Source organism: Lacerta agilis, chromosome 4 (assembly GCF_009819535.1).
Source record: "Lacerta agilis isolate rLacAgi1 chromosome 4, rLacAgi1.pri, whole genome shotgun sequence".
Lineage (NCBI taxonomy): Eukaryota > Metazoa > Chordata > Lepidosauria > Squamata > Lacertidae > Lacerta > Lacerta agilis.
The window spans coordinates 3,368,864-3,512,668 of NC_046315.1; the positions used below are offsets into that span (position 1 = coordinate 3,368,864).

Consider the following 143,805-nt stretch of genomic DNA (forward strand, 5'->3'; position numbering starts at 1 on the left):
TAGCCACCCTGGCTAGTAGCCACAGAGCCCTTTCCTCCATCCATTTGTCTCATTTCAAAGCCATCCCTGCTTCTAGTGGCAGTGAGTTCCGTAGTTTGACCTTCCCTGCAAGTAAAAACGAACTATACCACCAGCACACCAGCAAGGAGAAAGGATTTTTTTTTTTTGCCTGATGTGTTGTTTGTCGCTTTTAAGGTGCACCCTCAAAAGGGACTCTCTCCTCCTCCTCCTCCCCCCCCCCCCCGCACACACTCAGGTCTTCCCTAAGCTCTTTCCTCCCCACCCTCCTCTTTTTGCACCTGCCTTCTTCCCTAAGTAAGGACCCGTCCAAGCAAGCGGCATCTCAAGGACGTGCAATAAACAACCCCTCCAAGGAGATGGTTTCTCTGCAGAATTGGGGAGCTCATCCAGGCTGCCGCCGCCCGCCGCCCCTCCCTCTGAAAGCACCAGGGCAGAAGGAAGCTCAGAGCATCCTTCCTCCTCCTCCTCCTCCTCCTCCTCCTCCTCCTCCTCCTTTTAGAAACAGGACAGTAGGACCCAGCAGAAGCCTAGGGCGCCCAGGGAGGTGAGGTGAGTCTCTCTCTCTCTCTCTCTCGCTCTCTCTCTCTCGCTCTCTCTCTCTCTCTCTCTGTGTGTGTGTGTGTGTGTGTGCCGCCTTGTTCCCGGCCTGCTTTTGCATCCTTGAGAGAAAAGACAGGCAGATTCTTCCAAGGACGCGCCCGGCCTGCAAGGTGTGTGTGTGTGGGGGGGGGGGGGAGGCTGTGCCTGCCCAGTGAAGGAGAGGAGAGGAGCGGGGAAGGTGGGGGGGGGGCGGCGAGGGCGCTGGCTTGGCAATGTGAGCCCATCTCCCCCCATCTCTCTGAGGAGGAGAGAAAGGGCGCCCTGCGTGCCTGCTTCGCTGCCTGGCCCCAGGCAGGACCGGCTCTTCTCCCGACTGGTCCTGTCTTCCCCTGCCTGGCGAGCATCCTTGGAACTCTCCCTGCATCCCAAGGAAGGACCACTTTGGCACCACTGCTTCTCTCTCTCCCCGTGCCCCCCCCCAATAGCTTTTCTTTCTTCGTGTTTTCTTTTCTTCCCCCGTAGCGGATAGGGAGGAGGACAGACAACTCTCCTGGGAGTTGTCGAGAAGGGGGGGTCTCGTCCTCTTCCCCTTTCCTCTTGCAGCCATCTCTCGAGAGGGGAAGGAAGATATTTCAGCGCTTGAGAAAGGAGGGCGGAGGGAGGACGGCGACGAGTCCGAGCCAATTGCCGGAGGAGGAAGTCCTTCCACCCTCACCTGTTCCCTCCCGGAGGGCTGGATCTTATGCTGTGACTCACCTGCGCGGCTGGTTTCCGACAACAACGCAGCGCCAGGCTTTGGCAGGCGTCCAAAGCCACGCAGACTTCTTCTCTCCCGTCTCCTTTGGGTGGCTCTGCCCCCTTCTCCTCCTCCTCCTCCTCCTCTCCCTTCTCCTCCGTCACGAGAAGGAAGAACTCGGGAGTTCTCTGCAGCGTGCTGTGTTAAGTATTTTTCTCGTAATATCCATGTCCGCTTTCGCCTTGGCAAAAGGGGAACACCTGCCCATTGGGGAGAGAAGCATCTGCCAAGTCTGATTTCTCTGGCTAACTTAGTCCCCCCCTTCCATCTCCACCTGCCTCGGGCGCTCTCCCAGCCCCCCCTGATCTGAGACAAAAAACCTCCTTGTTCTTTCATAATCGCTGCGAAATCAGTTTTACAAGAAGAAGAAAGAAAGAACAGAAGAGAACCGGCCTCTCCAGTTTTGGCTTGGAAACCGAAGGGAGATCTTGCAGGCTTCCCCATCTCAGCCGCTTTTCGCTGAAATTGACGCTTTTGGTTGCGCCGGCTTAGATATTTCGACTCCGACGTCGCCATGTCCACCCGGGACAGCGTACAGATTCCGGACGACCGAGATTTCGACCAGTTCCGGGCGGAGTGCAATTCTGACCACGGCTGGAGCCTCACGTACAACAAGTCTGGGATTGTCGTGTGGGTCCAGATCCTTGAGGCAGAGAAATCCCTGCACAAGATCAAGGTAAGGAATGCGCCGCGGATCTGGCCCAGCACAAGCAACCAGGGTTTTTGTTGTGGCTTCGTGCCACAGTCCATGGTTGGCAGATTATTTTTATTTTTATTTTTAAATTCTCTTGTTTATTAACAACTTTTCTTTCCCCTCATTTGCCACTTCTACTTTCCTGCCTCTTTTGGGGTCGATGCAGGAAACCCAAGGCAGTTTTCAGACATAGCGTTTTGAGGTATTTAATATGCAGGGGGCTGTGGCCCATAGCAAACCTGCCCCACGTGAGCCTCACGAAAAGGAAATGTGTGAGAGGGCACCTGTGGCCTTGCACCACTCCTGTGAGTTGCCACGTACCCCACAGATGACTCCCAACCGCGCCAGAACTGCAGTTTCGAAAGCTACGTTGCACTTTGCCGGGAAGTCAGGTTCTCCTCTTAACCCTGATGTTTTGACCGCTGCATGGACGTCCTTGATAAGGCATTTCGTTAGAAATTCAGTTGCACAATCCTCAGAGTCACCGCCACAAAATGAAGCAAGCCCCCACAAGGCAGCAGACAAGCGTCAGATTAGTAACTCACAAAAGGGCAGGAGTTACGAAGCGCTATGGGGTGCCGTCTTGAACTGGGGAGCTTTGGAACATGTAGGTTTCCGGGTTTCACAGAACTCTTTGTCAGATAGAAACTGATGAAGACTTCCGAGAAAGCGGAACATATGTGCATGCTTTTATAACCAGCTGAAAACATATAATGTTCTGGCTATGTTTTCCTTTCCCTGCACGCACCAAGTTTACATTTTTTTTGAGGGGGGGCGTGCATTTGTGCAAACCTGAATATCTTGGTCTTTTTTATTTGAACTTCTAAGTCACCTGAACTCTGTCCCTGAAGCTCCAGGGAGGCTGTAGTGCAAACACCCACCCACCAGTGATTCACTGTGCCATGAGAACCAGGAACTTCCTGGTGCGAATCTTTCACGAGATCACCCTCTGTCCGACTCGGCAACTACCCTTTTGACCGGGTTAAGATGATTCTGGCCTTCCTTACGGGGCGATGTTGCATTTAGTTGGTCAGGTCTGCAAAGTTCTCTGAGTCCTATGAGAAGCAGTATAATAATGATCCTTGAATCACTACCGTGTTTCCCCTCCTTATCAACACAACAACCTTGCGAGGTAGAAGAAGAAGAAGAGTTTGGATTTGATATCCCACTTTATCACTACCCTAAGGAGTCTCAAAGCGGCTCACATTCTCCTTTCCCTTCTTCCTCCCCCACAACAAACACTCTGTGAGGTGAGTGGGGCTGAGAGACTTCAGAGAAGTGTGACTAGCCCAAGGTCACCCAGCAGCTGCATGTGGAGGAGCGGAGACTCGAACTCGGTTCCCCAGATTACGAGTCTACCACTCTTAACCACTACACCACACTGGTAGGTCAGGCAGGGAAAGAGAGTTTTCTCCAGGGAGCGTTGAAGTTCCACTGGAACTAGAATCTTGACTGCCTTTGCCTGAACACAACGTGCTAACTACTATATAATAAATGGAGGATGCCCTAATAAGGTAATTATTCTTTAAGAAAATAGGAAGCTAGGTTTCAGATTAGTGCCCCCCCGGATATAATAATAATAATAATAATAATAATAATAATAATAATAATAATAATAATTTATTCCCCGCCCTTCCCCGCCAAACCGGGCTCAGGGCAGCTGACACCAATAAAATCACAACAAAAACACAAAACAATTCATTAAAAATACAGATTAAAATACAATTTGAAATTTAATTTAGACCGCAGCCTCATTTTTAAGTAGCCCACCAATCACTCCAAAAGAACGAAACATCAGGGTTAAACTGAAACCAACCCAAAAGCCAGGTGGAACAGCTCCGTCTTGCAGGCCCTGCGGAAAGATGCCAAATCCCGCAGGGCCCTGGTCTCTTGTGCCAGACCGTTCCACCAAGTCGGGGCCAGTACTGAGAAGGCCCTGGCCCTAGTTGAAGCCAACCTAGCATCCTTGTGGCTCGGGACCTCCAACAAATTATTATTTGAGGACCTTAAGGTCCTACCCGGGACATACCAGGAGAGGCGGTCCCTTAGGTCTCCAAGCATCCGAAAGGCCTCTCCAAGCATTCAAAATTTGCTAGGCACATTTTTGCACCTGGGGATGCTGGGCTCGGGACTGTTTTCACGCACCAATTCCACATCCTGTAGGTAGAATCCTGTCATCCTGCGCAATCAGAATGAATTTCAGGTACCAAAAAGTCGCATGGAAAAATACGACTCTTGAGTCGTCTGGTTTAAGGAGCCATTTGGCGCCTAGCTTATATATCTGAATTCCTAACACTGTTTGTCGCCGAGCTTTGCGAGCTCCAAGGGCCTCACATACATGGTTTTCCTAATGCTCGCAACAACCCTGTAAGGGAGGCAATAATTCTTATCTCCCTATGACCCAGGGTAGGGCTGTGGCCCTGGTGTCTTACACGGGGCCCCCTTCTGGATTTCCGACAGAGGCAAGGTTGGTCGAACCAGGGGGTTTTATCACATGCAACTTTTCATACAGGGTAGTGAGAAGCTGCTTTGGAGATCCCATTTTCTTTGCAAGGAGTCAGGGGCTCTGCTGCCCCCTCCCCTCCATGCCTGCCTGCTATACAGAAAGGGCTTCGGATGCCTCTCTTCATCCAGGACTCCTCTGGGAGGGGAGGAAGGGCAGGATACCAATTATTGTTAATAATTATAGCGAAAACTCATGCTCAGGCTTTGCCAAATACAGTGGTACCTTGGGTTATGTACTTGATCCATTCTGGGGTGCCGTTTGCACCCCGAAAAGCACGTAACCCGAGCGTCCATTTTGCGCACGCGCAAAGCGCGATATCACGCTTCTGCGCATGCGCGAACTGCGCAGAACGTTTATGCGCATGCGCGGACATGCGCAGAAATGTCCGCACGGCGAAGTTCACTTCCGGGTTTGCGGGGTTCGTAACCTGGAAAAAAAAAAAACGCAACCCGAAGCGGACGTGACCCGAGGTGCATGTCGTTGAGATACACAGCGAGCCGGTTCACACAATGCATTTTGAACGTGGCGTTTGTCAGTCAGCTTTTCTGGGTCTTGTGAATGCTGCGGTGTCCGACGAGTGTCGAGATCGCCGTCTGTTGCCTCCAGCCTCAGTCCTATTTGGCCATCCAACCGCTGCTTAAAAACCTCTGCCAAAGGAGAGTCCGTAAGACCTATCACTCTGGAAAAGAGGAGACCCAAACTGGACTGAAAAGACAGTTATAGGAGCCCGCCCCCCCTACATCATGCGACTGAGCTGTGAAAATACGATTCCTTTCCCCGTTCCTCATCTGTCTCCTCATCCATCTCCTTCTGCGTCGTGTGCCTGAAGCTTTTTAGCAGAGATCTTCTTTACTTAATCACATAAAGAGATGGAGCAGGGAGATCAGTTTCCCGAGGGGGGGAACGGATGTCTCCATCCCATTAACGTTACCCGGCACTCTGGGGGCCAGAGGTCAATTGGTGCCTCCGAGACGGCGTGTCTCTAAGCAGCAACGAGGATCGATGGGCTCCGGTGGCTCCTTCCGTGCTTTGCATCCACGCAGAATGAGGGCTAAGGGGTATCGTCAAGGAATAGATTCATTCGCCACAGATTTAAAAAAGGTGGATTTGGAGGACGGGCCTCAGAGATTCTTTTGAGGGCCGGCGTCGTAGATCCTGTTAGGCTTGGCAACTGAGCAGAAGCAGGAGGAGGGAACGATACGAAGTGCAATCTCCCGGTGGAGCTTTTTCGCAGCCTGGAAATAAACACTGTGCTTTTTGTAAACATGAAATCTGTATCGAGGTATCAAGCTGTTCCTGCACAGCTGCAGAGGCATTTTGAAAAAGCTGGCAACCTCAGCACCCATCTGCCTGCATCTCTCGATCCGGGCATAGCCTCTGAAAGAGATTTCTTTTATTTTTCTCTTTAAAAATAGAGTAATAACAATCAGAATCAAATGGTTTTTTTTTATTTTTCTTAGTTAAGAGGAATTGTTACCCTCCAAAATCGTGCCTAAACAGGGTGTTGGAGGCTTGTGGAGATGGATATATAATACCCTGTTTCCTCCAGTTGATCAGTTCCATCTATTGGAGATGGTGAAATGAGGCAGCCGTTTAAGGTGCCCAGAATCTGTTTTCCCATCTCGCAGTTTGTAGTCTCAACTATTCTCCCTTCTAAGAAAGAAAGAAAGAAAGAAAGACAGAGAGAGAGAGAGAGGAAAAAAAAAAAACTCACTCCTGAGAAAGGCACATAAACAAAAGTGTAGCCCCACCTGGTAGATTACTCTTGGTGGTTGTTGTTATAATAATAATAATATATTTAATTATACCCTGTCTTTTTCCTTGACAGGGACTCGTCGACTTACAGTTAAAAATAAGAACTGCTAAAAATGTAGTGGGGGGGGGCATACGATAACCAAAAAGCAAATTAAACATTGATAGAATTAAATATCTCTCTCTCTCTCTCTCTCATCATAGAATCATAGGATTGTAGAGTTGGAAGGGACCACGAGGGTCATCTAGTCCAGCCCCCTGCAATGCAGGAATCTTTTGCCCAATGTGGGGCTCAAACCCACAACCTGAGATTAAGAGTCCCGTACTCTATGGACCAAACACACACACACACACACACACTAAAACCATACAAATAATTGCAATAAAAACAGCCAGCAACAGATCTTTCATTAAAAGCAGTCAGTTCCCCAAAGTCTGTTGGAACAAGCAAGCCTTCATCTGCTGGTGGCAGGACAGCAAGGAGGGAGTCTGTCTGGCTTCTCTAGAGAGGGAGTTTCGAAGTTGCTTGGGAGGAGCCACCACCGAGAAGGCCCTCTTCTGCGTCACCACCAAGCGTCCCTGTAAGGGTGGTGGGACCGAGATAAGGGCCTCCAGGGCCGTCTTAAGCTTATCTGGCGCCGTGGTGCAAGGATCCATCCGGCGCCCCCCACCCCCACCCCTGGGCACGGCACGGCACTAATTTGTTGAGCAGCCTTCCCCAAGCTGGTGCCCTCCAGATGTTTTGGATTACAACTACCATCTGCCCTGACCAGCATAGCTATACTAGCCAAGACTGATGGCTAAGACTCTCCCGCTTTCCCAACAAGCTGAAGAAGAGCGTGCGAGGAAGGGAAGGGCTTCGGCGGCTCCCAAATCCGGGATCGCCTCCCCCCGGGCACGGGCTGGCCTCCTGCCGGGCCACCAATCTGCTGCACCGCCGGGATCCCGGGCGGATCCTTCCCCGCCTCCATCTCTCCGTCCGCCCCATCCCCTGCCGTGGTTTCCCCGCAACGGCGCCCACAGCCCGAGGCGGGCGAGGGGGCGCTGCTGGCGGGGCTGGCCAGGCACTGCCGGCAGCTGGAGGGGGTGGCCCGACGGGCGAGGGGACGCTGCCAGCTGTGGTCTGCCTCCACCTCTGCCTGCTTGGCCGAAGCCAAGGAAAAAAAGTATAAAATACTCAGCCGTGACTAATCCCTAAAACGAGGTAAAGCTATAATAAAGATATAACCCAAACTTGACTGAACACAACTCCAAAAAATGGGCGGAGGGCCCCTAAACCACTAAGTGGAATTAGACAAAAATATATGTATACTCCTCAAATGAAAACCCTCATAACTGAAACCCTAACGAGATGCCGGCTCTTCCTCGTTTCACTGGATAAGAAGTCAGTTTCCTCAGAGGGAAATCAGAAAGTTACCAAGATCAAACCAAAAGGAATAACGAGCAGTAGAGGGAGAATCCTCCCAAACTATTTCATGTTATTTAAACTCAGGCTAGCTAACCTAAATAATTCTGATAACGAAAACTCATTGTTTTGAAGACGAAGCCGCACGGGCTCCAATGACCAGATGCTACAAGAACACGATTGAGACTGCTCCTGATAATGCCTAGTTCCTGGTTTATATACCTGATCAAAATGGTTTCTTAAAGGGAAAGGTTCATTATATCTTAGGCGTGTCCATTACAGCTGAAACAAACATATTTGTAGTAAATTCAAACGGGCTCATTCTATGAAGAATAATAATGGAATACCTTTGTATTTTAAGCGAAAAACGGTAAAACTGTGACGTGGTAATGATAATTGCTAATGTAGATTGCTGTAAAGCGTATCTGTAAAAGCTTCAACTGGTACAAACATACTGGGAATGGTTCCACTGGGTTTAATAGTTTTTTTTTTTTAATAAAGATTTTATTATTTTTTACACTAAACAAATACACCAAACAAATAAACATCAACAATTAAAAATAAATAGAACAAACACATTAAAACAACATGAGAAATAAAAAAAGAAAAAACTTATACATACCTACACCAAAACATTGAATAAACCATTATTTAGTTCTAGTTTTGAATCTTCTTTGGGGGGGACTTCCCCCATTCTCTCGACTGCGTTCAGTAATAATATACTTTGGTAACTTTGTAACTATTTTCTTAACATTTACCATTATTCTTAATAAACTTTAAAATGCTTACTAATCATGTAACTTCATTACTTAAACAACATAACCTTAGCATTTCTAAATATTTTTAAATCATTCATAACATTACTTCTTATATACTATTTTCATCTAACATCATCTAGCTAAAGCCAATTAAACAAGCCAGTTCTGCTTCAAATATCTAGCTTTTCACGATTTTTTAAATAGTCCTTAAATTTCTTCCAATCCTGTTGCACCTTCTCCTCCCTCTGGTCTCGGAGTCTCGCGGTCAGTTCGGTGAGTTCCATAAAGTCCATTAGCTTCATCTGCCATTCTTCCACTGTCGGGATCTCTTCGCCTTTCCAGTTTCTTGCAAGTAAAATTCTAGCAGCTGTTGTGGCATACATAAAAAACACTCTATCCTGACTGGGTATCTCATGATTGGTCATGCTCAAAAGGCAGGCCTCTGGTTTCTTACTAAAGGTAATTTTCATTACCTTCTTAAGTTCATTATAAATCTTCCCCCAGAAAACCTTAACCTTTGGGCATGTCCACCACATATGATAAAAGGTACCTTCCACGGGTTTAATAGTTTCTTAAAGGAATAGTGTCATTGGCCGAAGCGGCAGGAGCCGTGGCTGCCGCGTCGCAGGGACGCCCGCCGCCGGCTTTCCGGCGACGGCGCCCACAGCCCGAGGCGGGCGAGGGGGCGCTGCCGGCGGGGCTGACCAGGCACGGCAGGCAGCTGGAGGGGGCGGCCCGATGCCAGTTGTGGTCTGCCTCTGCCTCTGCCTGCTTGGCCGAAACGGCAAGAGCCCTGGCTGCCACGCTGATGGGACGCTCGCCGACGGCTTCCCCGCGACGGCGCCCGCGGCCCGAGAAAAGGCGGGCAAGGGGGGCGCTGCCAGCGGGGCTGGAGGGCGGCTCCTCCGGCAGGGAGGTGGCTGCCGGCCGGGCAGCGCGGCATGCCGGAGGCGTCCTCCAGAACGTGCGGCCGTGGCTCCTTGCGCCACTGGGCTCTGTGGCTATGTCGTCCCTGAGGGGCTCCCCTGAGGGTTTGCAGCTGCTCTTCGGAGTCAGATTTATGAGGGGAGGTCGATGGATGCTGTTGAGAGTTTGGGAGAAAGAGATGGATAGACCTTACGCATGGCTAGAAACCAAGAGAGCCGGCGTGGTGTAGCGGTTTAGAGAGTTGGACTAGGACCCGGGAGACCCGGGTTCGAATCCCCACTTGGCCACATGCAGGGTGTGGCCTTGGGGCCCAGTGGCTGCCTCTCAGCCCAGCCTACCTCGCAGGATCGATGGGGGGATTAAATGAGCACGGGGAGCAACACTTGGGCCACTTTGATCTCCTTGGAGAAAAAGGTGGGAAGATACATATATAAAATAGCTGTCAACTTTCCCCCCTTTTAAAGGGAAATTCCCTTATTCCGAATAGGATTCCTCGCAGGAAAAGGGAAAAGTTGACAGCTATGATTTATAATAATAATAATAATAATTTATTATTTATACCCAGACACTCTGGGCGGCTTCCAACAGAATGCTGAAATACAATAATCTATTAAACATTAAAAGCTTCCCTAAACAGGGCTGCTGTCAGATGTCTTCTAAAAGTCTGGTAGTTGTTTTTCTCTTTGACATCTGGTGGGAGGGCGTTCCACAGGGCGGGTGCCACCACCGAGAAGGCCCTCTGCCTGGTTCCCTGTAACTTGGCTTCTCGCAGCGAGGGAACCGCCAGAACCGTATTTTTTGCTCCATAAGACGCACCTAGTTTTTAGAGGAGGAAAGGGGGAAAGCCCTGCTTTTTTGAGGATTAGCTCAGCTTTTTTTGCAAAGGGAAAAGCCCTGCTCTTTTGAGGATCAGCTGAAAGTGGTGCAGCTTTTTTGCAAAGGGAAAAGCCCTGCTTTTTTGAGGATCAGCTGAAAGTGGTGCAGCTTTTTTTGCAAAGGGAAAAGCCCTGTTTTTATGGGGTCCAACTCACAGTTCTGCAGCTTCTAGTCCTACAGCCATTTCTACAGTTTCCAGACAGATAATCTAATCAGCCAGTCCCATGTCGCTGGGGAAACAAACAGCCTCCCTCTGCATTCAACAATGGAGGCCTGGGCAAGGGGGCGGGGCTGGAAAGGGAGCCTTATCTCTCTCCCCATCACTTGCTGAACAACGGCTTCCTTTCAACACCCCCTTCTCTCTTCCTAAAAAAAGAGCACGATCTGCTTTTGGCCCCTAGGCAATTCGGCTCCAGGGACCATGCATTTGCTCCATAAGACGCACAGACATTTCCCCTTACTTTTTAGGAGGAAAAAAGTGTGTCTTATGGAGCGAAAAATACGGTAGATAACAAAGGCACAGCTCTACTGAGAGGTAATTTGCTTCTTAGGCTCCTGCATTTGGAGAGAGGCAAGAATTTTCTCTCGGCACAAAGGCAGATGTTGGGCACCTTATTTTGTGCCAGGCCACAGTGTTACGGAAAAAATCCCAGGTGTGGAACTGCCCAGCCACCTGGCCCTTAGGGATAGGCCCACTGGTTTCTGCGGAGTTAAATAAAAGAAGTCCAGCCACTGGAGCAAGGACAAGACAGGGTTTATTGCGCAATAGGTTACAGTCAAACTGCACACCCAGAACAGTGTTACAAGAACTTTTAAAACTCCTATCATATCCCAGAATACAGTTTGGAAACATCATCACTACATCATCACTACCTCACAAAAGGGAAGGGTTATACATGATTTGCATATAGGAAAAACAGGAAAGACAAGATTAGCATATGGGGGAAACAGAGCAATATCAGGGAGATAGCCCTGAGAAGTGTGAATGGGTGTTAAGTACTGGCAAGGATACCTTGAGCACTTATCTGGGAGAGAACAATGGGATTCTGGTTGAGGGATATTAGCCTGAAACACCCAGAGATTACCTGCTGAGGCATTTCCCTGTGTACGTGGTCTCTCACCTACTGGATCATGGCAGAGAGATGGGTCCCCTTAAGGGCATCACTCCATACCCCAAATGAGTTTACTCAGGAGGAGACTTTGCTTAGGTGACCCCCCCCCCCATAATTTCCGTATCATTCCCCCCTTCGGAGATAGATTTGCATCAGGTTCTGAAAGAACCGCAAATCCTTTCTCCGCACTGAACTACAGTTCAGAGATAGACATATTTCCCACCCCCCTTTCGTCCTGCATGTTATATACACTAAATATTATCATGGCATCCAACCTCCCAGGTGTGGGTGTATGTAACCTGAAAGGGACTTGCATGTCACGCCTCTTAAGGCTCTTTGGAAGTGTATCAGTGTACCTAGCGAGACATAGGATATTACGTAAAAATAACATATGCTACATTTTGTTACTAAATTACTATTCTAGCACTTTGGGAGAATCATTTCCAATAGTGGTTTATGCTTATTTACCAGAAAGGTCCGCCTGTGACTGAAAATGCAGTTTGTTTTGTTTTTTTCTCTTTTTTGTGTGTGTGTTGTGTTCCCAGGTGTCAAAGCTAGCTGTCCTCTGGTCTCTTGATGCCACAGCAACACCCATCAACATGCATCCCTGGTGTAAGGGCTTGCATTGACTTGACCTAAAGCCTTTTTACCCCATGTGGTTAGGTGTGACACTCCCTGGAGAGAAATGCCGCACCCTGACCAACTGTGGGGCCTCTGTGGCTTTGGTCCTGCTCTCAAAGGGGTGGGCCTGCGCTCTTGCTATTTAAGGGGACAAAAGCCAATGGCACCTTGGATACACTTTGTCCAATTCAAACAAAGTCCAATTAGAATTTACATATGCCCCTGGTTCTCACTTTCCAAACCAAACTGTGAAAAACCATTCTAAAAAGGCAGTGGTCCAAATTAATAATTTAACCTATAGGGAACCATTCCTGCTAAATCAAAGCATAAACACCTTCATGTATCTGGGGTTCTGTTTTGATCTTGAAGTTTCTTCTTGATAAAATGACCTAAAACAATCTAAAATGTGTAGGGAAGGTTGGAATACCATGTGAGACAAGGAATGTGGTCATAAATTGGTCTAACCTAAATACATGACTATGCAATAGCCTGATCTATTGAAACATAAAATGCATGCAATATACTATACATTAAACATAAAACAAAACAATTAAACACAAAAAGAACACACTATCAGACACATTTCAGCATTCCTACATAATAACACATTATACACAACATTCAATTATTAATTCCACAGCAGTTGGATGTCTTTGAGGAACTCATGTGATTTTGAGACAGAATCTTGAGGTCAAAAGAAAAATGTCCTTACAATTCAACTCCCCCCTTTGTTAATTCCCCCAAACCCCCCTCAGTCTTATGTCCTTTGGAAGGAGATTGCTGTGGCCACTCTGAAAACTCCGAAGTCTTGTTGCTGTTGTTGCTGCTGCTGCTGCAGGAGGTAGCTAGTCTTGTGGTCACATGGAATTGGGCTGAGGGTTTTCCATCATTGGGTCTGCATTAACGTCTGTAGAAGGGATATCCTGTAAGGGGTAGGGTTTGGGGGCTTAAGGACATAGTTATCAAGGGAATAAGTAAAAGCAAAAAAAAATAAAAATAAAAAAATCTCCCGGAGTCCTCCTGGGAAACTGCAAACAAAAAATCTTGATGCATTAAGCATTTTAATTATTTCAATATTATCATCATATTTCTATATAATTTACTGTTAGTACCTACTTAGTTTCTTTGGATTCTTTTTTTTCAAAAGGTAAAAATATTAAAAGGAAACAAAATTAAAAATTAGATCCACATTAAACAATGTGCTATCTGATAAAAAAGAACTTTATGAAGGAAAAACAAACAAACTTATAGATGGTACCTGACCCCATCCAAGTTAGTCAAAAATAAATAAATAAATATCAACCATAAGTTTAGGAGATGCAACAAATGACATGTCCCCAAAATAAAAAATGACCTATGAGGAACCAAAAATAAATGATAAAAAACACAATTTCTAACAATGGTTCCCAAATGAAACAAAAAAAAAATGTTTGTTTATGTGACAACATCAGCTAGAATGTTAATAGCAAAAATAACACCAATAAAAGAATACTTGGTTGTGCTTAGATCAATTTCATAGACATAATGGAGAACTAATTTAATAAATGAAAAGCAGATTATTTGTAGCCTAAAAATATAGGGAAGTAAACTAACATAGCAGGGATTATTAGCAGGGATTCAAACTTGTTATGAAGAGAGGAAAGGGTTATAGCAGATTAACATAAGAGAGAATGCTTGGAGTCAAATGCAAAGAGTGAGTACCTACTGGGAAAGAACAATAGAACCTTCGTTTTGCATAGTCTTATCACCTGAGTGGATTTCAGAGGAAGCATTTGACCAAAGGTGCAAATCTGTGGCAGGATGAAGAGAAGACAGCAATTCTCCATGAATTTCTTAGGTGCCCCCCCCCCTTCCTTAACATCCCCACTCAGAGATAGAATTTGCATTTAAGGTTCTGAAAGAACTGCAATTTTTTTCTCTGCACCCTGGATCTCAGTATCCTGATGTAAAAGGAAAATTATTTCCTGTGAAAATCTGTCAGGATGTGCTGTGGATAAAATGCATAGGCATACATACATACAAAACAAAACAGAAGGGGGAAAAAAACTACTAAAGAGATGAACTAGAGTGCTGGGATATTTACCTGTGGAAAGAATTTTGCATGTTAGATTTGGAATGGCAACCTCCTAACTTGCAATGGTTCAGTACTTAATCCCCCCCTTTTTTTCAAAAAAGAAAAGAAAAGAAAAGAAAGAATAGTGCTCCTGAGAGAGCACTCATTTTTACCTATTGAAAGAATTTGGCATGTTAGGATTTTAAAGCCCGAATACTTAATTCTGTTCTTGTTCTTCAGGTGGCTTCTGCAGCAATCTCCCTGCAGGGCTAAACTTTGTCAGTAGCCTCTGTGCATGTACAGAGTTCATGATTTAGAAACCTATTGTACCATTTGAAAGAATTGTATCCATTGGCTAAATTACCTTGAATAAAGGAAGGTAAGCGTGAAGAGTAGATTTTTTAAGAACAGGGTCGGATTTTAAACAGAAACCCAGCAATTCACACCCCTAACCAAACAGCAATGAAATTGGTCAAATTAAATTTCGGTTTGGTCAGTTTAAATCCATTTTTCTAGGATTTCATCCTAAGATATTTTCTGACACATTTCCTGTTTCTCACTGCTTAGGAAATGGGCTTATAAATCTTAAACTTTAAATAATTAGAACTTCAGCATTCAGACAAACCTAGCTAAGTTTGGTCAAATTAAATTCCTAATAATGAAGTCTCAGCACTAATTAATCATGTTTACGGTATCAAATAAACATCTCATACCCCAGGCAAAATAAATTGGGAGCTATGCCTCCTTTATCTACAGGTTTCGGGGTACAGATCTCTATTAAATGTGGGCTATCATTATTTTGTGTGCACCCCCTCTGGTCATTTAGCAGAATACCTGCTCCCTTATATACGAGTAAAAATGGCCAGAGAGTCAGAATTCATAAAATTCAAATATTCTCTGTGATTTTAGCCAAGGCAGACTAAATTCTCTGCCCCCCTCATGTATGGGAAAATGGCTCTTACAGGGAAGGTCAATTTTGTATGTGTGTGCTTAAACTTTAAAACTTAAATAATAGGTGAAATGGTAAAACTTAGATAATCACTCCTTTAAAAAACAAAACACAACACTCTCCTCTTAACTCGGAAAGCTGGGCTGAATTTCAACCCACCACCACACCAGGATTTAAAAATTACCCTCCAATGCTTGCAGACACATGGCCTTCCACATAGCTATAAAGTGGGAGTTGAAAGAAGGACCCTGAGGTCATCCAGTCCAACCCCCTAAATTACAGGGTTCACAAGTTTTGTACTACCTCGTTGTTGTTGTTGTTGTTGTTTTAAGGCTTAAGGCTGATGAAAATCAGACACTGCAGTTTATCTTGTAAAACTTAAGACTTCTGCAGCAGGAAAATTGTGTATTGCACCCTCTTTTACTCTTTGGAGGGGGGGGGGAAATGGCCTTCTACAGTCTCTTTAAAACAACAAATCTTTACACACCACTTCCACCCATTCCAATATTTGCCATGTTTTTGGGTTGATCAAGCCCTCACACATTTTTTTTTTTTAACTGTGCACCCTTAAGAAGCTATGGCCAATTTCTAAGGCTGACAAACTCAAAAGGAGAACCTGGGCAAACTCCGATTTGGGGACCAGAAAGAGACAGAAACTGAAGGGGCATTTTCCAAGAAAAGGGCTAGTTAATCCTGGCTGATCTTACAGACCGATATTGGGAGCCTTACAATAACCCTTCTGTCCAACCAAATCAAAGTTAAAACTGGACTCAGATAGACAATTGCTGGCTATGGAAGCTTCTACCCTTAATAACACTTTTCCTAGAAGGAACACCATATTTTCATAGGCATATAGTCATAACAATTCCTCAGAACAACAGCAACCACATTTCTCTCTCAAAGGGAGACCTACCTAAGGCTTAATGAAATTACAGGCGCTGCAGTTTAGCTTGCGAGAGCAGTTATACTCAACTTGGCTGTCTGCAGCAGAAACATTAGGCTAAATTCACAGCACATTCCAAAGTAGACTAGAACATGACAGTAGACTAGCTCTCTCTAAACTCAAGTTGCAACTAGACATTTCTCATTAGGTACAGATTTCTTTCCTGTTTAGTTGCAAAGGGAAGGGGGCAATCCCCTTCTCAGAACACAGTCAAACCCCTTCAGGGGATTTTCCTACCACTTGGAGGGACACTTTTGGAGCCTCTCTTGAATAATAAATATTTGCACCCCTCAGTATCATATTTAATAAAATATTAAGTTATTATTTATATCCCACCCATCTGGCTGAGTTTCCCCAGCCAATCTGGGCGGCTCCTAATCGAGGATTAAAACATATCATGTTTAAGTTGATCAGGTCCAAATAGCTTCTTTAAACTAAAATTTGAAGCAAGCTTGCAGTTTTAAACAATGCGCACTTAAGAAAGGGCAGTCTGATGGCCAGTTTTAAAACACAACTCTCTTAAGATCTCTAACATACATGCTCTCAGACTGGATTTTTGTAATTGTTTCTGGTTTTCTCAGGCCCTTTTAAATCACTGAATTACATAAGGAAAACAAAATGACAGAGACACAACAGACTCACATACACACAACAGACAACATGTAACATGTAAACATATCAAATCAAATTTTCAAATCAAATTTTATTGCGGCTATAAGCCCATAAAAACATAAAATATGTAATATATGACATAAAGTTACAGCAAACCATAGACCCTGGAGTCATAGGGAAACAAACCACAGCACAAATACAAGTTTTAAAATTGCAACCAGGGAGCAGAAAACAAAGAAATTAGTGGTCGTGTAGTTGGCCATAGATTTCCATCCTTTAGTTGGTTATTGTAAGGAGTTGGCTCACTTCCCTTTTGTTTCATTAAGCGAAGTTAGTAGGAAGGTCCCAAATTTCTAATTGGTGGGGGTCTTCCTTCCATCAAGTGCTTTCTCATGGAATTTAGGCGATCCATGTTAAAGGATCCCTCCGGTGGCCAGCGGAGTTCTGATGGTACATTTGCAGTAAATGATGGCCAGGAGTTCCTACAGAAGTTTTGCAACTTCTGCCTGGATAATAGCTCATGGTCTGGAATTTCCTTCCAGTGATCCAAAACAAACTCTAGGGGAGAGTCTGGTTCCGGCTGGGTGACAGAAGGCTTCCGAGAAGCCTTCTTCCCAGTAGGAGCCTGACCAAGCTTCGAAGCTTTGGCACCCATCGTTCCTTTGGGAGTTTAAGAGGAACCTGGGGTTTAAAGAGAGGACGGGAAAGATATCTTAATGCAGACAGGGGTAAGAAAATGGGGTCTTAACACAGAGCAAACACGCGACGTTCCAATTCAACTAGTCCTGGTCCCTTGCGTTCTCTAGATCGGCTAGAGGGGCGGCTGACCAAGAGGATCTACTCTACAACTACACTTCTTCCTTTCCTTTTCCTGGAGCTCCCTTTTTCCTTTTCCTCTCTTTCCATTTCTTCTCAACTATTCCTATTTTCCCAAACCATTTCCACCCATTACAGAGTTTCCCCACCTGGCAACCTCCTACCTATCGTTTAACAGCTTAAGGAAGGGAGCCCTACTGGACGCCTGCCACTGCAGTGCCAGATCAGGCAGCCCTTTATTCGATAGAGTGAAACGGTCCGGAAAAACCTCCCTTGCGTTCGTTAGACCTGCTAACGGGGCAGCTGAGGTTGGGGATAGTGCAGAAAGTCCTTTGCCCCTTGCGTTCGTTAGGATCTTTCACCTACTCGGGGCGGCTGGCAAAGTAGAAAAAGAGCCCAGTCCCTTGCGTTCGTTAGGCCAGCTAACGGGGCGGCTGACCAGGTATTGGAGAAAAAAGAGATAGAGCTCAGGACTCCCCTTCCGAGTTGAGCAGCGGTCTATGGGACAGACCGAGAGAAAGGCAAGAAGAACGATAGGCAAGAAAGTAGAGAATACGGTTGCCAGGTTAACCACCCCCCTCCCCCCAATCACCAGTGCACTGGATTTATACTCACGCGTCTTCCACTGCGATCCCCTGGATCGTTGAAGACGAAGCCGGCTGAATCTTGTCTTTGCTCCCTGGCTGGCTCCTTAGAGACTTGCAAATTACCGCCCTTGAAGATGGCCGGGGGTCCAAAAGATCTTCCCAGGCAAATGGCCTGGTGCCGGCTGAAGATTTCAGGGCCCCCAGTCAGCAACATGGGAGAACCGCAAGTCCCGGCTTTCGGCACCAACTGTTACGGAAAAAATCCCAGGTGTGGAACTGCCCAGCCACCTGGCCCTTAGGGATAGGCCCACTGGTTTCTGCGGAGTTAAATAAAAGAAGTCCAGCCACTGGAGCAAGGACAAGACAGGGTTTATTGCGCAATAGGTTACAGTCAAACTGCACACCCAGAACAGTGTTACAAGAACTTTTAAAACTCCTATCATATCCCAGAATACAGTTTGGAAACATCATCACTACATCATCACTACCTCACAAAAGGGAAGGGTTATACATGATTTGCATATAGGAAAAACAGGAAAGACAAGATTAGCATATGGGGGAAACAGAGCAATATCAGGGAGATAGCCCTGAGAAGTGTGAATGGGTGTTAAGTATTGGCAAGGATACCTTGAGCACTTATCTGGGAGAGAACAATGGGATTCTGGTTGAGGGATATTAGCCTGAAACACCCAGAGATTACCTGCTGAGGCATTTCCCTGTGTACGTGGTCTCTCGCCTACTGGATCATGGCAGAGAGATGGGTCCCCTTAAGGGCATCACTCCATACCCCAAATGAGTTTACTCAGGAGGAGACTTTGCTTAGGTGACCCCCCCCATAATTTCCGTATCAACAGCAGGCAGAAATTAAACTGGTGCGGTTTCCCAGCACCGCTGGGGTGTGGCGCCGTCGACAGCTTTGCTCCTTGAGCCCTCGCCAGTAGCACGTAAGGCAGAGGAGCCCTTGCGGAAGGAGAAAGGTGGCCATTTGAAGAGAAGCTCAGGTGAAAGCGGCTCACTGTGTCCTTTGAAAGCGATTCTTTGCAAGCCTTGAGAAGCAGGCGGTATGTGTGTGTGTGTGTCTTTTTTTAGAAGCATTGTGCAGAGTTGACAGCTTTTTTTTTTGCTTTGGCATTTACACTTTGCTGATACAAAGCTTCCCACTCTTTAGCTCGTTGTTGACTAAATGAGAAGCTTCTATCGGTCCTTGCTGGAGGTTTGGCACTTCACTCTGCAGTATAAATTCACACTTAGGCAAGAGAGGTTACAGGTTCCTCTTTCTCCCTTCTTTCAAAAGAAAGGGGAAAGGGAGAAGAATATTGTCTCTGCTTCAGAGGCCTGCATTCAGGCTTCAAAGACAGACAGAGGAACATCCGCAACGGGCAGGAAGAATGGAAAATTCCTTCCAGTAGCACCTTAGAGACCAACTGAGTTTGTTCTTGGTATGAGCTTCCGTGTGCACGCACACTTCTTCAGATACACTGAAACGGAAGTCACCAGACCCTTATGTATAGTGAGAGGGTGGGGAGGGGTATGACTCAGAAGGGGGGTGGGAATGGGTGATCGGCTGATAGGTGTGGAAATCCTATTGAAGACTGTTAACGACTGCAATTGGTCTTACAGGAAAAAGCAAGGGGTGAGATGGCTGTCATGTATAATGAGATAAGAATCCAATGTCTTTGTTCAGACCAGGTCTCTCCATGGTTTTAATTGCAACTAATTACAGCTGATAGGTGTGGGTACAAAGCTTCTCACTCTTTAGCTCGTTGTTGACTAAATGAGAAGCTTCTATCAGTCCTTGCTATCAGCTGATCACCCATTCCCACCACCCTTCTGAGTAATACCCCTCCCCACTCCCTCACTATATTTAAGGATCTGGTGACTTCTGTTTCAGTGTATCTGAAGAAGTGTGCGTGCACACGAAAGCTCATACCAAGAACAAACTCAGTTGGTCTCTAAGGTGCTACAGGAAAGAATTTTCTATTTTGTTTCGGGCAGGAAGAATGTTACTTTTCCTCTGCATTAGAGAAACCAGAGCTATGTGTCTTCCTCCAGCCCTTTCTCTCTGCCTACTCCCTGCGATGGGTGAGCTGTTTGGGTTCGGATGTGGACAGAAAGCTGATTCGGGTAGCTTTCGTAGGTGGATCCGATTTACACCTTCCGAAACAGAAGTGAAACACAGCCATTGCTGGAAATTTCCACATCTCCGAATCTTGCAGTGCAAAATTCCAGCCCGGAAACATAAACAAAATTGCACATCATTAAGTGCAGGAAAATGCATGTTTTATTTATATATTGCATTCATATCCCACCTTTCCTTTAAGGAGTTGAAGGTGGACTACGTCGTTTTCCTCCTGGGGGGCTGGTCCCCAAAGTTACCCAGTGAGGTTCATGGCCGAGCGGGGATTTGAACCCTGGTCTCTCCCAGCTCTCTATCCCAGCCCAGCATTCTAACTGTTATAAGAAAAATCTGCTCCTTTTCCCTTGTGGGGTATCTAAGAGCCTGTATAGAGTCCAATCGGAAGGAGAAAACACCAGAGGCCAACCAGAGTAGGCTACATTGAGAAGCAAGAGTCTAAGAGTGGTGGACTCGTAATCTGGTGAACCGGGTTCGCGTCTCCGCTCTTCCACATGCAGCTGCTGGGTGACCTTGGGCTAGTCACACTTCTTTGAAGTCTCTCAGCCCCACTCACCCCACAGAGTGTTTGTTGTGGGGGAGGAAGGGAAAGGAGAATGTGAGCCGCTTGGAGACTCCTTTGGGTAGTGATAAAGCGGGATATCAAATCCAAACTCTTCTTCTTGATCTTTATTAACTGTTGCAACAGGGTCCCCACTCACCACACACAGGAGGGAGGAGGGACCCAGAACAATGGTGTGCAAGCCCTTATATGTTGTTGTTGTTGTTGTTGTTGTTGTTGTTGTTGTTGTTGTTGTTCAGTCGTTTAGTCGTGTCCGCCTCTTCGTGACCCCATGGACCAGAGCACGCCAGGCACTCCTGTCTTCCGCTGCCTCCCGCAGTTTGATCAGACGCATGTTAGTAGCTTCGAGAACACTGTCCAACCATCTCATCCTCTGTCGTCCCCTTCTCCTTGTGCCCTCCATCTTTCCCAACATCGGGGTCTTTTCCAGGGAGTCTTCTCTTCTCATGAGGTGGCCAAAGTACTGGAGCCTCAACTTCAGGATCTGTCCTTCCAGTGAGCACTCCGGGCTGATTTCTTTAAGGATGGATAGGTTTGATCTTCTTTCAGTCCATGTCACTCTCAAGAGTCTCCTCCAGCACCATAATTCAAAAGCATCAATTCTTCGGCGATCAGTCTTCTTTATGGTCCAGCTCTCACTTCCGTACATTACTACTGGGAAAACCATAGCTTTAACTATAACGGACCTTTGCCGGCAAGGTAATGTCTCTGCTTTTTAAGATGCTGTCTAGGTTTGTCATTGCTTTTCTCCCAAGAAGCAGGCATCTTTTAATTTCGTGACTGCTGTCACTATCTGCAGTCAAAACAAAATAAAATAAAACAAATTCCTTCCAGTAGCACCTTAGAGACCAACTAAGTTTGTTCTTGGTATGAGCTTTCGTGTGCATGCACACTTCTTCAGATATCAGTGACTGTGGAGGCCAATTACGGATCCACACGTCCTTCCACAGTGGGGACATTGGTTTCCGGGCAGGAGTTGATCACGGTGGAGGGTTTGCCAAGCGTGCCTTCCTCTTGGCACGTTTCTCCCTTGCGTCCTGAGTTTGAGCATCTTCCAAGCTCCACGACACCTTCGGTAAAGGCTGTTCTCCAACTGGAGCGCTCGCAGGCCAGCGTTTCCCAATTGTCGGTGTTTATACTGCGTTTTTAAAGATTTCCCTTGAGACGGTCTTTAAACCTATTTTGATCACCAGCATTACGCTTTCCATTTTTAAGTTCGGAATAGAGTAGTTGCTTTGGGAGACGATAATCAGGCGTCCGCACAACACGACCAGCCCAGTGTTGGTACCAGTCCAGTACACTGGGATTAGTTCGCCTGCCTTCCCAAGTGATGTGCAAAAATTTTCAGAGACACCATTGATGGAATCTTTCGAGGAGTTGGAGATGGCGTTTATAAGTGGTCCATGTTTCACCATAGTTTAATAAACCACGGCTTAGTGTTATGTGTGAAATGAGCATCGGGGAGCGTCCGAGGTGTCGGAAACAAGGCCTCTGAAACAAGGAGACCTAGCAATAAGTGGGAACTCAGATCTGCATCTGGTTAGACCAGTTCTCTTCCTCTTCCTCTGACTGTTTCACCTGCCCTTTAGATTTACTGGTTCCATAAAAAGATAAGCCTTTTCCTGCATCTGTGCACGTCCTTGAGACGCCTCCGGCCTTCGGAGTCTCCTGCCCTTCCCTGAAGATTGCAGTTGCCGAGAGAGAAACGGTTAGGGTTGGCATATTTCAAAGAGTAGAAACCAGGACACCCCAAAAGTTTGGTGGGAAAAGCCACCCCAAAACCCACAATTTCTCGATTGACTTGCCTAAGATCCAGGACAAAGCGCCACCTTCCGGAAATCCCCCCCCCCACCAGACGTCACTTCTTCCTCCCTTGAAATCCTGGTAATTTCTGGGGAAATGCAGAGATATGGCAGCTATAGAAACGGTGCTGGTCTGGTGCTGAGCGTGGCAGCCTGTTTTCAACACTGGGGCTTTGTCTTGGAGTACTGAAGTCGTGAAGAAAAGTGACTGCGAGCATGCGCAAAGTGCCTTTCCCCTCACCCCTGCACAGTCTTATCCTGCTGCACAAATTTATGTGATCCACTTTTAAAGCTTTCTTTCGTCTTTCTTTCTTTCTTTCTTTCTTTCTTTCTTTCTTTCTTTCTTTCCTTCTTTCTTTCTTTCCTTCCTTCCTTCCTTCCTTTCTTTCTTTCTTTCTTTCTTTCTTTCTTTCTTTCTTTCTTTTCTCTTTCTTTCTTTCCTTCCTTCCTTCCTTCCTTCCTTCCTTCCTTCCTTCTTTCAACTTCCTTCCTTCCTTCCTTCCTTCCTTCCTTTCTTCCTTCCTTCCTTCCTTTCCTTTCCTTTTCCTTCCTTCCTTCCTTCCTTCCTTCCTTCTTCCTTCCTTCTTTCTTTCTTCTTTCTTTCTTTCTTTCTTTCTTTCTTTCTTTCTTCTTTCTTTCTTTTCTTTCTTCCTTCCTTCCTTCCTTCCTCCTTCCTTCCTTCCTTCCTTCCTTCTTTCTTTCTTTCTTCTTTCTTTCTTTCTTTCTTTCTTTCTTTCCTTCCTTCCTTCCTTCCTTCCTTCCTTCCTTCCTTCCTTCCTTCCTTTCCTTTCCTTCCTTCCTTCCTTCCTTCCTTCCTTCCTTCCTTCCTTCCTTCTTTCTTTCTTTCTTTCTTTCTTTCTTTCCTTCCTTCCTTCCTTCCTTCCTTCCTTCCTTCCTTTCTTTCTTTCTTTCTTTCTTTCTTTCTTTCTTTCTTTCTTTCTTTTCTCTTTCTTTCTTTCTTTCTTTCTTTCTTTCTTTCTTTCTTTCTTTCCTTCCTTCCTTCCTTCCTTCCTTCCTTCCTTCTTTCTTTCTTTCTTTCTTTCTTTCTTTCTTTCTTTCTTTCTTTCTTTCTTTCTTTCTTTCTTTCTTTCTTTCTACTTCCTTCCTTCCTTCCTTCCTTCCTTCCTTCCTTCTTTCTTTCTTTCCTTCTTTCCTTCTTTCTTTCTTTCTTTCTTTCTTTCTTTCTTTTATATCCCATCTTTCCCTCCAAGGAGCTTGAGGTGGCCTGCATGTTTCCCCCCCCTCCTCTGCTAATCCCCACCGCAACCCTGTGAGGTAGGTTAGACTGAGAGGCAGTGACTGGCTCAGGATCACACCCAGGGAGCTTCATGGCCGAGTGGCGATTCGAACCCTGGTCTCCCAGGTCTTAGTCTGACACTCTAACCACTGCCTCCTGCTGCGGGGAGTTCCATAGTTTAACTCTTTGCTGCATGAAGGAAGTACTAAATCTTCCCACATTCAGCTTTATGGGATGCCCACAAGTTTGAGTGTTCTCAGGGAAAAAAACTTTTCTCTATCCACTTTCTCAATGCTTGTCTTCCTGTTTTCTAGGCGACGGGGATTCTCACGAGCAGCAAAAGAGACGTTAACGCTTTTAACTGGTCTGGACTACATCAGGGAGGCAGGTGGGGGTCTCCTTTTATTTCAAAACAAAATAAAAAATTCTTTCCCGTAGCACCTTAGAGACCAACTAAGTTTGTTCTTGGTATGAGCTTTCGTGTGAATGCACACTTCTTCAGATACACTGAAACAGAAGTCACCAGACCCTTATATATAGTGAGAGGGTGAGGAGGGGTATTACTCAGAAGGGTGGTGGGAATGGGTGATTGGCTGATGGGTGTGGAAAAACTGTTGACGACTGTTAACGACTGCAATTGGTCTTACAGGAAAAGGCAAGGTGTGAGATGGCTAAAGATAGCTTTGTCATGTATAATGAGATAAGAATCCAATGTCTTTGTTCAGACCAGGTCTCTCCATGGTTTTAACTTTGGTAATTAGTTGCAATTAAAACCATGGAGAGACCTGGTCTGAACAAAGACATTGGATTCTTATCTCATTATACATGACAGCCATCTCACCCCTTGCTTTTTCCTGTAAGACCAATTGCAGTCGTTAACAGTCTTCAACAGGATTTCCACACCTATCAGCCGATCACCCATTCCCACCACCCTTCTGAGTAATACCCCTCCCCACTCTCTCACTATACATAAGGGTCTGGTGACTTCTGTTTCAGTGTATCTGAAGAAGTGTGCATGCACACGAAAGCTCATACCAAGAACAAACTTAGTTGGTCTCTAAGGTGCTACTGGAAAGAATTTTTTATTTTGTTTTGACTATGGCAGACCAACACGGCTACCCACCTGTAACTTTTATTTTAATTTGCGCAGAGGGGGATTCAGCTCATCCTTTGAGCCCCTGTTTGCGTCTGGAAGTTGTCCAGTCCAGAAACAGATTTCCCCTCCTTCTCTGCTGTTTGGGAGCGGCAGGACTCTCTCCCCCCTCCCCTGCCCTCCCCATCATTGATTTATTGATTTATGGATAGAACAAATTATATCCTGCCCTTTGAAATGATGTTTCTAGGGCGGCCTTGGAGCCAAAGAAAAACAAAACACGCAGCCAATCTGTCAGAACAGGACAATGTCAAGGATAACGGATAAAACAGGATGTGCAAACAGCGTGGAAGACATTTCGCCAAGGAGGCAAATTATCGTTTAGGCCGGCACCTCCCAAACTGTGCAGGGCTTCTGACCATTTGGTAAGTCCCTGTCTCTCCTGGTTCCTGACTGCCAGAGGTCCTACTTCATTTTTTTTTTTTAATAAAAAAATTTATTGGATTTTCCAAATTAAACCCATTACAAAAAAACACCCCACACCCCATACAAGACAACACAATACACCCAACACACACACGTTACTTAAAATCCTTTACATCTTTAAATCTCAAACTTGGGACTTCCTCACGCCCTCTCTAATGCGTTCCATTCTATTCTTCTTCAGTAACTTTATAACATTGTTAAATCTAGTTTCCTACAACTAATCTTAATCTTATAATTATAATCAACTTATCTTAAATCATAAAACTTGTTCTTATCAAATAAAACATCAACTTTCAATTCTTAATTTCTTATGTCCTTTCTTCTCTTAACTCAGTAAAACTGTTGCTCTTGTTACTTCTAATTCCATCTTTAAAAATATTAAAATCAACCCATTTTAACCAAATCCAAAGTATTTCTTCCGTTCTCAAAGTCCCAGAGGTCCTACTACAAATCCCATCAGCACCTGCCAACATGGTCTGGGCGTTTCAGACTACAGTGGACCCTCGGATTACATTACCTTTGGGTAACGTAACATTCGGGTTGCGAACGTGGCAAACCCAGAAGTGTATTCTTCCGGGTTTTGCCCCGCGCGCATGCGCAGAAGCGCTCTGTGCCCCTCGCGCATGCGCAGAAACACTCTATCGCGCCACGCACGTGCGCAGAAGCGGCGCCTCTGCATACAGAATTTTTGGGGTGCAGGCGGACCCCCCGGAACGAATTAAATTCATAACCGGAGGGTCCACTGTACAGTGGCACCTTGGTTCTCAAACGCCTTGGTTCTCAAACAACTTGGAACCCAAACACTGCAAACCCAGAAGGAAGTGTTCCGGTTTGCAAACTTTTTTCAGAAGCCGAACGTGCTCCGTTTTGAGTGCCACACTTCCATTTTGAGTGTTACGCTGAGGCCTGTCTGTTTTTGCTATTTATTTTGCGTTTCTGTTTCTGCGGCTCCTTCTCTGTTTTGTTTCTGTGACTGCGTGGAACCCAGTTCAGCTACTGATTGACTGTGTGACTGCAGTACACTATTAATTGCTTTCATTTTTATGGATCGATGGTCTCGTTGGATAGTAAAATCCATGTTAAATTGCTGCTTTAGGGGTAGTTTTTTAATAAGTCTGGAACGGATTCATCCATTTTGCATTTCTTTCTATGGGAAAGCGCGCCTTGGTTTTGGAACGCTTTGGTTTGGGAATTGACTTCCGGAATGGATTAAGTTTGAAAACCAAGGTAATAATAATAATAATACTGTAATAATAATATTCATTATTTGTACCCCGCCAATCTGGCTGGATGTCCCCAGCCACTCTGGGCGGCTTCCAACAAAAATCAAATACAAAAATATCACACATTAAAATCTTCCCTGAAAAGGGCTGCCTTCAGATGTCCTCTAAATGTCTGGTAGTTGTCTATCTCCTTGACATCTGAAGGGAGGGCGTTCCACAGGGCGGGCGCCACCACCGAGAAGGCCCTCTGCCTGGTTCCCTGTAGCTTTGCTTCTCGCAGTGAGGGAACCGCCAGAAGGCCCTCAGCGCTGGATCTTTGTACCACTGTACAAAGCCCAACATCCGGAGCCAGCACAGCTGTGCACCTGGGTCAGCAGAGTCCTCTCTAGCCATCGCCCATGAAACTGTCCTTTACTTACATAACGTTCCACTACACTTTTGGGGCAGGTATGACTCATCCTATCCATTCTCAAACCTATCCATTCTCAAAGAAATCGGCCCTGAGTGCTCACTAGAAGGACAGATCCTGAAGTTGAGGCTCCAGTACTTTGGCCACCTCATGAGAAGAGAAGACTCCCTGGAAAAGACCCTGATCTTGGGAAAGATGGAGGGCACAAGGAGAAGGGGATGACAGAGGATGAGATGGTTGGACAGTGTTCTCGAAGCGACTGGCATGAGTTTGGCCAAACTGTGGGAGGCAGTGAAAGATAGGGGTGCCTGGCGTGCTCCGGTCCATGGGGTCACAAAGAGTTGGACACAACTAAACAACAACAAAAGATGGAGGGCACAAGGAGAAGGGGGCGACAGAGGATGAGATGGGTGGACAGTGTTCTCGAAGCTACTAACATGAGTTTGGCCAAACTGCGAGAGGCAGTGAAGGATAGGCGTGCCTGGCGTGCTCTGGTCCATGGGGTCACGAAGAGTCGGACACGACTGAACGACTGAACAACAACAATGACTCATCCTCTGCTGTCCCCCATTTCTTCATTTTCATTCCCCCCTCTTCTGCTTTATATAGGGCAGATCTATCTTTCCTGGTAACAGAGACGTTCCAAGACCCAGGCTGCTCTGGCGTTCATTAAGATGTTGTTGTTGTTCAGTCGTTCAGTCGTGTCCGACTCTTCGTGACCCCATGGACCAGAGCACGCCAGGCACGCCTATCCTTCACTGCCTCCCGCAGTTTGGCCAAACTCATGTTAGTAGCTTCGAGAATACTGTCCAACCATCTCATCCTTTGTCGTCCCCTTCTCCTTGTGCCCTCCATCTTTCCCAACATCAGGGTCTTTTCCAGGGAGTCTTCTCTTCTCATGAGGTGGCCAAAGTACTGGAGCCTCAACTTCAGGATCTGTCCTTCTAGTGAGCACTCAGGGCCGATTTCCTTGAGAATAGATAGGTTTGATCTTCTTGCAGTCCATGGGACTCTCAAGAGTCTCCTCCAGCACCATAATTCAAAAGCATCAATTCTTCGGCGATCAGCCTTCTTGATGGTCCAGCTCTCACTTCCGTATAAGCTTTGCTAAAAGTGCGTTGCTGAAACCTCAGACCTTAGAGCAGGTGCTCAGGGATGAAGCTGCTGAATCAGGAGGACGGAGATCACAACGCTTGAGGCGCTTAGCTTGCATGTGATCTGAGTGGGTGCAAAAAAAAAATCCCCCTCCCAAAACATTTTTCTCAGGTTTATTGCTTTCAGCTTGCAGGTGATCTATAGGAAAACCACTGTAGAAAGGGAAGGGGAGGAGAGGGAAGGGAAGAAATTTAGTAGAGTCGCTAAAGTCCCCCAAAGTCCTGGAGGCGACAGGATAGACGTTTATGAAATTCTGCATCCCTCCCTCATAAAGGAGTCGCTCCAATCCCTCCCTTGACCATTTCGGTTGCCCTTTCCTGAATCTTTTCCAACTCCACAACATCCTTTTTGAGGTGAGTGGCGCTGGGACCCAGGTGGCGCTGTGGGTTAAACCACTGAGCCTAGGGCTTGCCGATGAGAAGGTCGGCGGTTCGAATCCCCGCAATGACGGTGTGAGCTCCCGTTGCTCGGTCCCTGCTCCTGCCAACCAAGCAGTTCGAAAGCACGTCAAAGTGCAAGTAGATAAATAGGTACCGCTCCAATGGGAAGGTAAACGGCGTTTCCGTGCGCTGCTCTGGTTCGCCAGAAGTGGCTTAGTCATGCTGGCCACAAGACCCGGAAGCTGTACACCAGCTCCCTCGGCCAGTAAAGCGAGATGAGCACCGCAACCCCAGAGTCGGGCACGACTGGACCTAACGGTCAGGGGTCCCTTTACCTTTACCAACTCCACAACATCCTTTTTGAGGCGAGGTGCCCAGAACCCATTCATGACTTGAGACCTCTGTACTTAAGACCCTGTCCCTTACACACCACCCTGCATCCTAAGGTCTAGGAAGCCCCTTCTCTGTGGGGTTCCTCAACCTGAAGCTCAGAGGGTAGCAACAAGAGAGACCCCCCCCTTTGGTGGTGGCCCCGCATCTATGGAACGCTCTCCATCAATAGGAGTATAGCATCTAGATCAAGGGAAGTAATAGTACCACTGTATTCCGCTCTGGTCAGACCTCACCTGGAATACTGTGTCCAGTTCTGGGCACCACAGTTCAAGAAGGATACTGACAAGCTGGAACGTGTCCAGAGGAGGGCAACCAAAATGGTCAAGGGCCTGGAAACGATGCCTTATGAGGAACGGCTTAGGGAGCTGGGTATGTTTAGCCTGGAGAAGAGAAGGTGAAGGGGTGATCTGATAGCCATGTTCAAATATATCAAAGGATGTCATCTAGAGGAGGGAGAAAGGTTGTTTCCTGCTGCTCCAGAGAAGCGGACACGGAGCAATGGATTCAAACTACAAGAAAGAAGATTCCACCTAAACATTAGGAAGAACTTCCTGACAGTGAGAGCTGTTCGGCAGTGGAATTTGCTACCAAGGAGTGTGGTGGAGTCTCCTTCTTTGGAGGTCTTTAAGCGGAGGCTTGACAGCCATCTGTCAGGAATGCTTTGATGGTGTTTCCTGCTTGGCAGGGGGCTGGACTGGATGGCCCTTGGGGTCTCTTCCAACTCTAGGATTCTAGGATTCTATGACACCCCCATTGCGGTTCTTTAGGTTAAGGTTTTCCTGCTCCTCCCCATCCTTTTAAGATCTGGTTCAAGCCCTCATGTTATCGGCGACAGGCTTAATTTATATTTTATTGCGCCGCTTTTGCATTTGGGCTTCTATTCCGGTTCCCGTTTACAATCTTATCGCGGCTCGATTGCAGTATATAGCTTTAGGGTTGTTTTATTTTTTTCGGACTCGGACAGCGGCCGGATAAGATTATTTTATGGCGCTCCTTATCAGCGTAATAAATGAACGGACTGCGCGAAAGAGAGAAGGGGCTTTGTTTGATTTAAGCACCTTCCATTCACCTCTCTTGCCTCCTCCTCCCCCCCCCCAGTCAGTTTCTCCCTCAGTATATGTCCAGGATACGTCATGGAGCACAAATCTAACCCTTTTGGCAGGGAGCCAGTTCTGGGAACAGCCGATAGCCCGGCTCATCTTGGCATCAAATGACACGTCTCACTTATGAGACTCTGCATGTTAGTTAATGTTTAAACAGCCACCCTGGTCTGCTTCCAAACAACCGTGGCTGAGTTTTCCCAACTGACATGGAAAGTGGGCGCTTGTTGCATCCTCCAGTTCCCTGTCATTGTGGATATGTGGAAAGGCATGATTCACACAAACCACACAGGCTGTCTCTCCTTGATGGCATGTGTTTAACAGACGAGGATGCAGCCTCGAAAAAAAGGGACCTTAGACATAATGCAGCCCAACTCAGTATAGTGTTCAGGGAATAGTCCCCATCTATTCTGCCTTGGGACCCAGGTGGCGCTGTGGGTTAAACCACAGAGCCTAGGGCTTGCTGATCAGAAGGTTGGCGGTTCTAATCCCTGCCACGGGGTGAGCTCCCGTTGCTCGGTCCCAGCTCCTGCCCACCTAGCAGTTCGAAAGCACGTCAGAGTGCAAGTAGATAAATAGGTACCACTCTGGCGGGAAGGTAAACAGCGTTTTCATGCACTGCTCTGGTTCGCCAGAAGCGGCTTTGTCATGCTGGCCACATGACCCGGAAGCTGTACGCCGGCTCCCTCGGCCAGTAAAGCGAGATGAACGCCGCAACCCGAGATTCGTCCGCGACTGGACCTAATGGTCAGGGGTCCCTTTACCTTTTTATCCTGCCTTGGTCAGATCCCCACCTGGGATATTGTGTCCAGTTCTGGGCACCACAATTTAATAAGGATGTTGACAAGCTGGAAGCTAGACTGGTGACTGGGAGCAGCCGCCGAGACCATATAACACCGGTCCTGAAAGACCCACATTGGCTCCCAGTATGTTTCCGAGCACAATTCAAAGTGTTGGTAATGAACTTTGAAGCCCTAAACGGCCCAGGATACCTGAAGTTGCGTCTCCACCCCCGTCGTTCAGCCCTGACACTTTGGTCCAGCTCCGGGGGCCTTCTGGCGGTTCCCTCCCTGCAAGAAGTGAGGTTACAGGGCCTTCTTGGTAGTGGCTCCATCTCTGTGGAATGCCCTCCCATCAGATGTCAAAGGAATAAACAACGATATGACTTTTAGAAGACATCTGAAGGCAGCCCTGTTTAGGGAAGCTTTTAATATTTGATAAATTGCTGTATTTTAATACTTTGTTGGAAGCCGCCCAGAGTGGCTGGGGAAACCCAGCCAGATGGGCGGGGTATAAATAAAAAATTATATTTTATATATAGTTGTGCAGGTGATCAAGGGTCTAGAAGCCAAACCTTATGAGGAGCACTTGAAGGAGCTGGGTGTGTTTAGCCTGGGAAAGAGGAGACTGAGAGGTGATAGGATAGCCATCTTCAGATATCTCAAGGGGTGTCACATGGAAGAGGGAGCAGGCTTGTTTTCTCCTGCTCTGGAAGGTAGAACTCGAACCCATGGCTTCGAGTTACAAGAAAGGAGATTTCGATTAAACATTAGGAAGACCTTTCTGAGGGTGAGAACTCCCTTGGAAGGGGGTGGACTCTCCTTCGTGGGAAGTTTTTAAGCAGAGGAAGTGTGCCAGCGCTGGAAATGGGGCGTTGATCGGGGCGGCTGGATAAGGATTTGTGCGGATGCCGTGAGAGGCAGCATTTCACGGAAACAGCCTTGAGCCGAAGCCTTGAGCTCTCAGACCTGGAAGGGATTACATTACGCATTTGTGCCACAGTGAGAGCTCTGTGTGTAACAAAAATATACGCGCGCCATTTCGTTGTTTAACCATGCTCTATATCTCACCTTTCTCCAAAACAGGAATAGAGAACCTCTGGCCCAGAGACGGAATGTGGCCCTCGGGGCATCTCTCTCTGGCCCTTGAGACTCTCTCATGGCCGCCGCCCCCCTTTCCCCAGGCCACACCCCTCGTTGGCTCTGCTCTACAACGTCCTCCAGTGGTTTTGCCCAACTTGAATATGCCGTTGAACTGGATGGAGGGACGCGCGTGTTTACGTACGTGTAAAAACTTTTGCATGGCTAGATTGTAAACCAGGAGAGCAAAAGGAGAGGAGAATATCCTGCTGGATGAAGCCTAAATGGCACATCTAGTCCAGAGACCTCTTCTCACTATGGCCAACCAGATGGCTGTGGGAAGCCTGCAATCGGGATTCGAACACAAGAGCCCTCTCCCCTCCTGCTGTTTCCGGCAACTGGTATTCAGAAATACCGTATTTTTCGCTCTATAGGACACACTGGACCATAGGGCGCACCTCATTTTTAGAGGAGGAAACAAGGGGAAAAAATATTTTTCTGGTTTTCCTCCTCTAAAAACCCTGTTTTTTGGGATCAGCTAAAAGTTTTGCAGCTTTTTTGCAAAGGGAAAAGCCCTGTTTTTTTTGAAGATCAGCTAAAAGTTTTGCAGCTTTTTTGCAAAGGGTAAAGCCCTGTATTTTCGAGGATCATCTAAAAGTTTTGCAGCTTTTTTCGCAAAGGGTAAAGTCCTGCATTTTTTTGAGGATCAGCTAAAAGTTTTGCAGCTTTTTTGCAAAGGGGGAAAAGCAAAGAGGAAAAGCCCCATTTTTATGGGGTTCAACTCACATTTCTGAAAAATCTTAAAGAAAGGGAGCAGTTTCTACTGTTTCCAGACAGATAATCTAATCAGCCAGTCACATGTTCTGGGGAAACAAACAACCTCCCTCTGCAGCACATTCAACAAAGGAGGGTGGGGCTGAAAGAAAGACTCTTATCTCTCTCCCAATCTCTTGCTGGTCAGCTGCTGAGCGGGGTCCTTTATTTTGTAAAATAAAAGGCACAATCTGCTTTTGGCCCCTGGGCAATTTAACTCCAGGGACCATCATTCGCTCCATAAGATGCACAGATATTTCTCCTTACTTTTCAGGAAGAAAAAAGTGCGTCTTATGGGGCGAAAAATATGGTAGCTAGTAGCCACCCATGGTCCTCTCCTCCATAAATTCGCCCAATCCTCTTTAAAAACCCTACAAGTTGGTGGCCAAGCAAGGTCAAGCACGGGGCTTATTCCGTTTCCCACTCTTTAGTGCTCATTCAGAGCAAACAGCAATCGGGTTTTGTGCGGAAAGATGTTGCGAGTCGATGACCCACCACCCGCGTGGAGTAAATAAAACACACGGACACACGATTTTAGGTTAATGGGAAGAATAAGGCCACAACTTTATTGGTTACGGAGTGTGAGTGGTATTGGACAAGAGCGCAGCACTTTTGAGTTAACAACCAGTGGGAGGAGCTTGTTGATGCAAATTCAACTGGAAGCGTCCCCTGACGTCACCAGGGGTCGTGCCATGGCGCGAGCCACTAGCAGGGCATCGGACAGGATCGACGACCGCCGGATCCCTTTAAAGGGATACCCCTAGGAGGTAGGTGATGGCCAGAACCTGACCTCCAACACACAACACATATTGTTGTTATTGTTCAGTCGTTCAGTCGTGTCCGACTCTTCGTGACCCCATGGACCAGAGCACGCCAGGCACGCCTATCCTTCACTGCCTCCCGCAGTTTGGCCAAACTCATTCCAGTCGCTTCGAGAACACTGTCCAACCATCTCATCCTCTGTCGTCCCCTTCTCCTTGTGCCCTCCATCTTTCCCAACATCAGGGTCTTTTCCAGGGAGTCTTCTCTTCTCAAGAGGTGACCAGAGTACTGGAGCCTCAGCTTCAGGATCTGTCCTTCTAGTGAGCACTCAGGGCTGATTTCTTTGAGAATGGATAGGTTTGATCTTCTTGCAGTCCATGGGACTCTCAAGAGTCTCCTCCAGCACCAGAATTCAAAAGCATCCATTCTTCTTCGATCAGCCTTCTTGATGGTCCAGCTCTCACTTCCGTACATTACTACTGGGAAAACCATAGCTTTAACTACATTGCATATTGAATATTCCAAAGCCTAACCGCCAATACCATGAAGTTGTGACGAGTTGCTACGAGGTAGGCGAAAAAACCAAGAGGCCGGTGCCAATTTGCCAAATGGGAAAAAAACTCCTACCAGGCCCCCTGGGCAACCAAGGCGACCAACCGAAGTCCATAGCAAGGTCAGAAGCATAGCAAGACCTAAAGGGAAGGAGGGCGGGAGATCTGATGCGAGCAGGGAACAGAATGAGTAAGATGGCAGTGCCCAAGCTGGTGACTGCAGCCTGGCAGCGCCCCCCGGCCAGCCCTGTTGGCTGGCTATGAGGCTTGCGCAGCAGGAAGGAGGGGCTAAGGCGGCAGGGGGGCGAACACGCCCTCCTGCCAGCGCGGGAAATGGCTCCCGCTCGCAAATTCTCCCCTCTGGGATGAGGAGAAGTCTTCCCATTACAGCGAAATCGCGGGTTTTCTTTGGGAAAGGAGCGGGGCAAGGGGAAAAACTGCTCTTACCTGTTCTTTCTAGCCATGGGACAAGCGGAGTTGGGGATTTGGGGATGAACCTGTACCGTATTTTTCGCTCCATAGGGCGCACCGGACCATAGGGCGCACCCCGTTTTTAGAGGAGGAAACAAGGGAAAAATATTTTTCTGGTTTTCCTCCTCTAAAAGCCCTGTTTTTTTGAGGATCAGCTAAAAGTTTTGCAGCTTTTTTTGCAAAGGGAAAAACCCTGGTTTTTTGAGGTTCAGCTAAAGGTTTTGCAGCTTTTTTTGCAAAGGGAAAAACCCTGTTTTTCGAGGATCAGCTAAAGGTTTTGCAGTTTTTTTTGCAAAGGGGGAAAAGCAACGCTCCTTTTGCAAAGGGGGAAAAGCAAAGAGGAAAAGCCCCGTTTTTATGGGGTTCAACTCACATTTCTACAGCTTCTAAAGGAAAGGGAGCCTTTTCTACAGTTTCCAGACAGATAATCTAATCAGCCAGTCACATGTCGCTGGGGAAACAAACAACCTCCCTCTGCAGCACATTCAACAATTGAAGCCTGGGCAAGAGGGCGGGGCTGAAAGGGAGCCAGGGACTCTTATCTCTCTCCCGATCTCTTGCTGATCAGCTGCTGAGCGGGGTCCTTTCAACACCCCCTTTTCTCTTTGCAAAAAAAAAAAAAGCACGATCTGCTTTTGCCCCCCGGGCAATTTAGCTCCAGGGACCACCATTCGCTCCCTAAGACGCACAGATATTTCCCCTTACTTTTTAGGAGGAAAAAAGTGCGTCTTATGGAGCGCAAAATACAGTAGTTTAACTGTGCACTGTGTGGATAAGGACTTCCTTCCAGGTGCCCCAAATCTTCATGGGATACCCGCGAGTTCTAGCGATATGAGAGACGGAGAAGAACCTTTCTGTATCTTCTTTCTCATGAACTTTCCTCCTATTCCCTCCCTCCCTCTCATCCCTGCTCCGCACCTGGTCCTTCTCATGCTTCGATTCTCGCCGAACCCGTTTTTCTGGATTCTGCCAACGTTGAGGCAGAACCACCAGCCTTTGAACGAACCCGGGTGACTTTCCTAAATGCAAAGCCACACACCCCCAACACCACAATCCTCCTCCTCAAAGAAACACTAGGAAGGGCAAGGAAGATCATGCAGAGACGCTTGTGGGGGACCCATCCAACCAGTCTGCTGTGAGTCCATGAGGACAAGGCTCTTGAAAGGCCTTCTGTCCTCTCCTCCTGCTTCTTACCTCAAGACTCATCCAGAAGAACCAGAACGACGCCTTAGCTGGACCGTTGATGTGGACAGACCAAGGGGAGCGAGCAACTCACACCTGCGGGGAAAGTTTGCAACGTTTGGGATTTTTCAGTCCCGAGAGAAGGCAAGGAAGAGGCGTCGGGATTTATAAAACCAAGCACGGCAGGGAGAAAGCGGACGGAGGGGGAGTTTTTTCCTCCCTCCCTTGCAACTCTAGAACTTGCTGGATGCGGGAAGATTCACAACGGAGCAAAGGAGGCCCTTCTTCACGCATCGTGTGATTAATCTGTGGAACTCCTTCCCACAGGAAGCAGCAAGGGCCACCAACTAGGATGGCTTTGAAAGGAGATGCACGGTGCTGGTAACACCCAGGTTGTGGGTTCGATTCCCTGTATAGGCTACCTGCATATTCCTGCATCGCAAGGAGGTGGACTCGATGACCCCTGGGGTCCCTCCCAACTCTGGAATTCTATGATTCTATGAAATTCACAGAGGAGGGGACAGATGTCGATGGCTACTGGCCAGGATGGCTCTGCCCTGCCTCCATGGCTGGAAGGAGCAATTCTTCTGAATACCAGGTGCTGGAAACCGCAGCAGCTCAAATCCTGCTCACTGGTTCCCCACTGGTTGGCCAATGTGAGAACAGGATGCTGGACTAGGTGGGCCATTGGCCTGATCCTGCAGCCAGGCTCCTCCTAGAGCTCTGCAAACGCGGAGAACATTGCAGGAAAACGTCTGTCTGGTGTCGGCGGTGCAACTCTTCCAGGGTTGTTCAGAGCAGGGGCACAGAGGCTGCTGCCTTGCCAGTGTGTAGCAGACCCAGGCGAAGGCTGCCAGGCCCGGGGGCATCCTGTGCCACGTCGCCAGGTCTACTTTACAAGCAGCCCATCTATACTTTGCCATTTCGCCGCCTTGCAACACGCCCTGCCGGCGCTCTTCAGAAGTGAAGCCCACAACTGTAATTAGATGAAACGAGCCATCATTTTGGATGTCGGGAACCTCTCCTGACAAACGTCTTGGTCGCTGGGGCCGGCCGTGACGATGTGGAAAGGAGAGGAGGCAGGGACGGCTGCTCCGTGCAGCTCAGGGTGGGCTGGGAAGCGGAACCCAACCCGTTGGAAACTCATTGTTCTCAGGCCCAGTGTTTGGAGATGCTCAGCTGAGCGCCGCTGCATGCAGAAGACCTTGAGTTCAACCCCCGACGTCTTTAGGCAGGACGGGGAAAAGACTAATCTAAAATCCCGGCTGGTGTACACAGAACTGGGCTAGAGAGACCGGCGGTCCGGCTCCCTGTACAGCAACTCCTTACGTTCCTGGTTGAACCTCCCCTTCATTCAAAACCATGAGGACTAGAATCTTAGCTCAGTGGTAGAGCCCTTGCCTGCGTGCGGAAGGTCCCTGGTTCAATTCCCAGTGGCGTTTCCAGTTAAGGAAGAGAGGGACACCTGCCTGAAACCCCAGAGAGGTGCTGCCAGCCTGTGTAGCCAATACTGAACTGAATAGATTCCACGTACTGAGATACCTGCATTGCAGGGGGTTGGACTAGATGAGCCTCGGGGTTCCTTCCAACGCTACAGTTTTATGATTCTGCGAGCGGCAAGGAGCCCAGAATGGCGCTCCCGTTGGGCCCCTCTCGCAGCCAACGCGCAGGAAACGAAACTTGCCTCTTTTGGAATCGCACTCGGAGCTTTGTGCTGGCGCTCGATGGCTGGCTGGCACGAGGGAGGGAGAGCACAGGGCCAAGAACTTCGTATCAGCTGGTGGACATCTTCCAGCTGAAGAGGATAAAAGCAGGCTCAGTGCGAAGTGGATTCCAGAGGGCAAATCGCTTCGGGTTTTTTTTTTTGCATTCCACGACTTCTCTGCTCTGGGCCTGGGGCTCATCAAAGCGGGCTTGAAAATCAGAGAATCAGAGAATCGGAAGGGACCCAAGGATCCAAACCCCTGCAACGCGGGAAGACGCAGCTGTCCCATGCAAGGAGAGAAGCTTCTCCTGAATCGGTAAGGATACGTGTCCTGTCTAGGTGTTTCCATACAAACTCTGGCTCATCCTGGCATCTGCTTTGTCACTCCATTTGCAGTATATCTGTGTGTCTTCCTTAGGTGTCTGAGCTGCAGCTCTGTTGGATTTCAGTGCAATGGGTTTCAATGGAATGGAAAGTGGAGGACTCTCCTTCTTTGGAGGTTTGGGGTCCCTTCCAACTCCCCAGTTCCATGTTCCTACGATCTCTATGGGACTTTGTTGTTGTTCAGTGGTTCAGTCGTGTCCGACTCTTCGTGACCCCATGGACCAGAGCACGCCAGGCACTCCTGTCTTCCACTGCCTCCCGCAGTTTGGCCAAACTCATGCCAGTCGCTTCGAGAACACTGTCCAACCATCTCATCCTCTGTCGTCCCCTTCTCCTTGTGCCCTCCATCTTTCCCAACATCAGGGTCTTTTCCAGGGAGTCTTCTCTTCTCATGAGGTGACCAGAGTACTGGAGTCTCAACTTCAGGATCTGTCCTTCCAGTGAGCACTCAGGCCTGATTTCTTTGAGAATGGATAGGTTTGATCTTCTTGCAGTCCATGGGACTCTCAAGAGTCTCCTCCAGCACCATAATTCAAACGCATCAATTCTTCGGCGATCGGCCTTCTTGATGGTCCAGCTCTCACTTCCGTACATTACTACTGGGAAAACCATAGCTTTAACTAGACGGACCTTTGTCGGCAAGGTGATGTCTTTGCTTTTTAAGATGCTGTCTAGGTTTGTCATTGCTTTTCTCCCAAGAAGCAGGCGTCTTCTAATTTCGTGACCCCCAAATCTTAAATCCTTAAACCTGTTCTTCACTTCAACTGGGACTTACTCCTGGGCAAAAATGCCCAGTTCTGGACTGCGTATCTCAGCCACAGGGCCAAGGTCTTGCAAAGCTTGCTCGGAAGTCTTGAGTCGCGTTGGGGTATCTGCGAAGCTCAGCTCAGCCCTCGGAAAGCCTGAGATGCCAGAACAAATTTGGGATTTGAGGCTTAGGAACACCGGCAGCTGTCTTACAAACCATTGGTTAATCTAGGTCAGTATTGTGTTACGCAGACTGGATTTAAGGCTGCGGCGCTTTCGCCAACCCTACCTGGAGACGCTGTGGCTCGAACCAGGCACCTTCTGCAGGCCAAGCAGGTGACCGACCACCGAGTCACCACCCTTTCCCTAAATTGTGAATCTAATCAGGGGCGTAGCAATGTAAATTGGTACCCGGGGGCAAAACATTTTTTGTCACCCCCCCCCCCAGGCATGGGATGGTCTGGTGGTACCCGGTGCAGAAAATTTCTTGTCAACCCCCCCATTGATTCCCCCCCCCTGCAAAAATGGTTTTACGTTATTTCATATTTTCTTACAAAGGAATAATAACTAATAATAATAATAATAATAATAATAAACTTTTATTTATGTCCCGCCCTCCCCAGACAAAGTCTGGCTCAGGGTGGCTAACATCAGATACATAATTCCAGTTACAGGTGGGTAGCCGTGTTGGTCTGCCATAGTCGAAACAAAATAGGAAATTCTTTCCAGTAGCACCTTAGAGACCAACTGAGTTTGTTTTTGGTATGAGCTTTCGTGTGCATGCACACTTCTTCAGATACACTGAAACAGAAGTCACCAGATCCTTAAATATAGTGAGGGAGTGGGGAGGGGTATTACTCAGAAGGGGTATTACTCATTATATATAAGGGTCTGGTGACTTCAATTCAGTGTATCTGAAGAAGTGTGCATGCACACGAAAGCTCATACCAAGAACAAACTCAGTTGGTCTCTAAGGTGCTACTGGAAAGAATTTCCTATTTTGTATCAGATACATAACATTGGTATAAAATCAAAGAATAATTAAATGACCTCCTAAAAACATCTCAGAATCAAATTAAAGTCTAATTAGATGGCTTTCCGCAGGGTTAGGGTTGGGAACAGTAAGTGCTCCACTGAACTGAAATTTCAGCCTTCACGACACAGGAAAACAGCCAAGTGAACAGCTATTTTGGTGGAGGAGGGTCAAGATATTAACCATTATGCAGGGAATTTCATATATAGCTATATAATCCCTAGCATAGTAAGATAAGACCTTCGGAGCAGGCATTAAAAAAAAAAAATTCAATTTTTTTTTAAAAAAAATGTTCCTTGATAATTTGTCACCACCTCCATTATGGAACACGGGGCGGCCCACCCACCCCCACCCCCTTGCTACGCCCCTGAATCTAATGAATCTTATGGCTTGTGAGTCTTATGAGAGGCAGTGTGGGGTAGTGGTTAGAGTGTCGGACTAGGACCTGGGAGACCAGGGTTCAGATCCCATCACTCGGGTGACCTTGGGACAGCCCCTGCCTCACCCTGACCAGCCTTGCAGGGGGTTAAATTGGGTTAGACTAAGTTTGCCAATGCACAAAATAAATACCGGTAGATCAATAAAGGGGAACATAGGAACCTTCAGCTGTGATCCCTGCATTGCAATGCGGTTGGACTAGATGAGTTTATGATTCTGCGATAGGAATCTAGCATTTACCAAGTCGGACCTTTGGCTCATCTAGCTCAGCTTCGTCCGCACTGACTGGCAGGGGCTTTCCGGGGTTTTGGAAAACAGCCGTCTCCCCCAGCCCTACTGGGATATGCCAGTGGCGGTTGAACCCGCCTGCAAAGCGGGTCTCTGCCGCTGAGCTACGGCCTGGGAATCGGTGCCTGCCACCGATGTGCCCGCTTTCTCCTCCTTGCCACCTCGCAGCTCGCTAGAGAGAGTCAATATTTACTCGCAGCCGAGCGATTCCCTGCCCTATTCTGCAAGGAACCCGGATCCGCTGCATGAATCCCACGCAGGACTGGCGGGCGCACAGAAACTTCCTTCGCCCGCCTGGCCCCATTGCCCGTTTCCCCTGCTGTGCCGCCCGGCTGCCGTGGGGTCTTCTCTTGCTCCCCCCAAGGGCAGAGTCGGCCACACGGCTGATGGGCGAGGAGGAGGAGGAGGAGGAGGAGGAAGAAGAAGCAAAGGGCACAGCTGTCCTTCAAGCTGCGCTGATTCATCATCCACATAAGAACATAAGGAGGGCCTTGCTGGATCTGGGCCAAGGGCCCATCTAGTCCAGCATCCTGCTCTCACCGTGGGAAACCCGCTAGCAGGATCCGAGCACAAGAGCAGCTCTCCCCTCCTGGGGTCTCCAGCAACTGGGAATCAGAGGCTGCCTTTACTGCCTGCGGCTGTTTTTTTTTTTTTTTTTTTGATTATCAAAAAGCTTTATTGATTAAAACACAATACATCCAAAACATTCTCACATTAACATACAATATCATTTTTATCATACATTTCCCATTTTTCCATCCTCACACCCACCACCAAGCACCCCTCTGACTTCCCTCCATCACTCTTTCGACTTCCATTATAAGCTATTTGTTCACCATTTGCACAATCTTAATTTCTATATATTTCTATAATCATCTTTAATTCTTTATATTAATTTATTATTCTACAATTCCTTCATACCTCTTACTCCAAGCGTATTAGCACTTCTTTCTTTGAGCAACGTTTCTCCATATACTCTTCATAACATTTCCATTGTTCCTTCAAATTTTGATTTGTTTGGTTTCTTATTGCTGCTGTCAATTTTGCCATTAACAAATACTCGTTTAACTTGCCTATCCACTCATCCTTTGTTGGGAGCTGTTGTGTTTTCCATTTAGCTGCTATCACCATTCTGGCGGCCGTGCTAAAATACAAAAATACACTTTTCTTTCCACCAAAAGCCTGTGGCTCTTTTCCAAAACCCCGGAAAGCCCCTGCCAGTCATTGCAGAGTTTTGGGGGGGGGGGAGGTTCAGGAAAGGGCCACCAGAACGATTGAGGGGATGGAGTAGCTCCCCTGTGAAGAAAGGTTGAAACATTTTAAGTTTAGAGAAAAGGCAAAAAACACACTTAGCTTTCCTCTGACGCTTTCCCGTGGGGAAACCCGCCGTTTACTACTGAATCCCAGCGAACGTCAACTGGGTTTTCTCGGAGGAAGAGGATAGAGAGACTTTTTTTCTCCCTCTCGCATAACGCTAGAACTTGGGGGCACCCCGTGACGCTGAATGTTGGAAGAGTCAGGACATCTTCATGCAGCGCAGAGTTAAACTGTGGAACTCCCTGCCACTGGAGGCAGGGACGGCCACCAACTTGGATGACTTGAAAAGAGGATGAGACAAATTCATGGAGGAGGAGAGGGGGAATCGAAGGCCGCTACCCAGGATAGCTGTTTTCTGTCCCCAAAGTCAGAGGCAGCAAAGCTCCTGAATCGCAGTTACTGGCATAGCTGTCAAGTTTTGAATTTGAAAATAAGGGATCAGCACGAAGTGTGGGGGAGAGTGAGTACCCGCCTTCGTGGATTGGACTGAGTGTCCCCCCCCCGCGCGCGCCGCTGCCGCCTTCCCCTCCCCTCCTCATCCTGCGCGCTGCCCGCTCATGGCTTTCAGGTTAACATCGCTTTGCCAGAGTCGGGCTAACCGAGGCTGCGGCAGCCGGCGCGGAAGGGAGAGCGAGCAAGCGAGCGAGGGCGCACGCTTCCCGCGCCGAAGGAAACGCAGCCGCGGAGCGCAACGAGGGACCGCTCGCTTCGCACGGACGAGAGTTGGCTCGCTTCCCCTTCTCGAGTACGCCCAGCTCGCCGCAAGAAATTGGATTGACTCTCTCAATCTGCCCTGTTGATCCTCTGCACCACCCCTCCCCCTCCCCTCTGGACTAAAAAAGACCGCCCTCCTCCCCACCCACAACCGGTGTCCGCAGAGGAGCGGCTTGCCAGCCAGCCAGCCGTTGCGCACTCTGCATCTGTGCTGGCCCCGGGGGTTTGTCCGTGAAGTGAGGTCCAAGTCCAGTCCTGGGTCTAGGGGTCCAAAGGAGGTCAGTCCGGCGGGGGGCAAGGCAGGGAGCAGGTCGAGGTCCAAGGCAGGTTCAGGCACAAGGTTGCAGGTTGAGCACACGCTTGCAACTAAGTTGCTCACGCAACTTGGGCTGGGTCAGGCTGGCTTTTATCTGGCCCTATGCTTAGGGCGGTCCCGATCCTCCGGAGACTCGCCTCTCCTCCGGGCCTGGAGGCGAGCACTCCTCCTGCAGACACTTAACTCCCTTCGCCTCTCTGCCCTGAGCCTCTGTAGCTCAGGAGAGGCTGGTGGGTTACTGGACCCAGGGGATGCCTCAGCTTCCTCTGAAGAGGCTGGGAGTGGAGCACCTGCAGGCAATGGGTCCTCCCTCCCATCAGGAGCCAGAGCAGACTCCGCTGATGCCTGCACCTGGGGATCCAGCACAGGTGGGGATCCTTCAGGCTCAAGCCCTGGCCCCGGCTCAGCTGGTTCTGGAGGCGGGGAATCCTGTGCAGGCTGGGATCCCTCAGGTTCAGCATCAGAGTCTGACTCCCAGGCCATCACAGCATCCCTCCATCCAAGCGAGCCTCGCCGCGCAGCCTTTTGTTCCCCCGGCAAGAAGTTTGTGCGCTGAGAAGGGGCCGGCTCTGGCGGGTGGGAACGCCCAAGGGCCCGGCCAGCGCGCCGCGCCGCGCCCCACGGGGTGGGGGGTGGGGGGGGCAGCGCGTTGCTTGGCAGGCCTGCAAGGCGCACGGCTGGAGGGGAGCGAAACATGCTGTTGAGCGGGGGGGCATGTTTCTCGGGGCGCTGCCCCAAAGCACCCCATCCTCTTTCTCACACAACCTGGGAATATACGGGTTTTTGAGTCATCCGGGACAGCAGCGGGAAATGCGTTTAAAAACGGGGGAATCCCGGCCAATACGGGATACTTGACACCACTGGTTACTGGAAACTGCAGGAACATCCAGCTGTCCCATACGGGGATCGAACCTGCAACCTTCGCACAACCAGCACAATGCTCTAACCAATTATGAACGAGGGACGTCAACCTTTCTTGGACCAGCTTTGGAAAAAGGGCTGTTGAATCCCCTCCTGGGATGTCAGAAGGAATAAGAATTAAAGTAAGAAGAGGTGATTTTTATTATTATTATTAAAAAAAGTGGTATTAGTAGGAAACCATCAATTTTAATTCCCTGCCAAGAGGGCATGGAGCGGTTTGTGCAGATTCCGGCAGCTGTTGCGAAGCGAGACACAATTACCTGCGCGGGAAACGGATCAAGGTGCCAACACTTTGTAAAAATAGCAGCCAAGTGTGGCACGACTGTGCGCTCGGTTTCTCTGACGGCACTCTAGTGCTCCCAGGAACCTGTCACAGACTCTCTGTCTGCTGCTGAAAGCTGCCCCCCCCCAACGTGTAACTTTGGAGTCAGAACTGCTCATCCGAGGATAGGCCTAAGAGCATCAGAAAAAAGATCCTGGCTCCTGGATCAGGCCCACGGGGGCTCATCTCGTCCAGGATCCTATTCCCACCGTGGCTAACCGGTTGCCCCAGTGGGAAGCCTGCATGCGAGATCTAACCACTAGCCACCATGGTCCGGTTCTGCCTCTGCACTTGCCGAAAACCAGTTTCTGGGAACCGCAGGAGGGGAGAGATGCTTTTGCGCTCGAGTGCAGCTTGTGGGTTTCCCCCAAGAGGCACCTGGTTGGCCCCTCTGAGAAAAGGATGCTGAACCAGATTCTTCTTCAGGTAGTCAGGTCACAGGGATGGCAACCGAATGGAGGAGCTTTCGGGACACTTGAATGGAAGTAGTTTTCCATGCGGCGCCTCGTTAACCTGTGGAACTCCCTCCCACTGGAGGCGGTGAGGGCCACAAACCTGGAAGCCTTTGAAAGAGGATTCTGGGAGGAGGAGAGGGCTCTCCGTGGCTGCTGCGTGGAGAAATTATTTCTTTTGTCTGCCCTGGATGTGGGGAGGGCGTCCTTGCGCTCATGTCCACCGTGAGAAGAGCAGGATGCTGGACTACGATGGGCCTCCTTTGGCCTATAGAATCATAGAATCCTAGAGTTGGAAGAGACCCCAAGGGCCATCCAGTCCAGCCCCCTGCCAAGCAGGAAACACCATCAAAGCATTCCTGGCAGATGGCTGTCAAGCCTTCGCTTAAAGACCTCCAAAGAAGGAGACTCCACCACACTCCTTGGCAGCAAATTCCACTGTCCAACAGCTCTTACTGTCAGGAAGTTCTTCCTAATGTTTAGGTGGAATCTTCTTTCTTGTAGTTTGAATCCATTGCTCCGTGTCCGCTTCTCTGGAGCAGCAGAAAACAACCTTTCTCCCTCCTCTAGATGACATCCTTCTATATATTTGAACATGGCTATCATATCCCCCCTTAACCTTCTCTTCTCCAGGCTAAATATACCCAGCTCCCTAAGCCATTCCTCATAAGGCATCGTTTCCAGGCCTTGGACCATTTTGGTTGCCCTCCTCTGGACACGTTCCAGCTTGTCAGTATCTTTCTTGAACTGTGGTGCCCAGAACTGGACACAGTATTCCAGGTGAGGTCTGACCAGAGCGGAATACAGTGGTACTATTACCTCCCTTGATCTAGATGCTATACTCCTGTTGATGCAGCCCAGAATTGCATTGGCTTTTTTAGCTGCTGCATCACACTGTTGACTCATGTCAAGTTTATGGTCTACCAAGACTCCTAGATCCTTTTCACATGTACTGCTCTCAAGCCAGGTGTCACCCATCCTGTATTTGTGCCTTTCATTTTTTTTGCCCAAGTGTAGTACTTTACATTTCTCCCTGTTAAAATTCATCTTGTTTGCTTTGGCCCAGTTCTCTAATCTGTTAAGGTCATTTTGAAGTGTGATCCTGTCCTCTGGGGTATTAGCCACCCCTCCTAATTTGGTGTCATCTGCAAACTTGATCAGGATGCCCTCAAGCCCATCTGATCCGTTCTCCCTGCTTGAGATTCCTGGCAGTGTTGAATAGCCATCTCCAAATCCCGTATCTCAAGGGCTGATTTTTCCTGCTCTGGAGGACAGGACCTGAACCAAAGGCTGCTGTTGTTGTTATGATTGCGGCGGAGTCAGCACGGAGAAAGAGGCAAGATATTCTCTTACCCACTTTGGGATACTCCAGGCACTCTTTTCGATTTGAAAGCCACGTAATTGCCCTAAAGTGCACTTACTGGTTGACATTACGTCAGAGGCTAAAAACGGCTCTCTCTTCCTTGCACAGCGCCGCCGAGTATTTCGGGAGACCTGCGGTCCGGCCTTGATGACGTGGCTACCAGAGCTGCAATTTCTCCCTCTCTTTCTCCCGCTCCCTGGCCCCTGTGTGGCAGCAAAAATAGTCGAGAGGTAGCCAGGAGATAGCCAGAAACACACAGCCCAATTTGCACCACCTTGATCGCACGGGAGGGTCTAGGTAGGTAGGTAGGTAGGTTTATTTCAGCCACGTGGCCCATATCACATCGCAAAACACATTCATCGTAATACACACAGAGTAAAACAATTTAACAAATTTAAACAATACAGCACGAAACCAATTTTAAAACAACGCATTTACACCCTTCCATCTAAGTCAAACTGAGATCTGAGTAGTCCAACTGAACTAGTTTTTTAAAAAATAAATAAATAAATCCGTTAAAATTAATTTATCACCCATTTTATCGCCCCCAATAATAGGTCTTAATTATTTTCTGCATTGTCATAAATGGGAAGAGAACCATTCCTCTTCTTTGTAAATAGCACATTAGTCAAAAACCGAGCGACCGTATGGGTTCTATTCGGTTCCTCGTCATTTAATAAGTAAATTAATTTAGCATCCTGAGTTCCATCTTGGGTTTTCTTCGAAAGTGGAAACAAAAACTTGGACCGAGCTGCCGAATGAATTGGACAGCAAAAAATATATATGTTGTAAGGATTCTATGGAACCGCTATTACAGTCGCAAAGGAGGGAGATTTGACCATTGGAAAGTCTGTTGCCCAGAACATTTGATGGGAAAACATTAAATCTGGCTTTTATGAAGGCATACCTATACCTCACAACAGAGAGATTGGTTAAATAATGTGAGGTTTTTTCCAGGTTTTTTCCATCTCGTCTCCCTGCCGATTCTTCGCTCCTTTCTGCCCTTAGTTCGGCTCCCTTTCTTCCACCCCCTGGAAATGACTCGTAGAAGAATGAAAGAATTGTAGGGCAGGAAGGGACCACAAAGGTAATCTAATCCAAGCGCCCAGCAATGCAGGAATCTCAACTGAAGCATCCCTGTCAGGTGGCCATCCAACCTGTCCTTAAAAAAACTCCAAGGAAGGAGAGTCCAACACCTTCCGAGGGATTCTAGCATCTAGATCAAGGGAAGTAATAGTACCACTGTATTCCGCTCAGGTGGCGCTGTGGGTTAAACCACAGAGTCTAGGACTTGCTGATCAGAAGGTCGGCGGTTCGAATCCCTGCCACGGGGTGAGTTCCCGTTGTTCGGTCCCTGCTCCTGCCCACCTAGCAGTTCGAAAGCACGTCAAAGTGCAAGTAGATAAATAGGTACCGCTCCAGCAGGAAGTCAAACGGCGTTTCCGTGCGCAGCTCTGGTTCGCCAGAAGCGGCTTTGTCATGCTGGCCACATGACCCGGAAGCTGTCTGCGGACAAACGCCGGCTCCCTTGGCCTATAGAGCGAGATGAGCGCCGCAACCCCAGAGTCGGACACGACTGGACCTGATGGTCAGGGGTCCCTTTACCTTTACCTATTCCGCTCTGGTCAGACCTCACCTGGAATACTGTGTCCAGTTCTGGGCACAACAGGTGAAGAAGGATACTGAGAAGCTGGAACGTGTCCAGAGGAGGGCAACCAAAATGGTCAAAGGCCTGGAAACGATGCCTTAGGAGGAACGGCTTAGGGAGCTGGGTATGTTTAGCCTGGAGAAGAGAAGGTTAACATGATAGCCATGTTCAAATATATAAAAGGATGTCATGTAGAGGAGGGAGAAAGGTTGTTTTCTGCTGCTCCAGAGAAGCGGACACGGGGCAATGGATTCAAACTACAAGAAAGAAGATTCCACCTAAACATTAGGAAGAACTTCCTGACAGTAAGAGCTGTTCGACAGTGGAATTTGCTGCCAAGGAGTGTGGTGGAGTCTCCTTCTTTGGTTTTCCACACCCATCAGCCAATCACCCATTCCCACAACCCTTCTGAGTCGTACCCCTCCCCACTCTCTCACTTTATATAAGGGTCTGGTGACTTCTGTTTCAATGTCTCTGAAGAAGTGTGCATGTACACGAAAGCTCATACCAAGAACAAAGTTAGTTGGTCTCTAAGGTGCTACTGGAAGGAATTTTTTTCTTATCCACAAAAGTTTCAGTTGTGAGACTAAAGTCAGTACAGTGTCCTCCCAGCTTCTCCAAAATCCACTCCCCCCCCCCCCCACAATTTGTGCATGGGCTGGAAAGTCCACGCCACGCGGCTGGCTCTGGTTAGGAGCGCAGCCACTGTCTACCCACTGCAGAGAACAATCCTGTGCCGCTTAGTCCAAAAAAGTAGAATCTCTGGAGTGCAACTTTTCGTGCGGCAGGACCGAGTGTTTCCAAAAATATCTGGAAAGGAGGGAGATTTGTGCCTTCAAGGAGCTTAGCGTCCGGCTCAGTCAAAGGAAGTGAAGAAATGTGTTGAATTGGAGTGACGAGGGCATGCAGATGACTTGCTGGAGTCAAAGCTGCACACCTCTCCTTGGGGAGGGCAAAAGTTTCTTCAGGATCCGTGGCGTAATCTCTCCGTCTCCCGCGAAACAAGCGCTGGTTATCCCCAGATGAGTTTCAGGAGCCAGCTAGGAAAATATAGGTTTGCTTTTATCTGGCGTAATGGCAGATAAGCTGCCGGGTGTTTTGAGAACGCATCGCGCCAATCGGTTCCTTGTCGGAGAGGAGAGTGGCTTGCTTTTCCCCCGGGGATCAAAAGGAAGCCTTCCCAGATGAGATCAAATAGCAAAATGTAAATCGATGGAAATGTATTCCCGCTTCCTCGGCGGCCTAATTGGCACGGAGAAGCCGGGCTGGGCTTCAAAGGCAGCCGTGGGGACCCCAAGAGGCCTCGCTGCTGCGGAGACGGTGGGCATGCAGTATGGCAGGGTCTCGAAAGCGGCCTAAGAGCCTGCTGGATCAGGCCAGGGGAGCAGGATGCCAGGCTAGATGCCTCTCTTGTCTGATCCAGAGGGGCTGTTCTTATTTTCAGTTTGTTGTTGTTGTTGTTCAGTCGTTCAGTCGTGTCCGACTCTCCGTGACCCCATGGACCAGAGCACGCCAGGCACGCCTATCCTTCACTGCCTCTCACAGTTTGGCCAAACTCATGTTGGTAGCTTTGAGAACACTGTCCAACCATCTTGTCCTCTGCTGTCCCCTTCTCCTTGTGCCCTCCATCTTTCCCAACATCAGGGTCTTTTCTAGGGAGTCTTCTCTTCTCATGAGGTGGCCAAAGTACTGGAGCCTCAACTTCAGGATCTGTCCTTCCAGTGAGCACTCAGGGCCGATTTCTTTGAGAATGGATAGGTTTGATCTTCTTGCAGTCCATGGGACTCTCAAGAGTCTCCTCCAGCACCATAATTCAAAAGCATCAATTCTTCGGCGATCAGCCTTCTTTATGGTCCAGCTCTCACTTCCGTACATCACTACTGGGAAAACCATAGCTTTAACTATACGGACCTTTGTCGGCAAGGTGATGTCTCTGCTTTTTAAGATACTGTCTAGGTTTGTCATTGCTTTTCTCCCAAGAAGCAGGCGTTGTCTAATTTCGTGACTGCTGTCACCATCTGCAGTGATCATGGAACTCAAGAAAGTGAAATCTCTCGCTGCCTCCATTTCTTCCCCTTCTACAGGCATATTTTCAGTTAACCACACATTTTATCTGACTGATTTTATCTTTGTGTGAAATCAAGAGGTGTCGAACTATGCCTGCTAGCAGGGGTGTGTGTGTGTGTGCGCGCACAGCGGAAGTTACATTTTTGAGAATCTGAGGGCGACTGTGTTTGTTGCACTCAACTTCAGCTGTGCTCCCAGAAGCCCCGAGCAAACTGGGGATGATGGGAGTTGTAGTTCGAAAGCATCAGGAATGCACCAGGTTAGGGGAGGCTGAGGTGACAAAGGAAAATTTGTGTGCCACTGTTGAAGTGAGACATCAGAGGGGAGCCCCCAGAGGCTTGCATTACTTAGCACATCATGTCGGCCTATTATTATTATTATTATTATTATTATTATTATTATTATTATTATTATTCAGTGGTGCTTTAGATCAGGGGTCAGCAAACTTTTTCAGCAGGGGACCGGTCCACTGTCCTTCAGACCTTGTGGGGGGGCCGGATTATATTTTTTTGGGGGGGAAGAATTCCTATGCCCCACGAATAACCCAGAGATGCATTTGAAATAAAAGGACACATTCTACTCATGTAAAAACACCAGGCAGGCCCCACAAATAACCCAGAGATGCATTTGAAATAAAAGCACACATTCTGCTCATGTCAAAACACCAGGCAGGCCCCACAAATAACCCAGAGATGCATTTTAAATAAAAGCACACATTCTGCTCATGTAAAAACACCAGGCAAGCCCCACAAATAACCCAGAGATGCATTTGAAATAAAAGGACACATTCTACTCATGTAAAAACACCAGGAAGGCCCCACCAATAACCCAGAGATGCATTTGAAATAAAAGGACACATTCTACTCATGTAAAAACACCAGGCAGGCCCCACAAATAACCCAGATTATTTAAAAGGACACATTCTACTCATGTAAAAACACCAGGCAGGCCCCACAAATAACCCAGAGATGCATTTTAAATAAAGGGACACATTCTACTCATGTAAAAACACCAGGCAGGCCCCACAAATAACCCAGAGATGCATTTGAAATAAAAGGACACATTCTACTCATGTAAAAACACCAGGCAGGCCCCACAAATAACCCAGATTATTTAAAAGGACACATTCTACTCATGTAAAAACACCAGGCAGGCCCCACAAATAACCCAGAGATGCATTTTAAATAAAGGGACACATTCTACTCATGTAAAAACACCAGGCAGGCCCCACAAATAACCCAGAGATGCATTTGAAATAAAAGGACACATTCTACTCATGTAAAAACACCAGGCAGGCCCCACAAATAACCCAGATTATTTAAAAGGACACATTCTACTCATGTAAAAACACCAGGCAGGCCCCACAAATAACCCATAGATGCATTTTAAATAAAGGGACACATTCTACTCATGTAAAAACACCAGGCAGGCCCCACAAATAAGCCAGAGATGCATTTGAAATAAAAGGACACATTCTACTCATGTAAAAACACCAGGCAGGCCCCACAAATAAGCCAGAGATGCATTTGAAATAAAAGGACACATTCTGCTCATGTAAAAACACCAGGCAGGCCCCACAAATAACCCAGAGATGCATTTGAAATAAAAGCACACATTCTACTCATGTAAAAAAAGCTGATTCCCCGACCATCCGCGGGCCGGATTTAGAAGGCGATTGGGCCGGATCTGGCCCCCTGGCCTTAGTTTGCCTACCCCTGCTGTTTAGATGCACTCTGTTCTTATAGGTACCGAAAGGGTTTTATTCTGTGTCATTAGATCTGCTCTCATAAAAATCTACGGTGCTGCCACCTAGTGGATAATGCTGGGAAGCAGCTCTGAGAGCTCCTGGTGGCCTCAGTGGTTTTCAAGGAGTGTGCCGTGGCACCCTGGGGTGCCTTGAATGATGGTCAAGGGTGCTGCGGACAACACTGGCTTCTTTCCCGCTTTCCTTCCCTCCCTCTCCTGATGCCCTCTCACGACTCCCAAAGGCTTGCACAACTATCTGTTGCAGCAGCCCTGGCTACAAGCTATGCGGGCGAATGGTGCCTCTGGGGCTGGCCAGGGGTTAATTCCCAGGCCCCTGTGGGGCAGTGTGAGGAGGCACCTCTCTTTGGGGCAAGCTGGAGGGCAGCTCAGAGACCAGGGGCAGCAGTAGCGGCTGCCCAGTGGACTCCCAAGGAGAGGGAAGAGGAGAGGAACACTTCACAAGGAAAGGTGTATGAAAAAGGGCGAGAGGCTGCCAGTTCTGCAGGCAAGGGGGGACATAATTGGGGTCCTGAGCCCCACAGCGAAGCCGCAGAAAGAATGCAGTTGGTCGAGGGAGCCAGGGACTCAAAAAGGTTGGAAACCTCTGGCCTAATTAAAACTCTCTCTCTCTCTCTCTCTCTCTCTCTCTCTCTCTCTCTCTCTCTGTATGTATGTATCTACGGAAAGTGCTCTGATGGATTTTGCTCCCATAAATTCTAAAGATTCGATGCCAAACAATGATGATGTCAGACATTGCTCCTGTGTTTGGCAGCAGCTTGGCAGCAGCAGTTGCCCGAAGGAGGCGGTACAAGGCGCCATCCAACTGCCTTAGGGACTCCACTCCAGATTTGTATAGGGCAGGGGTCCCCAAACTAAGGCCCGTGGGCTGGATACGGCCCGAGGGACTCAGCTATCCGGTCCGCAGCAATCCCTGCCGCCCGCCGCTGCCGCCCCACTCTTACCGGGGCGGCTGCCCACTTCCGGGTCGGCGGAGCACCGGAAATAGTCATGTGTGCATGCGCAAGTGTCATTTCCGGCACACTTCCAGGTCTGAGGAGGCCTGCACGCATGTGCACACGCTATTTCCGGTGCTCCACCAACCCGGAAGTGCGCCGAAAATAGAGTGTGCGCACACGTTTGGGTGCGCGCTCCCCCGCCCTCTGGCCCGCCACGCGATTGGCACTGGAGGAACCGGCCCGAGGCCTAGTAAGTTTGCCGACCCCTGGTATAGGGTTTCCTCCTGAGCCTTTCTTCTCCTGAAGTTAACCCCCCCCCCACGCATACAGCTGAAAATTTGCTGAGCGTTCTCCAAGTATAAATATCTGCATTTCACATCTTATGTCAATGGGTTTCAGTTGCTGATATTTCACAGTCAAGAGTCAGCAGTCGCTCCTTGAACCATATTGATGCTATTTTGGGATGTGCCCCACCTGAGGAGGAGGTGGGTGGCATTCCAAGCTGGAGATAAGAAAGCAAACATCATATTATATTAAAAAACACGACAACTGCGGTGGCTCCCTGTTTGTGGGATGCCCGTCTGGTGCCTTCATTATATACATTTAGGCACCAGGCAAAAAAGTTCCTCTTCAACCAGGCCTGTGACTGGTTAACATCCGATACCCTTTTAAATGTGCACACAGATCACAGAATAAAAAAATCCCTTCCAATAGCACCTTAGAGACCAACTAAGTTTGTTCTTGGTATGAGCTTTCGTGTGCATGCACACTTCTTCAGATACACTGAAACAGAAGTCACCAGACCCTTATATATAGTGAGAGGGTGGGGAGGGGTATGACTCAGAAGGGTGGTGGGAATGGGTGATCAGCTGATAGGTGTGGAAATCCTGTTGAAGACTGTAAACGACTGCAATTGGTCTTACAGGAAAAAGCAAGGGGTGAGATGGCTAAAGATAGCTTTGTCATGTATAATGAGATAAGAATCCAATGTCTTTGTTCAGACCAGGTCTCTCCATGGTTTTAAGTTTGGTGATTAGTTGCAATTCAGAAACTTCTCTTTCATATTATCAGCACTTGCTTGGGAAGTTGCTCTTAGCCCGCCAGAACCTGCCACTGAGTCAGACCTCTTTGGGTTCTCCACGTATTTGCAGGATCCCTTTGTGAGGGCTGCCCATCCCCAGCGAAGACCATGGGAATGAACCATCCATCCCATATCCGTCCAGTGTGAGTGCTGACTATCCTCAGTGGGACTTTGTTAAGGGCTGTCGATGGCTACTAGCCAGGGTGTCTGCTCTCTCTGCCTCCGCAGTTGGAGGCAGCCATGCTTCGGAATCCCAGTTGCTGGAAAACTGCAGGAGGGGAGAGGGATCTTGTGTTCGAATCCTGCTTGCTGGTTTCCCATGGGAGAATCTGGCCAGCCCCTGGGAGAACAGGATGCTGGGCTAGTTGGGCCATTGGCCCGATCCAGCAAGCTCTTCTTATTGTCTTAAAAGAGGCAAGAGGAGCCAGCCAGGGTGTAGGTTTGGACCTGGGCCATAGAATCATAGAACTGTAGGACTGGGAGAGGCCCCAGGGGTCATCCAGTCCAACCCCCAAACCTGCAATACCTAGCCAACTCCATTGTAGCATGTCTGGTGCCTTTGTTGCCCCTTGCCCTGCCTTTGCACCCAGCCTTGTCAAAAACAACCCCCCACCCATATCTGACACCCCCACCCACATTTTTTCAGCGCTGTTCGTGGCTCCCTCCCTTGCGCAAAAGGTGCTTCTCCAGTTCCACCTGGTGCAGTGGAAAAACGATCCCCTGCGCCTTTGAAATGGGCACAATGGCAGGTCTGTGTGATTCATCCCCTTCACAAAAGGCCCCGGAGCACCTTTGAAAGCCAAGCGCTGCCGTGGGTCCCACCCCGCCTGATGTTCTGCCCAGGAGGAAGAGTGGGGCTCTTTGTGGGTATCGGTGCTGAGCATCAGGTTTCGGGGCTGCCAACCTTTCCGTTCTGCGGCTTGCCGGGTCGAGACGCATCCTCCTTTGTTTGGCAGTCTTCTGGCGGGGGGTGGAAGGCGAGAAACGACTCCGGGTGGCGGATGAAATATTTAGAAGCTCGGCTTGTAAGCCGACAAAAACGATAGGCCTGATTAATAATGAGAGAGCCTGGAAATGGATCCACGCACCCACTTTGCCACGATTGCTGGCATGTGACAGGCAGGCAGTGTGCTTTTGCAAAATGAGCCGTGTGTGTGTTTGTGTGTTTGTGTTTGTGTGTGTGTACTGGGGCTGCAGGGAGGAGAAAACGAGTCCAAGGAGGGATGTTCAACATCCTCATAATCTTCAGGTTTGGGTGCTGTAATAAAAATTAGGTTCAACCCCAGAAGGGAGTCCACGAACCCGAGGGAGAGCCTCAGCAGGGCTCCCCTCCTGTCAAGAGCACCTAAGAACAAATAGAGACGATACAGAATCTCCCAAAGCAAGGTGTTAGCCCTTTATTAGAAAACTGCTGCAGCAGGGTGTTTTGCAAGCAAAAAGACCCCAAACAAAGGTGCGCAAGCTCCTATATAGACTTTTGAAATTGCCCCCCTCCAGCTCAAGACCACCCCTCCATACATCACAAATTGGGAGGGTCTGGTAGCAGTGATCTGAGCATCTTGGACCCTGCCCCCATGTCTCCTCTTGCCCTCCACCAAAAACCCATCAAGTGAAGCAAAAGATATTTACATTTCCCTATATCCCAGCCAAGTTAATCACACCCTTTTGTCTGGCACTCAGGTATCAGGATGCCAGAGATTATCACTCAGGCAGGGGGCTGCTGAGTAGCTGGAGGGGCAACCCCCCCCCTTTGTTCCTGAGACAAAGAAATACCGTATTTTTCGCTCCATAAGACGCACTTTTTCCTCCTAAAAAGGAAGGGAAAATGTTTCTGCGTCTTATGGAGCGAAGGCTTCGCTCCCTGCGGCCTCCCCCCACCCTGATTTCGGGCACTGGGTGCTGCATTGGCGCGGGGAGCTGGGCGGTGGGGAAAGCAGCCGGGATCCCAACTGCTTCCTCCACCACCCAGTGCCCGAAATCAGGATTTTTGGATCGACGCGGGGCGCTGGGTGGTGGAGAAAGCAGCCGGGATCCCAGCTGCTTCCTCCACCACCCAGCACCCCGCGCCGATCCAAAAAGCAGGCTTTCTGCATCGGCGCGGGGAGCTGGGCGGTGGGGAAAGCAGCCGGGATCCCAGCTGCTTCCTCCACCACCCAGGATGCAGAAAGCAGGCTTTTTGGAGCAGCGCTGGGTGCTGGGTGGTGGAGGAAGCAGCTGCTTTCTCCACCACCCCACACCCTGTGCTCATCCCACTTGCTTTGAAGGGAGCTGGGGACAAGGGGTGAACGCTCACGCCTTCTCCCCTGCTCCCTTTAAAAAAAACGGGGATGAGCCTTTTTGAAGGGGTGCATGGTGCCCCTTCAGAGCGGCTCATCCCCGCTTTTTTTAAAGGGAGCCGGGGAGAAGGGCTGAGCGTTCACCCCTTCTCCCCAGCTGTCTTTAAATCTTTAAACCTCCCCAACACCAGCGAAAGTGGGGTGGGAGGACAGGAAGCCCTACAGCATCGCTACTGGGCTTCCCCTTTCTCTGCCCCACTTTCGCTGGTGTCGGCAGGGTGGGAGAGGCAGGGGAGGCCCGTAGCATGTTCCTCTCCCAGTCCCTCCACCGCTGCTGCCTCCTTTGCTCCCCCTCCCAGCCTTTTAGAGGAGGAAAACCAGCAAAAAATATTTTCCCCTGGTTTTTCCCCTTTAAAAATTGGTGCGTCTTATGGTCCGGAGCGTCTTATGGACCGAAAAATACGGTGCTTGGTCAGTTGGGAGTCCAAAATGGAGTGAGGCCTGTCTTCCTGTGCTGTTTTTCAGACATGTGGACTTATTTGTTTTGGTACATTAATAACAATTATTATATATAAATAAAATACCTTAAAATTCTTACAACAGTGCCAAAACTCCATTTTTGCAGCCTCATCATGTTTGCTGAATATTCAGTGGGCTCTGTCTCGGCCCTACATTTCACATTCTGTTCCTGAAATAAGTCAAACCAATACAGTCAAAAGCAGGGTTGCCGTTATTTCAAAAGGTTAAAAACCAGGACAACCTAATCAAAAGATCAGAAGTACAAAAAAGCAGCACAGTATATGTGAGAGAGACTGAATATTGTGGATGAGAAAGTACTTAAGGCCATTAAGGAAGCCAATTTTCTTTTTCTTTTTTTTCCTTTTTAAAATATATTTATTAAATTTTGTAAAAACAACAATCCATAAAAACAAATGCAAAACATCACAGCCATAAGAAACAAAAACAAACCTACATTAGAAACAAAAAAACTTATTGCTATCACTCACTTCTATCCTTTACATTGTATCCTGACTTCCTCTCATCTCCACTTCCTGCGTTCCTTGTCAATCATCTTTAGCAATTTCTTACCCTCTTAAAAAATCTTATTTTACTATAAAAAAGTCATTAATCTTATCTATTACCTTAACTCATTCTCTCACAATTCCAACACACTTTAACCAAACTCTAAATCTACAGTCTAGCTTTTCTTCCAAATTTATATCTAATTTTCAATCATAAGGAAGGAAGCCAATTTTCATGTTGTACTGTAGGGAGACTCTTGGTGCTGGAGGAGACTCTTGAGAGTCCCATGGACTGCAAGAAGATCAAACCTATCCATCCTTAAAGAAATCGGCCCTGAGTGCTCACTGGAAGGACAGATCCTGAAGCTGAGGCTCCAGTAATTTGGCCACCTCATGAGAAGAGAAGACTCCCTGGAAAAGACCCTGATGTTGGGAAAGATGGAGGGCACAAGGAGAAGGGGACAGCAGAGGACAAGATGGTTGGACAGTGTTCTCGAAGCGACTGGCATGAGTTTGGCCAAACTGCGGGAGGCAGTGGAGGATAGGCGTGCCTGGTGTGCTCTGGTCCATGGGGTCACGAAGAGGCGGACACGACTAAACAACACCTGTCGGGAGAAAGGCCTGTGTGTCTAAATTTGTTTCACATAAGATAAAATCCCACCAAATACCATCTTTTGAGGTCCTCTAAGCCTTTGGTAACAGGTGTGGAGGAAGGGTGTGTGTGGTGTGTGTGTGTGAGCCGGCCCGGGTGTCACCACAGAGGAGGGTGACAAAATGCCGGGTGGCATTCACTGCGGGATCTGCAGCGTGCCCGAGCCTCACGTCTCTCCTGGGAGAGACGCGGTTGCTTGGGAGCGCACAGGCTCCATGCTGCTCAAACAGTCCACCCGCTGCCTCCCCCTCAGGTGTGGGGCGGCTGAGTGGGAGGAGGCTGGCAGACTCTGGAGGCTCCGCAGCCCAGCCCATCCCTATGGGCAACTCAGCCCGCCCCGCCCCTGGGCGCACCGTCCCAGGTGCCCGAGTGGCTTGTTTGGTAATAGGTAACTTATGAGTTATCTCCCCCTCCCCCAGTTAATGCTAAACTCCTCATATTTTTATAACAAAACAGAAGTTGCAAACCCTGCGTCCGTTTTGGGGGAATATGAGGTTTTGGCAGCTGAAACCTTTCAGTGGGTCGCCTCATAGATTTAACAAACAAAGCTCCGATGAATTTGGAATGGGGTGCTTTGAGGGATTTTGGTCATTTCTTGGCAAACCATAGTCCAGAATTTGAATCCTTGTGGGCAGTCCCACCGTAGGTGGGGGAAAGTGCCTATTTTAAAACAAAACAAAACACAATTCAGAGACCAGTTCAGGAAAGAGCTTTCTTTGCTAGAGTACCCAGCTCAACGCAGGGCAGATTTTCAAAGATGCGCTCTCTTAAGACCACATTCCCAGCCTATTCACACTCTTGTCTCTGCGATATCTACACTGGCTTGGCCGTGTCCACGGAACAGAAGACGGCAGGATCTTCAAGGATGTTCTGTATGGGGAGCTGGCTTCAGGCACAAGGCCCGTTGGCAGACTAACTCTGCACTACGAATTCGTCTGCAAATTTGATGGTGTTTCCTGCTTGGCAGGGGGTTGGACTGGATGGCCCTTGTGGTCTCTTCCAACTCTATGATTCTATGAACACCAACCCTGCCCTGTGGGAATCCCTTGCAGACGACCGCAGTGCCTGGAGACGGTCAGTCAGGTTCTGCATCTATAGCAGTGACCAGAGGAGGAATGACCTCTGGGAGGAGAGCGGAGAGAAGAAACGCCCGGGTGCATCTGCAGCAGCACAACCGGACGCCTCCATCTGCCCCAGCTGCAACAAAACATCTCTCTCCCCTATCGGTCTCTATCGCTCTCTACAGTCCAACAGTTTGCCTTCACCCCCAAAGGAGCATTTCTCCATTGTCTCCCGAGACGGACGGATGCCCAGCAAATTCTCTGCCGGCCGGTTCTTTGTTGGCAACCACAGAAAGGTGATTTCTCATCACCTGAAGATGGACTTTGCATTTAGATAATACTGTACAGTTTGGCTTCCACGGACTCTTTCCGCCTAGTTCTGCCTACAAAATCAATCCCTGGTTTTGCTGAGTTAAAGACCGCCGTGTTTCTCTTTAAATCTGCTCTTTGCCTGCCATGGGAAGCTCTGAGTTTCCTTTACTGTTTGAGACAGTTCTGGGTTACAAGCCAGAGACTTTAAGTTCTCTGGGGTGGAGGGATCTTTTATCCCAGAATCCCAGGCGTGCAACCTGATAATCTGAGCGCCTCAGAGGGGCTTAGCTTGCAATCTCCACCTTGGAGCTGAGTCTACAAGCCGACCTCATGGCTACAACATCCAGCTCTTTTCTTACACGCACAGAGGCACCCACCCTGCACCCCCTGGCTTTGTGCAACATCTCGCCCAGTCGGGAGTTCTGGAGAACTCAGGGGCTTGCAAAACTCCTGCGGCATTTTGGTTGCTCTCAGAAAAGGTGCTGCATCACACCAAAAGGATATTGCAGAATTGGGAAAGTTTCCGAAAAGGGCAACCCAAGGGAAAAGTTTCCGAAAAGGGCAACCCAAATGATTGAGGAGATGTGAGGAAACTCCCCAACGAAGAAAGATTGCAGCGTTTGGGACTCTTTAGTTGAGAGAAACGCCGAGGAAGAGGCAACATGATAGAAGTTTATAAAATGATGCCTGGCCGGGAGAAAGTGTATAAGGGAGCAGTTTTTCTTTTTCTTTCTTTCTTTCTTTTTTAAAGAACTAAATTTTATTTTTTATTTTTTTCACATGATTTTTATTAAGTTTTCTCATAATTCTTCTTTAAACAAAAATTGTACAGCATTTATAAATTACATATATATATATACAGAAATTATATCTCACATACATAAAAAATACTCTTATGCTAATATCCTGTAGAGAACTTGTACAATTTGTTATATAAAAAGAAAAGAAAAAAGAAGAAAAAAAGAAAAAGAAAACCCACTTCCCCCCTTCTGCTTCCCCCTGTTCTTCTCCGTCTTTCATATCGCTAGAATTCGTGGGCCTCCAAGGAATCTGAATGTTGGAAGATTCAGGATGGGCAAAACAAAGCCCTTCTTCAGGCACATAGTTCAGCTGTGGAACTCCCTGCCACAGGAGGCAGTGATGGCCACCAACTAGGATGGCTTTGAAAAAGGATTGGGCAAATCCATGGAGGCGGGGAGAGCTATCGAGGGCTACTAGCCAGGATGGCTATGCGCCGCCATCCTGAAGAAATTCTTCTGAATCCCAGTTGCTGGAAACCACAGATGGAGAGAGTATTGCTCTTGTGTTCGAATCCTGCTTGCTGGTTTCCCAAAGGCATCTGAGCGGCCTCTGTGAGAACAGGAGGCTGAACTAGATGAGACACTGGCCTGATCCAGAAGACATCTTCAACATCTTTATCCATGACTTGGATGATGGGCTTGAGGGCATCCTGATCAAGTTTGCAGATGACCCCAAATTGGGAGGGGTGGCTAATACCCCAGAGGACAGGATCACACTTCAAAATGACCTTAACAGATTAGAGAACTGGGCCAAAGCAAACAAGATGAATTTTAACAGGGATAAATGTAAAGCACTACACGTGGGCAAAAAATTTGAAAGGAACAAATACAGGATGGGTGACACCTGGCTTGAGAGCAGTACATGTGAAACGGATCTAGGAGTCTTGGTAGACCATAAACTTGACATGAGTCAACAGTGTGATGCAGCAGCTAAAAAAGCCAATGCAATTCTGGGCTGCATCAATAGGAGTATAGTGTCTAGATCAAGGGAGGTAATAGTACCGCTATATTCTGCTCTGGTCAGACCTCACCTGGAATACTGTGTCCAGTTCTGGGCACCACAGTTCAAGAAGGATACTGACAAGCTGGAACGTGTCCAGAGGAGGGCAACCAAAATGGTCAAAGGCCTGGAAACGATGCCTTATGAGGAACGGCTTAGGGAGCTGGGTATGTTTAGCCTGGAGAAGAGAAGGTTAAGGGGGGATATGATAGCCATGTTCAAATATATCAAAGGATGTCATATAGAGGAGGGAGAAAGGTTGTTTTCTGCTGCTCCAGAGAAGCGGACACGGGGCAATGGATTCAAACTACAAGAAAGAAGATTCCACCTAAACATTAGGAAGAACTTCCTGACAGTGAGAGCTGTTGGACAGTGGAATTTGCTGCCAAGGAGTGTGGTGGAGTCTCCTTCTTTGGAGGTCTTTAAGCGGAGGCTTGACAGCCATCTGTCAGGAATGCTTTGATGGTGTTTCCTGCTTGGCAGGGGGCTGGACTGGATGGCCCTTGGGGTCTCTTCCAACTCTAGGATTCTATGATTCTATGACATTTCCTATGTTATTGGTGAGTCTGACGCATACCCAGCTGCAATGAGCAAATCCAGCCTCAAATTCGGATGTGATAAGAGTCGTCTCTGATCTCGCAGGCCCCAGCATTGCTTGGATTCTGCCTGCATTTCATCTCCATAGTTCTGGCGAGGTTCGCTGCGAGTGAGAGATAACCGCGTACCTGGCAGAGACAAAGTGGAGCGAGTGAGGTGAGCCAGCCAGATAATAGCCCAGGTATTGGGAATGCCATTGTGTTGCCCTTTCTCCTGCATGACAAGGGGAGCAGAAGAGAAATGAGGCTGTCCGAGAGTCACAGAAGAGTTGGGAGGGTTCCCAAGGCTCATCTAGTCCAACCCCCTGGGGAGAGGCTACCTAACAAGGCCTGTCTGGAACTAATCCCAGTGTACTGGAAGAAGCAAAGATCATAGAATCATAGAATCATAGAATGCTAGAGTTGGAAGAGACCCCAAGGGCCATCCAGTCCAACCCCCTGCCAAGCAGGAAACACCATCAAAGCATTCCTGACTGATGGCTGTCAAGCCTCCGCTTCAAGACCTCCAAAGAAGGAGACTCCACCACACTCCTTGGCAGCAAATTCCACTGTCCAACAGCTCTTACTGTCAGGAAGTTCTTCCTAACGTTTAGGTGGAATCTTCTTTCTTGTAGTTTGAATCCATTGCCCCGTGTCCGCTTCTCTGGAGCAGCAGAAAACAACCCTTCTCCCTCCTCTAGATGACATCCTTTTATATATTTGAACATGGCTATCAGATCACCCCTTAACCTTCTCTTCTCCAGGCTAAACATACCCAGTGTTGAAGCAATGATTCTTCAACATCAACTTCGTTGGACTGGTCATGTCGTGCGGATGCCTGATTATCATCTTCCAAAGCTACTAGGTAAAGGTAAAGGGACCCCTGACCATTAGGTCCAGTGGTGTCCAATTCTGGGGTTGTGGCGCTCATCTCGCTTTATTGGCCGAGGGAGCCGGCGTACAGCTTCCGGGTCATGTGGCTAACATGACTAAGCCGCTTCTGGCGAACCAGAGCAGCGCACGGAAACGCCGTTTACCTTCCTGCCGGAGCGGTACCTATTTATCTACTTGCACTTTGACGTGCTTTCGAACTGCTAGGTTGGAAGGAGCTGGGACTGAGCAACGGGAGCTCATCTCGTCGCCGGGATTCGAACCGCCGACCTTCTGATCAGCAAGCCCTAGGCTCTGTGGTTTAACCCACAGCGCCACCCACGTCCTACTCTACTCTATTCCAAAGCTACTACTCTATTCCAAACTTAAAAATGGAAAGCGTATTGCTGGTGGTCAGCAAAAGAGGTTTAAAACTGTCTCAAGGCAAACCTAAAGAAGTGTAGTATAAACCCCAACAATTGGGGAACACCGGCCTGCGAGCACTCCAATTGGAGAACAGCCTTTACCAAAGGTGTCATGGGCTTTGAAGATGCTCGAACTCAGAGCACAAGGGAGAAACGTGCTAAGAGGAAGGCACGCTTGGCAAACCCTCACCGTGATCAACTCTCGCCCGGAAACCAATGTCCCCACTGTGGAAGGACGTGTGGATCCAGAATTGGCCTCCACAGTCACTTACGGACTCATTGTTAAAACCGTGTTTATGGAAGACAATCTTACTCAGCTACGAGGGATCGCCAAAGAAGAAGATGTAGCACACAGAAAGTCCCAGGTTCGATTCCCTGCATCGCTGTTGAAAATAACGTCAGGTCCCTGAAGATTTGCAGAGAGAGGGTTGTTGTGTTGCGGCAAGAGCCGTTTCCAATTCTCCGCCAACAGCGCAGTTAAACAGTGGAACTCATTGCCACAGGAGGCGGGGATGGTCACCGCCTGGGATGCTTTAAAAAGAGAATTAGGCATTCATGGAGATTTGCCAGAATGGCTATGCTCTCTGCCTCCCCCCTTGGAGGCAGCAGTGTTTCTGAATCCCACTTTCTGGAAACCACAGGAGGGGAGAGTTCGAATCCCACTTGCAGGTTTCCCATTTGGGGCACCTGGTTGGCCCTTGTGAGAACAGCATACTGAGTCCTCTTTGAAGAGGTTGGGGGGCCAGATAAGGAGCTCCTTGCCCTGACCCAGGAGCCAGACTCTGTTTTTCTCCTTAGGGTAGTCGGGTCACAGGGATGGCAATTTTTTTTAAAAAAATATATATTTATTAACTATTTCAAAACATCAACAACATACAAACAACATACAAATACACTACAATACAACAATTACAAACAAACTACAATAAAAAACAAAAACTTGTTCATATAAACTGCTACTTTCCTTAACATTGTAACTTGACTTCCTCACGTCTGCCCTTCCTGCGTTCATTGTCTCACATCTTTAGTAATTTCTCTACATTGTATTAACCTTATTTTACAAACCCTATCGAATTTTTTTCTAAATATTACAGTTATACCTCGACTTACAAATTACTCGACATATGAATTTTTCAACTTACGAATGAAAAAAAGTGCCCGCACGCCTACGAATTTTTCGACATCCGAAGGACATCCGTTGGCGGTTTTAGATGCATTTTACTCGACTTACGAATTTTTCCAAATTTTTCGTTTCCAATGCATTCCTATGGGGAAATCGCTTTTTCCGACTTATGAATTTTTCTACCTATGAATATGCATTCAGAACGGATTAAATTCGTAAGTCGAGGTATCTTAATTCATTATCTCCCAATTCCTTAACACTTAACATAATTCTAAATCTGCAGCCTGACTGTTCCAGGTTACATCTACATTTCAATCTTACAATCTTACTATAATTTTTAAAATACAATTTAAACTTCTTCCATTCTTCTCCCACCGTGTCGTCCCTCTGGTCACAAAGCTTCCCGGTCATCTCAGCGAGTTCCATATAGTCCATCATTTTCATCTGCCATTCTTCAATCGTTGGTAATTCTTCTGTCTTCCAGTTTTTAACTATCAAAATTCTAGCTGCTGTTGTGGCGTACATAAATGTATGGGGTGGCAATTGAATGGAGTAACATTCAGGACAGAGCGATGAAAATAGCTCCCTTACGCAGCAGACGGTTAACCCGTGGAACTCCCTGCCACAGGAGGCAGAGGTGGCCACCAACCCAGATGGCTTTGAGAGAGGACCAGACAGATTCTGGGAGGAGGAGAGGTTCTGTGGTTGTCTGTGGTTCCGTGAAGAAATTCTTTCTTTTATCTGCCCTGGATGTGGGGAGCGTGCCTCACACCCGTGTCCCGCTTGTGGGTTTCTGGAACAGGAAGTTGCGCTAGATATGCCTCTGGTCTATAGTCTGACCCAGCAGGGCTCTCCCTATGCTTACTCAACAACAATTTTTATCTCTGGGCGAAAGCAAGAGACCGTGTTGAAATACGCCTCTCAAGAGGGGGGGGGGATATTGCATTGCAGAAGTTAAATTTCTGATAATTTGAGGCTGAAAGCTCTTGGATTTCCTAACGTTGTAGCACTTTGTAGAAATCTTTTGTCTGATCCATGGTGCCTATTTGATTTTTCCGTGGAGAGCCCGTTTTAAATATTTGAGTGTAACGTGCAGATATAATTAAAATTGGACTGTGTTTGTGTTTGTGTGTGATGGGGGAGCGGTGGCAAATGGCTCTTCTGTTTGTTTGTTTGTTTGTTTGTTTGTTTGTTTATTACGAATGTACAAAGACATACACATACATTACTTATACAAAACACAATACATATGCAAAACACTTACATAAATACATCCATATCTTCCATGCTCATTCTTCGCAAAATATCTTTTTATAACAATGACTAATTAAGAATTATATTCATACTTTTTAGCCATCCGTTCACAACAGTAAGGCTAAATTATTGGATAGCCTGATTCTTTGAGTTCCCTGTCCATCTCTTCATTAAATTATTGTTATGTACTGAGTTGAATAGACCTTCAGGAGCATCCCGGAATTAGCCAATCACGTGGGGCCCATTGTGTAAATAGTGTATATAAAGCAGACGTTTTGGGGGAACCGCATTTCCTCACGACTACGAGCTGAATAAAGAGCATGAAATTCACACTTGACTCCGAGTATATTTCAAGAGGAGACTCTTGAGAGTCCCATGGACTGCAAGAAGATCAAACCTATCCATCCTTAAAGCAGTGTTTTTCAACCTTTTTTGGGCAAAGGCACACTTGTTTCATGAAAAAAATCACGAGGCACACCACCATTAGAAAATGTTAAAAAATTTAACTCTGTGCCTATATTGACTATATATAAAGTAATTCTCTTGAATAGGAATCAAATAAACAAATTTTTCCCACGGCACACCAGGCAACATCTCGCGGCACACTAGTGTGCCACGGAACAGTGGTTGAAAAACACTGCCTTAAAGTGATCAGCCCTGAGTGCTCACTAGAAGGACAGATCCTGAAGTTGAGGCTCCATTACTTTGGCCACCTCATGAGAAGAGAAGACTCCCTGGAAAAGACCCCGATGTTGGGAAAGATGGAGGGCACAAGGAGAAGGGGACGACAGAGGATGAGATGGTTGGACAGTGTTCTCGAAGCGACTGGCATGAGTTTGGCCAAACTGCGAGAGGCAGTGGAGGATAGGCGTGCCTGGCGTGCTCTGGTCCATGGGGTCACAAAGAGTCGGACACGACTGAACGACTGAACAACAACAACAATATTTCAATTATGAAAAATGATTATTCAAAATAGAAAAAAAACACATAAAAATGTGACACAGACCTCAATTACCTTATCGTTATTTCATCATTCCTTAAATTTTTTATATCCTTTTATTTCTGAAAATAACAAGAGTCATTCCAAAGCTATAACTGTGTTGGTTATTCCATTCCTCAATCAATTTGTTTCTCAGATTATCTTTTATCTTTTTCTGAAAGATATGGCAGCTCTGTATATTCTAGAGTTTGATAAAGGCGTTCTTTTCTGCTAGGTATTATTGCACTTTTCCAATTAGACCCTATTAATGCTTTTGCCGCTCTTCTTACAGGAGGGAGCGTCTCTCTATTAAGCTGCAAATTTCATTTCTTCCTTCTCATTTCCTTAGCCTGCCTTCTGGCCACGCAAGCGCCCCCAACCCCAACCCCCCAGCAGCAAACAATAATTAAGATAAAGTTCACATCAACAGTACAACACGATGCCATGTGTGTGATAGCTGTAAATCAGAATTTGCATTGTTGTGTTTACATGAAAGATTTTTAGCTCGAGACGTTTGGGGAGGAATGTAATTCCCCCAATTAAGGAATGAAAAAGCAAACTACATGAATATGCAATTATGGATAAATTACGCTGTAACTAAAGGAAGAAGACATCATCTGTTACTGTGATAATTGGCTTTGGTTTATCGAATTATTGGAACAACAAGGCAGGCGAGTGTTATGTATTGAAGTTCTCACCCTAGGCCACTAGGGGTGTGTGTGTATATAGTTCATTCCGCTGCAGTTTTCACTCAGGTCCGCACACGCAAATGAGGGATTGAAAAGTGACGTTCAGGGATTGGGTAACTACAGAAAGTTGTTACTGTTGCTTTGTAGCTGAGTTCTATATAAGCAGGCTGCTGAGCCCTTCGGCTCACTTCTGTTCCAGCCTGAGAATAAACAAGAGCTGCTTGGAAATCACTGTGTTGTCTGCTATGTTCACCCACTATTTAATAGCGAGCATTTCAACTTGTTGACAGTGAGGCTGCAATCCTGGCTTACTTACTTGAGAGTAAATTCCATTGATCTTGGGGGGGACTTACTTCTGAGTAGCCGTGTGCCGGATTGCACTGTTATCATGGTCATGGAACCACAACTGAAGTATGCCTATGGTTGTTGTTCAGTCATTCAGTCGTGTCCGACTCTTCGTGACCCCATGGACCAGAGCACGCCAGGCACGCCTATCCCTCACTGCCTCCCGCAGTTTGGCCAAACTAATGTTAGTAGCTTCGAGAACACTGTCCAACCATCTTGTTCTCTATCGTCCCCTTCTCCTTGTGCCCTCCATCTTTACCAACATCGGGGTCTTTTCTAGGGAGTCTTCTCTTCTCATGAGGTGGCCAAATACTGGAGCCTCAACTTCAGGATCTGTCCTTCTAGTGAGCACTCAGGGCTGATTTCTTTGAGAATGGAACGGTTTGATCTTCTTGCAGTCCATGGGACTCTCAAGAGTCTCCTCCAGCACCATAATTCAAAAGTATGCCTTATCTATAAACATTGTGATTATGGTGGGACTACTTTATGTATATTTCCAGATGTTTCTCTTATGCAATTTTAAAAATTCTCCCCACTTTCTTCAACAAGGCCTCTGAGGCAACTTTATTGAGATGTTGAAATGCAGATTTATTAAAATGTTGGTAGATGGTTAATTGGAGGGAAGATTATTCCAGTGTTTTTCAACCTTTTTTGGGCAAAGGCACACTTGTTTCATGAAAAAAATCACGAGGCACACCACCATTAGAAAATGTTAAATTTTTTTAACTCTGTGCCTATATTGACTATATATAAAGTAATTTTTCAATTTTTCCCACGGCACACCAGGCAACATCTCGCGGCACACTAGTGTGCCGCGGAACAGTGGTTGAAAAACACTGAACTAGAATACCCCACTCCCAATAATCTCAGTGACCTGTTGTAAACTTCATATAGGATAGGGACTTAATTTGCAAAGCTCCCCAAATTTTCCTGCCAATTTTGCACAGACATTTTAAGCTGAATTTAATTTTCAGCTCTGCCTTTTTTAAAAAGATGCACTCCAAGAAATGTTGCCTTCTGTGCAGCTTTTAATGGTACAGAAATCCCCTCCAGTTCTGAACCAGGTACACAGCTGACAACTCTTGCTGCTCCAATTACCGTTTCATCAAAGCCTGTGATGTGTTCACACCTGCCTTCTCAAACTGCAGTTTGTTCTTTCCAAGTATTTCACTTTTACTCTACTTGCATGCAATTGCCTCAGAGATTAAGGCGCTACTGAACTTTTTGGACTCATCTCCACATTGAGAATAAAGTAAAGGCTCTGCCACATTATAGTGGGAATATGCTGTGCCTATTAAGGGGATGAGAAGGATTCTGCCTTTGAAAAGGAAATGTTGCCTAACTACTCAGCCCAGGAGGAGGGAGAGGAGATAGAGATGCATTCCTAAAGCATTTGTACTGACTCTTGCAATGATACATTGGGGGTACTCCTGACCATGTATATTCATCAGGAATAAGGGTATACCTGGCAGTCCAGTCCCTAGTAAACTGCTAGGGAAAATATGTCATTGTAATGGTATAGGACAGTGTTTTTCAACCTTTTTTGGGCAAAGGCACACTTGTTTCATGAAAAAAATCACGAGGCACACCACCATTAGAAAATGTTTAAAAAATTAACTCTGTGCCTATATTGACTATACCGTGTTTCTCCTAAAATAAGACACCGTCTTATATTTTTTTTCGCCCAACAAAACACAGTATGGCTTATTTTCAGGGGATGTCTTATTTTAACCATGTCACATCGGTACGCTGCATAGCCACGCCTCTCCAGGCTGTTTTAATGGGAGGTACCACGTCACTATGGCTTATTTTCGGGGTATGGCTTATTTTTGGGGAACGGCTTATATTTCGCAAATGCATAGAAATCCTGCTATGGCTTATTTTATGGCTATGTCTTATTTTAGGAGAAACAGGGTATATAAAGTAATTATCTTGAATTTTTCAATTTTTCCCACGGCACACCAGGCAACATCTCGCGGCACACTAGTGTGCCACGGAACAGTGGTTGAAAAACACTGGATTATTCTGCCAAAGGGTGCTCTGAAGGGGGAATACTTCTTTCAAAATTGGACTTGCAGGCATCGCACGGCTCAGCTCTGAGACAGGAAACATTTTCCAAGTGGGATTATTTGTCTCGTTAACATGGGGGTCTTTCTTCCCCATTTACAAATAACAAAGATTTAGAAAAATGAATGCATTCAACAGCGGTGGGTTCCCTCACGATTGAGAATAGAGGTTCTATATAGCCTTGAATGTAGGGATGAGGGTGGCGCTGTGGTCTAAACCACAGAGCCTAGGTCGGCGGTTCGAATCCCCGCGATGGGGTGAGCTCCCGTTGCTCGGTCCCTGCTCCTGCCAACCTAGCAGTTCGAAAGCACGTCAAAGTGCAAGTAGATAAATAGGTACCGCTCTAGCGGGAAGGTAAATGGTGTTTCCGTGCGCTGCTCTGGTTCGCCAGAAGCGGCTTAGTCATGCTGGCCACATGACCCGGAAGCTGTACGCCGGGTAAAGCAAGATGAGCGCCGCAACCCCAGAGTCGAAGGTCAGGGGACCTAATGGTCAGGGGTCCCTTTACCTTTAAACCTATCCAGCTGCTTTTTGCACTGGCGTGCTTTCGAACGGCTAGGTTGGCAGGAACAGGGACTGAGCAACGGGAGCTCAACCCATCGTGGGGATCCGAACCGCCCATGAAAATAGGGACCTCCTATTCCATCCCCTCCAATGTTTCTCCCATGAAAATAGGGACCTCCTATTCCATCCCCTCCAATGTTTCTCCCATGAAAATAGGGACCTCCTATTCCATCCCCTCCAATGTTTCTCCCATGAAAATAGGGACCTCCTATTCCATCCCCTCCAACATTTCCCCCATGAAAATAGGGACGTCCTAAGGAAAAGTGGGACACTGTGGGGTAAAATAAGAAACTGGGACGGCTTCTGTAAATCTGTCCCTGGAAAATAGGGGCACTTGGAGGGGTCTTGCATCATCCAGCCATCTAGGGTTGGGAAAGAGACCCCCTGCCTGAAACTCTGAAGAGCCTCTGCCGGTCAGTGTCGACCACACCTGATCCACATGGCCCAAGGACCACAGGTGACCCTCTCCAGCTTGGAAGGGATCCGGCGGGCATCAGTGCCGGCGTTTGCGCTGCTGTTGGGTCTCTGACGCCCCGTTTCTCTTCAGTGCAGGATAGAGTGCAAGGACGTCGCGGCAGAAACCCTCTATGACGTCCTTCACGACATCGAGTACAGGAAAAAGTGGGACACCAACGTCATCGAGACCTTCGACATCGGCAAGCTGACGGTCAACGCCGATGTGGGATACTACTCCTGTGAGACGCTAGGGGGGTTGTGCGGGTGGCTATTTTCTAAGGGCAGCTTTCGCCAAAGACGGGCGTTCCAGATGTTTGCAGCTCCTGTCAGCCGAGGCTCTCGGGGGCTGCAGCCCAAATTGTCTGGGGGGCCCCCCCAGGTTTGGAAAGGCAGGCTGCCACCGGTTGCCGTTATTTAGAGCCATCAGTTGCCTGGATGTTTATGCCCAGATGTTTTGGCCTCCCCCCAAAACAAAGCCCAGCTGTGCTGGCTGGGGTTGTTGGGAGTTGCAGCCCCAAACATCTGCAGGGTGCCAGCCCAGCAGAGCCATATCTAGGGGTCCCTCCTGAAACTGCAGCTGTGTTTAGATCGACCCCGGAAGAGAGGGCTGTTGATGGTTTACTAACTAGCAGCCTATTCTGTTCAGTCCCGGGGGGCGGGGGCGGGGGCGGGTTCCTTGCTTCCGTCCCTCCCACACCTTTGGGGTGATGCCGACAGCCATCTAAGGAAGCTTCACATGCTCAGAGGGCATTGGGATTCCGGATCGTGGCCTTGTGGCTGCAGTGCCTCCGCCAGGACATCACCCTTAAGGCAGGGGCGTAGCAAGGGGGGGTGGAGGGGGCGGGGGGCCCCGGGCAGCGCCCCTGCTGGGGGTGACACTTCGGGGGCCCGCCCCCTGGGCTTTTAAAATAAAATAATTATTATTTTTAAATTTAGGCTATTTTCGGCGCAGCCGGGGTGGAGCCGCAGGGGCGGCCAGCGAGGGGGCTCCGCCCCAGCAGCGCTTAAAATAGGCCCTCCTTCCAGCGGCGGAGCTCGGCATGGAGGCAAGGGGCGGGCCAGCGAGGTGGGGTGCCACCCCCTCCTCGCTGGCCCGTCCCTTGCCTCTATGCCGAGCTCCGCTGCTGGCTGGCTTGCGGAGCCAGGGCGTGGAGAGGGGCGGGCCAGCGAGGAGGGACGCCCCTCCTCGCTGGCCCGTCCCTCTCCCTGCCCCGACTTGCGCTCCGCCAAGGGAGCCCGGGCGGCGGATTCGGGAGTCTTTGCAGCCCGCAGAGACTCCCGAATCCGCCTCCCGGCACCCCTTCGTGCAGCGGCTGCTCACGCGGGCACGAGCAGCCGCGACACGAAGGCGTGCTGCCGCCGGGTGGTGGCTTCAGGAGTCTCCCTCATGACGCACACACGCACACACCGCGATGCCCTGCCCCCTTAAGGCACAGGGCGTTTAACTTTACTCCTCTATGACAACATCAAACATCAGGCGTGCCCAATGGCGTCTGCAGGGAACCATAGGAGCCAGCTCCGAGGGGCTGTGGGAGCTTTGGCCCCCTCCCCCGTAAAATATTCGAGGGGCCGGGCCCCCACACCGTTCAAATGGTGTGCGCGCACTGTGCCATGTGATTGATTATGTGGGGGCGGGACGGACCCTGGGCCCCCTCAATATTTTATTCAAGTTGGCCCCACCGCACCAAACTAACCTGCAAGCTTCCCCTGCAAGTTTAATTTGCATGCATTGAGACACACTTTGGAAACTCCCTGCCTAGTGAAATCCGCCGGGCGCCTCCCCTGCTTCCTTTTTTTGGCATTTGCTAAAGGCGTTCTCCTTTTTGCAAGCCTGCCTAGAGGTTTAGAACGTTGGTGTGTTTTCAGTTCATCGCTGTGTTCTTCTTGTTGCTTTATTTTAAAAAAGCGATCGCTTTTATTTGTTTTCAGTTATAACCTTGGTGTTTTTTTCCCTACCCTAAGCCGCTTCGAGGGTTTTTTTTCCCCTCTGCACAACCCAGAGGCATATAATTTTTGGTGTGGAATTATAAATACAGGATAGATTTGCTGCAGGGAGCCGGCCGAGAGTTGTCAGTTGCAAGCCCAGGATGTCTGTTTGCTTCACCTGAGATGACGTTTCCTCTCCGCTCCCCCCGCTTTCTTTGCAGGGAAGTGCCCCAAACCCTTGAAGAACCGAGATGTCATCACCCTGCGCTCTTGGCTCCCCATGGGCAACGACTTCATCATCATGAACTACTCCGTCAAACATCCCGTGAGCGACAGCCTTTTTCTGGAGAGGGGGCAGCGAGGAGGAGGGGTGTGCATGAACCATGCTTTGTACACATGTGCTAGAGCTGGGGTCAGCAAACTTTTTCAGCAGGGGGCTGGTCCACTGTCCCTCAGACCTTGTGGGGGGCCAGACTATCTATCTATCTATCTATCTATCTATCTATCTATCTATCTATCTATCTATCGACATACATACACAGTGGTACCTCGACTTACGAGCGACTCGACTTCCGTATTTTTCGACTTCCGAATGACCTCCGGAAGCGAAAAAATGGCCGCCGCTTCCGAAATTTCTGACTTCCGAAGGGAAAGCAGCAGCACGATACCTCGACTTACGAAAATTTGAATGCGCTTTTTTCGACTTCCGGATTTTTTCTCCCGTTCCGAAGGCGCGCTCGTATGTCGAAATCTTCGTAAGCTGAAGCTGCCATCTCGGAACAGGGAAAAAATTTACTTTCGTAAGCCGAGGTACCGCTGTATATATTTGAGGGGGGAAAGTGAACGAATTCCTATGCCCCACAAATAACCCAGAGGTGCGTTTTAAATAAAAGGACACATTCTGCTCATGTAAAAACACGCTGATTCCCGGACCGTCCACAGGCCGGATGTGGAAGGAGATTGGGTCGGATCTGGGCCCCGGGCCTTAGTTTGCCTACCCATGCGCTAGAATTTTAGGTGCAGCAGAAATTCTAGGGTTGAGCTTGCAGTTATAGGAAAAGCTAAACATTGTTATTTGTTAGAGGGGTTGCCTGTGGGTTTGTGTGTGGGGTTTTTTTTCGGGGGGGGGGCGACCTTGCTTTTTCGTCTGTTTTATTTTCTTTGGGTCTCAGCGTTTCGACCATTTTGGGGTGTGGGAGTTCTGAGCGTTGTCAGGGTTTCTTCTGTGAAATGGGCATTTTGGGGTGCCCACGACTCTTCCTTTAGGAGTGTGGATGAGTATATATTATTTTATATATATCATCCCAGCTTGTGTGAGCAAGCTCCAAACTTAGCAGAGTTACATTCCCTTCTAAAACACAGCGGAAAACGGTTGCATAGGCTTCCTAGAGCCTCTATAAAAGAAATATATATTCCTGGTATATTTCCCCTTGTTCCCTCTTAAAAGCAAAAAGACACAATACAGTACTGATTATTAGATATAATAGAGTTTACTCACAGACATCCAAGAGTCACAGGCTCAAAGAGGCATATGAACTTAGATAAACATATTTACATGTGGTGAAGCTGCTTCCATAAGGAAAGAAGCTTCACTTCTGCTTCTCTCAGCTGTAGGCTGAGAGAGCATCCTGCTTGTTCAGGAGACGAGGCAAAATGGGCGATCTACTTTGGGATCTGGTTCCCAGGTAAGACCACACCTACTTCTGATTCCTGTACCTCAGTCCAGGTAAACAGGAAGTTAAGCCTGGAGGACTGAGTTACCTTCATGTCCTCTCTAGGAGTGTTGTGTTTGGCTGCTCTGTGTTTACATCCCACACCCCCCAGCCCTCAAAAAAGGTTGGGGGCTCCTAAATTAATATAATGTAATTCCTTTTTTTTTTTTTTGCCCTGACCCTCCAGTGGACCCCTTAAAAAACCTGGAAACTGAAAGAAAGAACCAAATAAGGAAATTCAGGGGTTTTCAGGGAATGTTTTTCTGCTCTGAATATGCCGAGAGACAGAAGTTGGGTCCACTCAGCCAGAGCCTTTTCCCCAATGACATTTTCTCGCCATCACCTAAACATGAGAAGGAAAACATGAGAGTGAGAGTCCTCTTCCCTCCCATGGTTTCCAGCAACTGGGATCCCCCCCACCCTCAACACCCCATGCAACTCCCACAGGGAGGTCTAATATAATAATAGTAATAATAGTAATAGTAATAATAATAATAATAATAATAATAATTTATTTTTATACCCCGCCCATCCGGCTCAGTTCTCCCAGCCACTCTGGGCGGCTCCCAACTGAATATTTAAAAACACAATACAGCATTAAACATTAAAAACTTTTTTTCTAAACAGGGCTGCCTTCAGATGTCTTCTGAAAGTCAGATAGTTGTTTCTTTCCTTGACATCTGGTGGGAGGGCGTTCCACAGGGCGGGCGCCACCACCGAGAAGGCCCTCTGCCTGGTTCCCTGTAGCCTTGCTTCTCGCAGCGAGGGAACCGCCAGAAGGCCCTCGGAGCTGGACCTTGGTGTCCGGGCTGAGCGATGGGGGTGGAGATGCTCCTTCAGGTATACTGGGCCGAGGCCGTTTAGGGCTTTAAAGATCAGCACCCCCCCCCCAAGCACATATTTCCCCTAAATTAACTCCAGATTTGGAGAGAGGAGGGAGCTCCTTGCTGGCAGTTTGGGAGCTGCAAGTTTGGTGGTCCTGGCTGGATTATGGCAGAGTTCAATTTCACTAGTGTTTTTTCTTTTTTCTTTTTTCCCTTCCCCAGAAATACCCTCCTAGGAAAGACATGGTGAGAGCCGTCTCCATTCAAACTGGCTACCTGATCCAGGGAAAAGGAGAAAAGAACTGCAGCCTCACCTACCTGGCCCAGGTAGACCCCAAAGGTAAGGTCCATGAAGAGCCACGATTTCTTGGGCGGTGGCAGTGACGTCCTGGCTCTCTGTTAACAGTGACACAACTTCTTATTTTGAAATAAGCTTCTTCCTTGCTCCCGGACAGTAAAGTAGAGTAAAAATCATGGAATTCTTTCTCTCTGCAAGAACGCACACACATGCATAGGAAAACAAGGAGAGGCTGCTGGATCAGGCCAATGGCCCATCTAGTCCAGCATCCTGTTCTCAAGGGGTGGATCAGATGCCCTAAAGGGAAATCTACAGGATTCGAACACAAGACCAACTCTCGCCTCCTGTGGTTTCCAGCAACTGGGATTCAGGGCTCAGCCACACTTAGCTTTGCTCTGCATTTCTAGGCACAGTTGCAATCTTTCCAGGTCTGCTGCGTTCGAGCAAGTTTCTGTCCCCACCCCTTTCTCTGCAAAACCCCCCCCCCCTGCTCTTTACTCCTGAATTGGCAGTCTGCGGAAAATCCCAATTGCTGTTGGTTCTGATTCAGGGGTAAATATTGGGTTTTCTTGGGGGGGGGGGGAAGCACTCGGACATGGACTGGGAAAATGCGGACCTGAAAAGGGTGAGATCAAAGGTCGTATTTTTTGCTCCACAAGACACACTTTTTTCCTCCTAAAAAGTAAGGGGAAATGTCTGTGCGTCTTATGGAGCGAATGCGTGGTCCCTGGAGCCAAATTGCCCAGGGGCCAAAAGCAGATTGTGCTTTCCCCCCCTTTTTTTTACAAAGAGAGAAGGGGGTGTTGAAAGGAACCCGCTGAGCAGCTGATCAACAAGCGGCCAGGAGAGAGATAAGGGTCGCTGGCTCCCTTTCCAGCCCCACCCCCTTGCCCAGGCCTCCATTGTTGAATATTTTTGCAGACGGGGGCTGTTTTTCCCCCCAGCGACTTGTGAATGGCTGGTTAGATTATCTGTCTGGGAACTGTAGAAACGGCTCCCTTTTCTTTCCTAAAGAAGCTGCAGAACTGTGAGTTGAACCCCATAAAAACGGGGCTGATCCTCAAAAAAACAGGGCTTTTCCCTTTGCAAAAGAAGCTGCACAACTGTGAGCTAGTCCTCAAAGAAAAACAGGGCTTTTCCCTTTGCAAAAGAAGCTGCACAACTGTGAGCTGATCCTCAAAAATACAGGGCTTCTCCCTCTGCAAAAGAAGCTGCACAACAATGAGCTGTTCCTCAAAGAAAAACAGGGCTTTTCCCTTTGCAAAAGAAGCTGCACAACTGTGAGCTGATACTAAAAAAAAACAGGGCTTTTCCCTTTGCAAAAGAAGCTGCACAACAATGAGCTGATCCTCAAAAATACAGGGCTTTTCCCTTTCCGAAAGAAGCTGCATAACTGTGAGCTGATACTCAAAAAAACAGGGCTTTTCCCTTTGCGAAAGACGCTGCACAACCGTGAGCTGATTCTCAAAGAAAAACAGGGCTTTTCCCTTTGCAAAAGAAGCTGCACAACTGTGAGCTGATCCTCAAAGAAAAACAGGGCTTTTCCCTTTGCAAAAGAAGCTGCACAACTGTGAGCTGATCCTAAAAAAACAGGGCTTTTCCCTTTGCAAAAGAAGCTGCACAACTGTGAGCTGATCCTCAAAAAACAGGGCTTTTCCCTTCGCAAAAGAAGCTGCACAACTGTGAGCTGATCCTCAAAAAACAGGGCTTTTCCCTTCGCAAAAGAAGCTGCACAACTGTGAGCTGATCCTCAAAAAAACAGGGCTTTCTCCCTTTCCTCCTCTAAAAACTAGGTGTGTCTTATGTTCAGGCGCGCCTTATGGAGGGAAAAATACGGTAAGTGTGAATGAACCCTCTGATACTCTGCTTCCTCTGAACTTGGAAGCAGAGCATAGCTATCCTGGCTAGGAGCCACCGATAGCCCTCTCCTCCTCCATGGATTTGTCCAACTCTCATTTAAATCCATCCAGCTTAGTGGCCATCACTGCCTAAGGGGAGGGAGTTTCACAGTTTGACTATGCGCTGCGTGAAAAAGACCTTTTTTTTTTTACTTTTGTCCCGAATCTCCCATCAATTGATGCAATTGATAAAAGCGCCAACCAATTATGCAAGAAATATTGCATAGTTTATGGTCAGGGTTTAGGGATGGTTGTTGCAGAATTATTCAGGCTATTTTTAGCAAAGCAGGGAGAGGAGGAAGCGGGGCCGGAGCCTCGCTCTCTGCAGCCTCCATTAAATCCTCTCTCCAGCTTTGCCCCTAATCAGCCGTGTCTGAGCCCATAAAGACCCTTCTCTTGTTTTGACCTTGGAGTCAGTCCAGGCTGCCAAGAGCACAGCCTGTCTGCAGCGGAGCCCCTGTGCCGTTCGGCATTGCAGAATTTGCTAAGCGCCGGCGATTGACGCGGGGAGTTTGCAGGCACTAAAGCTGGGCAGATTTGGGAGTTATCCCTTTTTTTTTTAGTCCTTTAAGCACAAACTCCAGCTGTGCAGAGAATTTCTGCCAGCTCCGGAGAATATGAATCTTTTGGAAAGGTGAAGGACACTGAGGACAATAAGGACAGGAAAAGAGCTTGCTGGATCAGGCCAGTGGCCCTTCTAGTCCAGCATCCTGTTCTCACAGTGGCCAATCAGATGCCCTAAAGGGAAAACCACAGGATTCGAACCCAAGAGCCCTCTTCCCTCCTGCAGTTTCCAGCAACTGGGATTCAGAAGCGTTGCTGCCTCTAACTGTGGAAGCAGATTACAGCCGTTCTGGCTAGTAGCCTCCGATATCCCTCTGCTCCTCCTCCTGAATTTGCCTAATCGCCTGGAGAAGAAGAGACATTTAAGAGGCGATGTGACAGCCACCTTCCAATATCCGGAGGGCTGCCATGTAGATGCTGATGGAGACAATCCATTTTCCATTGCTGCAGGCTCAGAATGTAGGACCTACATGAGCATGTTCAAATCACAATGAGTTACCGTATTTTTTGCACCATAGGGCGCACCTTCTTTCCTCCTCTAAAAGCCCTGTTTTATTGAGGATCAGCTAAAAGTTTTGCAGCTTTTTTTGCAAAGGGAAAAGCCCTGTTTTTTTTGGAGGATCAGCTAAAAGTTTTGCAGCTTTTTTGCAAAGGGAAAAGCCCTGTTTTTTTGAGGATTAGCTAAAAGTTTTGCAGCTTTTTTTGCAAAGGGAAAAACCCTGCTTTTTGAGGATCAGCTAAAAGTTTTGCAGCATTTTTGCAAAGGGGGAAACCTTGTTTTTTTGAGGATCAGCTAAAAGTTTTGCAGCTTTTTTGCAAAGGGGAAAAGCAAAGCTCCTTTTGCAAAGGGGGGAAAGCAAAGAGGAAAAGCCCTGCTTTTATGGGGTTCAACTCACATTTCTGCAGCTTCTAAAGGAAAGGGAGTCTTTTCTACAGTTTCCAGACAGATAATCTAATCAGCCAGTCACATGTCGCTGGGGAAACAAACAACCTCCCTCTGCAGCACATTCCACAATGGAGGCCTGGGCAAGAGGGCGGGGCCGAAAGGGAGCCGGGGACTGTGTTTCCTTCCTTCCTGCATTTTGTACTCCTTTCTCGGGTGAGTGGGTGGGTGTTTTCTTCTCCTTGGGGCACGGGGCTGTGGTCACACTCTAAAAACTCTTCTCCCTTCCGCAGGTTCTTTGCCAAAGTGGGTGGTGAACAAGTCCTCTCAGTTCCTCGCTCCAAAAGTAAGTCAGGAAAATCGTCCCGCCTTCCTCTGCCTCTTTTGTTCCCCCCAACTGGCTGCCGGTTTCCATATTTCAGTTTACCTGCCAGTCTCATCCTTAGGCTCTCCACGGAAACCTCCGATGAAGGAGATCCGTTGTTAGCAGTCGGGGGCCTTGGGACAGCCGTGACCCCGGGAAAACACCCATATAGTCTCTGTGCATTTTGGCTGAAACCACCAAGGGGGGGGGGGGAAATGAGATTTTAACAGCGATCGCTGTTTCGTCCCTGCCCAAAGCACCTGCGATGAAGCCTGGGCCCACATGGGCTAGGTCTCCGGGCCGCCGAACGTGAGGCTGGCATTGTGCTGGGCTATCCTTCGATGTTGACACCCACGGAGGGTACCTGAGGGCGCTGCGGTCTCCCGTGGCCTGAGCAGGTCACCCTGTCGCCCCGTCGCTTTCCTTTTCCATGAGCCCATCGCAGGATTAATTAGCCCTGTTGCTGAGATGTCATGTGAAACCTCACCATGGCACCGGAGAACAGAGAGCATCGGCGAATGAAACAATACCTCCATTTAATTAAAAAAAAACCAGAACTGCAAGAGAGAGAGAGAGAGAGCGCATTTGTTCTTCGCGAGCATATTAGCTTTCCAGAGAAAGAAGGCGTCTTGAGTTCTTCTGGGGTTCCTGCCCAGCAAAGGAGGCCTGTTTTTTTTGAATTTCATTTCATTTCATCGTCTGGGGATTTATTTTTTCCACCTGGGGGGGGGAACAGATGACAACAACGCTGTTCTTTTGCTTCAGAAATCGAGGTGGGTTATGAGATCCAGAAGGATGTGGGGTGAAATTGAACGCATCAGCCCTGCACATGTCCAGACAGATGCAGTTTTGTGGTCTTGAACAACAACAACAACAACAACAACAACAACAACAACAACAACAACAACAACAACTTATTTATACCCTGCCCATCTGGCTAGGTTTCCCCAGACACTCTGGGCAGCTCCCAACAAAATATTAAAAACACAATAAAACATCAAACATTAAAAGCTTCCCTAAACAGGGCTGCCTTCAGATGCCTTCTAAAAGCCAGATAGTTGTTTATTTCCTTGACATCCGATGGGAGGGAGTTCCACAGGGCGGGTGCCACCACCGAGAAGGCCCTCTGCCTGATTCCCAGTAACCTCACTTCTCACAAGGAGGGAACCGCCAGAAGGCCCTCGGAGCAGGACCTCAGTGTCCGGGCTGAACGATGAGGAGATCGTTGTTGATTTAGTTCACAAAATTTATACACCGTTGGATTGTTTAATTGTTGTTGTTGTTGTTTATTAAATTTTTTAAAAATAAAAAATTGTCCAGTAGCACCTTAGAGACCAACTATGTTTGTTCTGGGTATACCTGAAGAAGTAAGTATCTGGGCTAGGCTTGTCTAAACAGAAATGTTCATAGGTGAAAAAAATAGAATCGGAAGAGTTGGAAGAGACCCCAAGGGCCATCCAGTCCAACCCCCTGCCAAGCAGGAAACACCATCAAAGCATTCCTGACAGGTGGCTGTCGAGCCTCTGCTTAAAGACCTCCAAAGAAGGAGACTCCACCACACTCCTTGGCAGGGAAGGCTCCTGTTTGATTTCAACAGGCAGGGAGTTCCCAAGGGCAGGCAATGCCACACGACATAATCAATTCCTTACAACCGGATAGCTCAGCTGGGTAGAGCCTGGTGCTGATAACTCGAAGGTTTCAGGTTCGATCCCCATAAGCTGCATATTCCTGCATTGCAGGGGGTTGGACTGGATGACCCTGGGGGGTCCCTCACAACAATTCTATGCTTCTGAGTGTTTATACACTGATGCTAGAGGCCTGAGAGCCAAGAAAAGGGCGAGCAGGAGTGCTTTGTCTTAGGTGACCTAGCGGGTGGAACGGAAACCTGGTGGAACAGAGAGAACCGGTGGATTACACAGATCCGTGGCCAGCTCCTTCCGTGGAGGTTTTTAAGCAGAGGTTGGGTGGATGCTGGATGCTGAGATTCTTACCTGGCAGGGGGTTGGACTGGATGACCCTCAGGGGTCCCTTCCAACTTTACGATTCTACGATTCTATGAGCACGGCTTGGACCCTGACGCTGGAGCCGAAACTTTATTTGCCGAAGGGGAAGTAGGCCGCTAGGGATAGAATAGACTCTCAATCTCAGGGCTGCGAGTTCGAGTCGCACATTGGGCATTGCAGGGGGTTGGACTAGATGACCCTGGGAGGTCCCTCCCAACTCTAGGATTCCACGGCCGGAGCTGCTTCCTCTTCCCCTCTCTCTTCCCCTCCAGGCGATGAAGAAGATGCACAAGGCTTGCTTAAAGTACCCAGACTGGAAGCAGAAACACAACCCGCATTTCAAGCCCTGGCTGTATCCGGAGCAGAACACCCTGGCCAGCCTGGCGCTCTCGGATCTGGCCATCCAGCACGCCGACTCCCTCGAGAACATCGACGAGAGCAGCCTCTCCGAGACCAAAGACGACCGGGGGGAAGCCAGCGACGAGGATAGCGTCAACTGAGTGCCGCCGCCGGCCTGCCTCCCCTCCGCATTCGCGCACCCCGGCCTTTGTTTTGTCTGTGTGGACCCAGGCCTCGGCCAGACGGGGTTTGCTGGCTCTTTCGGACTACAACTCCCACGGCGCCGGCTGGGCCTTCTGGGAGTTGTGGCTCAAAAGAGCCGCGGGGCCCCAGCTCGCCGAAGGCCGGCGACACCAACGCAGTTTGTGTTTTCCGAAAAGATACCTCCACGCCTGTCTGGCACGCTCAGCGGGAGCAAAGGGGGTTGGGCTAGATGACCCTGGGGGGTACCCTTTGCTCCTCCCCCCCAGTTCTATGATCTCCATTCACAGCTATAGCAAAGCATTCAGTTGTCCCCTCTCTGGGTGCTTTGGACTATAATTCCCAACCAGGACAGCCTTATGATGCCGTGGCTTATGGCAGCTGCGGAGTTTGGGCTCTCAAATTTCAGCGGCGCACTGAGCTGCGCCAGAATCCAGTCCCCGCCCCACCCTGCCTCTTGCCTCCCGTCGTTTGTCATCGTAGCGGCGCCCTCTCAGCTCAGCGCCCAGTGCAGGCGAACCGGCCGCGCTCCCCTAAATCCACATCTCTCTGGTGGGAGTTGTAGTTCGAAGCAGCTTGGAGGGCTCCCGGGTGCCGGAGGCCGGCGTAACCAATGCAGTTGATGGCTTTTAAACCAGTCGATCTCTCCAGACGCTTTGTGCTACAGTTCTCACCGGCCCCACCTGAGACAGCCTTAAGAGGCCACGGCTGGTGGGAACTGTAGTTCGAAACATCTTGAGGGTGCCCAGTTGGCTGGGGAATGGGTGGCGGAAATGAGACTTTTCCTTTGACGGCGAGCGGCAGACCAGGTGTCCTTCCCCCTTTTCGGTTCCGAGTCCGTCCAAACGACTGCCTTGCTCCCGCCGGGAAAGCCGACAGACCCCTGCCCTGCCCTCGGTTTTCAACACGCAATTTAAACCGAACCACAATTCTGTGGGTGCTTTGAAATGGCCTGCGTGCGAGAGAGCGCTGCGGTTCCTCTCCAGGATGGGCGGAGAAGCAAATTTCTAATTTTATACTCCAGATTGCTGCCCCCATTCCCCCCCCCCTCCAAAACCATCCGGATTTCAGTTCCTTGCCATGGCTGGTGGAGCCCCTCTCTCTGCAAATCTTGTCCCCCCCCCTGCCCCGCCCCGCGGAGGTAGCTAAAGAAAACACTCTGGACGTTCCCAGGAGCCTTGTCTATCTATCCGTCTGGTTCAGTGGCTGCTATTTCTCACTCTTTTCTGTGTTACTCTCCATAATTGTTATCAGAGCTGCCTCTTGAGGGTTGGGGGGGGGGCGAAGTCTTTTCTTTTTTGGTGTGCTTGTGATGGCCGTGGAGGGAGCTTCTGCTTCTGCAGGAGGGGTGCGGGTGCCTTTTCGCGATAGGTTGGGGGGCCGAAGTCTCCCGCAGGCTTCCTCCTTCAAGCCTGTTGCCTTCCTTCCCCCCCCTGCAAAATCTGGAAGCCTGGCAAACGGGGCAGCCTCTTGTGTGGCACTTAGCCGCTCACAGATCAGGGGTTTGAAGACTGTTTTATTTGGGTGGGTGGGGGGTCCTTGAAGCCCCTTTTGCATTTCTGGGTGGGGGGTTTGGGTGGGGGTTTGGGGCAAAAGAAGAAGAAGAAGCGAGATTTCATACGTTGTTATCGGAGCCGTTTATTTCAAAATAAAAGAATTCAAGCAAGGCTGCGTGTCTTCTCTCTTTGCATCGGAAGCGACCGGGATAGCTCAGTTGGTTGGTGCTGATAATGCCAAGGTTGCAGGTTCAATTCCCGTGTGGGACAGCTGCATATTCCTGCATCGCAGGGGGTTGGACTAGATGATCCTCAGGGTCCCTTCCAACTCTATGATTCTATGAGTTCTATGAGATAAAAGATCCGGAAACCGAGCCTTGTGAGGAACGGTTGAGAGAGCTGGGTATCTTTGGCCTGCAGAAGAGGAGACTGACTGAGAGGCGATATGAACCGCCCTGTGACCTTTGGATGAAAGGGGGGATGCGGCGATTCTTTGCTGGAGCTTCCCACGTGTAAGTCTAGGCCACCTACACGTGGGATTCCAGTTGCCGGGGATAAGCGGCCAGCACCTCACATGCGTATAAAGCACGGGCGCCGGCCGAGCCTGCGAATGAAGCGGCCGATAATTCTGGAGCATAAACTCTCACCGGTCCGCCGTCCGCCGGGCTGAGTCTGAAGGTGCGTGAGTTGGTTCGGATGAAAATGCCTCGTGAAAGTGACTACAAACACTTGCGACCTCCTAAGTTATTGGCTAAAGTTACGTACCCAAGCATTAAGGCTAAATAGACCCCGAAAATTTTAAATCAACCGTAAATAAAGACAGACACAGATGTTTCTTTGAATGGCTTCGGCTGACCCGCATAGGCTTTCACACTTCACTGTTCCTAGCCCTATACTAAGCTTTCCCTAAACTAACAGTCCCTGCACCGCCAAATCTTCCGCAATGCTAATAATAATAATAATAATAATAATAATAATAATAATAATAATTTATTATTTATACCCCGCCCATCTGGCCGGGTCTCCCCAGCCACTCTGGGCGGCCTCCAACAAATACCAAAATACAATACAGAGTCACAAATTAAAAACTTCCCTAAACAGGGCTAAGGCTAAATAAAGCTATACCGAGAAATCTTCCGCAATCTAAGCCTATGCTAACCTAAAACCTAACTAAACCTTTACCGAAGGATCTTCCGCAAACTAAATCCTAACTAAATCCTACACGCGCTTCCAACCCGTCCAGCCCGCTTCCCAAAACCCCTTAAACTAAACTGTAAGAAACTAAAAGGCGAAAGACCTAAACAATACTGAACTAAGAATGAACATGCCTAAGCGGGGAGCCTCAGCCTTTTATTGATAACCAAGTGTGACATCACGATCAATATATTACCAATAGAAATGCTGTTGCTGCCCCCGAAAAAGGTGGGAAGCAGAATAAACGTCCATTGACAACTTCAAAAACCTCTGGAACTAAACTTTTTAGGCGGAGTTATCTCAGTGGCAAAATGCCCACTGAGTTTTACTTTTACTTTCACTTTTAAACGGAAGGATACGAAAAGTAGTGCATAAATGATATTAATATAAACAAATAAACATGGATTCAAAAGAATCCACGAAGTGTATTCCCACAGGGGTACATTAATTTAATAAATATATGAGAGACACCTTCAAAATATCTCAAGGGCTGTCACCCAGAAGATGGAACAAGCCGTGGCGATGGCAGAAACGAGGGCGTTTTCTGCAACCAGAGTGAAAACGTCGCTGGGACGTGGCCGCCAGGACCCAACATCCTTGCAAAAACATTTTTTAAATTTTTTTTTATTATTTTATTAAATTGATTATAAGCAAGGATTGTTGTTGTTCAGTCGTTCAGTCGTGTCCGACTCTTCGTGACCCCATGGACCAGAGCACGCCAGGCACGCCTATCCTCCACTGCCTCTCGCAGTTTGGCCAGACTCATGCCAGTCGCTTCGAGAACACTGTCCAACCATCTCATCCTCTGTCGTCCCCTTCTCCTTGTGCCCTCCATCTTTCCCAACACCAGGGTCTTTTCCAGGGAGTCTTCTCTTCTCATGAGGTGGCCAAAGTAAGGATAACAGTATTCAAACAAATTCAATAAAACAGTATTCAAGCAATTCAATAAAAGGGACAAAAAGAAAAGTTGAGTGTGGTCAGGAGATGAAAGGGAAACATTTAAAGAAACGTGTACAAAAGAGGCAATGTGGCAGTATGCCAAGATATGGCATAAACATTGGATCACAAAATCTCATAATCAAAAATAGCACCAGATTATATCATATTTGGATGGGAAACTTTTCATTTCTTTTGTTAAAGGTATAATACTTGCGCAACATTAAAAAAATATTCACCACCCCTCAAAGTAATAATAATAATAATAATAATAATAATAATAATAATAATAATAATAAAAAATACAGGTGAAACTCGAAAAATTAAAATATCGTGGAAAGGTTCATTTCTTTCAGTAATTCAACTTAAATGGTGAAACTAATATATGAGATAGACTCATGACATGCAAAGTGAGATATGTCAAGCCTTTATTGGTTACAATTGTGATGGTTATGGCGTACGGCTGATGAGAACCCCAAATTAACAATTTCAACTTTGGGGTTTTCATCAGCTGTACGCCATAATCATCACAATTATAACAAGCAAAGGCTTGACATATCTCGCTTTGCATGCCATGAGTCTATCTCATATATTAAACTCCAGTAGCTAATGAAAACAATTGCTTACATAAATGGACTTTTCCACGATATTCTAATTTTTCGAGTTTCACCTTTGCTTTCCAGAATGAGAACGCTTAAGACTGAACATCTGGCGCCCTCGTGTGGCGGCACTTGGAAATACTTGTGTGTGTGAAACAGCGCCACCTGCTGCCTCGTTTCCTGGTCATATCATATAAACATAAACATGATAAGAAAAATGCCCAAATCCACATTAGGGCGATATAATCATAGCTGTCAACTTTTCTTTTTTTGCGGGAAATTCACTTATTCCAGCACTGTTTCCCACAGCAAAAAAAGGGAAGGTTGACAGCTATGGATATAACAAAATAAAAAAAAAATTCCTTCCAGTAGCACCTTAGAGACCAACTTTTGACGGTTTAAGCCAAATGTTGTTGTTGTTCAGTCGTTCAGTCGTGTCCGACTCTTCATGACCCCATGGACCAGAGCACGCCAGGCACCCCTATCCTCCACTGCCTCCCGCAGTTTGGCCAAACTCATGTTAGTAGCTTCGAGAACACTGTCCAACCATCTCATCCTCTGTCGTCCTCTTCTCCTTGTGCCCTCCATCTTTCCCAACATCAGGGTCTTTTCTAGGGAGTCTTCTCTTCTCATGAGGTGGCCAAAGTACTGGAGCCTCAACTTCAGGATCTGTCCTTCTAGTGAGCACTCAGGGCTGATTTCTTTGAGAATGGATAGGTTTGATCTTCTTGCAGTCCATGGGACTCTCAAGAGTCTCCTCCAGCACCATAATTCAAAAGCATCAATTCTTCGGCGATCAGCCTTCTTGATGGTCCAGCTCTCACTTCCGTACATCACTACTGGGAAAACCATAGCTTTAACTATACGGACCTTTGTTGGCAAGGTGATGTCTCTGCTTTTTAAGATGCTGTCTAGGTTTGTCATTGCTTTTCTCCCAAGAAGCAGGCGTCTTCTAATTTCGTGACTGCTGTCACCATCTGCAGTGATCATGGAGCCCAAGAAAGTGAAATCTCTCACTGCCTCCATTTCTTCCCCTTCTATTTGCCAGGAGGTGATGGGACCAGTGGCCATGATCTTAGTTTTTTTATGTTTAAGCCAAATAAAATACCACAAAGGATCCTGCGAGCTTTTGATTCCTCCCCAATAGCTGATCAAGCTGGGGGGCAAAAACCACAAAGTGGGGATGGAGAGAGAGAGAGAGAATAATCTGTGTCTGCATCTGGTAAGAGTTTTGAGATAAGGCAAGAACTTCCAAGAGTTCCCTATTTTCCAGGGACAGACCCGGATCTGTGGAAGGTTTCTGATTTGATCCCCTTAAGTAGTGGGTGGACACAGCAGACGACACAGTGATTCTCCAAGCAGCTCTTGTTTATTCTCAGGCTGGAACAGAAGTGAGCCGAAGGGCTCAGCAGCCTGCTTATATAGAACTCAGCTACAAAGCAACAGTAACAACTTTCTGTAGTTACCCAATCCCTGAACGTCACTTTTCAATCCTTCATTTGCATGTGCGGACCTGAGTGAAAACTGCAGCAGATTGAACTATATACACACACCCCTAGTGGCCTAGGGTAAGAACTTCAATACCATAACAGATCCTGGAATGTCTTACTTTCCTTCTTCCAGCGGAGGGTATGGAGTTATGTGCCCCCCCCCCCAGCCAAGGAGATAAGTAACTGTACAGTCTTTAGTTACAGGTAGGTGGTATCTGAAGAAGTGTGCATGCACATGAAAGCTCATACCAAGAACAAACTTAGTTGGTGTCTAAGGTGCTACTGGAAGGAATTTTTTATTTTATTTTGTTTTGTTTATTTTATTTTGTTTTGTACAGTCTTTAGAAGACATTTGAAGGCAGCCCTGCATAGGGAAGTATTTTTTTTTTAATGTTTAATTTTCTATTATGTTTTTATATACAGCGCTTCCTTGGTTCTCAAACATGATCTGTTCTGGAAGTCCGTTCCAAAAACAACGCATTCCAAAACCGAGGTGCGCTTTCCCATAGCAAGGAAGGCAAAATAGATTAATCCGTTCCAGACTTCTGTTGTTGTTGTTCAGTCGTTCAGTCGTGTCCGACTCTCCGTGACCCCACGGACCAGAGCACGCCAGGCACGCCTATCCTCCACTGCCTCTCGCAGTTTGGCCAAACTCATGCTAGTTGCTTCGAGAACACTGTCCAACCATCGCATGGGAGCTGGTTGAGACTGCCTCTCCTGCTCCTTTGCCCCATGTCACCTGAAGAGCAGAAGAACGTAAAAAATAAAAATCAGCCCTGCCGGGTCAAGCCAGTAGCCCATATAGAGTCCAGCATCCTGTTCTCACAGCTGCCAACCAGTTGCCTGTGGGAAACCCGCAAGCAGGATTCGAACACAAGAGCACCTCTCCCCTCTCGGGGGTTTCCAGCAACTGGGATTCAGAAGCGTTGCTGTCTCCAACTGGGGAGGGCGGAGCAGAGCCATGGACAGCTCTCTCCTCCATTGATTTGACTCACCCCTCCTTTAAAGCCTCCCAAGTTGGCAGCCATTTCCTGTGGCAGTGAGTTCCATAGTTTAACCTCTGTGCTGCATGAAGAAGTCCTTTCTTTTTTCTCTTCCTTGGAGGCCCCTGGGTTCTACTGCTACGAGAGAGGGAGAAACCCTTTTCTCTAACCACTTTCCCCAGGCAATTCTGTCAGGTCGCCTTTTCCCTAACCTAAAAAGTCCCAAACCCTGGAACCTTTCTCCCTTGTGGGTTCGCTCAATCGGCTCGATTATTTCGGCCGCCTTTTCCTGCACCTTTTCCAATGCTGCAACCGGAATTGCTTCTCTCTCCCCCTTTCCTTTTTATTCCAAGTAAATATTCCCCCTTTTTTAAATTCCTCCCACGGCACACGGATCTCATTTAACGGAAAGGAAAGTCCTGGTCCCCGCGAGATTCTGCTCTCCTCCTCCTCCCACCTCTGAGATGATGCACAACTCCAGGTGAGTCTCTCTCGGGGGCACCTTTTGGGGAGTTAGGATGGGTGCTTCGGACGCCAGGGGGCCCAGAGGTGAAGGGAGGGAGAGGCAGAGAGGCAGCAGAGGAGGAGGAGGAGGAGGAAGAGGAGGAGGAGACCTGGGTTCCTTGTGCTGAGTCATCGCAGCGGTGGCATCGCCAGCTGTTCCCGCTGAGTCACGCTTTTGTTGCATGGGGACCATCACCATGGCACTGGGGTGCCAGTCTTATTTATTTATTCCTTTGATTGTTTGTGCAATTCTTAGGGCTTCCTGGAAGCCGAATGCTTGGAGTGGCAAACAGGAGCTTAATGCCGGAGGGTGTGTTTGGGGCATCACCTTCTGGCTGACCCCCCTCCACAGAAGAAGATGCTGACCCATAATGAGTCCATCTAGTTCAGCAGTGTCTACACTGGCAGGCAGCGTCTCTTTAGGATTTCAGACCTAGGATCTCTCCCCTGCCGCTGAGCCATGGCCTCATCCTGTACGTCAGGGGTGGTGTCTCGCCAAACGCAAGGGGGTTCTTTTGAAATGAGATTCAGAAGCAAGACAAAACACAAGTGAGTGAGAAGATTAACGGTTTTATTCTAAACGGCAAGGAATATGTACATACCAAGCAGGCACTTCAGTCTGCCACTTGGAAGACCTCAAGAAGCGGGGATGTGACTTCCCCTGGTAGCCTCAGTTTGCACGGCCCTGAGGCTGTCAGTCCATGCAAAACTCTCTCAAAAACTCTGCCCCAAAACACCCGATTTATAGCTAGCCAGCCTGTGTGGCTTGCCCAACTAGCTATGTGCAGATCATTCATTGTTGTTGTTCAGTCGTTCAGTCGTGTCCGACTCTTCGTGACCCCATGGACCAGAGCACGCCAGGCACTCCTGTCTTCCACTGCCTCCCGCAGTTTGGTCAGACTCATGTTGGTAGCTTCGAGAACACTATCCAACCATCTCATCCTCTGTCGTCCCCTTCTCCTTGTGCCCTCCATCCTTCTCCATCTTTTCCAGAGAGTCTTCTCTTCTCATGAGGAGGCCAAAGTCTTGGAGCCTCAACTTCAGGATCTGTCCTTCTAGTGAGCACTCAGGGCTGATTTCCTTCAGAATGGAACGGTTTGATCTTCTTGCAGTCCATGGGACTCTCAAGAGTCTCCTCCAGCACCATAATTCAAAAGCATCAATTCTTTGGCAATCAGCCTTCTTGATGGTCCAGCTCTCACTTCCGTACATTACTACTGGGAAAACCATCGCTTTAACTATACAGACCTTTGTCGGCAAGGTGATGTCTTTGCTTTTTAAGATGCTGTCTAGGTTTGTCATTGCTTTTCTCCCAAGAAGCAGGCGCCTTCTAATTTCGGGACTGCTGTCGCCATCTGCAGTGATCATGGAACCCAAGAACGTGAAATCTCTCACTGCCTCCATTTCTTCCCCTTCTATTTGCCAGGAGGTGATGGGACCAGTGGCCATGATCTTAGTTTTTTTTGATGTTGAGCTTCAGACCATATTTTGTGCTCTCCTCTTTCACCCTCATTAAAAGGTTCTTTAACTCCTCCTCACTTTCTGCCATCAAGGGTGTGTCATCAGCATATCTGAGGTTGTTGATATTTCTTCTGGCAATCTTAATTCCGAGATTATTGAGAAGCAAAGCAGCTAGTAAGCCTGATATTTATTGACTGTTGCAACAGGGTGTCCCCCCCCCCCATACACACAGGAGAGAGGAGGAGGACCTCAAACAACGGCGCACAAGGCCTTCTATATCCATTTTGAAATTCCCTGCCCTGGAGCTCCAGACCACCCCTTCATACATACATCACAGAAGGGGTGTAGCCCAAGACCACCCCCCACAAACATCATACCTAAATCACAGAAAATGAGGTCTACAACAGAAATTTGAATGTTGTTGTTTTTCCTGTCTGCCAGGTTATGTGCTACAGTAATGCGTTACCTGATTGCCTTTTCTGGTAGTCTGGCCAATTCCTGAGACAATGGGAAAGTCCCCCCCCCCCATTTTCTCCCTCCTTGCAGAGAAACATTTTGTCACTTTGGGAGTTAAAATGATTTCAGGACTGTCTTCCTGTGCTGCTTCAGACGTGTGGTTTATATATTTATGTACGTGTTTGCTTGGTACATTTATGAGCATTTATTATATATCTAAGACCTTAAAATTCTTATAACAACTACAAACAGATAATTCATTAGCTACCCCGTCCAAATGCCTCACTTTCTCAAAACAATGTCCAACATCATACTGTGTACGGTTCTGGGCACCACAGTTCCAGAAGGATACTGACAAGCTGGAACGGGTCCAGAGGAGGGCAACCAAAATGGTCCAAGGCCTGGAAACGATGCTTTATGAGGAACGGCTTAGGGAGCTGGGTATGTTTAGCCTGGAGAAGAGAAGGTTAAGGGGGGATATGATTGTTGTTGTTGTTCAGTCGTTCAGTCGTGTCCGACTCTTCGTGACCCCATGGACCAGAGCACGCCAGGCACGCCTATCCTTCACTGCCTCTCGCAGTTTGGCCAAACTCATGCCAGTCGTGGGGATATGATAGCCATGTTCAAATATATAAAAGGATGTCATATAGAGGAGGGAGAAAGGTTGTTTTCTGCTGCTCCAGAGAAGCGGACACGGGGCAATGGATTCAAACTGCAAGAAAGAAGATTCCACCTAAACATTAGGAAGAACTTCCTGACAGTGAGAGCTGTTCGACAGTGGAATTTGCTGCCAAGGAGTGTGGTGGAGTCTCCTTCTTTGGAGGTCTTTAAGCAGAGGCTTGACAGCCACCTGTCAGGAATGCTTTGATGGTGTTTCCTGCTTGGCAGGGGGCTGGACTGGATGGCCCTTGGGGTCTCTTCCAACTCTATGATTCTCTGATTCTATGAATCCCTAACCGATGGCAAATATTCCTTTTAAAAATTCTAGTGTGGATTTCTCCCAGTAAACGCATTCTTGACTGCGGTTTTATTGTACACATTTCGGGCAGCTGTTTCCTCCACTGTTTTCGTAAACGCGGACAATGATTTGTAGGCTGTCAGGGTAGAGAACCCACAATTGAGGCGAACCCAAATCCAGCTGCTGGGTTTTCCACGAGGCACGATGCTGTTGTAAGAATTTTAAGGTATTTTATTTATATATAATAATTGTTATTAATGTACCAAAACAAATAAGGCCACATGTCTGAAAAACAGACACAGGAAGACAGGCCTCACTCCATTCTGACTCCCAACTGACCAAGTATTTCTTTGTCTCAGGAACAAAGGGGGGGGGGTTGCCCCTCCAGCTACTCAGCAGCCCCCTGCCTGAGTGATAATCTCTGGCATCCTGATACCTGAGTGTCAGACAAAAAGGTGTGATTAACTTGGCTGGGATATAGGGAAATGTAATTATCTTTTGTTTCACTTGCTGGGTTTTTGGTGGAGGGCAAGAGGAGACATGGGGGCAGGGTCCAAGATGCTCAGATCACTGCTAACAGACCCTCCCAATTTGTGATGTATGTATGATGTATGGAGGGGTGGTCTTGAGCTGGAGGGGGGCAATTTCAAAAGTCTATATAGGAGCTTGTGCGCCTTTGTTCATGGTCTTTTGCTTGCAAGACACCCTGCTGCAGCAGTTTTCTAATAAAGGGCTACCACCTTGCTTTGGGAGATTCTGTATCGTCTCTATTTGTTCTTAGGTGCTCTTGACAGGAGGGGAACCCTGCTGAGGCTCTCCCTCGGGTTCGTGGACTCCCTTCTGGGGCCGAACCTAATTTTTATTACAATGCTCTACTGCTCTCTAGAGAGGCGGTGTCTCAAAATCTGTGGCCCAGCAGTGGTTTAGGCCATGTTGCGCCAAGCGCTGGGTCTTGATGCAAGTCCAGGAATCGGACTCCAGAGGGGGCCAGTGGTCCAGTTTATCACTTTGTTGTTGTTCAGTCGTGTCCGACTCTTCGTGACCCCATGGACCAGAGCACGCCAGGCACGCCTATCCTTCACTGCCTCTTGCAGTTTGGCCAAACTCATGTTAGTAGCTTCGAGAACACTGTCCCACCATCTCATCCTCTGTCGTCCCCTTCTCCTTGTGCCCTCCATCTTTCCCAACATCAGGGTCTTTTCTAGGGAGTCTTCTCTTCTCATGAGGTGGCCAAAGTACTGGAGCCTCAGCTTCAGGATCTGTCCTTCCAGTGAGCACTCAGGGCTGATTTCTTTGAGAATGGATAGGTTTGATCTTCTTGCAGTCCATGGGACTCTCAAGAGTCTCCTCCATCACTAAGGCTCTTGAGCAGCTGAGAGGCAGCGCTGAACCCATGGCAGGGAGAGGAAGGCAAAAGCAGCCCCTCTGGACACATTTTTAATAACAATAATAATCATAAAAATCATAATTTATACCCCGCCCATCTGGCTGGGTTTCCCCTGCCACTCTGGGCGGCTTCCAGCAAAATATTAAAATACAATAGGCCTTCCTTCAGATATTAAAAGCTTCCCTAAACAGGGCTGCCTTCAGATGTCTTGTAAAAGCCAGATAGTTGTTTATTTCCTTGATGGGAGGGCGTTCCACAGGCCTGGCGCCACCACCGAGAAGGCCCTCTGCCTAGTTCTCTGTAACCTCACTTCTCGCAGTGAGGGAACCGCCAGAAGGCTCTCAGAGCTGGATCTCAGTGTCCGGGCAGAACGATGGGGATGGAGACGCTCCTTCAGGTATACAGGACCGAGGCCATTTAGGGCTTTAAAGGTCAGCACCAACACTTTGAATTGTGCTTGGAAACGTACTGGGAGCCCATGTAGGTCTTTCGGGACTGGTGTTATGTGGTCTCGGTGGCCGCTCCCAGTCACCAGTCTAGCTGCCGCATTCTGGATTAGTTGTGGATTCACTGGTGCTCATGAGGCAATGGGCGAGTCTTTCTGTTACGGTGCAATCCTGCTTCCCACAGCTGGGCTAGATTGGCCTGATGATCCAGCACTGCAAGCTCTTATCTCAGTACCACCCCTCATTCCCCCCCCCCCCCGTAATTGCACCTTTGATGGTGTATTTGCCTGGGATTTGGTCCATATCCGTCACGGATGCTTTAGCTGCGATGTCTGCATTGTGCTGGCGGGGTGGGCTAGATGACATTTGGGGTTCCCTCCGAACTCTACACATCTATGATGCTGCAACCCTGTCCTTGAGAAATAAGCCCCATCCAACAAATGGGACTTACTTTTGAGTAGGAGTGGATGCTGCTGTTAAAGGATGCCTGTTTTCCTTAAGCCAATAAATAATAATAATAATAATAATAATAATAATAATAATAATAATAATAATATAACAGTGCACCATCAAGACCATTTTCCCAAACGGAGATGGGGAGCGCCCCCAGTTCAGCTGGCCCTAAAAGAGGAGAAAACTTGTGCTATACAGAGTCATAGAACCATGGAGTTGGAAAGGACCCCAGGGATCATCTAGTCCAACCCCCGGCCAGGCAGGAATAGGCAGCTGTCCCTTCGGGGGATCAAACCTGCCACCTCGATGTTATCAGCACCGGCACGCTCTAACCAACGGAGTGCAGTGCAAGAGAGAGGGGGGGGGAAACCCCAGTTCCTCCAAGGTGCCTTGCTGCCCTGGGTGCAAAAGGCGCTCTCTTTCCCGGGAAGCCGAGCCTTTCCTCCGCCCCTCCCGCAGGGAAGGGAGAAAGGGAAGGAGGGAAGAGGAGGAGGAGGAGGAGCGGAGCCCGCGCGCGAAGGAGGAGCAGCGGCGGCGGCGGCGGCGGAGCAAGCGCCTCGCCTGCACTACTCCTCTGCCCTCCTCTGGCGGCTTTCCTTTCTTTGCGCGTCTCCGCCGGGGAGGAAAAAGAAGGGGGAAGGCGTCCGTGGCGGCAGCGTCCGGCCAGCTCTTCGCCCGCCGGCTTGGAAGGAAGGAAAGAAGGCAGGCAGGCAGGAGGGCCGGCCGGGGAGGCGCTTGGCCGGCGGCGTGCGCTTCGTCCCCCCCAGCCCAGGCGCCGCCTCCGCCGGCCGAGAGCGCAAGGAGGCGCCGGGGAAGGAGTCGGCGCGGCGGTAAGTGGACCTCCTCGGGCTGGGAGCGGTGGGGTTGTTCTCCTTTGCAGGCAGGCATCCAACGGGGGGAGCTCCCCACCCGCGCCCGCTCCATCTCGCCTTTTGGGGAAGCGTTCCCCGTTGGCTTTCTGCCTGCCTCGGGGAAAGTCAACGGGCTGGGGGGAGCTTCTAACACGGCTCCCGTTCTTCCTCATTTGGAGAAGCTCTCCCCCACCCGCTCGTGCAAAGCAGCAGGCAGACATTCAACAGGGAAAGCTTATTCAAGAGACCAATAGGAGCAGCGGGGGACGGGGGGACGGGACGGACTCCCCCTGTTGAGTTTCTGCGAGGCAGGCAGAAAGCCAAGAGGGGAAGTTTTCCCACCCCCTACTCGCGTTTGTCATTCAGAGAAACTTCCCCTGTTGAATTTCTTGGAGCTGATCCTTTTCCGCACCCCCCCCCCCTGCTAGTGACCCGCTGGTGAAATGGATGCAGGAGCCAAAACAAGGATTAAGCACGGATGAGGTTATGATTGTTCCGTCTGTTTTATATACATTATAAAATGAAAGTTTCTTGGGACCACAGAATTTCAGAGCTGGGAGGGGACCCCCAAGGGTCATCTAATCCAACCCCCCTGCAAAAGGGGGGAGGAGGAACAGCTCGTAAACCAGCCCTCCCCATCCTGGCGCCCTCCAGCCATTTGCAAGTACAACTCCCAGGAAATCCCCGCTAGCACACCAGTGGGACTTGTGGTCCGAAACAGGAGGCTCAGAGGCTACGAAACAAGCCCAGGGTGTGACATTTCTGCAAAGTGGGCTTCTTAATATTTTTGCTGTGGGAGAGAGAAGGTGTCACTTCAGAAAAGCGAAGCCGGGAACATTATTGGTTGCAGAACTTAACAGCACTGCGGTTGCCTTTATTTTGCATGTCCAGTATTTGAGCTTTGCTTGGAAATAAACCTCTGTTTGCATTTCCCCAGACCCTCTCAGTACGCAGAAGCAAGCCTCGCAGAATTCAATAGCCCCAGTTTTGCTTGCGGCCGAGAGACCTATGCAAAATTCCTTTCTTGCTTCTTGCTGGAATGCACAAATAACTCTGGTTTTAAAGTATAAATGCATACGAAATGGTTTGCAATGGGGGAGATGGGCGGGAGAGATTTTAAATAGGTCTCGGAGCCGCTTCCAGCTACAGAGGGGGAAATCCTTTTAAGTGCATGTAATTGGGTCTCGGGTGCTCTGGGGGGCTTGCAAATGTGTGCTGCTGCTTATAGAATCGGAGAACTGTAGACCTGAAGGGGACCCCCAGGGGTCATCTAGTCCAGCCCTGTGCAATGCAGGAATCTCAACGAAAACACCAGGGGTGGCCAGGTGGCCAGGGGGGTTTCCCACGGTGAGTGTGGGAAGGGAATTTCCCCATTGCTAGCTTTGCTCTTGTTGAGGTTTTTTTTTTTAATATTTGCATACTGGAGCAGCATTGTGATCTGAGGGACTGCTTTGCAGGATTGTTTTGTCAGACATCACGGGGTGCTCTTGATCTTGGGGCAGAAAAACGTCCTGGGTTAGCCATGCAAAGTGGTGCAACTCTACCTTCACTGGAATATTTCTAGTTACACGGAGGTAGCCGTGTTGGTCTGCCATAGTCATAGTTTCAGTGTATCTGAAGAAGTGTGCATGCACATGAAAGCTCATTCCTGGTCTCTAAGGTGCTACAGGAAGGAATATTTTTATTTATTTTTATTTTTTGTTTTGTTTTGGAATATTTCTGTTACTTTGTGTGATTTCAGTATTTGTTGACACCTGCTTCTCTCTTTATGCCTGGGGGTTTTCCTCCAAGCATGTTTCTAAAGACATGAGGACTAGCAACTTGCTCTTCTAAAACAAAACAAACAACAAAAAAAACCCTACATTTTTGGAATGCTGATTGTAGAGGTAGACATCTAATGGCTGCAGGTGAATTTGTGAACCCTTTAGACCAGGGGTCCCCAAACTAAGGCCTTGGGGCCGGATGTGGCTTAATCACCTTCTAAATCTGGCCCACGGACGGTCTGGGATTCAGTGTGTTTTTACATGAGTAGAATGTGTCCTTTTTTAAATGCATCTCTGGGCTATTTGTGGGGCCTGCCTGGTGTTTTTACAGGAGTAGAATGTGTGCTTTTATTTCAAATGCATCTCTGGGTTATTCATGGGGCATAGGAATTCATTCATTTCCCCCCCCCCAAATATAGTCCGGCCCCCCACAAGGTCTGAGGGACAGTGGACCGGCCCCCTACCGGAAAAGTTTGCTGACCCCTGCTTTAGACTGCAATCTGATTTTTTTATTATTATTATTATTAATTATTAAATTTGTATACTGGCCTTCATCTGTAGATCTCAGGGTAGTTCACAGCATAAAATTACAAGACAAGAACACAAACACTTATTAAGCAGACTTCTGAGCTCATTGGGGGCTATGACACTGTGTTAAAGGTTTTAACCCCTGAGTAAAAGCTGCCTCTTTCTTGGTCATCTGACCTGATAGCAGGTGTGTAGGACCACAGAAAGCAGCCTTGAAATGCGTAGGCTGTTGGGTTGGATTGGAAAAGCCAAGGCAATTCTGGGCTGCATCAATAGGAGTATAGCATCTAGGTCAAGGGAAGTAATAGTACCACTGTATTCCGCTCTGGTCAGACCTCACCTGGAATACTGTGTCCAGTTCTGGGCACCACAGTTCAAGAAGGATACTGACAAGCTGGAATGCTTGAGGGTATCCTGATCAAGTTTGCAGATGACACCAAATTAGGAGGGGTGGCTAATACCCCAGAGGACAGGATCACACTTCAAAATGACCTTAACAGACTAGAGAACTGGGCCAAAGCAAACAAGATGAATTTTAACAGGGAGAAATGTAAAATACTACACTTGGGCAAAAAAAATGAAAGGCACAAATACAGGATGGGTGACACCTGGCTTGAGAGCAGTACATGTGAAACGGATCTAGGAGTCTTGGTAGACCATAAACTTGACATGAGTCAACAGTGTGATGCAGCAGCTAAAAAAGCCAATGCAATTCTGGGCTGCCTCAATAGGAGTATAGCATCTAGATCAAGGGAAAGAATAGTACCACTGTATTCTGCTCTGGTCAGACCTCACCTGGAATACTGTGTCCAGTTCTGGGCACCACAGTTCAAGAAGGATACTGACAAGCTGGAACGTGTCCAGAGGAGGGCAACCAAAATGGTCCAAGGCCTGGAAACGATGCCTTATGAGGAACGGCTTAGGGAGCTGGGTATGTTTAGCCTGGAGAAGAGAAGGTTAAGGGGTGATATGATAGCCATGTTCAAATATATAAAAGGATGTCATATAGAGGAGGGAGAAAGGTTGTTTCCTGCTGCTCCAGAGAACCGGACACGGGGCAATGGATTCAAACTACAAGAAAGAAGATTCCACCTAAACATTAGGAAGAACTTCCTGACAGTGAGAGATGTTGGACAGTGGAATTTGCTGCCAAGGAGTGTGGTGGAGTCTCCTTCTTTGGAGGTCTTTAAGCGGAGGCTTGACAGCCATCTGTCAGGAATGCTTTGATGGTGTTTCCTGCTTGGCAGGGGGTTGGACTGGATGGCCCTTGGGGTCTCTTCCAACTCTAGGATTCTATCATTCTATTTTAGTTGGCATTGAGTGCTATGGGACTCTCCAGGATTTTAACCTGAGGACATTCCCCTCTTTACCTGGAGATGCCAGGAATTGACCCTGGGACACCAGAAGAACCTGCTGGACCATGCGAGTGGCCCATCTATTCCAGCATCCTGTTCTCACAGGGGCCCAAGTGGGATCCAAACCCAAGAGCCTTCTCCCCTCCTGCGGTTTCCAAGCGACTAGTATTCAGAAGCATTGATGCCTGTGACTAGGAAATCAGAGCTTAGCCGTCATGGCCAGTTGCCACCAATAGCTTTATCCTCCTCCATCGATTTATTTGCCCAATCCTTTCTGAAAGCCCATCTGGCTCGGCAGTCTGCTGCTGCATCCAGTGGCAGGGAGTTCCGTAGTTTTAACTTCTGCATGCGTGCAGCAGGTTCTCTGCCGCTGAGCCGCAGTCCTTGCCGAAGTCTGCCGGCGGCTCAGATTTGCTAAAGCCGGGGAATTTTTACGTGCTCCGCTCAGGGCGCAGCTGGCATGCCTTTCCGAGAGAGCCACGCTGGTAAAACCCAGAGCCCGTAGGAGCAGGAGGAGACGGAGGCGGGCTTTGGCATGTCTGCGAGGTAGCCGAGGGGGAACGAGGCCTGCCTGCGGAGCCGCCAGCCGGTGCGGGAGCCAAGACTCGCGCCGGGTCCTGAGATGCAAGCCTTTGCTTGCGTGCCGCAGCTGTTCCTGGCAGCGGTGCCAAAGGAGAGGTGTACAGCTCCGGGCTGGTACGCTTGGAAGCTGCATCCCTGAGGCTTCCGGTTGGTGCCGTGCACACAAATCGAGGCTTGCCCTCCAGCCTCCCCTTTTGCAGCTGGGAAAACAGTGCAGCTCTGACAACCTCGCAGAGTGCATATCTGGGGTTCGAGGGACGATGCTCCCAATTTCTGGGCAGTTTTAAGAATTCAGCAGCAAGTCTGGGATGGAGAGAAATTCCATGTCATTTTGCTGCTGCTGCTGTTGTTGTTGTTGTACCGGGATTTTTTATTTATTTATTTTATCTCTGGCTGTAGAGTCCAAAAAAATAAATAAATAAATAAAAAATTCCTTCCAGTAATACCTTAGAGATCTAAGGTGATACTGGAAGGATTTTTATTTTTATTTTTTATTTTGTTTGGACTATGGCAGACCAACACGGCTACCTACCTGTAACTGTAGAGTCCAAAGTTACGGCTTCCTTGCTTCCGCAGCCTGCCCTTCTTGGCTTCCTGAAAAAATAACTGATAAAAGTCACGTGGCCCTTGAAAGATGAATGGATGTGTTGTGGCGCCGAGGGCTCTGTCAGATTTGGGAAGCTCTTACAGGGGCCCCCAAACTCTCTGCTAAGTCTGACTCTCCCTCCTCTAAAGGCTGAAAACAAAGGGTCGCTCTGACGTTCAGGGAGGCTGAGCTTCTGATCCTGGCCCCCCCCCCCCCCCGCAGATAGAAGGCTGGATGTGGCCCTTTGCTTGAGCTTCTCTACAGAGAGAGCTGGGAATCTGTGCCCAGCCCAGGAGAAGCTAAGCAGGGCACCCTCACCCAGTCCGGAGAGCGTGGAGAAAAGGCTCTTTGTCTGCCCGAAGAATAGGCCAGAAATTCCCCTGACATTCAGACCTTCCCACAAACATTTCTGCTCCTGCTTATGAGGCTGAGGGGGACCTGGCTTCTCCCTGGCAAAGCGCGCAGTCAGCAGGGACGGATCGGTGCCAGGTTTTGCTTTGATTTCCAGGAAGCCATCACCCCCTTGCCGCCGGCTGCCAGGTGAGTTGTTCCCTGTAGCCCAGGCTAAACATCCTCGTCTTCGCCCTGTCTGTCTCACGTTGTTGGGATGATTGAAGGGGGCTCGGAAGTGGGGTTTTCTCTCCCCCCCCATCCCCACCCTCCAGGGCCCCTTTATAGAACAATAAAGAGCCTGAAAGGTACTAGGGAGAGGCCAAAGAGAGCTGGCTGGGGCTGCCCCCCCCCCCCCGCGTGGGTTTGGGGTGCCCATGGAGGCGGCAAGGGTTTCAGAAATCCGACCGACCCCCATCAGGTCTCCTGCACAAGCTCGGTGAAAATGGTGTGTGTGTGTGTGCGCGCCCACGCATGTCCCCCGCTCCTGTGTTTTGCGTTTCCTCCTCTTCCTCCTCCCTTTGAACATTTATTGCGTTCTCTTTTATGAATCGGGATGAATCGGGGTCTGTTCCCCTTGCCAGACCGGGAAGGTCGGAGAATAGAGCACCCTTTCTGATCGGGCTCGGCTGTGCTTCCTTCGTTTTGCTCGTTAAGGAAGTCCCCTCTCGCCTTATCTTTTCATATTTAATAGCTTAACCCGCTCAATTTGGCCTTCTGGTTTACGAGCAACTTTGTTGCGCAGTGGTTTGATTACGCGATTGGTTTTACGGGATAGAGGGAGATTCCCTGCGCCGTTTGTTCGTTCGGATTCTGACAGTTCGGTTTGGATCGGTGACGTGCGCCTGTCCACCTTGTGAGGGCATTTTCACAAGGTGACACTTAAAGCCCCTCGGCTTCCAAGGCCGGCTCCAGGAATCTGGCAAAGGTGGGGTTGGGGAAAACGATTTAAGCTCGCAGAATAAAAGAGAAAATGAGGGTTGCACCAGTCATTTGAGGAACTGCAGGAGGAGGCGAAAGAAGCCAAGTGGAAACAGGAAAGCTTGCAATGTTTCGGGTTAGAGAAAAGGTGAGAAAGAAGTGGAAATCATGTGCGGCCTGGAGGAAGTGGCCAGAGAACAGTTTTTCTCTCTCTCTCTCATATATATATATATATGTAACGTCGGAAGATGCAGAACAGATAAAATACAATAATGGGTTTCTTCCTGCGGCACCATAATTAAACTATGGAACAGGAGGCAGTGATGAGCACCGACTTGTAGGGTTTTAAAAGGACTGCGCAAACTCATGGATAGCCTTGGCATAATTAGCACCGCAGTTAACATTCACTAAGTCTTTCTTCAAGAGGAAGTTTGCACCTGCCGCACGTTGTGCCTGAAGTCCATTGCAACTTGAGTGTGCCATATTAATCATAGAATCATAGAATCCCAGAGTTGGAAGAGACCCTAAGGGCCATCCAGTCCAACCCCCTGCCAAGCAGGAAACACCATCAAAGCATTCCTGACAGAAGGCTGTCAAGCCTCCGCTTAAAGACCTCCAAAGAAGGAGACTCCACCACACTCCTTGGCAGCAAATTCCACTGTCCAACAGCTCTTACTGTCAGGAAGTTCTTCCTAATGTTTAGGTGGAATCTTCTTTCTTGTAGTTTGAATCCATTGCTCCATGTCCGCTTCTCTGGAGCAGCAGAAAACAACCTTTCTCCCTCCTCTACATGACATTCTTTGATATATTTGAACATGGCTATCCTATCCCCCCTTAACCTTCTCTTCTCCAGGCTAAACATACCCAGCTCCTTAAGCCGTTCCTCATAAGGCATCGTTTCCAGGCCTTTAAACATTTTGGTTGCCCTCCTCTGGACACGTTCCAGCTTGTCAGTATCCTTCTTGAACTGTGGTGCCCAGAACTGGACACAGTATTCCAGGTGAGGTCTGACCAGAGCCGAGCTCCAGTGTGGTGTGGTGGTTAAGAGTGGTAGACTCGTAATCTGGGGAACCGGGTTCGCATCTCCGCTCCTCCGCATGCTGCTGCTGGGTGACCTTGGGCTAGTCACACTTCTCTGAAGTCTCTCAGCCCCACTCACCTCACAGAGCGTTTGTTGTGGGGGAGGAAGGGAAAGGAGAATGTGAGCCGCTTTGAGACTCCTTCGGGTAGTGATAAAGCGGGATATCAGATCCAAAGTCGTCTTCTACTTCTCCTCTCCTTATCCTCCGGCACCCTCCCAGGGTGAACGCCACATTTCCCCCTCTCTCTGTTGGAATGCGCGGCTTGTCAAAGTAGATGTGGGGGACCTCTATGAGTGGGTCTAGGGGCAATTGCCCCCATTTCCCTCACCTTAAAAAAAAAAGGAATCGCATCCTTTTCTCCCTTAGGGTTTATCTAGTAGGTTTCAGCCCAAGCCAAGATATTTTGCCGCCTGAGGCAGAGGAGGAAATCCTTGCTCCCCATCAGCTGTTTCCTTCTCAAGGTGGCTCACGTCATTTTGGTACCCGAATGAGGGTTGCACCAGTCATTTGAGGAACTGCAGGAGTTTCCTGCAATGACAAACCTAGACAGCATCTTAAAAAGCAAGGACATCACCTTGCCGACAAAGGTCCGTATAGTTAAAGCTATGGTTTTCCCAGTAGTAATGTACGGAAGTGAGAGCTGGACCATAAAGAAGGCTGATCGCCGAAGAATTGATGCTTTTGAATTATGGTGCTGGAGGAGACTCTTGAGAGTCCCATGGACTGCAAGAAGATCAAACTTATCCATTCTTAAAGAAATCAGCCCTGAGTGCTCACTAGAAGGACAGATCCTGAAGCTGAGGCTCCAGTACTTTGGCCACCTCATGAGAAGAGAAGACTCCCTGGAAAAGACCCTCATGTTGGGAAAGATGGAGGGCACAAGGAGAAGGGGACGACAGAGGATGAGATGGTTGGACAGTGTTCTCGAAGCGACTAACATGAGTTTGGCCAAACTGCGGGAGGCAGTGGAGGATAGGCGTGCCTGGCGTGCTCTGGTCCATGTGGTCACGAAGAGTTGGACACGACTGAACGACTGAACAACAACAGGAGTTTCCCAACTAAACCCAATCAAAAATAAAATAAAATAACTAAAAAAAAAAATGAAAGTGGTTAACTATTTCCTGCCCTGTTTCCTTTTGCCCTAATGGTAGGGCCGGCCCATAATCATCTGGCTGCCGCAGCCACTGGGTCGCACCTTCTCTGCCTCCTTCCAGCAACTCCTGCAGCCCAAGTGGTGCCAAATGTCATGCTCTGCTTTCCTTTGGACCCCATCAGCGAGATTGAGGGGGGGGGGGGCGTCTTGTCGTCCGGCCAGCCCAGGACCCCTGACAAACTGCCCAGGCTTGCAGGTCACTTCAGTGCTGCTGACACAGCAGAAACAACACGGGAGGCACCAGTCCCGAGCTGCCGGCCTCTGCAGCCACAGCGGGCGCTGCGATCCTCCAACAGTTTGACGTCACCCTCCGAGGCACGCTCCATTGTCTCTCGAGACAAGTTGTGCCGATTCTGCGGATTAAAGTGGGTAAGGCGATCTGGCAGGTAGACTAGTCTCAGGCTGTGGAGGGCTTTACAGTGGCACCTCTAAGTCGTTCCAGAGGTCCGTTCTTAACCTGAAACTGTTCTTAACCTGAAGCACCAATTTAGCTAATGGGACCTCCCGCTGCCGCTGTGCCGCCAGAGAACGATTTCCGTTCTTATCCTCAAGCAAAGTTCTTAACCTGAAGCGTTATTTCTGGGTTAGCGGAGTCTGTATCCTGAAGCGTATGTAACCCGAGGTACCACTGTATTTATTAAGTCTTAATACCTTGAGTTTAAGGGATGTGGGTGGCACTGTGGGTTAAACCACAGAGCCTAGGGCTTGCCGATCAGAAGGTTGGCGGTTCGAATCCCCGCATTGATGGGGTGAGCTCCCATTGCTCGGTCCCAGCTCCTGCCCACCTAGCAGTTCAAAAGCTCGCCAAAAAGTGCAAGTAGATAAATAGGTACCGCTCCGGGGGGAAGGTAAACGGCGTTTCCGTGCGCTACTCTGGTTCGCCAGAAGCGGCTTGGTCATGCTGGCCACATGGCCCGGAAGTTGTGCGCCGGCTCCCTCGGCCAATAACGCGAGATGAGCGCCGCAACCGCAGAGTCGGACACGACTGGACCTAACGGTCAGGGGTCCCTTTACCTTTTACTTTACCTTGGCCTGGTTGCAAGGGAGGTCTTCCGAGAGAGGAAGACGGAGCTTCAGGGAGAGAAGTGCCAGCGTTATTTGGGGTGCAGGTCAGGGCCTGGTCAAAGGAAGCTGGAACGGTGCCCATAGGCGGTGATCAGGGGGGCGCAGAGCCAGGGATTTCTCAGAAGCCACAGGGACATCCATGCCCGCTGTACATGTATTTATAGCGAACGAGGGCGGAGGCTGGACTTCCGCACGTCGCAGGGTGAGGTGGAGGGCAGGGGATTTGAGAGGGCAGAGCGGACCGATTCGGGGTGGGTTGAGGAATCCATACTATGTACGGTTCCGGTCGCCTCCACTCAAAAAGGATATTGGAAATGGTTCAGAAAAGGTAGAGCTTCAGATATTCCTGGACATTACCGGGATGTCATAGGCGGAATTGACGTCCGGGTGGGTGGGTGGGATTTCCGAAAGACTGTGGTTTTTTTTTTTTTTTTTGGTGTTACAGTAAAAAGAACTAAACAACTTTGGGAATAAGGAAGGAAAGGTTGCAGCGCTTGGGACTTTCAGAGACGCTCATAAAAATTCGCATGGCGCAGAGAAAGGACTTCTTCACGCAGTGCATAGTTGAAACCGGGGAACTCCCCGCCACAGGAGGCAGAGATGGCCACCAACTTGGATGTCTTTAGGAGAGGATTAGGCAAATTCAAGGAGGAGGAGAGAGCTACGGAGGCTTCTTCTCTGCCTACAGAGTCAGAGGCATCGATTCTTCCCAGCATCAACGTACCCGTTGGCCCCCGTTTGCCTTTTGAGACTTTGTTATGAGGTTAAAATAACAAACCAATAGGGATTCTGAAATAAAGAGAGAGAGAAAGGGGGAGGAGAATGAAAAACAACAACCAGGGTTCACAGCCTCGTAAAATAACGAGCTTTCTCAAGTGACTAATGATTGAATTGGATGCCACAACAAGAACCGACTTGATGCGCAGGGAGTGCAAAACAAGTGAGACGAACGCTTTAAATATTTGGCTCCCCCGAAGTCGGGTTTATTCCTGTTTCTGAGAAATTAACAGCATCTTCAGGGTGCAGCAAGGCCAGGGGATGTCCTGATGAAATATGACTTTTTAGGTTTTTTTTTTTTTAAATGCCCCCCCTTCACCAAACAAAGAGGACCTCCCTGCACAGAGAGAAATAGCAGGTCAGGGAGGCAAAGCAAAACCAGGGAGACATGCAGGTCCATAAAACCGAGGGGATTAAGAGGTCCAAGTGGAAATTTACTGCTGGGAATTCTCAAGCGGGCTGCATGCCAAGCGGTAAATGGGGCAGCAAGAACAACTCACAAGACACAGCAGGGAGATGGGGGGCGGGGGCTGGGGTGGGGGGAGAAGAAGCAGAATTCTTTCCACTGCGCTCTCCCGCCGTCCTCTCCCCGGGAATTGGAGCAGGAGGGGGGCAAATGGAAGGAAGGGGGAGGCGTGGATGGGTGCCGTTGTTTGGAGACGGGTTTGCACAGTTGGGGGAGACTTATTGGGGGTGGGTGGCAGAGGAGGAGTCCTGGCAGCTGTGACTGTATGCCCACAAAGTTCCCCGAAAGAAGAGGCTCAGGGAGGGAAGCAGGGGAATCGTAGGGTTGTAGAGTTGGAAGGGTTCCCCGGGGGTCATCTAGACCAACCCGCCCCGTGCCCCGCAATGCAGGAATCTCAGCTAAAGCACCCCTGACGGATGGCCGCCCGATCTCTGCTTAGAAACCTCCAAGGAAGGAGAGTCCACAGCCTTCCGTCTTGCAGTCAGTCTGCTCTGCTCTTCCTGATGTTTAGTCGGAATCTTCTTTCTTGAAACGTGAAGCGGCGGGTTCGAGTCCTACCCTGCAGAGCAGGAGAAATCAAGCGCGATCCCTCTTCCGTGCGGCAGCCCTTGAGGGACTTGAAGGTGGCTGTCATATCTCCTCTGTCGTGTCTCCTAAATGGCGGGCGAGTGGTTATATCAATGTGGATATTTCTCCCCTGCTTAAATACGCTGCATCACTAAGTGGTTCAGGTCATACTAAAACACAGCAAGATTTTTATTTTGATATTTGGGGTGTGTATGTGCAGCGTTAAAAACCCAAAACACAAAGAGATGCATCCGTAACCCTTTCTGTGCTGCAAATCCCAGGGGCTTCGAAGTGGAGGTTTGCCCCATTGACCTCCAGCTTCAAGGGCAGAGGTCGGGGGTCAGCTCTGGACCCCTGCCTTCCAGCTTTTTCCTTCTCTGTCAATATTCCTATCCCCCTCCTCATCTTGGAAGGTTTGTTCTGGCTGCTGAAAAGAAAGAGAGGCAGAGGGAGAGACAAAATGAAAACAACAGCAGCGAAACAAAAATTCCGGGATGTTGTGCCAAAGTGGACCTTAATTCTGCAAAGGAAGCGAATTGGCATATCTGCTGTTGTTTGCAAGGAGGCTAAGCAGAATACCGAATTTCCTTCGGGTGCCGGACATTGCCCCGCAAGATGCCAACCCTGTCTGTGCTGCCGTAATCCTGTTTTATTGACCTGGTTTTTCCCTCCCCCCCCCTTGCTCTTGGGTCAAAAGGGCTGCCAGAGTGACTTACGGAAAAAAAAACAAAACCCCACTGGCTTATCTAAAAGGCACAACACAAAAGGAAAAAGGAACTGGGAGGGAGGAGGAAAAAAACTCAGGCAAACTTTATTTAACAAAGACCTCTGCAGTTTTCAGGAGGAGGGATTCTGTGCTCAGTGCTGGGTAATGGCACTTCCCCCGTGGAATTATGGGATGCCAGCAGAATCTGGGCAGGGCTTTAAGAGCAGAAATGTTGCCAGTAGGTGGTGACCGACTGCAAGTGCACCATCTAATTTTTTTTGCTCCATATACTTGAAGCGCTGAAAATGTGTCACACTGGACTTTGTCCTTATTTTACTTCATTTTGTCCACTCAGACGTCCTTCCCGTGAGGGATAGTAGACCGAGCATCTTGCTCTCTGGACTCCTAAGAATTTGAACCCAGGTCTCGGTTCACTGGCTTAGTGGAATCTCTGTATACCAACATCCCACACAACGATGGTTTACAAGCTATAAGGAACACCATTTCAGATAAAACCACAGCAGACTTTACTACGAAACTCTGTCATTTTGTCCTTACCCACAACAACTTCAAATTTGGTGAGGACCTGTTCCTTCAGATCAACGGCACAGCAATGGGCACCCGCATGGCCCCACAGTATGCCAACATCTTCATGGCAGATTTAGAACAACGTTTCCTAAACTCCTACCCACTCAAACCTCTCTTGTACCTGCGTTACATTGATGATATTTTTATTATCTGGACACATGGTCAACAGACCCTGGACACCTTCCACAAGACATTCAATGACTTTCACCCCACCATCAACCTAACTATGAACCAATCTATGGAAGAAATACACTTTTTGGACACTACTATAAAAATACAGGATGGACACATAGACACCACCTTATACCGCAAACCAACTGACCGACAAACATATCTACATGCTTCTAGCTACCATCCCAAACATACCAAACAATCCATTGTATATAGCCAGGCCCTACGTTACAGCCGCATCTGTTCCAACTCTACAGACAGAGACTCTCACCTAAGAGATCTACAGCAAACCTTTTTAGAACTAAAATATCCACCTGATGAAGTTAAACAACAGATCGACAGAGCCAGACTGATACCCAGAGAGAACTTGCTGCAAGACAGACCCAAAAAAGAAAATAACAGAACACCACTAGTCATCACATACAGCTCCCAAGTTAAAACAGTACAACGCATCATCAGAGATCTACAACCTCTCCTAGACAATGACAGTTCTCTTTCTCAAGCTCTGGGAGGAAGACCCTTCATCGCCTACAAACAGCCACCCAATCTCAAACAGCTCCTCACCCACAATAATACAAAAACAGGACTCAACATGGACACTGGTACCAGAGCTTGCAATAAACCCAGATGCCAACTTTGCTGCCACATAAACCCGGATAACACCATTACTGGTCCCAACAACATCAAACACACCATCTCAGGACTATTTAATTGCTCATCTTCCAACATTGTGTATGCAATCAAATGCCAACAGTGCCCTTCAGCTCTCTCTATTGGACAAACAGGCCAAACCCTACGCCAAAGGATAAATGGACATAAATCTGATATCAGGAATCACAAGACAGAGAAACCAGTAGGAGAACACTTCAATCTCCCAGGACATTCTATAAAAGATCTCAAAGTAGCTGTCTTAATACAAAGAAATTTCAGAAATAGACTGGAAAGAGAAGTGGCTGAATTGCAACTAATCACCAAACTTAAAACCATGGAGAAACCTGGTTTGAACAAAGACATTGGATTCTTATCTCATTATACATAACAAAGCCATCTTTAGCCATCTCACCCCTTCCCTGCAAGACTAATTGCAGCCGTTTAGAGTCGTCAACAGGTTTTCCACACTTATCAGCCTATCACCCATTCCCACCACCCTTCTGAGTAATACCCCTCCCCACTCCCCCACTATATTTAAGGATCTGGTGACTTCTGTTTCAGTGTATCTGAAGAAGTGTGCATGCACACGAAAGCTCATACCAGGAACAAACTCAGTTGGTCTCTAAGGTGCTACTAGAAAGAATTTTCGATTTAGTGGATTGAGTGACTCATAGAATCCTAGAGTTGGAAGAGACCCCAAGGGCCATCCAGTCCAACCCCCTGCCAAGCAGGAAACACCATCAAAGAAGAAGAAGAAGAAGAGTTTGGATTTGATATCCCGCTTTTCACTACCCGAAGGAGTCTCAAAGCGGCTCACATTCTCCTTTTCCTTCCTCCCCCACAACAAACACTCTGTGAGGTGAATGGGGCTGAGAGACTTCAGAGAAGTGTGACTAGCCCAAGGTCACCCAGCAGCTGCATGTGGAGGAGAGGAGACGCGAACCCGGTTCCCCAGATAATGAGTCTGCCGCTCTTAACCACTACACCACGCTGGCTCTCCGCTTAAAGACCTCCAAAGAAGGAGACTCCACCACACTCCTGGGCAGCAAATTCCACTGTCCAACAGCTCTCACTGTCAGGAAGTTCTTCCTAATGTTTAGGTGGAAACAGTATTCCAGGTGAGGTCTGACCAGAGCAGAATACAGTGGTACTATTACTTCCCTTGATCTGGATGCTATACTCCTCTTGTTGCAGCCCAGAATTGCATTGGCTTTTTTAGCTGCTGCATCACACTGTTGACTCATGTCAAGTTTGTGGTCTACCAAGACTCCTAGATCCTTTTCACATGTACTGCTCTCAAGCCAGGCGTCATCCATCCTGTAATTGTGCCTTTCATTTTTTTTGCCCAAGTGTAGTACTTTATATTTCTCCTTGTTCAAATTCATCTTGTTTGCTTTGGCCCAGTTCTCCAATCTGTTAAGGTCATTTTGAAGTGTGATCCTGTCCTCTGGGGTATTAGCCACCCCTCCCAATTTGGTGTCATCTCCAAACTTGATCAGGATGCCCTCAAGCCCATCATCCAAGTCATTGATGAAGATGTTGAATAAGACTGGGCCCAAGACAGAACCCTGTGGCACCCCACTAGTCACTTCTCTCCAGGATGAATAAAGAAGAAACACTTGTATAAGAACTGAGACCCCTTTCGGATTATTTGAGGAAAAATTGCAGTCAAATGAAATCGCAGGCGGGACTTGAAATGTAAGGAAAGGAGGAGAATGATGATGAAAGGAATGTATCGTAAGATACACGCTTTAGAGAAATATTACGTATATGGCAGCAGATGAATGATTTGAATAGAAGCATCATGGAAGCAGGGACAGGAAGTCAAAATCTCACGGCAGTATTTGTATTGAAATTGAACTAAATTTGTTAAATTTCTTGAAAACTAATTAAAAATTATGTGTGTGTTTGGAAGCTGGCCTACTGTTCACAGGTAAGTTTCACGTTCGTTGCTCCGCCTACTTTCCCTCCTGCCCCCACTGGCAATGTGGCCCCCAGAAGCTTGTATGGAAGGGAATGTGGCCCTCTGGTGGGGGGGGGGGAAGGAAATGTCTCCCCAGTTCTGTGGCAGGGCCAGGTTCCCAGGATAGGGGAAGTGGCTGTTGTGAGTCTCCCGTCTTAAAATAAATCACCGTTAACCGCAGGCTGGGTGCTGTGCCTTGACGCTGCCCACACTACTTGGCGTCACCGCTGCGTGCTTTCGTCGCGTGCCTCACGTTTTGCCCGAGTCACTGCAGGCTGGGTCTGGTTGGCGGGGCAGGCCAGGGGGTGGGCGAGAGAGGCCTCCTGACGGGAAGCCAGCGTGGCTTGGGTGACTCACAGGATGGCACGGGACCTCTCATCAATGAGTCAGCCCTTAGGGGCTGTCAGGCAGAGCGATTGCTGCGGATTGGTGCCCCGGCTGGCAGAATATCAAATAACCAGCTCCACCTCGTCTGGCTCTCTGAATGCGGGTCCCTGCGCTGTGTAGTGTTGTTGTTTTTGTTCAGTCGTTCAGTCGTGTCCGACTCTTCGTGACCCCATGGACCAGAGCATGCCAGGCACCCCTATCCTCCACTGCCTCCCGCAGTTTGGCCAAACTAATGTTAGTAGCTTCGAGAACACTGTCCAACCATCTCATCCTCTGTCGTCCCCTTCTCCTTGTGCCCTCCATCTTTCCCAACATCAGGGTCTTTTCTAGGGAGTCTTCTCTTCTCATGAGGTGGCCAAAGTACTGGAGCCTCAACTTCAGGATCTGTCCTTCCAGTGAGCACTCAGGGCTGATTTCCTTCAGGATGGATAAGTTTGATCTTCTTGCAGTCCATGGAACACTCAAGAGTCTCTTCCAGCGCCATTATTCAGAAGCATCAATTCTTCGGCGATCAGCCTTCTTGATGGTCCAGCTCTCACTTCCGTACATTACTACTGGGAAAACCATAGCTTTAACTATACGGACCTTTGTCGGCAAGGTGATGTCTTTGCTTTTTAAGATGCTGTCTAGGTTTGTCATTGCTTTTCTCCCAAGAAGCAGGCGTCTTTTAATTTCGTGAATTGGAAGACTGTGTAGTAGGTCTTCCTTAAGAACAGGAATTTCAATAGGGACAAATGTCAGGTTCTGCACAGGCGGGAAGAACCAGATGCACAAATACAGGATGGGGGACATCTGTGTTAGAAAAGAAGAAAACCCTTCTCCCTGTCCCTTTTGGGGTATCAAAGAGCCCATACAGAGTCCTTAAGTGGATTCCTTATTGGTAGGAGAAAATAACAGTGGGCAACCAGAGAATATTGAGAAGCAAAGCGGCTAGTGAGCCTGATCTTTATTAAACTCTTGCAACAGGGTCCCCACTCACCACACGCAGGAGGGAGGAGGAACCCAGAACAAGGGTGCGCAAGCCCTTATATGTTGTTGTTGTTCAGTCGTTCAGTCGTGTCCGACTCTTCGTGACCCCATGGACCAGAGCACGCTAGGCACCCCTATCCTCCACAGCAGTTTGGTCAGACTCATGTTAGTAGCTTTGAGAACAGTGTCCAACCATCTCATCCTCTGTCGTCCCCTTCTCCTTGTGCCCTCCATCTTTCCCAACACCAGGGTCTTTTCCAGGGAGTCTTCTCTTCTCATGAGGTGGCCAAAGTACTGGAGCCTCAGCTTCAGGACCTGTCCTTCCAGTGAGCACTCTGGGCTGATTTCTTTAAGGATGGATAAGTTTGATCTTCTTGCAGTCCATGGGACTCTCAAGAGTCTCCTCCAGCACCAGAATTCAAAAGCATCAATGCTTCGGCGTTCAGCCTTCTTGATGGTCCAGCTCTCACTTCCATACATCACTACTGGGAAAACCATAGCTTTAACTATACGGACCTTTGTAGAATGTGTGCTTTTATTTAAAATGCATATCTGGGTTATTTGTGGGGCATAGGAATACATTCATCCCCCCCCCAAAAAAATATAGTCCGGCCCCCACAAGGTCTGAGGGACAGTGGACCGGCCCCCTGCTGCAAATGTTTGCTGACCCCTGCCTTAGAGTAACACCAGGACTGACAGCAGTACATGTGAAAAGGATTCAGGGGTCTTGGTGGACCCTAAGCTTACCATGAGTCCACAGTGTGATGCAGCGGCAAAAAAAGCGAATGCTATTCTAGGCTGCATCAAGAGAAATATAGTATCCAGATCAAAGGAAGGAATAGTCCCACTCTATTCTGCCACCTCTGGAGTCCTGTGCCCAGTTCTGGACACAACGATTTAAGAAGGATGTTGACAAGCTGGAAGGTGTGCAGAGGAGGGCCACCAAGACAATCACCCATTATTCCACCATGCGGCACAAAACCTCCAAATAAAAACCTGGCAAACCAAAGGCCTGTATTGCCTAATAGACTTTTATAAAAATAACAAACCTGTGTCAACACAAGAAATACAGGACAAACTAGAAGCACAACACCAACTACATGCCCTCTTAAACAACCCAGCAGTAAAATCAGCAGCAACTAGACCCCTAAGAACCTTCGAAAACCTCACCCTAACGGCAAAGGGACACGGCAAAGGGATGGTATCCGCAATATGCAAAATACTACTCAAAAATCCCACAAACTCCCTAGACGCAATCAGAAAACAATGGTAGGATGAGATAGGATATTAAATCAAACCCACCCAATTGGATCAGATGTAGTCTAAACCCCCCTTTAAATCCATATCAATGAAAAGAAAAGAACTCGCCCTGAAACTAATGTACAGGTGGTACCTAACACCAAGAAAATTAGCACTAATACGCCCAGGAACCTCACCAAAATGCTGGAGAGGGTGCACCTCCACAGGCACATACCTCCACATGTGGTGGGAGTGCCCCAAAATCCAACTATTCCGGACAACAACCATACAGGAAACATGTAAGATAACCAAGCATGTGCTAGAAATCACTCCAGAATTTGTCTTACTAAACGTCTTCCAAGGGACACGGGTGGCGCTGTGGGTTAAACCAGAGAGCCTAGGGCTTGCCGATCAGAAGGTCGGCGGTTCGAATCCCCGCGGCGGGGTGAGCTCCCGCTGCTCGGTCCCTGCTCCTGCCCACCTAGCAGTTCGAAAGTGTGGGAATGTTTAGGAATGTGGATGAGTATATATTATTTATATATCTCAATCCCAGCTTGTGTGAGCAAGCTCCAAACTTAGCAGAGTTTACATTCCCTTTTAAAACACAGCAAAAAACGTTTGCGTAGGCTTGCTTAAGCCAGCTATATTCCTGGTATATTTCCCCTTGTTCCCTCTTAAAAGCAAAAAGACACAATACTGATTATAAGATATGAAAGGAGTTTACTTACAGACATCCATGAGTCACAGTACAGGCAAAAAGAGGCAGACGAACTTAGATAAATGTATTTACATGTGGTGAAGCTGATTCCATGAGGAAAGAAGCTTCACTTCTGCTTCTCTCAGCTGCAGGCTGAGAGAGCATCCTGCTTCTTCAAGAGATGAGGCAAAATGGAGAGTCTTCTTTGGGATCTTCCTCCCAGGTAAGACCACACCTACTTCTGGTTCCTGTAACTCAGTCCAGGTAAACAGGAAGTTAAGCCTGGAGGACTGAGTTACCTTCATGTCCTCTCTAGGAGTGTTGTGTTTGGCTGCTCTGTGTTTACATCCCACAAACCCCTTCTCAGACGAACACAACATACAAAAATATACAACTTTATTCAACCACCCAGAGTCCCAGCTTGACACGTAGATTCTGGAAACTCTCTCTTGGGAGGGGCTTCGTCAGGATGTCTGCAGCCATCTCATTGGTGCAGCAGTACGACAGTTCCACAAGTCCATCCTGGACTGCCTGACGTATATAATGGTACCTCACACCTATGTGTTTTGTCCTGGCAAGGAACTTTTCACTCTGTGTCAGTTTTATGCAACTCTGATTGTCCTCCAGCAAACTGACAGGTTCCTTCCTCACCAAACCAAAGTCCTTGATGAGTTCATCCAGCCAGGCAATCTCTCGGCACGATTCCGATGCAGAAATATATTCAGCTTCTGTGGAAGATAATGCTACACAGTTCTGTTTATAACTGCCCCACACAACAGGTCCATCCCCAAACATAAAAATATGACCACTTGTTGATTTATAATCAGCATTATCCCCAGCCCAATCTGCATCAGTGTACCCCACCAACTTAGGGTCACTGACAGCTGGCAACCTTAATTTACAGTTCACTGTACCCTTCAGATAACGCACCACCCTCTTCACACCAGCCCAATCATGCTCAGTGGGAGAACTCACTTTCCTGCTAAGAATCCCCACTGCATTGGCTATGTCAGGTCTACATGTGGTAACTAAATACAAAAGTTTACCAATTACCGACCTATATTCACTGTTATCTGGCAACAGCTTCGAATCCTGCTGATTCTTCAGGAAGTCTGTGGCCATGGGCGTTGCAACTGTGTTTGCATCTTGCAACTGCATGCATTCAATCAGTTCATTTATTTTCTGTCGCTGGCTGAGAAGAAATGATCCGTCCTCTTCTCTTTCCACTTGGATTCCTAGGTAGTACTTGACGTCTCCTAGTTCTTTGACTCCCACCTCTTTGCTGAGGTGTTTCACAATTTGCACATAGTCTCTGTTATTAGATGTTGCGATAATCAAGTCATCAACGAAAGCCAATATATAAGAAAATTGTCCATTACTTGACTTACTGTACAAGCACTTGTCAGCGTTTCCTTGCTTGTATCCAAGTTGCACCAGCATACTGTGCAATTTCTGATTCCAATCTCTAGCAGCCTGCCTTAATCCATAAAGTCCTTTTTCTAATTTGCAGACTAGATGAGCCTCATTCGGTTTTATAAAACCCTTAGGCTGTTTCATATAAATCTGTTCTGTAATCTCGCCATGCAAAAACGCAGTCGAAATATCGATGTGACGTACGTCCATTTGCTTAGAGGCTGCTATGCTCAAAAGCATTCTTACGCTACTGTATCTTACAGTTGGTGCAAACGTTTCATCATAATCTTCACCATATTTCTGCGAAAATCCTTGTGCTACTAGCCTTGCTTTGTAGCGTTGCACTTCCCCTTCTGACCCCTTCTTAACCTTGAAAACCCACTTGCAGCCAATGGCTTTCTTACCCGGAGGTAGTTCTGTGAGGGTCCAAGTCTTGTTTTGATGCAGTGCATCCATCTCCTCCTGCGCGGCCTTCTTCCAGAGACTGGCTTCTGCAGTTGGCATCTGCTGAATCTCTTCCCATGTGGAAGGTTCCTCTGGTGACGCCGACCCTGCAAGGTAGGACAACCTTACCGGTGGAACACCTCTGTTGGTTCTGGATGAGCGTCTGACCTCTGGTTCTGGTTCCTGAACCGCATCAGCTTCTTCATCATCCTCCAACGCTGGCATGTCCCCTTCTGGATCCTCTTCGTCTCTGGAGCCGCCAGGATTCTGGTCCTCTGCGTCTTCTGGTGCATCACCTGTAGGGGGCGCTATGACACTAGAAGGCAGATTAGTACTTTGTGGGGTTACAGAAGGAAAGTGTATAAGTTCTTGAGTCCATTCTGACTCTTTGGAACAGTCAATGACAGTCTTCCTTGTGTCAACCTTTGCAGACTGGCTTTCTGAAAGATCAACCTCATAAACATTATTGATTAGTTTTCCTTGGATATACACTTCACCATGCTTGGTTACATTGCATTGTCCATTTTCAAATGTGACTTTGAAACCTTTCTTTTCAAATGTGGATACACTAAGTAAGTTGCAGTTCAATTCTGGTACAAACAGAACATTAGACACTCTGGTTCTAAATGGTTCATTGTCTACATTGAATTCCAAATGCACAGAACCTGCACCTTTCGACTTCAAAATGCGGCCATCTGGTATCTGAATTTCAGATTCTTCATCATTTAGTTCATCAAAGTACTTTTCATTAAAACAAAAATGGGAGCTCGCTCCAGAATCTAAATACCACTTATTATGCACATTTTCATAATTCTGGACAGCTAAGCTCCTTTCTTGCAGCAGCATGTTGCACTCATGCTTCCCCCTTTTGTCCCCTTCTGGCTTAAAGGGGCGGGGTTTGTTCACTTTAGGAGATTTACAGTCCTTTGCTATGTGACCTCTCCTCTGGCAGTTAAAACAAGTTATTTCTTTGGCCTTTTTAAATTGCTTTGAAGCATAATTACAGTCACTTCTCCTAGAGATGCGTTCTTGAGAATCCAAGCTTTCTCTGCATTCCTCTCTTAAGTGGCTGATTAATTCATTAAAAGTCAGATCTTTTGTGTGATCCATTAGGCTTCTAAATGAAGAAAATGCTGGTCCTAGCGATGCTAGCAAGAAAGTCACCTTAGTCACTTCATTAAGAGCTTCAGGAGTGAGAGCAATTCTTTGCACAATCTCTGAAAAACTCTTAACATGCTCTGTGAACTGCTCTCTGGAGTTCATCTTTAACTTGAGCAATTTATCTAGCAAATGCCTGTAGGAGTTCTGTGTAGATGCTCCATAAATCCGCTCAATGTCTTTTAAAATCTGGGATGCATCATCCTCAATGTTTATTAAGGATAGATGCTCATCGCGAAGTGCACTTAAAATTATGTGCTTGGCTTCGCTATTCTTCCTTTCCCAGGCTTCAATTTTGGCTAAATCTTCTTCTTTATCTCCTGTAGGCTTTTCATCTTTTATAGCCTGCAGAACGTTCCTTGCACTCAGATATACCATTAAGCGTTGCTTCCAGTGCACAAAATTATGGTCGTTCAGCAGCATATAGTTTGGCCTTGCTTCACTATCAAAAGCTAGACTAGCCATCTTAAAATTCAAAAAGTTGAAAAAATTTCAAAAATCCAAAAATTTGTCAAAAATTCCAAAAACAAAAACTCAAAAATGCTCAAAAATACAAAAAACTCAAATAAATCTTCACTGCCTCTGAGTACTGTAAACTCTGAGGGAGGGGAGGGGGTTAATCCCTTTTCAGCACAAAGAACAAAGACAAAGAAACATGTGCTCACCAGGAAGTACTTTAAAAAAAAATCCAACTCAACTCAAAAACACAATCCAATGCAATCCTTCAAAAATACACAAAAATATGCAATTCTGGGCCCATAACCCTTTGTGGGAATGTTTAGGAATGTGGATGAGTATATATTATTTATATATCTCAATCCCAGCTTGTGTGAGCAAGCTCCAAACTTAGCAGAGTTTACATTCCCTTTTAAAACACAGCAAAAAACGTTTGCGTAGGCTTGCTTAAGCCAGCTATATTCCTGGTATATTTCCCCTTGTTCCCTCTTAAAAGCAAAAAGACACAATACTGATTATAAGATATGAAAGGAGTTTACTTACAGACATCCATGAGTCACAGTACAGGCAAAAAGAGGCAGACGAACTTAGATAAATGTATTTACATGTGGTGAAGCTGATTCCATGAGGAAAGAAGCTTCACTTCTGCTTCTCTCAGCTGCAGGCTGAGAGAGCATCCTGCTTCTTCAAGAGATGAGGCAAAATGGAGAGTCTTCTTTGGGATCTTCCTCCCAGGTAAGACCACACCTACTTCTGGTTCCTGTAACTCAGTCCAGGTAAACAGGAAGTTAAGCCTGGAGGACTGAGTTACCTTCATGTCCTCTCTAGGAGTGTTGTGTTTGGCTGCTCTGTGTTTACATCCCACAGAAAGAACGTCATAGTGCAAGTAGATAAATAGGTACCGCTCTGGTGGGAAGGTAAACGGCGTTTCCGTGCACTGCTCTGGTTCCACCAGAAGCGGCTTAGTCATGTTGGCCACATGACCCGGAAGCTGTACGCCGGCTCCCTCGGCCAGTAACGTGAGATGAGCGCCGCAACCCCAGAGTCGGACACGACTGGACCTAATGGTCAGGGGTCCCTTTACCTTTACACATCTTCCAAGACAATAATGCCCATTTACAACACAAAGAACTCATAACCCATCTACTCTCAGCAGCCAGAAACACCATAACCAGACACTGGAGAGACCTGTCAGGAATAAACATGGACCAATGGTACCAAGTAGTATGGGAAACAGCCCTAATAGAAAAACTAACCAGCAACCTGAAACTGACATGGGGACAAACAGAAGAAGACACCTTCACCCCGGTATGGTTCCCCTTCATCACGCACACAGCCCAACAAGACAATGACAAAATTCTACCGACAGCATACAAATCAATAGGGCTAACCTGATCAAAAACACTCACCCATCCCCACTCACACAGGAAACCAAAGACCACCACAGCCAACCACAAATGAACAGTCGCACCCTACACCAACCCTGACCTCTCTCACTGCCAAAGGAGCACAAGCGAACAACAGAGAACCTGCACAAACAACGCTGACAACAAACCCTACCTATATTAAGTAAAATAGAAACATCGTCACCCCACCCCACCCATCTCCCCATCCCGCCCCCCTCTTCCCCACTTTTCTTCCTAATGTCTCAACAAATGAAATGGATTTGTTAAGAACGTTACATGGGAGGAATACGAGAGAGACATTGCACTACCTTTGTAAACCAAGAAAATCTTTAATAAAAAATACTTTAAAAAAAACCAACTGTTCAGCAGTGGAACAGACTCTCCCACATTGGAGGTTTCTAAGCAGAGGTTGTGTGACCATCTGTCAGGGATGCTTTAGTTGAGATTCCTGCATTGCAGGGGGTTGGACTAGATGACCCTTAGGGGTCCCTTCCAACTCTAAGACTCATAGGATTCTATGATTCTAAGGTCTCCCTTCTGAAACACAGGGCGCCCCATAAGTGCTGGCATTCCCCCAGCTCAGGAAAACACACCTGTTAAAACAGCCTCCTTTCCTTGATCTCCCGACCCGAACATCCTGCTCCTATTGTTTTCATTGTTAACGTTGGTTCAGTGGGTTTTCTTTATTGTACATCTCAGTTATGGATGCTTCTAACGTTTCGATGGAGTGGTTGTGCATTTTAACCACATGTGGATATATTTGTGTAATAGGTTTTTCACTTTGACATTGCCTGGAACCATCACTGTTATTATTAATATATATATATATATATATATATATATATTTGTGGTGGTTGTTGTTGTTGTTCAGTCATACAGTCGTGTCCGACTCTTCGTGACCCCATGGACCAGAGCACGCCAGGCACGCCTATCTTTCACTGCCTCTCGCAGTTTGGCCAAACTCATGTTAGTAGCTTCAAGAACACTGTCCAACCATCTCATCCTCTGTCGTCCCCTTCTCCTTGTGCCCTCCATCTTTCCCAACATCAGGGTCTTTTCCAGGGAGTCTTCTCTTCTCATGAGGTGGCCAAAGTCTTGGAGCCTCAGCTTCAGGATCTGTCCTTCTAGTGAGCACTCAGGGCTGATTTCTTTAAGGATGGATATGTTTGATCTTTTTGCAGTCCATGGGACTCTCAAGAGTCTCCTTCAGTACCACAATTCAAAAGCATCAATTCTTCGGCGATCAGCCTTCTTGATGGTCCAGCTCTCACTTCCGTACATTACTACTGGGAAAACCATAGCTTTAACTATACGGACCTTTGTCGGCAAGGTGATGTCTCTGCTTTTTAAGATGCTGTCTAGGTTTGTCATTGCTTTCCTCCCAAGAAGCAGGCGTCTTCTAATTTCGTGACTGCTGTCACCATCTGCAGTGATCGTGGAACCCAAGAAAGTGAAATCTCTCACTGCCTCCATTTCTTCCCCTTCTATTTGCCAGGAGGTGATGGGACCAGTGGCCGTGATCTTAGTTTTTTTGATGTTGAGCTTCAGACCACATATATATATAATCATAGAATTGTAGAGTTGGAAGGGACCCCTAGGGTCATCTAGGCCAGTGTTTTTCAACCTTTTTTGGGCAAAGGCACACTTGTTTCATGAAAAAAATCACGAGGCACACCACCATTAGAAAATGTTAAAAAAATTAACTCTGTGCCTATATTGACTATATATAAAGTAATTTTTCAATTTTTCCCACGGCACACCAGGCAACATCTCGCGGCACACTAGTGTGCCGCGGAACAGTGGTTGAAAAACACTGATCTAGGCCAACCCCCTCTGCAGTGCAGGAATCCTGCCCACAGCCGTCGCTGGATGGGCTCGAACCACCGGCCTTCTAAACATCCTCTCTGCGACATTTGAGAGAGTGAAAAGTAACCCTGGCCGTCATCTAGTCCAACCCCTTGAAATGCAGGAATCACAGCTACAGAATCCCTAACCGATGGCCAGGCATCCTCTGTTTAAAAGCCTCCGAGGAGGGAGAGTCCATCACCTTTGGAGGAAGTCTGTTCCACGGTCAAGCAGCTCTTGCTGTCAGAAAGTGATGTTTGCTTGGGATCTCCTTTCTTATAACTTGAATCCTATCTTGATTTCAGCAAGGCCTTTGACAAGGTGCCCCATGATATTCTTGTAAAGAAGCTGGTAAAATGTGGGCTAGACAATGCTACCATTCAGTGGATTTGTAACCGGCTGGCTGACCGAACCCAAAGGGTGCTCATTAATGGCTCCTCTTCATCCTAGAGAGAAGTGACTAGTGGGGTGCCACAGGGTTCTGTCTTGGGCCCAGTCTTATTCAACATCTTCATCAATGACTTGGATGATGGGCTTGAGGGCATCCTGATCAAGTTTGCAGATGACACCAAATTGGGAGGGGTGGCTAATACCCCAGAGGACAGGATCACACTTCAAAATGACCTTAACAGATTAGACAACTGGGCCAAAGCAAACAAGATGAATTTTAACAGGGAGAAATGTAAAGTACTACACTTGGGCAAAAATAATGAAAGGCACAAATACAGGATGGGTGACACCTGGCTTGAGAGCAGTACATGTGAAAAGGATCTAGGAGTCTTGGTAGACCATAAACTTGACATGAGTCAACAGTGTGATGCAGCAGCTAAAAAAGCCAATGCAATTCTGGGCTGCATCAATAGGAGTATAGCGTCTAGATCAAGGGAAGTAATAGTACCACTGTATTCCGCTCTGGTCAGACCTCACCTGGAATACTGTGTCCAGTTCTGGGCACCACAGTTCAAGAAGGATACTGACAAGCTGGAACGGGTCCAGAGGAGGGCAGCCAAAATGGTCCAAGGCCTGGAAACGATGCCTTATGAGGAACGGCTTAGGGAGCTGGGTATGTTTAGCCTGGAGGAGACAAGGTTAACGGGTGATATGATAGCCATGTTCAAATATATCAAAGGATGTCATATAGAGGAGGGTGAAAGGTTGTTTTCTGCTGCTCCAGAGAAGCGGACATGGAGCAATGGATTCAAACTACAAGAAAGAAGATTCCACCTAAACATTAGGAAGAACTTCCTGACAGTAAGAGCTGTTGGACAGTGGAATTTGCTGCCCAGGAGTGTGGTGGAGTCTCCTTCTTTGGAGGTCTTTAAGCGGAGGCTTGACAGCCATCTGTCAGGAATGCTTTGATGGTGTTTCCTGCTTGGCAGGGGGTTGGACTGGATGGCCCTTGGGGTCTCTTCCAAATCTAGGATTCTAGGATTCTATCCTAGGCTCCAGAGCAGGAGAAAAAAAGCATGCTCCATCCTCCAGTCCGCACATGATTCTCTCCATTCGCCTTTTAGCCCCACAACAACCCTGCAGGGTAGGACAGGCCGGGAGGCAGTGAGTGGCACAAGGGCACAGCAGAGCAAGCTTCATGGTCTGGGTGGGGTTTTGAACTGTGCAACACATGGGAAAGGATGTGGTATATATGAAATAAATAACAGTGGCAACTTGTGAGCATCTCAGGACCGCTGAAGCAAAGGAGGGCCAGGGGCCGGGCGTGGGAAGGCTGGATTTGACCCTTTGCTTCGGAATCCCAGTTGCTGGAAAATGCAGGAGGCGAGAGGGCTCTTGGGCTCGGATCCTGCTTACCGGCTTCTCACAGGCATCTGCGAGAAGAGGACGAGCCCTTGGCCTGATCCTGCCAGCCAGCCAGGTAGCCCACGAGGCGAGCCCTCGCTGGCGGAAGCAAAGCACAGAAATGAGAGCAGAGCCGTTGCTCCGTTCTCTCCGCTTCAGTAAGCGCCTGTCGTTTTTTTCGCATGCATTTCCTGCCCGGCGCAGGATCGTGTCTTAATGCACTTCCTGGAGCAGGAAATGTGGGTCAAGGCCGTTGCCCTATCGGATCCGGCGCCCTGCGACACACAACAGAGCGGATCCTGGCCGCAGCAACAGCAGCAGCGAATGAACCGAATTGCATTACATTTTGGAATGTAAAACTTGCTGCAGCGAAGAAGAGCGTTCCTTGCAGGATGAAAGGGGAAGGGGAAGAAAGCGGTGGGGACACTTCCAGCCATGTCCAAAGTCCGTTTCAGGGGGCCTAAGCCATCTCACCGGCCGATTCAATCCGGCCCCAGTGGCAGTATATGTCCTTGGATAAAATTGTAAAAAAAACTCTGAAAAAAAAGCTCAACAATCTTGGGTTAAACTTCAATCCTAAAAGAAGCTCAACAGCTTTGGTCGGCCCTCAAACATGTTCAAATCTCTGGCCCTCTTTGAGAAAAGTTTGGGCAAGGGATCCCAAACGTTTTCATGCCGGTGTCCCCCTCGGTTCCATCAACTCATCCCCAGTGTGCCCCCCCCCACCGTACTCTATTACAAAGTGTTATTCAGAATAGCGGTTTGCACGGCCCATTAAGGACATACCCTCCAACATTTCTCAGATGAAAATAGGGACATTTCTCATTCCCCCCCTCCAACTGGTAAAGGGACCCCTGGCCATTAGGTCCAGTCGTGTCCGACTCTGGGGTTGCGGCACTCATCTCACGTTACTGGCCGAGGGAGCCGGCGTACAGCTTCCGGGTCATGTGGCCAGCATGACTAAGCCGCTTCTGGCGAACCAGAGCAGCGCACGGAAACGCTGTTTACCTTCCCGCCGGAGCGGTACCTATTTATCTACTTGCACTTTGATGTGCTTTCGAACTGCTAGGTTGGCAGGAGCAGGGACCGAGCAACGGGAGATCACCCCGTCATTGCAGGGATTCGAACCACCGACTTTCTGATCGGCAAGCCGTAGGCTCAGTGGTTTAACCCACAGCGCCACCCGCGTCCCTCTCCCTCCAACTGACCCTCCTCCTATTTTTTTGTTCCCCCTGCAGAGCATTTCCTATCAGAAGAAGGGTCAGTTCCAGCACCAATACACCAAGGGGACACAGCACACACACCGTCTTAATCCTGATCTTATTTTAATATTTGGTAGAATCATGGAATTGTAGAGTTGAAAGGGACCCCGAGGGTCCTCTAGTCCAACCCCCTGCAATGGCTGTCCAACCTCTGCACAGGGCTAGATCTCAGCAGCGGCAGCCATGCTGCTATGATGAGCTGCCCAAGGGAGGAGGCTGGCCGCCAACCGCTATGGAGAGGCCATGAGACGTTCCCTCGCAGCCACCGTTGTCCCTTGGGACAAGCATCGGCTCGGCCTCCTCCCCAAGCTCAGCAGCAGCAGCTGCACTGGCAGAGGAAATGGGGACATTCCGGGATCAAATCAGAAGATGGAATGGCTTTTCGTAATTCCGGGACTTTCTGGGGAAATTGGGAAATTTGGAGCAGTGCCGGATTTATGCATAAGCTAAACAAGCTCTAGCTTAGGGCCCCACTCTCTTGGGGCCCCCCAAAAAATTAAAAGGAAAAAAAAACCCTGGATGTACATTTCCACCATACTGTATAAGATAAAAAACAAATAAAATAAAACCTACACACATCCGCAGTGTTTGTGTGTTGTGTAGGCTCCTATGATGGAAGTCATGGGCCGCGCCTGCTAGCCTGCTCCCACAAATATCACTGGTTTGCTCCTTTCTATATATGGGGTGCCTACATTCTGCATGGACCGGTTGCATGGAAACATGGGCAAATGGCTTGAGATACCCATTAGGGCCATAAATTACCGTATAGCATATATTCAACACAAAAAACAGTGACAAATTGTTGTTGACAAAAGACAGCTGGACATATAAAGGGCCCCATTACCTTCAGGAGATTAGGGCCTCCTGATTTGCAGGGTTTGCAACCCCCCCAAGGAAGACAATAACACAGTAAAATTCCTAGCAGTAACAATTAGTTTCACCTGTCTTCGAAATCCAATTAGAGGTATTTTGTGTTGATGGCAAGGAAAAGGCAGGTGCCGAAAGAGAATTTCCTGGAAGCCAAGATCCAGGTTTGGAGCACAAACTCTTTGGCGAAGATGCCCAGGTGGGAAGCCGGCAAGGAGGACTTGAGTGCAACAGCATTTGCCCTCCACACCTGCAGATCCCGGCAACAGGTGGCTCACCTGTTCAACAGGTGACCGTGGACGTGGAGCAGAGCCGTTGTGAAAAGCGCCGCTTTAGAAGGTGGCTTCGTTCTGCGTCGTTTTGTGTGACTTGCCCGGCTCACGGAGAAATCCAGCTCCCCCCCCACCTGTAGCGCTCATGATTTTGTCGATAAGATTTGGAAGCAGACGTGGGGAGGAGGGGGGAGCTGAATGGCTCCAGTGTTCAGCGGCTGGAATGTCTGTGCCCTCCGGCGAAACTCTGTCATCGTCCCAGCCATCAAGTTTCCATGCCCTCCCAACATTTCTCAAATGAAAACCGGAATACCCTTAACAACAACAACAACAGCAACAACTTTATTTCTACCCTGCCCAGGGGCGTAGCAAGGGAGGGGCGGGCCGCCTCGAGTAGCGCCCTGGGGGGTGACACTTGCGGTGGGCCCCCGCCTCCGCGATCGGCGCCTCCAGCCACCGGGGGGGGGGGAAGTCGCTGGCTGGGCTCCCTGAGCAGAGCCGAGACATGGAGAGGGGCGGGCCAGTGAGGAGGGGTGTCGCCCCTCCTCTCCATGCAGCCCCGTCTTATCCATAGGGGCTACTGGTCCCGTGCGCCCCCTCCCCAACCCGCCCCTGCCCCCACCCCCATGGGCGGACGGGCACTCGTGCGTCGCCGGTGCAGCCACTGCCGCCCATGCCGCTCCTGGGTGGGCTGCGAGCCGGCCGCCCTCGTCTCCCATCCCGCGCGGGGAGACCAGCTGGAGCGCTGGAAGGGCGCGCAGAGCCCCGCTCCACTCCAGCGCCACGCCCCTCATCCCCCGCTCGCCCGCGGGAGGGAGGTGGCCCCAGAGGCGGAGAGGCGGCACGCCGGGGGCGCCGGAGGGATCGCCGCGCCAAAGCGGCCGATCTGCCTAAGACGGCCCTGTCTCCATGCCCCGGCAGCCATGACATCATGCGCACCGGAGCGACGCCCCGCCCACCCCAGTGGTGCCGCTTGGGTTGCCACCCCCGGCAGCCAAGCAGGTCGCGATGCCCCTGACCCTGCCCATCTGACTGGGCTGCCCCAGCCTCTCTGGACGGGCTTCCAACATAGATAAAAACAACCTTGGAAAACGTTAAACATTTTTAACATCTTACCTAGACAGGGCTGCCTTCAGATGTCTTCTAAAGGTTGTCTAGTTACTTATCTCCTTGGCTCGGAGGTCACATTACTCCACACCTTCCCAGCATTTCTCTGATGAAAATAGGGACGGCTTAAGGGAAAACGGGACATTTCAGGATCCAGTCAGAAACTGGGACGGCTTCTGTAAATCCGGAACTGTCACTGGAAAATAGGGACACTTGGAGGGTCTGCATTGTGTGTGTGTGTGTGTGTGTGTGTGTGTGTCCGTCCTGCAGGAGAACATCCTGGTGAATTGTTGCCCAAATCATCAACAGGGGTCAAAGGAGCCGCTTGGATTACTGTTTAATAGCTGTTCTTTAGGAGTTACGACTTGAACTGCACCCTTTCTCCTAGTCCCCACAACCCGTTTAACTCTTCTGTTCTTGTTCCTCCTCCTCCTTTTTAAAAATACCATTGATTTTGTTAACAACAACAAAAATGTACAAACATACCCCCCCCCCAAAAGAAAAGGAAAGAATCAAAAATTTGGACCGTGGAGTGTCATAGTCTGGAAAAAAACAAGTCCAAAGATATACAGGTGAAACTCGAAAAATTAGAATAATAATAATAATAATAATATTTATTATTTGTACCCCGCCCATCTGGCTGGATTTCCCCAGCCACTCTGGGCGGCTTCCAACAGAAATCAAATACAAAAATATCAAACATTAAAAACTTCCCTAAAAAGGGCTGCCTTCAGGTTTTTTCTGAATGTCAGGTAGTTGTTTATTTCCCTGACCTGTGATGGGAGGGCGTTCCACAGGGCGGGTGCCACTACCGAGAAGGCCCTCTGCCTGGTTCCCTGTAGCTTTGCTTCTCGCAGTGAGGGAACCGCCAGAAGGCCCTCGGCGCTGGATCTCAGTGTCCGGGCTGAATGATGGGGGTGGAGACGCTCCTTCAGGTATACAGGACCGAGGCCGTTTAGGGCTTTAAAGGTCAGCACCAACACTTTGAATTGTGCTCGGAAACGTACTGGGAGCCAATGCAGATCTCTCAGGACCGGTGTTATGTGGTCCCGGCGGCCACTCCCAGTCACCAGTCTAGCTGCCGCATTTTGGATTAATTGCAGTTTCCGGGTCACCTTCAAAGGTAGCCCCACATAGAGCGCATTGCAGTAGTCCAAGCGGGAGATAACCAGAGCAAGCACCACCTTGGTGAGACAGTCCGCGGGCAGGTAGGGTCTCAGCCTGCGTACCAGGTGGAGCTGGTAGACAGCTGCCCTGGATACAGAATTAACCTGCGCTTCCATGGACAGCTGTGAGTCCAAAATGACTCCCAGGCTGCACACCTGGTCCTTCAGGGGCACAGTTACCCCATTCAGGACCAGGGAATCCTCCACACCTGCCCTCCTCCTGTCCCCCAAAAACAGTACTTCTGTCTTGTCAGGATTCAACCTCAATCTGTTAGCCGCCATCCATCCTCCAACTGCCTCCAGGCACTCACACAGGACCTTCACGGCCTTCACTGGTTCTGATTTGAAAGAGAGGTAGAGCTGGGTATCATCTGCATACTGATGAACACCCAGCCCAAACCCCCTGATGATCTCTCCCAGCGGCTTCATATAGATATTAAAAAGCATGGGGGAGAGGACAGAACCCTGAGGCACCCCACAAGTGAGAGCCCAGGGGTCTGAACACTCATCCCCCACCACCACTTTCTGAACACGGCCCAGGAGGAAGGAGCGGAACCACTGTATAACAGTGCCTCCAGCTCCCAACCCCTCTAGCCGGTCTAGAAGGATGTTATGGTCGATGGTGTCAAAGGCCGCTGAGAGATCCAGCAGAACTAGGAAACAGCTCTCACCTTTGTCCCTAGCCCGCCGGAGATCATCGACCAGCGCGACCAAGGCGGTTTCAGTCCCATGGTGAGGCCTGAATCCCGATTGGAAGGGATCCAATATCGTGGAAAGAATATCGTGGAAAGGTTCATTTCTTTCAGTAATTCAACTTAAAAGGTGAAATTTATATATGAGATAGACTCATGACATGCAAAGCGAGATGTGTCAAGCCTTTATTTGTTATAATTGTGATGATTATGGTGTACAGCTGATGAAAACCCCAGATTAACAATTTCATCTTGGGGATTATCATCAGCTGTACGCCATAATCACCACAATTATAACAAACAAAGGCTAGACATATCTCGCTTTGCATGTCATGAGTCTATCTCATATATTAAACTCCAGTAGCTAAATAGAAGACGCCTGCTTCTTGGGAGAAAAGCAATGACAAACCTAGACAGCATCTTAAAAAGCAAAGACATCACCTTGCCGACAAAGGTCCGTATAGTTAAAGCTATGGATTTCCCAGTAGTGATGTATGGAAGTGAGAGCTGGACCATCAAGAAGGCTGATCGCCGAAGAATTGATGCTTTTGAATTATGGTGCTGGAGGAGACTCTTGAGAGTTCCATGGACTGCAAGAAGATCAAACATATCCATCCTTAAAGAAATCAGCCCTGAGCGCTCACTGGAAGGACAGATCCTGAAGCTGAGGCTCCAATACTTTGGCCACCTCATGAGAAGAGAAGACTCCCTGGAAAAGACCCTGATGTTGGGAAAGATTGAGGGCACAAGGAGAAGGGGACAACAGAGGATGAGATGGTTGGACAGTGTTCTTGAAGTGACTGGCATGAGTCTGACCAAACTGCGGGAGGCAGTGGAGGATAGGCGTGCCTGGCGTGCTCTGGTCCATGGGGTCACGAAGAGTCGGACACGACAACGACTGAACAACAACAACAAGCTAATGAAAACAATTGCTTACATAAATGGACTTTTCCACGATATTCTGATTTTTCGAGTTCCACCTGTGTATACTTCAGTTCCAAAGGTTTAATAAAGTATTAACTCATACGGGGATTCCCTTTACAAATAAGAAAGATGTGTTAAAATAAATCCGTTCTCCCTCTTTGAGCAAGATCCTTATTGAGAATAAAGTTTCTAAGGGGGGGGGGGGTTTGTCCTTAAATGAGTTTGACATTTGCATACACTGCTGGCACTGAATGACCATGTGGCTCAAAGTTTAAGAAAGGAAATCCACCCACATGCGATATCTCTGCGTGTGATTCAACCTCTGCTTTTCCGATTCTTTTAGTGCACGCGATGCCTTTTCAAGAAGGGCAGTTTTGCCAGAGCCTTGAAGACCAAGCGTCCAAACTATTAGGATTAAAGGTCTTTCAGGGTTTGTTTCTTCTGACTGGTTTCACCCATCAATCATTATTTCTTTTTAGGGGCCTTAAGGAGACAGGAATGCCCATGCGCTGTCCTTCCTTCTGCTAGGAGCTAATTGCAAAACGCTTTCTGCCGAATATTCAGTGTCTCTTTCTCTCTCTCTCTCCCCCCCCCCATTGCTCTCTTTCAAGTTCCTCATCTGCAATTTCTGCAATTGGAAAGGTCTCGTAAGCAGAAACTCCCTCGCTCTTGACGGAAGCACAGTAGCCTTCAGTAAAAGGGGGGCATGGATAGCTCTGATCCGCTCAGTCATTGCCAAAGGAGGAGTTGAAACCCAGAGGTTGGTAACACAGTGCGTTTTTTTTTCTTAAAATAAACGTCGTTTTGGGGAATCTTAGGATGCTCTATCCTGGGGCTAGAGGGACGTTTGGGGAGAGATTGTTTGGACCTTTCTGAAGGCTTTTCTTCCTGGTGGGTGTTAGAGCTGGCGTGATATCCGGACCGAAAATGTGTAAAAGAGGCAGGAAAATCTCAACAGCTGCGAATCGTCTCTGACCTGCGTTGCTTTGGGCAAATTCCTAAGGAATATCCCGGGGAACACCCCTATTTTTGGTTTGTAATATGTGGAACCTGGCAGAGTGGTAAGAACAGATGCCTTGGGTGGAGAAGTTCCGCTCGCCAGCTTCTCCAGACTCTTTGCCCGGGAGAGCTGCTGCCAGCCAGAGTAGGCAATATTGAACTAAACAGGCCAAGGGTTTGACTTGAAATAATGCAGGTTCCTGTGTTGCCTGTTGAAAGAAAAGCTGGCTTCCTGCAACTGATTTTGCCACCCTGGAAATTACTTTGGCTGATTCACTCACATAGGAAATACCGGATGAAATTTGCCGCAGTGTGCTTTAGACGGAACGGTGTGCTTTAGATGAAATTTGTCGCAGGGCTCCCGTTTGGGCCAGGAAGTTTGCCCCCTGCAATCCTCGTGATCTCATGTGCTTTCCTCCCACCGGGGAGCATGACAAACAAGGACAGGCTGTCCAGGCGGTGTGGAACTAGATTTTTGCAAAACTCTGCTTTTGGGAGACTCCGTTATTTGTTGTCCTCTCCTGGTGAAATTTGCCTTTTTCTCTGTTTTGGTCGCTTCTGCATTGTGGGCGTATTTTCACTTTCTGCTGCAGCGCGTGTGTGCTCTGGGAGTCCGTCCCCCCGCCACCGCCACCCCCCCGGTGCCATCTGGCGTGTCTTAGCACACGGCACAGCTCTGAATTGCGTGGGCTGTTCTGTGAACATAAGGACAGAAGGAGGACTCTGCTGGATCAGGCCTCTGTTGCCCATCTCTAGTCCAGCACCCTATTCTCACAGAGGCCGACCAGATGCCCCATTATGGGAAACCCGCAATCTGGATTCGAACACAAGATCGACTCTCCCCTCCTTCAGTTTCCAGCCGCTGGCATTCAGATACATTTCACCCTCTGACTTCCCCATAGCCTGAAGACTAGTAGCCGTCAACAGCCCTCTCCTCTTCGAAAGCCTCCTAGGTCACAGTTTCCTGTGGGAGTGAGTTCCATAGGTTAACTCTCTGCTGTGCGAAGAAAGACTTTCTTTCACGTGTCCTGAATCTTCTAATGTTCAGCTTTGTTGGATATCGATGAGTTCTAATGTTACTAGAGAGGGAGAAAAACTCTCGTCTCTCCACTGTGCAGTGCAACACACAGAGGCTAGCAGGCTTATTGTGAGAGCCTCAGGATGGTCGTCCCCTGTTGTCCATCGCTAGCAGTGGGACCAGTGCCAAGATAAACAAGTTATAACTTAGGGCCCCACTCTCCTGCCCCCCAAAACAATTAAAGGAAAAAAAACCTGGATGTAAATTTCCAAAATATAAGATAAAAAAACAAAATAAAACCTACATACAGCAACGGTGTTTTGTGTTGTGTAGGGTCCAATGATGTAAGCAATGGGCCCCGCCTGCTAGCCTGCTCCCTAAAATATCACTGCTTTGCTCCTTTCTATATATAGGGTGGGACGCGAGTGGCGCTGTGGGTTAAACCACAGAGCCTAGGGCTTGCCGATCAGAAGGTCGGTGGTTCGAATCCCCGCAATGACGGGCTGAGCTCCCGTTGCTCGGTCCCTGCTCCTGCTAACCTAGCGGTTCGACAGCACAAAGTGCAAGTAGATAAATAGGTACCGCTCCGGCGGGAAGGTAAACGGCGTTTCCGTGCGCTGCTCTGGTTCGCCAGAAGCGGCTTAGTCGTGCTGGCCACATGACCCGGAAGCTGTACGCCAGCTCCCTCGGCCACTAAAGAGAGATGAGCGCTGCAACCCCAGAGTCGGACACGACTGGACCTAGCGGTCAGGGGTACCTAAACTTTTAACTTATATATAGGGTGCCTACATTCTGCGTGTACTGGTTGCATGGCAACCTGTGCAAATGACCTTAGATACCTATTAGGTCCATAAATTACCATATAGCGTATATTCAACACAAAAAAAAGCAAGAATTTGTTGTTGACAAAGGACAGCTGGACATATAAAGGGCCCCATTACCTTCAGTAACTTAGGGCCTCATCAGACCTAAATCCAGCCCTGGTTGGGAACCAGAGGTATACTGCTCCCAGCTCTGGAGGCTCTGTTTGGTTAAGGGCCACTGATGTACCCTCTCTTTATTTATTTTGAAAAATGCGCCGAATCCATCTTCTTAAAAGTACTCAGAGCTGGGTTTGGGAAACTGCCCTTCTTGAAAAGCTATCTCACAAACTAAGCATATCTAAAGAGCATTTAATGATGACATTTTTTTGAAATGGCATGATTTTATTTCTCAGACAAATATTGAGGCACGTGGTTGCTCAGTGCAACTTCCTCTATGCCAGGCAACATTTTGCAAACTTCCACCATGTGGCCTGTTCCTCACCTTTAACCTGAAAAGTCCGAGATGGTGCAACTTTTCTTCCCTGGGGGAGTTCCCTCACCTGCTCTTCTCAGGAGGAATCTGCACACACATAAAAACCGTTGTGAAAATGCTTGTTTTTATATATTAAAAAAAGTGTTTTTTAAAAAAGACATTGAATTTCCCATAAGGCTCCCCATCGCCACCTACTGTCACATTGTATATTTGCAGCTGTATAGCTGAGTCCCAAGTCTAAGATACCCTTTTTTAGGTGAGGCGACCAGAACTGCACACTGTATTCCAAATGCGGGGAAAACCGGGGAGCAGAATTTGGCTGGCATCTTTTCTCTCTCTCCCTGCGAGGCTGCTGAGCGGATTAACGCCTGCGCAACAAGCCAGCCTTTTTTTTTTACGCTGCAGCTTTCCTCCAGCGCTGCAACTTCTTTGCGGCTTAGGACCCTCGTACCTAAGGGACCGCCTCTCCTGGTATGTCCCGTGTAGGACCTTAAGGTCCTCAAATAATAATCTTTTGGAGGTCCCGAGCAACAAGGATGCTAGGTTGGCCTCAACTAGGGCCAGGGCCTTCTCAGTACTGGCCCCGACTTGGTGGAACAGTCTGTCACAAGAGACCAGGGCCCTGCGGGATTTGGCATCTTTCCGCAGGGCCTGCAAGACGGAGCTGTTCCACCTGGCCTTTGGGTTGGTTCCTGTTTGATACTCATGCTTCATTCTTTTATTGGTGGGCTACTTGAAAATGAGACTGCAGTTTTAAATTTTGAATTTTGAATTTGTATTTTAATCTGTATTTTTAAATTGATTGTTTTTATGTTTTTGCTGTGATTTTAATTGGTGTTAGCCGCCCTGAGCCCGGTTTTTGGCTGGGAAGGGCGGGGTATAAATAAAAATATTATTATTATTATTATTATTATTATTATTATTATTATTATTATTATTGCCTCGGAAAGACCCATCGGTCAGCGTCTGCTTGCCGTGCATTTGCGGAAAGTGCTGGAGCTTTGTCGGGGAGAAAGGCAGTCACGTGAACGAGGCGCTCCTGTTTGCTGTCATTGAGTTGGGCTTCCGGGCTTCTAGTTCCTTCTTGAGTTCACTGTTTCAGCCACAGAGAGGAATCGCACATGGTGCAGGTTGTGGTTAGCAAGTAGAAGAGGGAGACTCTATTTTGCATACATTTTAAAGCTGCCTTTGGCAGCCTGGTGCTCTCCATCACACCTCCATGAGAGGTCCAGAAGATGACAACACGAGAACGGGGCCTTTTCAACACGAGACAACACGAGAACGGGGATGCTCTCCCCAGGGATGCTCGTCTGGTGCCTTCATTATATACATTTAGGCACCGGGCAAAAAGTTCCTTGACTGGTTAACATCCGATACCCTTTTAAATGTGCACACAGATCACAGAATAAAAAAAATTCCTTCCAGTAGCACCTTAGAGACCAACTAAGTTTGTTCTTGGTATGAGCTTTCGTGTGCATGCACACTTCTTCAGATACACTGAAACAGAAGTCACCAGACCCTAATATATAGTGAGAGGGTGGGGAGGGGTATGACTCAGAAGGGTGGTGGGAATGGAGGATTGGCTGATAGATGTGGAAAACCTGTTGACGACTGTTAACGACTGCAGTTGGTCTTACAGGAAAAAGCAAGGGGTGAGATGGCTAATATAATAAGATAAGAATCCAACGTCTCTATTCAGACCAGGTCTCTCCGTGGTTTTAAGTTTGGTAATAAGCTGCAGTTCAGCAACTTCTCTTTCCAGTCTGTTTCACAGAATCACAGAATTATCTTCTTCTTCACTTATAGCTGAGTATGGTTGTCTTCCATGAACATGGTTTTAACAGTGAGTCCGTAAATTACAGTGGAGGCCAATTCTGGATCCACACGTCCTTCCACAGTGGGGACATAGGTTTCCAGGTGGGAGTCGATCATGGCAGAGGTGGAGCTAGCTGCTCCGGCCCCTGAAGCGGCCCGCGGGGGCAGGGCTAGCCACCTGCGGGGGTGCCCCGTGCACACCCCAGGGGGTGCGCCAGTCACCCCCCTCAGGGATGACACCCGGGGCGGCCTACCCCCACCGCCTCCACCTTACTCCGTTACTGCATCACGGTGTGGATTTGCCAAGCATGCCTTCCTCTTGGCACGTTTCTCCCTTGCGTCCTGGGTTCGAGTGTCTTCCAAGCCCACAACACCTTTGGTAAAGGCTGTTCTCCAACTGGAGCACTCGCAGGCCAGTGTTTCCCAATTGTCGGGGTTCATACTGCATTTTTAAAGATTTGCCTTGAGAGAGTCTTTAAACCTCTTTTGTTGACCACCAGCATTACGCTTTCCATTTTGAAGTTCGGAATGGAGTAGTTGCAGAATCCTAGACCGCAACTGTCCAGCCCCCTGAAAATGCAGGCATCTTTTTTGCCCACGCTTGGGCTCAAGCCCACGACCCTGAGATGAAGAGTCTCGTGCTTTTCCAACTGAGCTGTTGTGGGAAGGGCGATTATTGGCTTTTGCTTTTGTTTTTATTCTGAAATTTGAGTTTCTTATACAGTGGTACCTCGACTTACGAATTACTTAACATACGAATTTTTCGACTTACGAATGAAAAAAGTGCCCGCACGCCTACAAATTTTTCGACATACGAAGGACATCCGTTGCCAGTTTTAGATGGGGTTTACTCGACTTATGAATTTTAGATGCGGTTTACTCAACTCACGAATTTTAGATGCGGTTTACTAAACTTACGAATTTTAGATGGGGTTTACTCGACTTACGAATTTTAGATGCGGTTTACTCGACTCACAAATTTTAGATGCGGTTTACTCGACTCATGAATTTTAGATGCGGTTTACTCGACTCACGAATTTTAGATGCGGTTTACTCGACTTACGAATTTTAGATGCGGTTTACTCGACTCACAAATTTTAGATGCGGTTTACTCGACTCATGAATTTTAGATGCGGTTTACTCGACTCACGAATTTTAGATGCGGTTTACTCGACTTACGAATTTTAGATGCGGTTTACTCGACTTACGAATTTTAGATGCGGTTTACTCGACTTACGAATTTTAGATGCGGTTTACTCGACTTACGAATTTTAGATGGGGTTTACTCGACTTACGAATTTTAGATGCGGTTTACTCGACTCACGAATTTTAGATGCGGTTTACTCGACTTACGAATTTTAGATGCGGTTTACTCGACTCACGAATTTTAGATGGGGTTTACTCGACTTACGAATTTTAGATGCGGTTTACTCGACTCACAAATTTTAGATGCGGTTTACTCGACTCATGAATTTTAGATGCGGTTTACTCGACTCACGAATTTTAGATGCGGTTTACTCGACTTACGAATTTTTCGTTTCCAACGCATTCCTATGGGGAAAATCGCTTTTTTCGACTTACGAATTTTTTGACCTACGAATGTGCATTCGGAACGGATTAAATTCGCAAGTCGAGGTACCACTGTATCGTGATTTTGTGTTGTGAACCACACTGAGATCTACGGGCAGAGGGCTGGAGCGTAGCACTTGAAGCAATGGCTTCAAGTTACGAGAAAGGAGACCCCGACTAAACTTCAGGAAGAACTTTCTGACAGTGAGAGATGTTTGGCAGTGGAAGGGACTCCCTTGGGAGGTGGTGGGGTCTCCTTCATTGGAGGTTTTTAAGTAGAGATAGGATGGCTGTCTGTCATGGATGATCTAGCTGAGATCGGGCTGGATAACCTGCTTTCCGGTTTCCCATAATGGGAATTTGTTTGGCCACGGTGAGAGCATGATGCTGGACTAAATGCTCCCTTGGCCTGATCCAGCAGCCTCTTCTCTGCTTCTTATAATCATCTTTGAAGACTGTGAGATGCATTGCTTTGCTCTGCTGCACCCTTCCCCAACCTGGTGCCCTTCTGTCGTCACAGACTACAATGCCCATCAGGCACAGCATCCTATGTCCATGCTGGCTGGGGTTGATGGGTGTTGTAGTCCGAAACTTCTGGAAGGCATGCTTCCAGTGGTACCTTGGTTCTCAAACGCCTTGGTACTCAAACAACTTGGAACCCAAACGCTGCAAAGTAAGTGTTCCGGTTTGTGAACTTTTTTCGGAAGCCAAACGTGCTCCGTTTTGAGTGCCACGCTTCCGTTTTGAGGGTTACGCCAAGGTCTGTCTGTTTTTGCTATTTATTTTGGGTTTCTGCGGCTTTTTTGTTTTGTTTTTGCGACTGTGTGGAACCCAATTCAACTACTGACTGACTGATTGATTGTGTGACTGCAGTACAATGTTGATTGCTTTTATTTTATGGATCAACTAGCTGGCCCGGCCACGCGTTGCTGTGGTTTTTTGTTTTATTCTCCTGACCCTGAGAGTATTCTGGAAGCTCCTGTTTTCATTCTTCCATGTCCCTTTAGAGCAGGGGTCAGCAACCTTTTTCAGCCGTGGGCCGGTCCACTTTCCCTCAGACCATGTGGTAGGCCAGACTATATTTTTTTTTGGCGGGGAAATGAACTAATTCCTATGCCCAACAAATAACCCAGAGATGCATTTTACATGCGAAGCTGCAGCGGCCATTTTAGGTGAGGGCACTGGGGACCTTAAAGAGCATTCTCCCCCACCCCAGTCCCAAAATTACCCAGTCCCCAAATCACGCACCCCAGCGACACAATCCCCTCAGAGCTGGTCTTACTCAGTGCGACCTCTCAGGCATGCCTCCTGCTCCATGGTTTGTTTTTTTTCTCGGCGCATGCGAAGCTGCGGCGGCCATTTTAGGTGAGGGCACAGGCATTGTTGCTCTGGCCAGGTCTGATGATGTCGACGGGCGATCTGCCTTTCTATTGGATGCTGTTGGAGTCTTCATTCCTTTTGCGGGTGAGGTACAATAGGTGTGCCACTTCCCCCCTTATCCTTTATTTTATGCATCACAGGTGTGGTTTGTTTTAATTTTTATTATGCCAGATCCTTCCTTGATGGCCAAGTTACGCTTTGTCCTAATTTGATGCTGTTTGGTCCAGGGGTTACGGAGCAAGGTGGTGTCACGCGCGCACGCAATGGGAACATTTTTATATATACAGTATAGATGGTCTGGTTAGAAAGTAAAATCCATGTTAAATTGCTGTTTTAGGGGTTGTTTTTAAAAGTCTGGAACGGATTAATCCATTTGGCATGACTTTCTATGGGAAAGTGCGCCTTGGTTTTGGAACACTTTGGTTTTGGAACGGACTTCTGGAACGGATTAAGTTTGAGAACCGAGGTCTCACTGTAATCTGACTCTACTGGCCTCTTCTCTCTCAAAGCAGCGCAAACCCTTTTTGCTCTCCAAAATCCATCTCTTTCCCCTTCCCTTCTCTCTTTCTTTGACTGATGATGAGCAATGTCTGCCGACCCACTCGGGGAAGGGCAGGATAAGCATCTCCTGATATAATATTACCGGTTGCAGGAGGAGTGTGCGGGCCAGCTTGCCATAGTCTGCCACACGGTCTGTGTCTCTCTTGGAGTTGCACGAAGAAGCGCCGTTCGTTTTTTTCTTCGCTCGCGCCGATTTCACTCGTGCAAATTTGGCGAGACTGGCTTTGCGAAACACTATTGCACGCTTGGAGGAATGTGCCGAGCGGTTAGCTAGGCCTTCATTCTGCAGAAGTCAATATAAGTTTGTTTTTTTAAAATAATAATAATAATAATAATAATATTTATTATTTGTACCCCGCCCATCTGGCTGGATTTCCCCAGCCACTCTGGGCGGCTTCCAACAGAAATCAAATACAAAAATATCAAACATTAAAAACTTCCCTAAAAAGGGCTGCCTTCAGGTTTTTTCTGAATGTCAGGTAGTTGTTTATTTCCCTGACCTGTGATGGGAGGGCGTTCCACAGGGCGGGCGCCACTACCGAGAAGGCCCTCTGCCTGGTTCCCTGTAGTTTTGCTTCTCGCAGTGAGGGAACCGACAGAAGGCCCTCGGCGTTGGATCTCAGTGTTGGCATCTTAGGTCTTTTGCCCCACTTTTAAACGTGCATATGGATTTCTGCATGTTTCTTCTTCTTCTCCTCCTCCTCCTCCTCCTCCTCCTCCTCCTCCTCCTTCTCCAGGAGGGATGCAGCAAGAATTTCTAAGTCTCTTACAAATGCCATTAATGGCCGTTGCCTAATCCTGGGCAGGAATGCATTTTGGAAGGACTTGGTGGGGATTTGTGACTGGGGTAGGGAAGCAGTCGCAGTCGAGGCAGGGAGAGGAGGAAGAGGAGGAAAAGACTGGATCTCTCTCTCTCTCTCTCTCTCTCTCTCTCTCTCTCTCTCCCCCTTTCTTTCTTTCTTTCTTTCTCTCTCTCTTTCTTTCTTTCTCTCTTTCTCTTTCTCTGCAGCTTTTGTGGGCCCCTGTAATGCAGTTGGTCTTTGGGAGACCAGAGGGAAATGCGATCTAAGAAACACACGACACAAAAGGAAAAATTGGATGGTCAGGGAGAAGGAAATAAGAAAACTCAGGCGCAAGCTCGTAGTCGTCAGCGTACCCTTTGTATACTTATTTAGGTCACGATGACTGCAGTCTTATCACACGTTTACCCGGAAGTAAGTCTCATTGAGCTGAATGGGCCCCGCTTCCGAGCGGAGACGTAAGGATTGTTTGTGCGTCTTAAGCTTGTGCTGTGAACTGCAATTGCACGAAAATCACGGGGTGCCCGGGGTTACGTTTGCTTTCCGTCGCCGCGTTAAAACGCCAATCTCAAACGAGCAGAGGCTTCCTTTGATAATGCAGACGCTTTCACAATCTTATCACGGCAGTTTCTGCAACTCGAGTGCTTCTGAGTAGTAAAAGGTGCCGATTTCGCACACGGGGAGGTGGGCTTGTGGCTGTGACTCACCCTGTGTGTGTGTTCCCCGGACTGTCCCGGGTCCTTTGGTGACGTACGAGGAGTGTGAGAAGGAGAGGAAGGAGGAGGCCTCTCGAGAAGCGAGGTCAGGGTGCCTTGAGGAGCCCAGGGTGATGCAAGAACGACACAGCCCTTGCCCGGACAGCGGCAAGTAGAGGCCCCGTGACTCTGAGCCATCCCTTCCGCCAACATCGTCCCGGGACGCTTCGGCGCGATGTGCAAATTGTAAGACGGTGGTCTGTGATCAACGGGGAAACTGAAATTAGAAAACATGAGCGGGTTTCACTCCAGAGGTTCGAGGGGCATCTGCTGGGGATTCTTCAGCTCTGATTTCTTTTTTTGTATATAATTTTTATTAAGTTTTCCGCTTTACAATTTAAAGTATTCATTTTTTACATCCTTAGGACATCAACGACTCCCCTTCTTCTCTATCCATGGTTCATTTTGTATATTACAAATCGCTGCATATTTTACAAAAACTATAGCATTTGGTATTCCATTACTGCATCCATCAAAACTGATTTACACCGTCAAATATATCTTAACGCTGCCAGCGTTTTCAGCTGTACACAATTATTTCCCATATATTCAAGAAACGCTTTCCATTCTTCCAATGGCTTCCCTTCTTCTCCTCCCATGGTTCATTTTACATATAAGAAATCCCTGCATTTTTTTTTACAGAAACAATACCATTCATTATTCCATGATTATAAACATCATCACTTACTGTATTTACACTGCTGAATTTATCTCAATGCTGCCAGCATTTAAGCTCTACACAGTTGTTTTCCTAATAATAATAATAATAATAATAATAATAATAATAATAATAATAATAATTTATTTGTACCCCGTCCATCTGGCTGGGCTTCCCCAGCCACTCTGGGCAGCTTCCAACAAACATTAAAACACATCAAAACATCACAGACTAAAAACTTCCCTAAACAGGGCTGCCTTCAGGTATTTTCTGAATGTCAGGTAGTTGTTTATTCCCTTGACCTCTGGTGGGAGGGCGTTCCACAGGGTGGGCGCCACCACCGAGAAGGCCCTCTGTCTGGTTCCCTGTAGCTTTGCTTCTCGCAGTGAGGGAACCGCCAGAAGGCCCTCGGAGCTGGACCTGTGTCCAGGCAGAACAATGGGGGTGGAGACGCTCCTTCAGGTATACAGGACCAAGGCCATTTAGTGCTTTAAAGGTCAGCACCAACACTTTGAATTGTGCTCGGAAATGCACTGGGAGCCAATGTAGATCTCTCAGGACCGGTGTTTTATGGTCCTGGCGGCCTCTCCGTCACCAGTCTAGCTGCCACATTCTGGATTAATTGCGGTTTCCGGGTCACCTTCAAAGGTAGCCCCACATAGAGTGCATTGCAGTAGTCCAAGTGAGAGATAACCAGAGCATGCAGCACTCTGGCAAGACAGTCTGCGGGCAGGGAGGGTCTCAGCCTGCGTACCGGATGGAGCTGGTAGACAGCTGCCCTGGACACAGAAGGCCCTCGGCGCTGGATCTCAGTGTCCGGGCTGAACGATGGGGGTGGAGACGCTCCTTCAGGTATACAGGACTGAGTCCGTTTAGGGCTTTAAAGGTCAGCACCAACACTTTGAATTGTGCTCGGAAACGTACTGGGAGCCAATGCAGATCTCTCAGGACCGGTGTTATATGGTCTCGGCGGCCGCTCCCAGTCACCAGTCTAGTGATTTATATTCAATAAACGCTTTCCAATCTTCTCTAAACATATGTTCTTCTTGTTCTCTTATTCTATAGTCTATATATCAAATCCAAACTCTTCTATATGCTAAGTCTGCAAGCTGCGCATATTCCGTCAGTTTAAGCTGCCATTCTTCTTTGGTTGGGACCTTGCTTGTTTTCCATTTTTGGGCTAACAAAACGGGGGGGGGGCTGCAGTAGTACATAAATACAGTGGTACCTCTGGTTATAGACACTTCAGGTTACAGACGCTTCAGGTTACAGACTCCGCTAACCCAGAAATAACGCTTCGGGTTAAGAACTTTGCTTCAGGATGAGAACAGAAATCGTGCTCTGGCGGCGCAGCGGTGGCAGTGGGAGGCCCCATTAGCTAAAGTGGTGCTTCAGGTTAAGAACAGCTTCAGGTTAAGAACGGACCTCCAGAACGAATTAAGTTCTTAACCCGAGGTACCACTGTAACCTTTTTTGATACCTGGGAATTTCAGTCTGAATTATCCCCAACAGAAAGGACTCTGGTTTTTTTGGGGGGGGGGGAAGCAGGGACGGAGCGGAGCGGGGCGGTGCGGTCCGCCCCGGGTACCACCCTGGGGGGGGGGTTTACACTTGGGGTGGGGCCCCCGCCCCCGCGATCCGCTCCTCCCTTGGCCTGCCGCGGGTGCCTGCTTTCCTGCCGGCTCGGCGGCGGGGAGGTGAGGGGCGGGCCAGTGAGGGAGGGGTGACAGAAGAAGAAGAAGAGTTTGGATTTCATATCCCGCTTTTCACCACCCGAAGGAGTCTCAAAGCGGCTCACATTCTCTGTTCCCTTCCTCCCCCACAACAAACACTCTGTGAGGTGAGTGGGGCTGAGAGACTTCAGAGAAGTGTGACTAGCCCAAGGTCACCCAGCAGCTGCATGTGGAGGAGGAGGGAAGCGAACCCGGTTCACCAGATTACGAGTCTACCGCTCTTAACCACTACACCACACTGACAGTAGTACTTTACATTTATCCCTGTTGAAATTCATCTTGTTTGCTTTGGCCCAGTTGTCTAATCTGTTAAGGTCATTTTGAAGTGTGATCCTGTCCTCTGGGGTATTAGCCACCCCTCCCAATTTGGTGTCATCTGCAAACTTGATCAGGATGCCCTCAAGCCCATCATCCAAGTCATTGATGAAGATGTTGAATAAGACTGGGCCGCTCTGGGAAGGCTTCTGGTTTTCTCCTAGAGTGGTTTAAGCGTTGGGAAAGAATCTCTAGCTGCAAAGCAGCATGACGGGGCCGTTGGTATGTGAACGTTTCCAGGAAGCTTAAATTAGCAGAGTTAGGCTATTTTTACCCGTTTATTGTTTACCAACAGCCCAGAGAGAAAAGTTAGCCTGGGCAGGGAGCTCTACTTCCCTTTTCCAGTTTCACTAGACTGGGGCAAACTGCAGCCCTTGCTTTCTGGAAGCCGCAGGGAGGGAGAGGGCTCCTGTGTTCGAATCCTGCTCACCGGTTTCCCGCAGGCGTCAGGTCAGCCCCAGTGAGAGCAGGGTGCCATTGGCTCGATCCAGCCAGCTCTTCCTAGTTTCTGATATTCTTGGTGTTGGATGATTCGGGGCAGGTAAAAGAAAGCCCTTCTTTGTGTAGCTTGTCGTTAAACTGCGGAACTCCTTCCCACAGGAGGCAGGGATGGCCACAAACCCAGATGGCAGCTTCCTGGAAGAGGGAGCGCGATTGATGGCCACTAGCCATGGTCAGAGGCAGTGATGCTTCTGAACAGGAGGGGAGAGAATTGCCCTTGTGCACGGATCTTGCTTGCAGCTTTCGCACAATAAGACCAGGACGCCGGGCTGGATGGGCCATTGGCCACCGTGTCTAGTTGCCCTCAAGAGCCCTCTCCTGCATGCATTTGTCGAATCCTAAAGCCTTCTACTGCGGCCATCACTGCCTCATGTGGAAGGGAGTTCCGTAGGTTAACCATGTGCCGCGGTGCCCAAATGCTGTGTATCAGTTCAGCGAAGTGATGAGCAGTCCAAATGGACGTCTCTGTTGAATAACCCACAGTCCCAATACTATAAAGCAGTAGAATTCTAGAATTGTAGAGTTGGAAGGGACCCCCAAGGGTCATCTAGTCCTGCCCCCCCACAGTGCAGGAATCAAACCCGCTGAGTATGTTTTGGACGGTTTCAGGGCCGGATTTAGGTTTGATGAGGCCCTAAGCTACTGAAGGTAATTGGGCCCTTTATATGTCCAGTTGTCCTTTGTCAACAACAAATTGTTGCTGTTTTTTTGTGTTGAATATATGCTATATCATGGGTAGGCAAACTAAGGTCTGGGGGCTGGATCCGGCCCAATCGCCTTCTAAATCCGGCCCATGGACGGTCCGGGAATCAGCGTGTTTTTACAAGAGTAGAATGTGTCCTTTTATTTAAAATGCATCTCTGGGTTATTTGTGGGGCATAGGAATTTGTTCATTTTGTTTCCAAAATATAGTCCGGTCCAAAACAAGGTCTGAGGGACAGTGGACCAGCCCCCTGCTGAAAAAGTTTGCTGACCCCTGATATAGAATGTCGGCACCCTATATATAGAAAGGAGCAAAGCAGTGATATTTTAGGGAGCAGGCTAGCAGGCGGGGCCCATTGCTTACATCATAGGAGCCTACACAACACAAAACACTGTTGCTGTGTGTAGGTTTTATTTTATTTGTTTTTTATCTTATATTGTGGAAATGTACATCTAGTGAGAGCTGGACCATAAAGAAGACTGATCGTCGAAAAATTGATGCTTTTGAATTATGGCGCTGGAGGAGACTCTTGAGAGTCCCATGGACTGCAAGAAGATCCAACCTATCCATTCTCAAAGAAATCAGCCCTGAGTGCTCACTGGAAGGACAGATCCTGAAATTGAGGCTCCAGTACTTTGGCCACCTCATGAGAAGAGAAGACTCCCTGGAAAAGACCCTGATGTTGGGAAAGATGGAGGGCACAAGGAGAAGGGGGCGACAGAGGATGAGATGGTTGGACAGTGTTCTCGAAGCTACTAACATGAGTTTGGCCAAACTGCGGGAGGCAGTGAAGGATAGGCGTGCCTGGCGTGCTCTGGTCCATGGGGTCACGAAGAGTCGGACACGACTGTACGACTGAACAACAACAACAACATACATGACAAAGCTATCTTTAGCCATCTCACCCCTTGCTTTTTCCTGTAAGACCAACTGCAGTCGTTAACAGTCAACAGGTTTTCCACACCCACCAGCCAATTCCCCCATTCCCACCACCCCTCTGAGTCATACCCCTCCCCACCCTCTCACTATATTTAAGGGTCTGGTGACTTCCGTTTCAGTGTATCTGAAGAAGTGTGCATGCACACGAAAGCTCATACCAAGAACAAACTTAGTTGGACTCTAAGGTGCTACTGGAAGGAATTTTTTATTTTATTTTGTTTTGACTATGGCAGACCAACACGGCTACCTACCTGTAACAGGAGCTAGCAGTCAGACATCACAAAGCGTTTTTCAAAGGAGGGGGGCATTGCCCGGCCTCTTCAAAAATGACCTTTGCAACTGAGACCAGCAAACCTCAACTAATGCAGGAAGGGAGCCAACGGCAAAAGTCCGGTCTCTGTGTGCTCCTTCTCCAACCTGTTGCCCCCTCCAGTTTATTTTATGCCACAAACTCCCATGGGTCCCAGCTAGCACACCGTCCAGTGCCGGAGACACATATAAGCTAAACAAGCTCTAGGTTAGGGCCCCACTCTCTTGGGGGCCCCCAAAAGAAATTAAAGGGGGGGAACTAGATGTTGTTGTTTTATGGGGTTCAACTCTCATTTCTGAAAAGGGAGCCGTTTCTACTGTTTCCAGACAGATAATCTAATCAGCCAGTCACATTTTGCTGGGGAAACAAACAACCTCCCTCTGCAGCACATTCAACAATGGAGGGCGGGGCTGAAAGGGAGCCGGGGCTCTTATCTCTCTCCCGATCTCTTGCTGATCAGCTGCTGAGCGGGGTCCTTTCAACACCCCCTTTTCCTCTTTGTAAAATAAAAAGCATGATCCTCTTTTGGCCCCTGGGCAATCCAGCTCCAGGGACCACCATTCGCTCCATAAGACGCACAGATATCTCCCCTTACTTTTTAGGAGGAACAAAGTGCGTCTTATGGAGCAAAAAATACGGTAGGTGGTCTCTAAGGTGCTACTGGACAATTTTTTAATTTTATTTATTTATTTTGCCCGTGAGGTAGGTTAGGCTGAGAGGCAGTGGGGTAGCTTTTGGCCACCTGGGGAAGGTTCAGGACCGTGAGGGAGATTTGAACCCGGCTCCCTCCCAGGCTGGGCCTGGCATTGCTGGACGAGTTGGACCAGTGACCTGATTCGGTGTCAGGGATATTCATAGTTATTTATTATCTGTTGGTTGCCTGGCATCCATCTGTCTCCAGAGACAATGGAGTGTGCCTCCGGGGGTTGAAGTCAAACCGCTATGTTAGCAGCACCGAAGGACATAAGGATTTGTTTTAAGTTTTTCATGCGTGCTAAAACTCAGTCTAAGTTTTTTTTTTTTTAAAGAAAAAGTTTAACCACATCAGTTAACAAACATGGACACTCGTGCTGTAATGTTATTGTTTTAGTTAAATAAATAGTTTCAATTTTTATTAAGGAAATGATTATTTTTCTGCTTCCAATAAAGTACAGCAGAAAAGCTGTCCGAATATAAACAGCTAACTTATTAAACCTCACAATAATTTCATAATTATCAGTCTATGTATTTATAAGAGTATTACCAAATCAGCAATTTTTGATATAAC

General features: G+C 48.2%; 1 protein-coding gene across 1 annotated transcript; it reads left to right on the plus strand.

Moving 5' to 3' along the window:
* The first annotated feature begins 1,848 nt into the window (after positions 1-1,848).
* Positions 1,849-80,545, plus strand: STARD10 (StAR related lipid transfer domain containing 10). Its single transcript, XM_033145914.1, has 6 exons — positions 1,849-2,033; positions 69,640-69,787; positions 71,696-71,799; positions 74,233-74,350; positions 77,947-77,999; positions 80,293-80,545. Exons 1-6 carry the CDS (start codon positions 1,872-1,874, stop codon positions 80,518-80,520), a joined length of 813 nt encoding a protein of 270 aa, XP_033001805.1. The 5' UTR covers positions 1,849-1,871; the 3' UTR covers positions 80,521-80,545.
* Positions 80,546-143,805: the final 63,260 nt, after the last annotated feature.

Coding starts and splice junctions, on each gene's coding strand:
- STARD10 (XM_033145914.1), top strand. CDS start 1,872: ATGTCCACCCGGGACAGCGTACAGATTCCGGACGACCGAGATTTCGAC. Junction 2,034..69,639: donor AATCCCTGCACAAGATCAAG/GTAAGGAATGCG, acceptor GTTTCTCTTCAG/TGCAGGATAGAGTGCAAGGA. Junction 74,351..77,946: donor GGCCCAGGTAGACCCCAAAG/GTAAGGTCCATG, acceptor TCCCTTCCGCAG/GTTCTTTGCCAAAGTGGGTG.